Below are 144,179 nucleotides of genomic sequence, written 5' to 3' on the forward strand. Positions count from 1 at the left end.
GGATGGGTGAGTGGATGGATGGATGGATGGATGGATGGATGGGTGAGTGGATGGATGGATGGATGAATGGATGGATGGGTGAGTGGATGGATGGATGGGTGAGTGGATGGATGGATGGATGGATGGATGGATGGATGGATGGATGGATGGATGGATGGGTGGATGGATTGATGGATGGATGGGTGAGTGGATGGATGGATGGGTGGATGGATTGATGGATGGATGGGTGAGTGGATGGATGGATGGGTGAGTGGATGGATGGATGGTTTGATGGATGGATGGATGGATGGATGGATGGATGGGTGAGTGGATGGATGGATGGATGGATGGATGGATGGATGGATGGATGGATGGATGGATGGATGGATGGATGGATGGATGGGTGAGTGGATGGATGGATGGATGGGTGAGTGGATGGATGGATGGTTTGATGGATGGATGGATGGATGGATGGATGGATGGATGGCTGGATGGATGGATGGATGGATGGATGGATGGATGGATGGATGGATGGATGGATGGATGGATGAATGAATGGATGGATGAATGAATGGATGGATGTATGGATGGGTGAGTGGATGGATGGATGGATGTGTGAGTGGATGGGTGAGTGGATGGATGGATGGATGGATGGGTGAGTGGATGGATGGATGGATGGGTGAGTGGATGGATGGATGGATGGATGGATGGGTGAGTGGATGGATGGATGGATGGATGGATGGATGGATGGATGGATGGATGGGTGAGTGGATGGATGGATGGATGGATGGATGGATGAATGGATTAATGGATGGATGGATGGATGGATGGATGGATGGATGGATGGATGGATGGATGGATGGGTGAGTGGATGGATGGATGGATGGATGGATGGATGGATGGATGGATGAGTGGATGAGTGGATGGGTGAGTGGATGGATGGATTGATGAATGGATGGATGGATGAATGGATGGATGGATTGATGGTAGGATGGATAGATGATAGGTAGTATGATTAGGCTAAGATTATAGGGATAAATAAGTAAATAAATAAATACTCAAACCATTTCAAATAATACATCTTTTTTAAGAAAATTATCATTTTAACAGTTTAACAAAATTAGTTTATGCTTTTTAAGTGGAGCACACGGCCCTGTTTACGTATTGTAAGTGTTTCCACTTCCATTTTTCCACAAACATTGTAAGTAGATCTTAATTTCTTTCATTACGTTTACTTTTAGATTTAGTCAATACCGGAAACAATTTAAATGGATTGCATAAAAACTACAGAAGAAACGCACACAGAGCTCAACTGTGCATTATTGCAATACTATTTGGGAAAGAGTTTCCTGCTTCAACAAATGAACTCCCATCTGAAGCTTCATAATCCACGCTTTAGAAATAATAATAATAAGCACACAAAGAATCCGTAGGCCTGCATTACCGCTCGGCGTGTTATTCTGGCCGATAGCCACCGGCCACCATTTCAGCTCTTTCTAAAGACTCATTCAATGGTGATTTGAAAATTAACTTTCGAACAGATGCACTAATTCCATTTGTACTCTGGAATGCCCGGGCACTATGTAACCCAAGCCCGGCCGGAGCTGGGATAGAGCCAGGGTAAAAGGTTACGCTCCAACTGCTGGAGACTAGAGTGTGCTCTATCTTCCTGTTAATCAATATGGCTGGGGGAATAATGGACATAATCAGTGAAAGTGATTCTACTTTTCATCTGCCCGCATTTGCCACAAGCCTCAGAGGGCACACCTGTTCCTAAATCCCTACCAGTTTCCCCCAAAGAAAGGAGAAAAATAATTATCGAGATATCGGAGCTCAAAGCGAAGAAAAACAAACCAGCACGACGGGTTTGTGATGTCCCATAACGTCATTGCAGCTTTGTAATGGAAATCATTAAGCAGTTGTGGCAGAGGAAAACAGCTTTATACATATTACACTTAGGTACCGTAAATGTAATTACTCCTGATGGACGTATGGGCCTTTTAAAGCACTGAACAATGGTTCAAAGAGATCACACACACAAAAATCTGTTAAAAAACTCTTTCTGTAGCTATTGAACGTGAATGTACTTGTGAGGGAACGCTTTAATCATTTGTTTTACGCTCTCTAATTTTACTATGACATTGCATTTCCTTTAAGACGGCCCGTGATAATGAGTTGGGGGAAGGGCTTGCTTGTCCGCTGCCACTGTTTAACAAACTGCTTTGCTTGTTCTTGAGTTTGCAGTAATTACATCCTCTGCAGGAGCTCTGCGCATCCACACCTCCATTAAAACATCAACTCCCCGCTCTGCCAGCGGGACAACCCCCCACCAGCCCAGCTAACAAAATTATGTTCTGAGAACGTTGTGGGAACGTTGATTTGAAATGTTCTAAAAACGTTGAAATGTCCAGTTTGCTAAACGTTGCTGGAATGGTTTCTTAATGTTAGCAAAACGTTGCTGGGACGTTAGCATAATGTTGTTGGAACGTTATCTTAAGGTTAGCATAACGTTGCTGGAACGTTGCTGGAACGTTAGCATAACGTTGCTGGAACGTTATCTTAAGGTTAGCATAACGTTGCTGGAACGTTAGCATAACGTTGCTGGAACGTTAGCATAACGTTGCTGGAACGTTAGCATAATGTTGCTGAAACGTTAGCATAACGTTGCTGGAACGTTAGCATAATGTTGCTGGAATGTTATCTTAAGGTTAGCATAACGTTGCTGGAACGTTAGCATAACGTTGCTGGAACATTAGCATAACGTTGCTGGAACATTATCTTAAGGTTAGCATAACGTTGCTGGAACGTTATATTAAGGTTAGCATAACATTGCTGGAATGTTAGCATTACGTTGCTGGAACGTTAGCATAACGTTGCTGGAACATTATCTTAAGGTTAGCATAACGTTGCTGGAACGTTATATTAAGGTTAGCATAACGTTGCTGGAATGTTAGCATAACGTTGCTGGAACATTCTTACGGTTAGCATAACATTCATGGAACGTTCTTTTAAGGTTAGCATAACGTTCATGGAACGTTATCTTAAGGTTACCATAATGTTGTCGGAATGTTCGCAAAACATTGCTGGAACATTGGCATAACGTTGCTGGAACATTATCTTAAGGTTAGCATAACGTTGCTGGAACGTTATATTAAGGTTAGCATAACGTTGCTGGAATGTTAGCATAACGTTGCTGGAACATTCTTACGGTTAGCATAACATTCATGGAACGTTCTTTTAAGGTTAGCATAACGTTCATGGAACGTTATCTTAAGGTTACCATAATGTTGTCGGAATGTTCGCATAACATTGCTGGAACATTGGCATAACGTTGCTGGAACATTATCTTAAGGTAAGCATAACGTTCCTGCAACGTTTTCTCCCAAAATGTTATTAACAATACAACATTCAAAGAACATTAAAATGTCCACTTTCTTTCATGTTAAAATGTTATTTTAAGGTTAGAAAAACAATTCTGCACCATTCGTTCAACTTAATTTTTTTATTAAAACAACCATATGAATTATAAGCGCACTTTTACATCACATCAAAAAGTAGAACATTTCATATGATTATCATACATTTTAAACGCTACATTATAGCTCAAAAAAACAACTACAAATATTTTCATGTAAACATTTAAATTAAATGAAAACTGTGTTTAAGGGTTAGTTCACCAAAAAATTATGTCAGTAATTACTCATGTTGTTCCAACCCCGTAAGACTTCATCCCCGTTCATCTTCAGAACACAAATCAAGATATTTTCTATGAAACCTGAGAGAACAGCACCAGTGATCGTTCCAATCACACAGAACGAGCAGTGAACTGCATTTTATGTTGGCTGCTAGGCAAACACAGAAACAGCTGTCCTGTCAGTCAAGTAAACGTCAAATCAGCCTTTTATTAACTTTGTTTACTTTCTGTTAACATTACGATTCCTGAAGTCGTTAAAGGGTTAGTTCACCCAAAAATGAAAATAATGTCATTAATGACTCACCCTCATGTCGTTCTAAGCCCGTAAGACCTCCGTTCATCTTCGGAACACAGTTTAAGATATTTTAGATTTAGTCCGAGAGCTTTCTGTCCCTCCATTGAAGCTGTATATACAGTATACTGTCCATGTCCATAAAGGTAATATAAACATCATCAAAGTAGTCCATGTGACATCAGTGGGTTAGTTAGAAGTTTTTGAAGCATCGAAAATACTTTTTGGTCCAAAAATAACACAAAATAAGACTTTATTCAGCATTGTATTCTCTCCCGGGTCTGTTGTGAATCCTTCACAGTTACGCTGATGGCGTAAGACGCTGATGACGTGTTATCTGGTGCGCCCGAGCTTCATTTATAGACTGAGGGAGACGCACGCTGTAAAAGTGTCTCATCCGCGACATGCACATTTACGCACCATTAAAAAAATGATATCCACGCAAACAATGTAGAATAGCTTGAATATAGCGTGCGTCTCCCTCAGACTGTAAACGAAGCTCGGGCGCACCGGATAACACGTCATCAGCGTCTTACGTCAGCAGCGTCACTGCGGAGTCCTGAACGCAGATTCACAACAGACCCGGGAGAGAATACAATGCTGAATAAAGTCTTATTTTGTGTTATTTTTGGACCAAAAAGTATTTTCGATGCTTCAAAAACTTCTAACTAACCCACGGATGTCACATGGACTACTTTGATGATGTTTATATTACCTTTATGGACATGGACAGTATACTGTATATACAGCTTCAATGGATGGACAGAAATCTCTCGGACTAAATCTAAAATATCTTAAACTGTGTTCCGAAGATGAACGGAGGTCTTACGGGCTTAGAACGACATGAGGGTGAGTCATTAATGACATTATTTTAATTTTTGGGTGAACTAACCCTTTAAGCTCCTGGTGACCCGCGAGAGCACCACAAGTTTATCCTCCATCATCACACTCTCCGGCGTTCAAAGCAACTGTAGCTTTCATCACTACAACGGAAGACCCGCCTCTCCATTCATTCAATTGGACAGTGAAAAAAACACTTTTACCGCTCAAAGTTGATTTTTTTTAACTCCAAAAACGCGAGGCGCCTGAGGCGCATAAACAGCGCGCAGAACGCGCACTGCCATAGAAATCAATTGAAAAAAGGCACCTCTCACTGCCAAAATCGCGTTAGGTGTGATCGGCCCCTAAATCAGCTTAAAATAACGCATTTATCGATTACATTGTTTCGCCACAAGCTGGCAACAAGTGACTGTTACAAAATGTATTTGTTATTGAATCATTTATTAAAGAGAATGTAGTAGTATGATGCTTTTGTAAATAAGTCAGAAAGGCGTTTGCTGTTCTCTTCTCAGGCGCTCGTGTTCTCAGCGCCGCCCGTCAAAATAAAAGTCCCGCTTCCAAAACGTCGGCCAATCAGAAAAACTAATCGGCCGACGCCGATATTTGAAAAATGCCTTATATCGGCCGATATATCAGCCTGGGCGATATATCGGTCGACCACTAATCATCCCAGCCCTAGAGTTCACGAGATCAGCGAGAACTGAGAAGATGACGCAGATGGGTCTCGATGTAGTGCGGCACTTTTGTGAACTCACTCAAGAAAGAGGCCAACAAAAATTATTGTCATTGCTTGATAAACGTTGAGCCGCTGTAGTCACTTGGACTATTTTAACATGTCTTTACTAACTTTCTGGGCCGGCAGAATGAAATTGCCTAGAAGCCTATGGAGGAGTGAGCCAGCTCTCATATTTCATCAAAAATATCTTAATTTGTGTTCTGAAGATGAACGGAAGTCTTAAAGGGATAGTTCACACAAAAAATGAAAACTCTGTCAGTAATTACTCACCCTCATGTTGTTTCAACCCCGTAAGACTTTCCTTCATCTTCGGAACACAAATTAAGATATTTTTGATAAAAACTGAGCGCTGTCTCACTCCTCCATAGGCTTCTTGAGGGATTGAAACTTGCCGGCCCAGAATAGTTATTAAAGGTGCAATATGTAATATTTCTGAGGATCTATTGACAGAAATGCAATATAAGATCCATAACTATGTTTTCAGTGGTGTATAAAGACCTTACTTAATGAACCGTTATGTTTTTATTACCTTCATTTATGACACAGTCATTTATATCTACATAACCGCGGGCACCCCCTTCTATGAAGCTCGACATATTGTGACGTCATGTTTCTACCGTAGCCGACAGCGAACAAACAGCGCTACAGAGCGTTTCGTCACTAACTTGAATGAGAAGCTGCAGAAAACAGATATTGTTTAGGACAAGAGCCGACGGAGGGTAAATCTAAAAATCACGGGTCAACATCGGTGTGGCTTTTCACTGATGGAAGGGAAAAGCTTTCCCTTTCACTGAGGGAAAAAGGCTTTCAAAGCGACGCCGAAGTTGCCTGTTTACTGCTGGACAGGTATTCCAACTTTAACATTGCAAATGAAAACTGTTGTTTCATAATGTTAGCATTACCTAGAAGCTAGCCATAGACACCGTGTGAAGTGACTTTTCCCTTGTCAGTGGTGTAAAATATGTAGGTATATTGTTTCATGTAACTTAGTTATTCACCCTTGCTGTGTTATGGCTTTGCTATGTGGGGATAAATGTGCTGGTTACGTTTGTGAGACAATCAGCTGATTAGTACTATTGAGTATTGACCGTAAAACACTTACATTAGCCTACAGCATAACAGTTCATTCTAGCCAGCTAAACTAATCTATTAGAAAAAATGTGTAGTTGGATAGTTTCATGTGGTTCTTCTCCCTCGCTGTGTTGTGGGTTTGCTATGTGGGGATAAATGTGCTGGTTACGTCGGCCACCGTAGCTTCTCCTTCCAGTTTGAGAAGGGAGGGGTAGGCCGTAAGTGACTGGCTGTTTGCAATTCGCAAACCTCACCACTAGATGCCTCTAAAAATCACACACTACACCTTTAAAGACATCGTTAAAATAGTCCAAGTGACTACAGTGGCTCAACCATATGTTTATCAAGCAACGAGAATACTTTTTGTATTACTTTTTGTAAACTAACGACTTTATTCCACTATTCATTATGTTCTCCGTGGGCCTAAGTGTGTTTGCGTAGTATAACTGCACATAGTATATCTGTGTTGCACGTCACCACGTAGGCTCACCATTGGCCGACGCTGGTCATGTGTGTGATGCGTGTGACCTATGGAGGAGTGAGACAGCTGTCAGATTTCACGAAAGTCTTACGGGGTTGGAACAACATGAGGGTGAGTAATTACTGACAGAATATTCATTTTTGGGTGAACTATGCCTTAAATATAAGTAGTGTGGGTGTGCCAAACTAGCACTGTGGTCCAGTCTCTTCATGCCCCGTCTGTAAAGAGAACAGATTGACTGATGTTACTAAAAATTGGTGAATTATTATTTCATAAACATTTAATAATAACAGTGTGGCTACTCCATAAATGTTAACCCTAAAGTTATTTAGACTGTGCTTTGAGTACTATAAATTTCAAAATGCCATAACCACATGACAGAATGAAGCATTTGCATCAAATGGCAAACACTTCTTTCATAATAGTACATTTTTGGATATACCATGTAAACACTGTTGTTCTATATCTAAAGCACTCTGGTCTTTCATAGGCTTATATCTACACTTCAATGCAATGTTTTACAGTGACAGTAATCTGCTGAGAGCGGGAACAAGTACACTAAACACCAATACAATGTAGAAACATAACATGTTTATTAGGCCAAACATTACTGTTGTTTACAGTAGCATACAACACAACCATAAACATATGTAAACCAAAAGTATATTCTTTTGAATACAGTAAAGAACACAATTGTGTGTGTGGGGTCTCTGTCCATTGATGGCATCAATAGTTCAAAACAGGTAATCTGACCTTTGACCATATGTGATTGGTTAGTGATCAGTAAAGCAATAAGTGTTTTCACATGTGAGGAGTGTTTTTTTTCTCATGCAACAGTACATTCCACAACAACATGCTGGCACGCTGACAAAAATTGTGTCTTCGAGCATAGTACGGGGATAGTTTCTCTCACCTTAGAGCTCCAATTCAGAGGTCAATGCATCCAACGGTTGTCCTGTAATGGGATGATGTCTGTTTGGTATGCTTTGGCCTTGAGGGGGAAGAACTAGTAGAAGCTTGATGCTCCGCATCCGCCAGTTCAGACGCCCGTCCCATTGGAAGTCTCTGTGGGAAAAAAACTGTAAACCACACAAGATTAAAATTTAGCTTACAAATGTTAAACAATGGAAAGGTTCAATAACACATTGTAAAGGATTAGCTACACTAATAAAATAAGATAATGTGCATCAAAATTCTGTGTACCTGCTAAACTTTTCTAATTTGTACTAATTTGCCTTACTATGGAAGTAGTAATATAATACTTTCATTGTATGACAATAGCAGCATTGAGAAAGGTCTTCTTTGAAGCTATTATAATAAAATTATAAAAATGTATAAACCAGGGCTTGGCATTAACGTTAACCCTGGTCTTGTACTTTTCCTTTGGACAAATAAATCGTTCATTCACTTGTAAAAAAACAAAAACAAAAAGTAGCTTGTCAAGGAATATATACATTTTTTGAAGTAAGGTTATTCATCTGTATGTAACGTGTGTGTGTGCGCGCGCGCGCGCTGTATGCTTAACGTTAAATTAAAAGAGCACATTAATATGAAAACGGTGATTCAACTGACTTGGAATTAACGTTAACTTACCTGTGAATTACGTTAAGCGGTTGCGTGACATTCATGTTAATACTAGGCATAAATGGCATTAACGTTATAAAACCCCAATTTGCCCTCCTGTAGGGCATTCCGTCATGTGAAAACTACGAAATGCTAACCGTCCAGTGAATAACTACTTTTAAGTTAATTAATTTTAAGATAATTTAGTTTACTTCCATTCACATTGAAAAATTGCCACCAAAACCTTTACAAAATCGCTAATCAAGATTAACGTTACAAGCCTAAAGCCTAAACTTAAGTTAGCAAGCTACAGCTAAAGTCTAACAGTTGAGATGCTAACGGACTTTTCCCGAAGACACTAAACCATTTCTATAAAGTAAATATTCAACGGAAGCGTGTTATTTACATGAAAGAATGAGTCAGAAACATTTTTATGTACTATTTGTGTAATTTTGGGGACTAAACTTACCTGAAATTAGCGAAACCAACAGTGAGAGACAGAGTTGCTGCTTGTCGTCAGTTGAGCTCCCCGCCCGTTTCCATGGTAACTCCAGTTCAAATCTGGTTCAAAAGCAACTCGAATGTTCACTGCGCGCGCACATTAAAATACGTGGAAGTCACGCAGCATTTACATGAAAGAAGAAATGATGGAGGGAATTATTTGATAATCAAATAAAATATCCTGAAATGTGAGGTTAACATTAAGTGTATAGACTCGTGGCCATCACCAAACTGTAAACGGAATAAGAATATGAAGCATTGAGTGTAAAACAATGTTTACAAAGTCATTTATAATAGGTTATAATAGGGTATAATATAATGTAATATAGTCTATAATATTATATAGCTTTATATAAATGGTTAACGTGGTGTATAAATAAAATTGCTAAACATTTATTAAAAACTAAACATGATAAGGCATAGATATATTTTATGAAATATACACAATATGTAGGCCTACACAATTTACAGATGTAACATGAGGAACAATTTAAAAGGTTTATGTTCAATGTATTTTTTAAATAATATATGTTCAAAATGTATTTCAATATATTTAACAGAGCTTTACATAATGTGAATAGCATATATATATATAAATTACAGGAAGGTCTGTCTGTCTGTCTGTCTGTCTGTATACTGTTAACCACATATCTCTCGAACCGTTAGTCCAATGGATTTCAAACTTGACAGGTTTCTTGCTATGGGCACGAGTAAGTGCAGTGTCAAGTTTGACGTTGTTTGGATTAGAAATGCAAAAGATATCGCTAAATATATCGGCAAAAGAAGGTAATTGTTTAAAAATAAACATTCTGACATAAACACTCTGTCAGCTAAACATTTAGTCAGCTACACTGTTTACTTCTGAATATTGTATTTTATTCACAGCTTTTCTCGGAGTTCACTGTGTAGCCTGCTCCCTGAATCGTGTAGTTAAATTTTCCTTATTTATTGTATGTCATTGTGTCAGTATCAGTATTTGCTTTCTACCATGCACAAATAAAAATGTCACTGAACTTTTGCTGTGTGATTGTAATGACCCTAACCTAACCCTAACCCTAACCCTAACCCTAACAGGCACTTTGCCATCAATTATAGTAACCTATTCGCACACTGTTTGCTCAAGCGTAGCGTTTTCTCTGAGTTACTGTGTAGCCTGCTGCCTGATTCGTCACGCTTATTCATTTGTGGATGTTAACTGAATCTGTAAGTCAGCTATGCTGTTTACATCTGAATATTATATGTACTTCTGGTGCGCTTAATGTTATCGCTACTGTGTAATAGTAGCTTATGCTATTAACCAACAAAACATATCATATTCAATGCGTTCACAATCTCTTTCACAGGCATCATTTGTAGCCTATACACAAACTGTTTTTGCTCAAGCGTATAGCGTTTTCTCTGAGTTCACTGTGTAGCCTGCTCCCTCAATCGTATAGTTCAATTTTCCACATTTATTTTATGTCATTATTTCAGGATCAGTATTTGCTTTCTACCATACACAAATAAAAATGTCACCGAACTTTTGCTGTGTAATTGTAACAATGAGCACTCAAACACACCAAAACAACAATTACTAAAAACACACACAAAAATTTATTTTGCACCGGCATTTTGCACTAGTTAATATAAAATTATTTATAGGCTATAAGTGCTGGTTTATTGGGGTGGTGTTATAAACTACTGTGATGTTTAAAATGTTTATATGGATATATAGTCATACAAATCTAGTGATTGTAAACTAATGTTAAGAAGCACACATTTGTTAAGTGTACTTAACATTATGAGAATGTTCAGCAAATAACATGTTCCCAGAACGTTGTATGATAGCCTAAATATAACATTCATAAAATACTAATAACATTATAAGGACGTTCGGAGAACGTTGTTCTAAGAACGTTTTCAATCAACGCTATGAGAACGTTCATCAATCACGAAATAACGTCAAAAAGACGTTCCAAGAACGTTGTTCTAAGAACGTTTTCTATCAACGTTATGAGAAATTTCATCAATCACAAATAACGTCAAAAAGACGTTCCGAGAACGTTGTTCTAAGAACGTTTTCAATCAACGTTATGAGAACGTTCATCAATCACGAAATAACGTCAAAAAGACGTTCCAAGAACGTTGTTCTAAGAACGTTTTATATCAACGTTATGAGAACGTTCATCAATCACAAAATAACGTCAAAAAGATGTTCCAAGAACGTTGTTCTAAGAACGTTTTCTATCAACGTTATGAGAACTTTCATCAATCACAAATAACGTCAAAAAGACGTTCCAAGAACGTTGTTCTAAGAACGTTTTATATCAACGTTATGAGAACTTTCATCAATCACAAATAACGTCAAAAAGACGTTCCAAGAACGTTGTTCTCAGATCGTTTTCTATCAACGTTATGAGAACGTTCATCAATCACGAAATAACGTCAAAAAGACGTTCCAAGAACGTTGTTCTAAGAACGTTTTCTATCAATGTTATGAGAACTTGCATCAATCACAAATAACGTCAAAAAGACGTTCCAAGAACGTTGTTCTAAGAACGTTTTCAATCAACATTATGAGAACGTTCATCAATCACAAATAACGTCAAAAAGACGTTCCGAGAACGTTGTTCCAAGAACATTTTCAATCAACGTTATGAGAACGTTCATCAATCACGAAATAACGTCAAAAAGATGTTCCAAGAACGTTGTTCTAAGAACGTTTTCTATTAACGTTATGAGAACTTCCATCAATCACAAATAACGTCAAAAAGACGTTCCAAGAACGTTGTTCTAAGAACGTTTTATATCAACGTTATGAGAATTTTCATCAATCACAAATAACGTCAAAAAGACGTTCCAAGAACGTTGTTCTAAGAACGTTTTCTATCAACGTTATGAGAACGTTCATCAATCACAAATAACGTCAAAAAGACGTTCCGAGAACGTTGTTCCAAGAACCTTTTCAATCAACGTTATGAGAACGTTCATCAATCACGAAATAACGTCAAAAAGACGTTTCAAGAACTTTGTTCCCAGAACGTTTTCAATCAACGTTATGAGAACGTTCATCAATCACAAATAACGTCAAAAAGACGTTCCGAGAACTTTGTTCCCAGAACGTTTTCAATCAACGTTATGAGAACGTTCATCAATCACAAAATAACGTCAAAAAGACGTTCCAAGAACTTTGTTCCCAGAACGTTTTCAATCAACGTTATGAGAACGTTCATCAATCCCAAATAACGTCAAAAAGACGTTCCAAGAACTTTGTTCCCAGAACGTTTTCAATCAACGTTATGAGAACGTTCATCAATCACAAATAACGTCAAAAAGACATTCCGAGAACTTTGTTCTAAAAACGTTTTCAATCAACGTTATGAGAACGTTCATCAATAACAAATAACGTCAAAAAGAAGTTCCAAGAACGTTGTTCCAAGAACGTTTTCAATCAACGTTATGAGAACGTTCATCAATCACAAATAACGTCAAAAAGACGTTCCAAGAACTTTGTTCCCAGAACGTTTTCAATCAACGTTATGAGAACGTTCATCAATCACAAAATAACGTCAAAAAGACGTTCCAAGAACTTTGTTCCCAGAACGTTTTCAATCAACGTTATGAGAACGTTCATCAATCCCAAATAACGTCAAAAAGACGTTCCAAGAACTTTGTTCCCAGAACGTTTTCAATCAACGTTATGAGAACGTTCATCAATCACAAATAACGTCAAAAAGACATTCCGAGAACTTTGTTCTAAAAACGTTTTCAATCAACGTTATGAGAACGTTCATCAATAACAAATAACGTCAAAAAGAAGTTCCAAGAACGTTGTTCCAAGAACGTTTTCAATCAACGTTATGAGAACGTTCATCAATCACAAATAACGTCAAAAAGACGTTCCAAGAACGTTGTTCCAAGAACGTTTTATATCAATGTTATGAGAACGTTCATCAATAACAAATAACGTCAAAAAGAAGTTCCAAGAACGTTGTTCCAAGAACGTTTTCAATCAACATTATGAGAACGTTCATCAATAACAAATAACGTCAAAAAGAAGTTCCAAGAACGTTGTTCCAAGAACGTTTTCAATCAACGTTATGAGAACGTTCATCAATCACAAATAACGTCAAAAAGACGTTCCAAGAACGTTGTTCCAAGAACGTTTTATATCAACGTTATGAGAACTTTGATCACTCACAAATAACATCAAAAAGACGTTCCAAGAACGTTGTTCTAAGAACGTTTTCTCTCAACGTTACAAGAACGTTAATAACGTTATATGAACGTTCCGAAAACATTATTTTAATAACGTTTTGTACTAACATTTACACAACTTTTAAAGAACGTTAGTGAATGTTCTGGGAACGTTCCCTGTTAGCTGGGAGGCCCTATCATTCACAAATTAACCCTGATACATTAGGGGGCCCAATGAGACGGACTGTTGCTGTATTTTATATTTTTATACTGAGTTAGCCTACATAAAATAATAGGCTGAAATAATGAGTAAAAGTTCCCTGATGAAACTGCAGCTGCACCCAAAGCCACAAATTCAAACAGTTGAATTTTAAAAAGAAAATGGGTAGTTACCAATCAGTGTGACATGTTATTACCTATCTAAAACTATTTTGAACATAACTTTATAAGTCAGCTATAAATATTATGCTGTAATCCTAAAAAGTCATTTGTCACACCACAGTTTTTTTTAAGTGAAACACAAAAACAAAACAAGAAACAGTGGATTTCACAAAAGAAAAAAATGTCATGAAAATATTTTTCTTACTGTATGTATGTATGTGTAGCCTATATATATATATATTTTCATGACATTTTATATATATACGCAATATTTTCAATATGTTTTTGTTGTCACAGTTTTCTTTTGTAAAATCAACTTATATAATTTATGTGGTTCAGATTTTTTTTGAGTTTCAATATTTTGAGTTTCTGTTGATTAAACCAATCTCCTTCATTGTATTAAAAAAAAATCCCAATGAACTTAAAATTAAGGCAACCAGGTTACTTACTTTAAGTTAAACCAACAATATTTGTCCTGTGCGTATATATATATATATATATATATATATATATATATATATATATATATATATATATATATATATATAAAAAATCTCAATGTTCTGAAAAGCATTAGTTTTCTATACATTTATATATATATACCCTAATATATTTCTGAACTTTTTACCAAACAAAGAACATCTAAAACACTTCACAATAGGCTACACAAGGCTAGTAAACAAACAAAGACATCATATAGCCTAACATTTAACCATACATTAGAGATTCAAACGATACATTTTAATACAAATGTTAATTTGATTTAGGTGATCTGCGCCTCCTTTAGTCATAAACTTGTATCTGGTCTAATTTGTGTTTCAAAAACAGCGTTCTGCAATTGTACACCTTAAGCAAACGTGATTGACAGGTCTGGGCAGCCCGCCCCCGCTGCTCTGTGATTGGTGAGTTTCGCGAGGGGGGCGTGTCTATCCGGCTGTCTTTTATACTCAGCGCGTCCTGCACGACAGCACTGATTTGTATGAGAAAGGCCCTCGTGAACACCACGAATGAAGAAAACGCGTTTACACCGGGAGTTTTCTCGTTAACACAGAAGTTTTGAACATCGAAACGCGGCTTTATTTTTTTATTTTTTACAAATCGCCGGAGCAGGAATAAGGAGAGGAAATCCGAAACGCTTGCATTTATTCCCTCAGCCATTTTGCCAGCGGCTATTTATTCTCGGTATGCAACCCAACCGCAACTCCGTGCCAAACAAGTGAAGCGGAGATGGGTCTGCTCTGCAACATCTGAACTCAACTATTTCCAGCGCTGCGTTGCTTGTGTTGACGGGGGGGAAGGATGGAGTGCTACCTGTTGGGGATTTACCTGTTCCTCGCGCTTGCCCTGCTGCCCCGGTCGAGCGGCACCACGGCCAAGGAGATCACCTGTCAGGAGATAGCCGTTCCTCTGTGCAAGGGCATCGGCTACAACTACACCTACATGCCCAACCAGTTCAACCACGACACGCAGGATGAAGCCGGCTTGGAGGTGCATCAGTTCTGGCCTCTGGTGGAGATCCAGTGCTCCCCGGATCTCAAGTTCTTCCTGTGCAGCATGTACACCCCCATATGCCTGGAGGACTATAAGAAACCCCTGCCGCCGTGCCGGAGTGTATGCGAGCGCGCGAAGGCTGGCTGCGCCCCGCTCATGCGGCAATACGGCTTCCCTTGGCCGGATCGGATGAAGTGCGACTCGCTGCCCGTGCAGGGCGCGCCAGACACGCTGTGCATGGACTACAACCGAACCGACTCCACCACAGTGTCGCCGGTGCTGTCCAAACCCACCAACTACCCAAGCAAAGCCTTAAACCCGCACAAAAAGAAAAGCGGACGCGCTGGCGTCGGACCCAAAGCGACTAAACCCTGCGAGCCGGGCTGCCAGTGCCGCGCGCCGATGGTGGCGGTGAACAGCGACAGACACCCGCTGTATAACCGCGTCAAGACGGGTCAGATCCCCAACTGCGCCATGCCCTGCCACAACCCGTATTTCACCCAGGACGAGCGGACTTTCACGGCCTTCTGGATCGGACTTTGGTCGGTGTTATGCTTCATATCCACCTTCGCCACCGTTGCAACCTTTCTAATCGACATGGAGCGGTTTAAATACCCCGAGCGCCCGATAATTTTCCTTTCGGCGTGTTACATGTTTGTGTCGATCGGTTACATTGTGCGACTGATCGCCGGGCACGAAAAGGTGGCCTGTAACCGGGAGTATGACGTGGAGCACATTCACTACGAGACCACCGGCCCCGCGCTGTGCACCGTTGTGTTTTTGCTGATTTATTTCTTCGGGATGGCCAGCTCGATATGGTGGGTCATCCTCTCGCTCACCTGGTTTCTCGCAGCGGGCATGAAGTGGGGCAACGAGGCCATCGCGGGATACTCTCAGTACTTCCACCTGGCCGCTTGGCTCATCCCGTCCATGAAGTCCATCGCCGTGCTCGCGCTGAGCTCGGTGGACGGCGACCCGGTCGCAGGGATCTGCTATGTGGGCAACCAGAACTTGGACAACCTGCGGGGCTTCGTGTTGGCCCCGCTAGTGATCTACCTGTTCATCGGCACCATGTTTCTTTTGGCTGGATTTGTGTCGCTCTTTAGAATCAGAAGTGTCATTAAGCAAGGTGGCACTAAAACTGACAAACTGGAGAAGCTGATGATCCGAATCGGGATCTTCACGGTGCTCTACACGGTTCCCGCCACCATCATCGTGGCGTGTTACTTCTACGAGCAGCATAACAGACAGAGTTGGGAGATCACACACAACTGCTCGTGTTTATTAGAGCAGGAGATCAAGAGGCCGGACTATGCCGTGTTCATGCTCAAATACTTTATGTGCCTTCTGGTGGGCATCACCTCTGGAGTTTGGACCTGGTCCGGGAAGACGCTGGAGTCCTGGAGGAGTTTCTGCACGCGCTGCTGCTGGGGCAGTAAGGGCTCCGGTGGCTCCATGTACAGTGACGTCAGCACGGGATTAACGTGGAGGTCCGGTACCGCCAGCTCAGTGTCGTGCCCCAAACAGATGCCTTTGTCCCAGGTCTGAAACAAGAAAACCCTATTAATTGTTTGGGGGGTCTCTTAGCCTTTCAGTCATTTGCATACAAATGAACTTGTTGATGGTTTCTATTAGCTGAAGAACTGGTTGAAACAATGCAGAAACAATTACGTTTCGCTAATTCCATTCTATTGATATGGACATGACATGCAATCAGTCATTCTTAAGGAGAATTTGGGCATTATTGTTCCTAGTGGAGTAACACACGTCCCCAACTTGCAGCATTTGTCTCCTTCACACTCTTTTTTTTCCAAGATTTACGCATTTCAATTAATAGTAAAATTCCATCCGATTGAAATATTCCTTACATGTTATTCATATTGTGAAGTATAGAGTAAAAACTGGAGCTTAATAACCATTTATACTAAAGTATATTTCTTAATGGAACATTTAGGCTAGTTTATGTGATTTGTATTCCCAAATAAAATAAATAAATAAAATATTACTAAGCTCTAGTTTTATTACTCATTTAAAATTATAATATGAATAATATGTAAGGATTCAATTCGATGGAATCTTACTATGAAATGAAAATCTTGAAAAAAGGCGTAATATTTTTCTGAGTGTACTTTTACACGTTGTTGTAAGACAAGTTTTGAATTGTCTGAACAATCAAAGATGGTTTGAATAAGCCTTAATGTCTTAGTGCCCAATTGTTATTGTTGTTATTGTTATTATATACGGGTTGTTGTTGTTTTTTTAAAAATGCGAAATGTATTTATACGAACTTGTAAATGGTGTATAAAAGAAGATTTATAAATTTATTGTACATTTGTATATAGTGTAGATGCCACATGAAAAGCAAATATGACTTTTATTTTGACAATAAAAACTTTTTGAGGAATCTGTATTTCTGGATTAATGAGTGCTCCGCATCTCCGCTGCTCTTTGTGGTCACTCCCATTGAAGATGCTTTTGTGGAGGAACTCTTTTAGCGATCTGAGGCCTAATTAGAGACAAGGGCCTTGTGCTGGAGAATCTCCGTAATTGTTGAACCCTTCACGTGCTGCTTGCTACTTAATTTACTAAAAGAGGGCCGGGGACCGGGGTTTAAATGCAGGAAACCGGGCCTTTTCATCTGGGGAAACTTTGATCTTTCTTTTAAAGTCTAGAATAAAGGTGCCATGTAGATAGAACCTTTAGACTGATGCGCCAAGTTTTTTCATGTCTAATTTGAGACCGTTGTCCTTTGATCGACGTTATAGAAATGATTTGAAGCTCGGGGCCCCAGCCATGTTTTGTTAGAGAGAACCTGTGACAGTTTAATTTTATTTAACACTATCAAAACGTCCTTTTTGAACTTCAGCTGTGGTATTAATGGTAGTTAGACTCACAGGAATGGTGAATGGAAACCTACAGGTGGTCCCTTGCGTAAGACCCTTTTTGTGGAGTGGAGTTTCTTAGACAAAGAATGACACAGAAAGTGTTGTAAAATGAAATGGTTCGTTTTGAATCCTTATAATGTTACTTGGAATGTTTTATTTCTCTGTATTTTTAGCCAAAGTAAAAGGGTTGGTAACCCGGGTTTAATCAACTTATCCAACTCATTTCATACTCAGCCTAACTCCAAGGAAACCAGAGTGCTTATGAGAAATCATTTACTCAATTAGACTCTAATGCAACGATCTATGATCTAAAATCCTCTGGCCTTTAATAAAGTCAGTTAATAGTGATACTTTTCAAGGAGTGTTTAGCTCAGACATGTCATAATGGCCTGGTTTCGCAGACAGGGCTTATATTAAGCCAGGATTAGGCCTTAGTTCAATTAGGAGATTTAAGTAGCTTTTATAAACGTGTGTTAAAAAAATAAATAAATAAAAAAGATTACTGGTTTGCATATTGAGACAAAACAATGGCACTGACACGTTTATGTTTTCAGTTAAAACCGCTCAAACATGCAATTCAGTCTGGGACGAGTTTAAACCTTATCTATGAAAGCTGGGGTTAGAGTTGCAAGATCTTTTCCCCATTTTCTGTTAACACTTCATTTAAAAACTTGATGTGGTATTTCCATCTTCACCTTTACATGTGCAAAACAAACATTATGTTGCATTCATGATACTTCAAAAAGAGAAGGTAGGAAATTATAAACCGGTGTAAAGTTGTCCTTCATAAAAAATAAGACATGTTTAGAAAGCAAAGTACAATATTTGAACAACAATCAGAGTGCATTCCTATGAATCTTCTGACAACAATTACGACTTATTGTGATGTACTGTGTCTCCACCTAGCGGCCACTGTGAAGAATTACACAAAAATAAAGGGTTTATTAAATTACATTAAAAAAAAGCTTAAAGGGATAGTTCATCCAAAAATGAAAATTGTCATCATTTACTCACAAAGTTGTTCCAAACCTGTATGAATTTCTGTCTTCTGCTGAACACAAAAGGTATTTTGAAGAATGTTGGTAACCAGACAGTTTTTGTGAGTCCCAGCATGACTTCTGTAATTGTTTTTTCCTAAAGTCAATGGGGGCAGCAACTGTTTAATTACCAACATTCTTTAAATTGTCTTATTTTGTGTTCAGCAGAAGAAATAAATGTATAGAGGTTTGGAATGGAACAACTTTATGGTGAGAAAATGATGACAACATTTTCATTTTTGGGTGATCGAACTACACCTTTAAATTGCAAGATTTTATCATCTTAAATGAACTACACATTATCGGATGATTTCTTAAGTTACACGTATCAGATAGTTCGAGGCTGTAAAAGTGCTAACGATATGTAAATGTCTACACATCCGAGAGCAATACGGAACATTAAGTGCATTGTGTGTGTTCTGTGTGAAAATGTTTAAGTGTTAACTTTTACAGATAGCCTAAATGAATGAATCAAATCTTCTGATCACCCATTATTTCAATGTAAATGTGTCGCTGACAGAACATAAACAGTTAACTATGAGAAAGTGTTGAAAAGTTAAATATTAAAAAAGGCCTATGCCTATGAATAATTATATTCACAATCATTTACTTTTAATTATTGTTGCGAGTTAATCAATATTATGATAGTAAAACCATGATACTACAGCAACCATTTGTAGTAGAATGTGTTAACAATTCACTTTACAGACAGAATACAACCATTGAGAGGCAAAACTTGCATACGAATTGTTGGCGCTCAGAATGTCAAACTCTCAGTCTCAGACGTTAAATCCCAGGTCGCTTTATACCAAATATTATACATACATATACATATGTTATGTGACATGCAAATACAATTTCGACCCATCTAATTGACTAATTCTATGAAATAAATCAATACAAGTAAAACCTTCATCGAGAAACCGGAAACGACCGTGATTTGTCTTTACTCTATTGCGCTGAGAAAAGTAACAGATAACACGTGACAACACCGTCCACGCGCTGCCACAGTCTACAATCATTTATACCCGAATAACGTGTCTTAAAATCTTTAATATAGATTGAATTGATAATCCACAAGGAAAAGTTAAAACAATAAAAATATTATTTAAGGCAAGGCAAGTTTATTTATATAACACATTTCATACACTATGGCAATTCAAAGTGCTTTACAGAAAGGAATTATAATAAACACACAATAAAAGCAAGGACAATTAAAACAGTTTAAATATAAATTAAAATAGATATATGGTACAGTTATAAAATTAATTAAAAGAGTAAAAAGATGATACATAGATCAACTTCTCATCTGGCAAAACACAGACCTGTGTTTTAATAAAAACCTGTGTATGCCTATTGTATTTTTCACAACTCCCAGTTTTTACCCAGTTTATTTTCCCATGGTGATTACACTGTGTCTGTGGTGTTTCTTACGTAACATTAGGCTATGTGTGTTAAATTTCCTTGATTTAACACAGCCTTACCTGACCAAATAAAGACAACTTCCGGGGCGCTAGATAACGCCCATTTTAGATCCCTGGCTGCGATCAATTCTAGTTAAACCTAAAAAAAAACAACAAAAAAAACGAACTGACGCCAGAGGAGTGCATTACCAACTCCTGCCAGCAGAGGGAAGTATGTATCAGTGAGAGCAGTAACAGTGGAAGCTGCACACAGGTGACAGTCAAGTTCCTTGGTTTCAAACCAATTTAGGACAGTATTTCACCTTGAATGTCATATCAAGAACAAACTCAAAAAACAACCTTCATTCTTTGGAAAAAAAAAACACGTTGTGCAATACAATGCATTAATGCGGTGACAATATGATAACATCCATCAGAGGGCAATTCTCTCACATCATATTTAAAAAACGCAGATAATTGGCAAATTGCAACAACAACAACAACAACAACCACAACAACAAAAGTTTTCAAAAAGCCTCAAGGATGTGATTTTATATGCTGGACATAGCCTATTACAGAATTGTCGTAGTCCTTATAAACACCTTTAGCTTCCCCTGTTGATAATCTAATGCAACAAATTGCTGTAAAAGGTAAATACTATTTTATAATGTTACAGTATAGTTTTAGCTTGTTACAATAGGCCTATGGATACATGCAAGCAGTTAATTTATACATTTGATTTATTCCCTGAGTCTACTTTATTCCCTGAGTACTTTTGAAGCAGTCCATAATGCCTAGCAGCTAGCAGCATCAGTGTTGTATAAGGAAACATCATAAATAGACAGGTCTCTGGCGTGTTTAGTAAGACACATGACTAACATTGTGAGGACAGAAGGGCTGCGGTCTAGGTGACTGTCCAAAGCTAACACGTCCAATCGTTTGCATGTTGCGGCTAGCTTCTGAGAGTCTGAAATGCGTGCATTGTCTTGCTCTCGTGTTACACCAGATTATGGAGCTCTATTTTAAGTGTTTGTTCTAAAGCTCCAAACCAAAGTCCAGCGGGTCCTTGAAATAGTGTTACAAGCTACCTCCATGAATACAAAAGCAGTCTGGACAGTAATTGCTTTATGTATGGAGTGCTGTTGATTGAGACTTGACAGTCCCTGAGATTTTGCAGGCTAGAGGATTTTGGAGGCCCTTTAAAGCAGGTAGCACCTTCGTACCCTCAGGGTTGTTCTTTTTTGGTGGCCACCCCAGTTGAAGCAGAAAGTATGTCAGTCTTAGCTTTTCATCCTCACAGATCTTGGGTGGTTGCAACCGGCCTGTTTTTAGAACGGCCTTAGCTGTCCCCCGATTGTAGCAGGGTCAAGGCAGGTCAAGGCCCGTCTGCTTGGTGAAAGAAAGAGCTAACACAAACATAAGAGAGGCAGGTGGATGCAGATAGGCGTAGTTGATCCAATGGTTGTTGGCATGTATCCATGACGTTGACATCTTCTAATAATACCTCGCATTTCACCGTGCTTCTACAAGCAATCTATTCCGGTCAAGTTCCAAACAACTTTTCTTTGCAACGTACGTGCGTTTGAAATGCCACTTCAGAACTTACAATGCATGAGAATACATGCTAAAAATGCCAGTAGACACATTCATATGGATAGTCTTCTGAAGTAACAGTCAAACCCACTCCGATTTCTTCTCCTGGCCATCTCCACCGCAAGTCGGTATGTCTTCACCAGTAGTCATTTCTACCAGAGTGTATTGCCCTGATCTTCTGGTACACACCGCGATTGCTCCCGAGACATCAATTACACTTTGAGCAGCTAGTTTGTCCCTTCGTGGAGGGGGTGGAGGTTTGAGACGACCGTGTTTGCTAACTCGGATGGTTTTAGGACTTCCCAAAGGCACAGTGGGGTACAGTGCCACTTCACTGCCCTCTCTTACCATCCCCTCTTCTTGGTTGGGTTGGTAGCTGCTGTTATCATCATTGTTGTTGGAACCAGGCATTCCAGAAATTGTAGACATTCCTCCAAGAGGTAAGGGTGGTGGAGGGTCGTCCTCCAAAAGCACAGAAGCTGCTTCATCGCCACTCAATTTTCTGGTCCCTCTTTTGCGGAACCCTCCCGGTCCCTTCACGTCTTGATTTGGCGGGATGCTGACATCCGCACCTTGATTCACATTCCCTGACAGGTAGTACTGCTCCTCTGCGTACATCTTCTCCACCAGCATCTTTCTTTTGCTTTTTTGCCTCACGGAGCGCTTGATGGCACATATAATGTCGCACATGTTTAGCAGCAAGGACAAAGCAGCTCCCCCCAACATGAAGTTCAGCAGGATGGTTTTCTCAGTGGGTCTAGAGATGTAGCAGTCCACTATGGTTGTGCAGGGTGTCTGCTGACACATGAAGCGTCTGGGGATGTGGAAGCCAAACAAGTAATAATGGGCAGCTCCAAATCCAGCTTCTACAAGTATCCGAAGCAACAGATGCAAGATGTAGGCTCCTGTGAAGTACTGCACTCGCCCCTTCTCAGCCTTCACAACGGTCTTACAAAGAGATGCTTTCCCGAACGATTCTTGATAGTCTGCTTTTATGGACTCAGAAGTTCCGCTATCAGCAGCTATGCCAGAACTCACTTTGTGGATCACATAGATGACAAACATCATGTAGGGAAGGCACAGGGTGGTGAGCTGCACCAGCCAGAATCGGAAAAGGGAAAGAGGGGCAAACATGTCATAGCACACATTGGCACAACCAGGCTGAATGGTGTTACACACAAATCGCTCCTGCTCATCCTGGTAGAGGGGATAACCAGCAAACAGCAAGACAGGGATCCTTAGGAATACCACCAATATGAGCCATGCTTTCCCTAAGGAAAGAAAGAGAGCATCCAGTTGATACAGATCTTATTCTGAAATAAACTATAATGTTCCTTTTCAAATTGGTCTGGAAATTTACTTAATATTGTTCAATTTAACAAAAAAACGTAGCCATTCTTTTGACAAATGAAAGTTCAGTATTGTTTCAATGTCAATATATAAGATATGCCTCAATTGTTTTAGAGTATATGTAGAAGAACATTGTATCATATAAATGTTGTGCTTGATATTCTGCGGATATTGTTTTTGATGTTATGGCTTTGCCTAAATACTTTTTACAATATTTCTAATATCTACGTTAAAGCGATTTCCTCACTTTACAGACATTTTAGAGAAGATTTATACAAGTAAAACATCTTTGGTTGCACTTTCTTTTACAGTATGCACACTTAACGTACTGGTAATATAAGGTAACTACATGGGTTAAAGTTAGGTTTAGGGGTAGGATCAGGGTTAGTTGCTAGTTATTACTCAGGTATAACTATAATAACTACATCGTATGTACATGGGGAACAGGACTGTAAAATAAAGTGCTGCTTCATCTTTATTTTGCATTATGCATAAACTGACTAAACTCTGTAAATACTAAACAATGATACAATGGCCCCAAAAAGTATGTGGACAGTTCAGAATGTAAAAATATAATTGCATGGGATACTAAATAAATAAATAAACAAACATGTGGCATCTGCCAGCAAATTAGCTTTTTTTTTTAAATGAAGGAACTGGTGTCAAGGTGATTTTCAGTGGATAAAGTCAGGTGTAGTTTATCACATTTATTACCAACATCCACTAATGTTTGACAACCAGCAAGTGTCCAAATACTTCTCTTCAAACAGTATATCTATTGTTTTATAATTTAAAATCTAACTAACTTATGTGCATGTAAAAATGTGCTATCTTTAAAATGAATGGTGGTTTTTGAAATCAAATACAATAACATTCAAACATTGTTGGTGTAGTTTAAATGCACAAATACTTTCTGGAGCTTCTGTATAAATGCGTTATTAAATAGTAAAAGTGTACACATACCTGTGAGGGTGACGTTGTGGTTCAGTGTTATGAATATCATGCCTGATGCAGCCAGTTTAGCCATGCCAGCAGATTTAGGCCTCCAAACCTCAAGAGTACAGCACAGAATATCTCGCTGGTCAAAGCACAGCCCACATAAGAAAACCAGTTTTACAGACGGTATTAAACTCAGTCCAAGCAGGCATTAAAAATAAACCCCATTTACAAGCACTCAAAATCCTGTTCAGCTCCTTTTATACCAGGTCCGGTGTAATCCGCGACGGCAAGACCCACGAGTAACCACCAACTTGGCTTCCTATCTTACCTCTTCCTCCGTCCTGACAACAACTGTTCTCAGACAACAGAAGACGAGAGATGTGAGCTCCATTGTGGGGCTATTCTTACCCACCAAAGGCATGTCGGCACGCAGGCCTTGCTGTGATATTTGGGCTCTGTTTGTCCTTACAGGAGAATAACTAGCTGCATCAGGCATCAAATAACCCGTATTAAATCTCATGATGATGGAAAGTATTTCAATGCCAGTTCGTAGAGGGTCTTGAGTGGCATAATCCTTAGGAAATACTTTTTGTGTCGACATGAGTTTATTTTGGTGCATTTGTTTCACGCAGCAACTTTAATGGTTTCACTTTATTTTTATGGTCCCTTTAACACATTCTGTTGACTATATGTAACGCTGCACTCACATGTCTACTAACTCTCATTAGAGTGTTAGTTGAGTATTAGTAGACTGGTAGGGTTAGTGTTAGAATAAGTTGTAGTTGCAAAGTTATTTTGTCAACAGAATGTTCAAAAGAGACCATCAAAATAAAGTGTTACCAATTTAATTTGAAAACTTTGAATCTGAAAGCTATGAGGTCCCTGTTTGGTTGGCTTCTGTTAGCGATGCGCTAGGTTGTTATTATACGTTATTAAAAAGAAGCCCCTCTTTAGCTCTGTCCTTGAGGTGTTTGACATGACTGGATGCCTCGGGATCATAGTAGATCACGATGGAATCTCTAGAAGCTTTTAGACCTCTCTAAATGACCTCTGATTGAGGAACATCTACAGGGCTTTTGAAGGACTTGCGTTCTAATGAATGGAGACACATAGATACACAAATTATATATTGGCAGCTGCTAGTGAACACTTTTGATATTTTGAAGGCATTGAGGGAAGTTGTAGTGGAACTAAGTCTGTAAGTTTATAATGTTATTCATTAACAAGTTTATTAAAGGCTGTTTTGCATCGTACTTTCTTGGGTTCTGCTTAAATATTATTATTAATCTGTCTCTGGGAATCACGTAGGGAGATTTCTTTTTTTTTGGAATGTGTTTATAAGATTAATTACACTAGGAGTACAGCAAATTGCATCCTGTTTTGAAAGTGAGAAGGCGAACAACAGTTTAATGTTATGCCTGCATGGAAAAGACAATGCAAATCATACAGCATTTGCAAGTCTAACCAAATTAGTTATTTTCAACACACGAATACATTTCCCACATTTGTGCTGATTGGCAATTCAGAGCAGATGACTGTTAATACAGCCTTAAATATTTCAATAATGTCTTCTTTCTAGCCTCTGTATCTCTGTAATTGGATTAGCTGGCCAACTCTGCTGGATAAAGGTCCATTTTAAGGCAACTAGCAATGGCGTAGTTCACCAGGGACACATTTAGAGGCGCAAAGCCGAAGACTTAGGATGGAAATGAATAGACCATATGCGAAGTACAGAATGACCTGCCTGTATTATAGCTAATGCATTATTTTTGGATACATGTCATTGAACTATTTATTTCATATAATTAAATTAATGCAATGTATGGCTATATATATATATGCCTGGTTTCTAGGTAAATTGCATCAAATAGGCTTTATAGCTCCAACATTCCATTTTTTAAAGCAATGAACTGTTATTCGTAGTATTAATATTATTAGTATACTAATAATAAAACACTTTGATTTATATATGGTACCTCTCTTAAAGGTAGGGTTTCCTTTTCCTTTATGATCTATTTGTGCATGATTTGCAAAGTTACAAAGCTCACAGTGCTTTGTAACGGGACACAAGGATTTCTTTTAACAGTGAACACTGATCCAGACCTGCCTAAAATGCCTCGATCGAAGCCCAGATATTATTTACGCAAACGTCTACATCACAGTGTGAAACATTAGCACATGCCCACCTAAAAGCATGAAAGAAGAAAAGGCTTCAGTGAATTGTAATGTTGTCCCCGTGTTGTGGACATGCTGTGCGTTTCGATGCAAAAGCAAATCCGTCCTTTGTTTATCCTTCCAAAAATGGATGAAACCAGGAATTGCAAAATTGGTTCCAATCGATCTGCTTGATCATCTGCATTTTCAGAATCTGACACAGGCCCTGACACAGTAAAACTGATGAAATGATTAAAGGGGTGGTAAAATGCCATTTTCACAAGATGTAAAATAAATCTCTGATGTCCCCAGAGTGTGTGTGTGTGTGTGTGTGTGAAGTTTTAGCACAAAATACCCCACAGATATTTTTATAGCATGTTAAAGTTGTCAGTTTTTGAGGGTTTGCAAAAACGCACCGTTTTGTGCCTGGCTCTTCAAATGCAAATGAGCTGCTGCAGGGGCGGGGTTTCAAGAGCTAATGTGTGTTAGCAGCTGCGTTACCTCACGCAGACACACTAAAATGACAGAAACTGTTCTGTCTTTAATGTTAAAACGGAGTCAGACAAAGATGGAGAGACTCAAGAAGAAGTGACAACATGTAGAAGCAACAGGACGTCTCTGAATGGTTAGTTGATGAATTTATGTTGCTGATGTGGAGTTAACTATCTTCAATTAGCATATTCTGTCATGGTAATCTATAAATCGCTCGTATAGGAACTGTTGTGAGATGCACACAGAGCGACTATCTATTGCATGTGAAAAGATGGATGCTAAAGTTTGAGCTGACTCACAAATGTACTCGACTACAACAACTCTTCCTCTTCTCAACATGGACTGCGTGTTCCGGGGGCGGGGCTTATGTACATTTTAGGGTTGTGATGTCACTAACCCCGGAGGAATGTCATGTAGTCCCTACCAGCCGTTTGTTGTAGTCCTTTTCTTTAAAAGCAAATATCTTCCTTTGCTTTGAACTTTGTAACTTTGCAGATTTTGTTTATGCTCAAACAGCAACATTACACACTAACTAAAGTTAGAAAAGTGAAATTGGCTCAATGAGAAATAATATGTCAGACTAAGTGAAAAATTTAGATGTTATCAGTCACTAGAAAATTTTGACTTGGGGATGTAATTTTTTTTTACTGTGTATATTTTATATATAATGTAGTCCCAAATCCTGCAAAATGCAAACAGGCTCAATGAAAACACATCAAATGAGTTTTATTGCAACTTTAAAAGTTTATTCTTGTGGCGGTTTCTAAACATTGCTTCTGAACTGGGAGCATCAGTTAAAATCATAGTCCGAGAACCAAAGAAACTGCATGCAACCATTGTAGCCTCCAGCTCCTGGGCGGACATGACCACAGGCGACTGGGTTCACTTAGTTAAACAGAAAGTAGAATGAACTAAGATCATATAGGAGATAGGATTCAGCCTTTGGCACAATGAAAACAGATACCGAGGAAGGGTTTGACCTTTGGAACAGAAACAAATGACAACAACAATGTAGTATTCATGATAACAGGCATACAACCAGTGACTGGATATAAAATTAAAACTCACAACTACAGCAGTTTTCTTATTTTCACAGGAAACCATTTATAGTATAAATGTTCTGAAAGATCTGAATTTGTAATTTCCTAGAAATTGCAAATTAAAACGAGAAGGATTACAGAGAGACAGATGGAAAGATCAAGAGAGAGGTATTAAATAAGAATCAAAAAACTCTGCAGAGGTAGAGTTCAGTGCACACGGCTAACACAAGCCACTCGCCTCGGGTTTACAACACCGTCTTCAGATCCAACGCTGGGCCGCTTCCTCACATGCTCACAGAAAATAAATAGAATAATACAATCTTCAAATGCTTTTAATCAGTCTTTCGATTTATGATTCTGTTTTCCTTCCCCTTGAACGCTTTCCCAGACTTCAAACCATTTCCAACACTCTTAAAATGTGCAGAGGGAGTCTAAAGCGCCGCCATTTACAAAGAACAGATCTTCCTTGAGAAGAACATCCTTCATCTTCAGGGAATAAACCAAAACAAATATCTGAAGTTTCACGTTTTGTCCAGAATGTTTTTCACAAGATAATTAGATAAAGCTAAAAAGTAATTAGACACGAGTGCTGAATCTCACAAAACAGTCAAGAACATGTCTCTGGGTCATATTTCACCTCAGAATCAAAAGAAATTTAAAAAATATATATTGTATGTATAAGATAATTAAGCCTATTAACCACATTTTCTCCCAAAATTTTTTAATTCGTATGGAAACTTGTTTACGTCAAAGTTTGTTTACGGCGACTTGAATTGTATAAACTCACATTTGTGAGAAAAAAAGGTCAGAATTGACTATTGCTTGCAATTCCATTCACAATAAATTCTGTATTCTGACTTTATTCTCAGAAACTCACCATTGTGAGATAAAAAGTTGCAATTACCTTATATGACAATAAATAAAATATATGGTCCTAAATTAGGCTTAATTGTCCTACATGCAAAATATAATTTCCTATATTGTCTTTTGATTTTGCAAACAATGCATAACCTTCGTATGTCCAGTTGGATGTGTTAACATCACATAGCCGACTCACTGTATTGTATACAAAGACACAAAGTGTGCAGATTATATAAGATTAAACTATTTAAGTAAATTTGTTAAGACTTTTTTTGGGGCATTGGAGATGCAATACAAATAAAATAAAATCTAGATTATAATCAATGTAAGAATAAACACGCACTGCTTGAAAATAATGGCCATTTTGATGTCATTGTAGAAAGAAGTACGGAAAATTGCTTTCTTTTATCGTTGCTGCTAAAATGAAAAGTTACATTCATGTCAACATAACCTTGGGAAATTGCTTTACCACTTTTTATGGCGCATAAAAAAAGGTTTAACTCAACTGGAAATTCAATTGAGGACAGAATAAAGAAAAACAACTCAATAACAGCGCTTCGAAACTGTGTCAGATCCCAGAAAGACTGACTTATCCCTGACAAAACAACCAACATATTTATATCTTTTTTTCAAATTCTTATCCATCACTGTCCAGATTTGTTTACGAATTAAGCAAACTAAATACCGGTCACATATACATATCTCAAGATCATAATTTAATTTCTTTAAGTAGGTTTAAGTATGTACAATATACAAAAGATATTTTTGGAAGTTCTAATTCTGAATATGTCTCAGTCTCTCTTAGCAGACGGATCACATTAACGAATCATAATCACATCTAATTCGCAATTCAACACTTGCTGATCTTTTGAACTGGGAAGAACCGATTTCAAAACTTCTTTTGATAAAAAATTATGTTGATGTCTTAATGAGAATGGAGGATAGCATGGTTCATTTTGATATTCTATATCTAAGGCCATATTCCCGCTGAACGCAGGCACCACAGGTGATGGCAGTGGATACAGCAGGAACTCAATTCAATTTAATTGACAAATAAAACACTGCAATCTGTCCGAACATTTGAATCGCAGTGAAGCCTCACCTTTAATCGCATGTTTTCGGACTTCAAGACATCAATTGTAATCAAAAGGAACAAATGAACTCCAATCTTTCGAGCAGGTTTTGTATACAATAGAGCACAGAGCATGTATTGCTTTGAGAATTTGGACACAGCATGTGTATTAAACCATCGAATGTTGAAGCGAAGGGTGAGACGGGTATAAAAATAATAAGAATGTGAAGGTTACACAAGGTCATGGAACGTCATCGTTGGCTTTGTAGAAAGAAAAAAAACGTTGATTACTGTATTAAGACATCCAATTTCAGTCTATTTTGACATTGCAAATTTTAAATTGAAACGTATTTTTTTCCAATCATCCAATTATTGTAATTTCCGCTTCAAAATGAAGTCGCAGGAACGTCACATAAAAACGCACAACACTCTCCTTTTGTAAATACAAAGCCAACTTCCATTAAGACTAAATGACACAAACTGCCTTGATCAAGTATTACAAATTGGAAAAAAGGATAAAAAAAAATGAATAAAAATAATAAAAATAATAATCAGACTAAACAGATATCCAAATTGTATATTTTCCCATTAATGTGCATTATTAAAGACTAATTTCAGATTAATAAACCGTCATTAAGGATGCTTTTAATTTAATTAAAATAAATCTTAAACAAAATGTTAAATAACAGTATGTGTAACTACAGTGGTGATTTAATAGTGTGATCAGCTCACAGAAAAAAAAATACTTTTAGGAATGATATCTTGAGAAGTGGTTGATTTTGGCCATCTTGATACGACATCCAGGAGAAACTTTTCGAACCAGAGAAGATCATGGTGCGAATACTTTATCACCGAGAATGGCAAACACGTATGACACAGAGCTGTTGGAATGCTGGTCCAGTCATTGGGCATCTTTCTCCCCCATTTATATATCCTCCTGTTTTTCTCAACTGCAGTAGCAGTGTCCTCCTCCTCTCTCTCTCCCTCTCTCTCTCTCTCTCTCTCTCTCTCTCTCCTCTAAGCCACCGGTTGGAAAGTGATCTTTGTGTGGGTGTCTCGTATATACAGCAGCCATACGACCAGCAGGGAGAAAGGCTCAAGAGTCTTGTGGAGGTACGAAGCATGTGTGTGTCCTCTTAGAGAACGCTTCTTCCGACAGTTTCTTTTTCTCAGTCTCTCGTGAAAGTCCCCAACGTCCACCGATATTAGGATATGATGGCCGGGGACCATCTGACCACTGTCAGGTTATCTGCACTCACTGAGCGCTTCTTGGCTCCTTTTCTCAAGTCTTTATATTTGTCGTCACAAAGCCTGGAGATCGCCTGTGAGAAACATGAGAAGGGGAGATGGACACAATTGAATTTATTCCTGTGATCAAAGCTGAATTTTCAGCATCATTACCTTCAGAAATCATTCTAACATGATGATTTGCTGCTCAAGAAACATTTCTGATTATCATCAATGTTGAAAACAGTTGTGCTGCTTTTTATATTTTTGTGGAAACCGCGACACATTTTTCACGATTCTTTAATGAATCGAATGTTCAAAAGAACAACTTGTTTTATAACATTTTAAAATGTAAAACAAAAAGAAACATTTTAAACCTCTTAACAGTCACTTTTTCCAATATAGTTTAATTTTCTTTTATAAAACACTTTCTTAAAAAAAATCTTAATGACCCCGATCATTTTAATGATGAACTTTTCAACAATTTCTACATTTGTATTTTCAGTCTCTGAGATTTTAATGAGACCATGAAATTGCCTTTTCTCAGCTACAAATACAGCTTTAATTAGTTCCATTTAATAACACTGATCATATTAGGAAAAAATAACATTTAAGCATGTAAATTACTTTTAAAGCTTTTCTAAATGTCTTTGACTAAGGCCCAGAAAGCTATTTTTAAATGTTTCCAGGTTTTTCATGACTGTGGAACTGGACTATCTGAAAACTTTCCCTGAACTGGGTCTGAATGGAAATAGGCAACAGCTTAAAAGTATAATTATAGTGTATATATCTGTATATAATTCTATTAAATACAGTATTTTGATTCTGTAGAACAAACCACCCAAAGCTGCCCTTACTCAAGTTGTTCCCCAAGGTTCTCTTCTAGGCCCTTTTTATTTCTAAATTATCTACATTATTATTATTATCTGCTGAATTATGAGAGATGACAATAACATTGAGTTGAAACAGAATTATCTAAATACACATTTTATACAAGTGAGTGTCACAAAAGTATTGGCCAAACCTGTATTTTCGGATGCACCAACCACATTTCCAAGTACAAAAGCCTCCAAGAATAAGCCAGAAAAAGTTTAAATATTGAGATACAGCTTTCGTCCGTTATTTTGAGATGACAGCTGATTGTGTGTGGGAGTGTATAAAGAGGGCCAGTGCAGTATGGAAGCAAAGGGCTGGTCCTCGTGAAAGAACTGGATCACAAACCACTGACTGACTGATTGAGCTGTCCACCCACAGACCACTGACTCTAGATGGGCTAGTTACTAGTACACCACCAAAAGCAACCACACACACACACACACACGCACGCACGCACGCAGTCGCACGCACGCACGCGCAACTGAACTAACATCATTATAGGCCTGGTCTTGTCAGGACTGTAATTGGGCAACATTGAGGCTGAGCGCTGGCAAAAGACACACATGGGGATTCAGGCGAGGTAATTACTCAGCCCTGCTGCTACTGAACCAATACAACATGTCACCATATTCCTTTTTTGAGAGTTGTAACAAAGCAAGCTTTTAAGTTTCACTGCCATATTCCTTATAACTTGCTGAAATAGATTCAATTTAACAATCTGCCAAAATATTGAACTTTCTTAGATAACATAGAAACCATAGCACACTGGGATGTGAATGTGCTCTTAAATGACAGTCTTAGTTAAATATCATGAGCTATATAATGTGTGTTAGTGATCTGAAGTGGTATTGACCCCCTCACCTCCAGTTTCTGGGCCTTGTCTCTGCTGAGAGGCTCCAGGGGAAAGTTGAGGTTGTTCGCCTCGGAAAGTGAACGCAAGTCAAAATAGTACTTGGCATAGACGCTCGATGGAACGTTAATATTGAACTGCAGCAGCTCCAGAAACTGCCGCTCCAACTCGTTCCTGGAGGGAGAGAAAGAAAGCAAAGATAATTAGCTTTGTGCATGTTCCTTTTGACATTTGTCAGTGGGCGGAAATAAGCGAAAAGAAAATCTTGACAGTCTAGCTATTCAAGAAAAGCAGTCTTTTCATTTTAAAACCTCAATTCTGAGAAGAAACTACCAGTTCTGATCATTCGTTCATATTAAAAATCTTCCTTTATACATCCCCAAATTTCACAGCACTAACAAAACTTCTTTCCTACCAACCACATAATTATTCCAACTGACCAACTAAATATAGCCAACAGTGACGCTCCTGACAAAAAAAAGCTAATAAACACTGACAAACCCACACTCTCTGGTCCTCTGCTGTCTGTGGTATACTTTGAGGACAATATAACAGCCTCCGTCACTGAATTTATAGTCAGGACGGTCTTTAAAATAACTGTGTACTCGGCAGGAGTTGAAAGGACAGATGTGACAACATGCTGAAAGTGTCAAGTATTTATTTTTATTTGTCAGGTCAATTTCTTGTTACTTTACCTTCAGATACATTATATATGGTACCTTGATTTCTTCAGATGCTAAAAAGACATATCTTACAAGCATTAATAGCTATGTTTCCATCAAAGGTTGCAGAAGCCATTGTAGCAGTTTTTTCCATAAAAAACTACTTGCACATCAGAGCATGCAGGCGACAAGCGATGACAAACGCTGCGGTGTTATCTGGCATTTGGAGGCGGATGCCTGATGTTTGTGAATGCAATCTTGTGTGACTGTTCTGAGAGCCAAATCATTCCAAATCATTTTGATGGCAGACTTTGGCTCAAACATTTCAAAATGACTAAAACAACTTTTGAGATGGTGTGCAATTTGAGTTTGGTCTACTGGTTAGTCCAGTTATCCAATCATATGATATGTTGTTGTGACAAAGTCATGCGTATATAGGAATTTATTTGGTAAATGTGTTTCTATCATAGTTTAAGCACGTCTTCTTATCGGATAAAAATCAGTGCATACTTTGTTTATGTGAAATTGTACGATTTTATGCACATCTTGCCATCCCATTCAGAGTTTTTAAGTGATATGTGGATGGATACATAGCTAATGTAGTATCTAATTGTTGTTCCACAATATTTTTGTATTAACATTACATTAGATTTTTTTTCCTGGTACTGAAAGTCTGCCATTTTGAAAACAAAAAAACACTCACATGTCTTCCACTGTGATGTCTTTGAGGATCTGGCAGTAGTCGACATTCCATACGGCCTGATCATCCCACACCTTTGACGCCAACAGGATGGCACCCAAAACGATCCTCTTCCAGTTAGCAGGACAGATATCAATCTCTGCATATGTTAATAATCTCTCCAGATAAACCTGAGAAAAAAACAAAAGAGAGAGAGGAAGTGCTTCATTAAGTTTATTCCAGAGACATTATCATAATTAAGTTTAACATAAATGAGAATTGATTAATGGTCATTATTCAAAATCAAAGTAAAGCAGAGCTTGGCAATCAAGTCAGCAGTAAAGAAACCAATGTTTGCTTTTAGATTCTGGTGTCTGACCCTTGCGTTTCTGTTTTTGGAGCAAGGTTATTACAGCGTCACTACAAATATGCGATTGCTGCAAGACTGACACTCGGGTCAGAGAGCACGTATGTCGAAAGACAAACAAACACGAATGCTCAGCCGACCAACACAAACACCTGATGCCTCACTGGTAACAAGCTGCAATCCGAATACCATCCAGTTATACTACGACACTAACACGCACCATTTAAATATAATGATTATGAAGAACTTCAGTTATGTCTCAGGCCCCATCATTGCACAGAGACAGCATTCAGAATTAAAAACGACTTGCCTCTAGCATATGACTACGGCTGCTTTTCAGTCCTAGTTCTAGTGCTGCTTTTGACACTATATATCATGGCACATTCTTACATAGATTAGAAAACTCCACCGGTAACCAAGGACAGGCATTAAGCTGGTTTAGGGTTTAGGTCCTCCTTATCTGACCATTACCAATTTGTTTGTTTACTAGCAATTCTGACACTGGTAAAGTATGGAGTGCCACAAGGATCTATGTCAGGCCCCCTGCTGTTTTAATTCTACATGCTGCCCCTCTGAAATATTATAAAGAAACATGTTTGTTTTTTTCACCACCAATGTAGTTTTTTCCTTGACATGATCACCTGTGAATGCTCACTGGGGCTCAAAGAGATGCAAGATTGCTTTTAAATGAGGTCAAATGACACTGTATCATTGAAACATGTATTCATTTGTAAATATGTATTGTGAAAAGAACCAGACAAGTGGATTATACTGAGCTCTGATTACTGTTTTTAAGGCTATTGAAAGCCACTAGCCTTTATGAAAAAAAGTACTAAAGCATAAAACAAGTGTTTTGTTTATTTATAAATAAAAAGGAGTGTAGAAGTCACAGCCACAATATTTTGGGTGGTTTCCCAGGTGCTACTATGTTGTTACAAAAGTATTTGGGGTCATTTTTAGCATGTAGCTAAGCTAAAAGGTCTGACTACCGGTACTTTAAAAAAGAACAGCAATTCTTTACATGTCACATGCTTCGAGGAATTTGTTTGTGTCTGTAGGATGTTACAAGTCAAAGTCTACTGCTATGTTTAGGGGCCAAATATGAGCACTAGTGATGGTTGCCTTATTAACACCAATCATTTTTCTTTGAGTACTTCTAAAAGAAAGTTATACACATTGCTTATTGAGTGGGTGAATTGCAAGTCTGTGTTCTGTTGACCTAGTGTATGACAGTATGCTGTAGCCATGGGCGTCTTTAGCATTCAGAAACACTGCTGACAGATGTAGGCGAACAAAGACGTCCTTATGAAATGAAAAGCGCATGATGTATGCAATTAGAAAAGAGACGTAGAAGCACTAACCCTCACATACACACTCGATGGGGGACAGCAATGTCAAATAATATTAATTGGCCCACAGTGGGAGAGAAATCTAATAAGAGACCAATTTTGTTAGTAGAAAGTGTCAGACAGAAATCACACGTTTAATTGGTTCGACTGCATTGCAGGGCTCCAGCTCACCCGTGGGCAACTGTGTGCAAAATATGTGCTAATGAAAACATGTCTGTGTATATAGCTAGCCTCCTGTACGCAACTCAAGATGAACTCTAGGTAGTGCCAGCAAACTACACACCTACAACCATTCACAAATCAACAACTTCATTCATAATCATCAACGACAGTCAGACTCAGCACCTTCCAGAAAAACACTAACCTGGGTAGAGCTATTAAAACTAAATTGAGTTTTTATTCAGTTGAGTCATAAACATTAAGAGTCAAACAGTGGAGTCATAAACATTAAATTAATTAACATCAGTTACCATAAAGCTGTCCCGGCAGGTGTTTTTTGCAAGCTTTATTCATATATTATTTTAGTGTCTTTTAATATTTTAAATTAGCTTCAAATTTAATTAAAGTTTTAGTAATTTGTTTTGCGTTTTACATTTTTGTTAATTTCGATTCTGCTGTACTTTATTTTATTTCAGTTTTAGTCATTTTAATACTTTAACTTTGTCCATTTATCCAAATTTTTCATTTTATTTAAGCTTCATTTCTTTAATTGGATAGTGTAAAGTGTCATACAGCCTGCCATGAAGATCACGATTTGCCGTGACTCAAAGTTTCCTTTCAATAACTGAAGGAGCAGCAACAGCCAATCAGATTCCACCGGCATCTCTGCACCTGTTGGCCCCTACAGGTCAAGGAACAGGCTCAGTCTGTCTCAATCTACATTTAGCAACAAAGTCACAAACAATCTGTCTATCTGAGAAGTCTATCAATTCACAGATGCGCAGTCTAACTCAGACGCAAATCTCAATCTCACACATAATAGCTACGCTGAAGCGACACTCATAAAAACAGCACTTATTATTAGTCCCAAACTTTTGACTAAAAGTATTGAGTCTGGACAGTTTTTTTCCCAGGCCAAGAACAATCTAGGAAGAAAATATCTGATATGGAAAGTGATTAACCACAGTAAGCTTTTTAATGAGATGTGTAGGGGCGAGCACATCTGAAATAATTGCTACTGCAATAATAAACACAATAGTCTACAATAAAGTACAGACAATACCGAAATAAGCACAGGGACATTTTTTCCAGGCATCTAGAAGTAACAAACTGATTAAATTGCATCAAGCTAGCAAATCTGATTGCAGCTTACAAGTTCAAGAACATGCTTGCCATTTTTGTATATATAATATTATACACACAACAGATGGTCTATGAACAGTCGATGGGACCCATCTGAGCCATAGCATAGATTATAACCCTATTAAACACACTACATCCTCTATACTTCCCCTTAAGCCCATCTCAACCATTCACAGCCTCTTGTATGTCTAGAGCTGCTTTAATGGCACCTCATAAACGTATTTGGTTGGGAAAGTGAGAAGGGATGAGCCTTCAAAAGAAGGATTTCATCATAGAGGAGGAACAGTCTCACACACACACACACACACAGCTGCTGGGCTTAGCACCAGCCAATAAAGCAGTAAATATGACAACCATTTTCACCTGAGTGATGGTAAATCCACTTCACTTATGGTAAACCCTATTTTAACTTGCTCTACCAGCCAATCCAAAAACGACAAAGGGGAACTTTCATTGGGCCAGTATTAAGTCACATGACCTGTCACTCACCAGAGTAACTACGGCACACTCAGCTGTGAGCTGGGCGGCACTGAAGAGCGTACGGACGAATCGGTAGATCTGCTTCTGTTCCGGGTCGTGCTTCTCATAGTCTGACGGCACCTCCGATTTCTGTGGGAAGACGACGTTCAGGACATTCTGTGCAGGGTGTAATTAAACAGCTTATAAATGAGCTGCAGATATTAAACACTTACTGTAAGTGGATGAAGTTTTTCATCAAAAATGTCTAACAGCATTCGCCCGTCCACATTTCTGTAAGGAGAAGGGTTCATGAAATTAGATTAGGGAAGACTGGTCCTTATTGTTCATATCATGCATTACAGAACTACAAAGGAAACTCTGTCATGATACATTTTTAATGTTTCCAAAACCTTCTCTGAAAGTTACATTTCAACAGCGCTGATGCCTTGAAGTTTGAAGGTTATAAAGGATTACGGGTTTATATGGTATTAAGGATTTGAGAGAAAGATAGGCACAAAGTCCAAAAAGCAGATAGAAAAGACAGAGATATAAAGTGTATTGTCAAGTAAAGATAGATAGACAAAACTATTAATTGATAGATCACTCTTCACACACACACACACACACACACACACACACACACACACACACACACACACACACACACGGCAATCAATCTTTCCTTCACCCACAGTGCATTGCAACACATGTGGTTGAGAGTATTTGGATCCCTGAGTCCAAACCCATTTAAGAAACTCCAGCCTGTCTTTGTGAAGCGCGACACACACTGCTGGACTTCACACACCACACAAAAGCACAGTTTTCCTGCAGTGCCATTCATACGGTAGTGTGTAGTCACTCAAACACACACGTTTCCCTGAGCTCTCATTGTAACGGCACCTGATCTGATGATGATAAAACACATACCTGTTCTTTATATGGTAGTATATTGCGAGGGAGACACTGCAAACAGAAGAAACAACAGAGAGAAGTTGATTTAATGTAGTAATAATCAACAACATGACGCAACATTAAATTCAATCTAAAGGTGACCAGCGGCATTTCTGTGAACCTGTAGATAGTGTTAGCAGTGAATTGTGAAGCGATAACATGGTCCTTTGCTGACTGCACAATGTGCACAGAACATAATATGCTATTCTTTTTAATGAATCAGTAGAACTGTCCAGTGAATAAGTAGAATCGGAAAACACCACAGTATGTACAGTATGATGTGTGTAAATCACGGAAAAACTAATATCTTAGTAAATCCATACATCATCCCATATCAATTATCAAAATATTTTGGGTAAATTTTGCATATACATTGTCCAATATTTGATATGTAATTGTGCATGTTCATTTGAGCTATTAAACAATAATTTAATAACACTGTTAAATGTAATCTTTAGCAAATGTTTGATACTATACATTATAATGTGTCATTGATTTTAGATTTTTGTTGTATTCATTTTTTTATTCAGAATATGTAGCGGCCATTTATAGGTTGTTAGCTTATTATTGATCAGAACTTTAATAGGGGTGCATAGCATACCTAAACCTATTAAATCCATAAAGTGACATAGAATGTGATCTGACAGACCGGCAAATTATACGGAATCAAAAAGAGTCGTCACTGGTTTGAATCAGTCACTTCTCTCTTCCTCACTTCCTTATTGAATCAGCTCAGATGTCGAACTCACTCATTATACCAATGGATATAACTGAACAACCTAAGAAGTTATTAAGCTCAATTTCAAAAGGTTTTTCTTTCAAAATGATCTTTCCACATCCTCAAAAGGACATTTCAATCCGTTTCAGCTTCAATGAATTCACTCATTTGGATCCTGTTCACACCTGGTATTAAGATGTGTTTTTGTTGATAAAATCACACAGATGACGCTAAACACAGGTGTAAACAGTGGGTGCGTCCCATTCGCATTCTATCCGTCCTAAATAGTATTCGAAAATAGAACTAGTACGTCCCAAATCGTAGTATGTTGAAATGAGTGTTCCAAAGACACCCGGATGGTCTACTATTTCCGGTCAGAATCCGAAGTGCAGATCGATGAACACTCTAACGGCTGATATTGCCCACAACCCATCGTGATTAATTATCAGTATCTAACCTGACAAAAATGTATTTATTCAATGTTGTCCACATTATATTGCATCTGCAGCAGCTTGTGAACTTTTGTAAAGATATGTTTAGCCATTAACTTTAAAAATGCATCATTACATTCAAATTCCAAACACATGAGGAGACTCTCCGCATGACAGACCCGCGACTGGCAGAGGAACGTGCGACTACATTTCTCTCCGAAACGGTAGGAAATTAAATTAGATTGAATGGAGGATTTGAACTGTGACAAGATGATTGACAGGGCAGTTTACGGTGACAGGATGCACGCGACAGATCTGTCCATAAAAGATGTGTGTCCCAAAGCTTGCCTACTCTTTTGCTACACACACTCAAAAGTACTTTTTCTCCACAAAAAGAGTACATACTTTAAGGGCGTAGAAGAATAAGTAGGCAAATTGGGACGCAGCCAGGGTCTAAAACGTTTTGAGCTCGTCCACTTTCGACCACTTCCAGAGGAAGTCGGAAACGCATTCGACCGGATCTCTAACGAAAGACAAACCAAGCACAATGTTCTCTGACCTTCCCTGATTTCTAACACACATTCACAGCTTTCGCCGTGGTCTTGTGGCTGTCAGTGTAGAAACGAAAGCTGACGCTCTCCGTATGTTTTTCTGTCGGCGCCGGTCGCATTCATATGTAAATTAGGTGAGCTTATTTCATCCATTAGATCGAAAGATCTGAATAAGCCCATCATTTACCCGGCCATAGACCCTCCCCTCGAAGAAATCAGGACAGAAGTGGTTGAAAGTGGACTAAAGACACGGATTAAAACACCAGGTGTAAACGGCTATGCGTCTCCCTCATCAACTCGTGATTCGATCGACCAAAACAACTTGGATATACCAATCACGCACAGCTCAATAACGGTTACACGGAGGATTCGAGTACCATTTGATGGTGTATTTGAGGTTGGGTTGGCTGACGGTGCTGTCATCCAGGAAGATCGTCGAACAGGAGCTGTACTTGCGTCTCATTGGACCAGACGGATGTTGCTGAAGACAAGGACACACAGGGTGCAAACTAAAACATCAGTTATTCTCAAACGCACACACACTTTCAGCAAGCAGGCCACCTGCAGCCCCAAAAAACCCATTATCATCTAATTTATACCCGAGTGATTCTCACTTAATGTGTGCATTAGTGTGTATAAGAATCCCAATCCAGTACAACACAAACATAGTAATGTATTATGCAACTTACTAGAAAATGTATAGCAAGATATCAAACTGATAAGCAACATTAATAATGCAAATAAATCATTAAAATGTCAAAACAGATACAGTATCACATGGAAAGTAAAAGAGCAGTGAGCAAATATTTACCTTTGACTCCGCAATGTGTGTTAACTTGCAAAGCAAGTAAAAGACATTAAAATAGGAACAAAGCATAAGCTAGTCATAGGAAATTTAGTATGAAGAGCATGCGGTAATGAAATGAATATAATCAAGCAATGCATATTAAATCATTTATATAGAATTAAAGCATCGAACAGAAAAGAAATGCAGTTACTGATGCAACACAAGCCCAGAAACTCATGCAATGTTGGCTTGTGCATTCTCATGTGGTGGCTGACTGTTGGATTCGATTAGTTCTGTGAGTGTCGAGACACTTGGGGAAATATCTTCATTCCAGACACAAGCATTATGAGAATCACACTACCAGAAGACATAACCACTGATGCCATCGCAGCTGCGGCTGCTACTCACATGGTTGACGTACAGGCTTTTCCGTTTTTCCCGAACTGTAAAGAGAAACGCATAATTACCAACACTAGCACACCAGTCGATACAGTTAATTACAGTACGACAAAAACACAAGGGCCACAATTACTGTGATGTCAGTAACATTAAGAGGGAAGTATCTTGTCAACAGTTCGGGGGGCAGACAAATGAAAAAGAAAAGCTGGTTGGCTTCGCATAGACTTATTTTTGAGTATCAGCATGAAGTCTGGTCCACTTTGGAGCTTATTCGAGCCAAGAACTGCCAAATTAAGCCACACGTACACTTCAGTTTTGTACCCGGATGACCTCCTCCTTCCGGCGAGATTCTGAAGTGTGCATACATTGGACGCTTTACTATCCCATGAGGCCACGGGAGAGGATTTGCGAATGAAAGTGGAGCGACGCACCTGACGCTGGTCACGTGATAACAACAACATGGCGAATATAGTACATCCAGATTACATTAATACAATACAGAAAATACTTTTTTAGCAGCAGTGTACGAATTATCTCGGACGCAGCCTTTCAAAGTATACTCCATTTGATTTATGCGTGAGCACAGGCATTTGACTCATGTGCGCTAGAAAGATTCATCATTGTACAGGGTCCGTTCTATTTCTCTCCGGAAGTCATGAGCAATAAAAATGTCTTTATACTCATTAGATTAGAGTTGTGTGTATCTCTTAAAACCCTTCATATGTGCGCTTTCTTTTTCGATTCTGAAACAATAGGTGGGGTCAGTGTCGCCACCTTGTGGCACGTGTGTGAGCTGAGCATATGCATGGCTGTGTGTGTAGAGTATGTACTATTCTTATAATGACAATTGACCGTTCGCAAAGACCCGTCCCCTTTAGTTACTGTTGCTATGTCCGACAAGCTACGCCGCTCTCACGCCACACCATGTTCTCACGCAGTGAAAAATACATCGCGGAGCAGAGAGCACGCTGACAGACAGGACAGACCAGGTTACTTTTGATATTAAACAGTCTCACCTTTCAAATTTAATGGCGGATGGCGAAGTATGATTGGTCAGATCACCTGTCAATCAAGCTCCCTGCGAAGGGACAATTACATCACAGCGCACTGTACACAGACCCTAGCTTAAGCGTAAATACTTACGTACATTGTGCTTTAAAGGGAAGGAAACCAACTGACCGTAAAGTAACCAATGGATTTTGTCTTATTGTGCAATTTAGGAATGAGAAAATCCATTGATAACATCACAAAAGCGCAATAAAATGATCATGCACTATCATATAATTTGTTTAACAGCTTAAATGCAACGACGAAAGACATCTCTACCATAAGATAACTGTCCTTTAGCAACCAGATGATTCGCTTTAAGATAATTTGACATCTTGAAATCATGATTTCATTTTCAGCGACCATTGTTATATCTGTAGGCTGACAGGCGATATGTTAAAACCTGACCAATATGTTTGTGAGACACTGCAGGTGAAAATAAAGAGCTGGTTTTTGACGCATTGAGGGATGGACTCACTTTTGAAATCCCTAGAGTCTGACACCCCTCACGTACACGAACACAAATAACAAAACCAATGTATGACTAATGACTATTCTCAGATTAGCAGTTTGACAATATTTTCATCTATATAATGACTGTTTATCTAAACTACAGCACTAGAGACCTACAGATGACAGCATAGCGTACACAAATCTACACAAACAGCTGCGCAGCCAGACAAACAGGGCAGAAGTAACAACACTGTCAACATGCATAACCCCTTAATGGCACTAAATTGAGTGTAAATTAATGCGTTTAATGCTGCTGTGATTTAAAAAAATGACATTAATCTGAAAAAGCTGTTGCCCCATTAAGCAGCTTCGATGTAGTTAGCTACTTTTTGTTAGCTTGTAGTGTAGCTAACTACAAAGGGTATAGCTTCACTGCGGTTAAACTAGATAGCTTGTTGCTAATGAAAAGTAGCTTCCTGAACAAAAAAAAAGCAGCTTACAGCATGAAATCAAGCTACAGACATTCTGAATCTATAAAGCTTCAGCACAACACAGCAGCAGACTTAACAAACACGCCGAGATCAAACATACCTTTCTTGTTGGGTAAAATAACTGAAAAACAAGAGGGTTTCTAAATTAAATCGGAGCATGGATAACAAGGCTGGCATTTACTTGTCCCTGACTTCACAGTTCATACGCCACTAATTGTGTTTTGCCACTGGAACCACGAGGCGTCTGATAGACCAGTCACAAAACATCTCGCTCAACAATTCCCTGAGAAACGAGGAGAATATCATAACATCAGCCTGGGTAGAAATATCACCCACTGGGAAGAGCGTGTTCAATCTAACTATTATTGAAAGTTTTCTCTGAGGAGGGAATGTTAGGTCTGACTGAGTTAGGGCCATCTGTGCGCTTCGCTTGGCTCCGACTGGAGCGATCCTGACCGTGGTTTCGTTTTAATTAACGTTCCCTTCCAGCATCCAGTCTTAAGGGGAGACTGTCCCACTCATCTCACCGTCTGTTTGAGACTTGCTGAGGAAGATGGTGCTGGCGCGCGGGTGGTCCGAAGGATTGTACTCCATGTTGAGCTCTGAGGAGAGGAAAAGAGAAAGAATATGTGTTATTCAAAACTGAGGCTTGAGTTACTATTTGAGCATTACTAGAATAAGCAAAACCGGGACACATTTTGTCAGGCAAGCCACGGTATTTATTTATATACACACAGCCTTGAAAAAAGGCGACAAAATAATTTGATTAAGCATAATACTGACTATTCAGAACAGTGTCATTTATACACTATTTTAGTATTTATTAATGTTTTGAGTTAGCTTTTATTATTTTTTATTTTCATTTCATGTTTTAGTTGTGTTATATTTAGAAAAATTTGTCATTTCATTTCAGTTTTTATTTCATTTCAATTTTAAGTCATTTTAGCACTTCAACTTATTTTATTTCACCATCCATTCTAGCTTTTTTTTTTTATGAACCAAGATGATTTTTAATAGTTTTATTTAATAACAACACTTGTTTAGAATGGAATACTAGCATACTCTACTAGTAAACGGCATATTTTGGCAATTGACTAAAAATGTCAGCACTGCAAGCGGCAAATACATTAGCAATGTATAAGTATGTTTTTACTCTGCTATGCCATTATACCAACACTAGAGGGCAGATTTATGAGCATGGACCATTTGTGCACTATTTCTGAATGAGGGACTAAAACCCTTAATTTGTATTTCATTTAACAGTAACACTGCAATATACACACCATATTTATTCTTATATTTATATGAAAATGTATATTATAGTAATGTTTATAACATTAATTGTAAAATATATTTTATTTTATTGTATTGTTGCCTGCCATCAATTCTAGTCATCATCAATATACAGACTTGAAACATTTTTTATTTTAACATTTAATTTACATTTTATATTATTATTTATTTAATTATTTTTTAAAATAATTTAATTATGTTTTATGTAAATATATATATATATATATATATATATATATATATATATATATATATATATATATATATATTAGGGCTGTCAAAAGATTAATCGTGATTAATCACATCCAAAATAAAAGTTTGTGTTTACATAATGTGTGTGTACTGTGTAGAATTATTATGTATAAATACACACACATTCATGTATATATTTAAGGAATTATTGCATTTATATACTGTATATACATTTATATAATTTATATTATATATTAATATTTTATATATAAATAACCAATTTTTCTTAAATATATACATGATTGTGTGTGTTTTTATATATAAATAATTCTACACAGTACACACACATTTATTATGTAAAGACAAACTTTTATTTTGGATGCGATTAATCACGATTCATCTTTTGACAGCCCTAATATATATATATATATATATATATATATATATATATATATATATATATATATATATATTATATATTTTTTTTTACGAATCTTCCTTTCTGCACTGATTCCCACCCTGACTTTCAGACATGATGTCATCAGAGGAAACTAGCGTTGTGGCACACCCCGACCAGGAAACAAGGAACCCAGAGTTCATCATAGCCTCTAAAACCACCACAGCCAATACTAAAGACATTATCATCATAATCATCATCATCATTTACTGCAGCGTTTGAGATTTGTGAAACTGAACATAACCGTGACAGTGAAATAACGTTTCAGAGACCGCCACGTGAGCAGCTGTATTGTGCTGCGAGTCTTTTGAAGCCGTGTCTTTATGCGGAAGAGCCACTTGAATCTCAAATGAGCCTCGGCCGCGAGACGTATGAAGCGCTCTGAGGTGCAGAGGAAAGACTGATTAATAAAAGATGGAGCTGTGTGGGAGAGAAAGGTGGATATGGATGAAAAAGTGGAGAGGAGACCAGAGAACTGTGAATGTGCTGCCGGTCTCAGAGAGGTTTATGGGTAGCTGGATACATACACTGTAATATTAATGTGTTTTATTGAAGAAGAAGAAAAAAGTGCACACTCATGGCAGAACATGTGGTAACAACAGTTTTCAATGGGATTGAGTCATTTCCTCTTTTCCCGTGACCCACCCTCGGTATATTGTGAAGAGGAGGAGGTCTGAACACCCCATGACTTCCTCACACTCAGGAAACAGCTTCTAACACACACTTACCAAGCACACACTAGACCATGTACAAATCCGTGTGTAGAACATCTTTCAAGCATGTGCAAAACTACATGTTACGGCCCTATGAAATCGGTTTATTTTATTATTTTCCAATTTCAAATTTTTTACTGGATTCCTTTTTTAATAGTTCAATTAAATATAAATAATAAATCAAATAATTAACAGCTTAAAAAAAACATAATTTTTACAATAATAGGACATATAGGCTTAAGCCTTCACTCTAAAAAATGCAGGGTTGTTTCAACCCAATTTTGGGTCAAATATGGACAAACCCAAACGTTGGGTTAAAAATGTCATTTAAAAATGTAACCCAACGACTGGGTTTGTCCATATTTGACCCAAAATTGGGTTGAAACAATGCAGCATTTTTTAGAGTGTTGTCTGTGAATCTGGGCATATACTTATTAGTTTAAATTATATCCAATGGCTTGGCTAAAAACAAATCTCAAAAAGTTAATTTCAGTTTATCCTTTTCAATGAATCAGTTCAAAATAGTGATTCAATGTAACAATGCTTACATATGTGGTATTTTACATTCTATAAAGGTTTTAGCAATGGCATTAAGGGGATAAAAGATATGAGCCAATTGCTCATAATTATTCTTAATCATACTGTAACATATTTAATTAGGTCAATGAATGTTTCTGACCTGAATTACGGCTGTAGCCCAGTTAACAGCACCAGCTGTGGCCTGTCTCGGGCACGGCTCACTGGACAGCACAGGCTGGCATGAAGCCCTAGAGTCTGCCTGGCATCAGTGCCCACTGCTGTCAACATGTCCCCTGCAGTCACTGACAAATGTGCATGTTCACACTCGAGAAGAGCAAAGCCACATGAAGAGGACATCCAGGACTAGATGGACGGCCAGTGGACACTCACTTGCGTTTGACAGTTTGTTTCCACGCGGCGGCATCATTTTTAATCATTCTGCTGTCCTACTAAGATGATTTGCTGCAGAATCAAGCAGTTACTTGGTTTTCTTGTAAAAGAGCTTCCTGAACTCCAGACGACAGGAGAACGATGTTCTACTATGCCAACACAAGCTTTTTTTAAAACAATGTACATCGCAGTACGGGCTGAACAATATAAGCATCAGTTTATATCACAATTACCACTTTGAGTTTGACACGTCACAAAGTTCATAAAGAGATCGTAAATCTAATCCTTATGAATTGAGCGGTTCAGTCCAAATTTTTTGAAGAGACTTGATCGCTTTATATGATGAACACATTTAATTTAAGTAACTAACTAATTGAGTAATATTGAATACTTAACTTTTATTCACATATTAGCATTCATTACTGCACACATCAGATTTTGTAAACGGAATCACGTTTGAGCTTCAGCAAGAACCAATGAGGATCATTCTCGTGTTACGCATCACGTTTGAGCTTCAGCAAGAACCAATGAGGATCATTCTCGTGTTACGCATCACGTTTGAGCTTCAGCAAGAACCAATGAGGTTCATTCTCGTGTTACGCATCACGTTTGAGCTTCAGCAAGAACCAATGAGGATCATTCTCGCGTTACGCATCACGTTTGAGCTTCAGCAAGAACCAATGAGGATCATTCTCGTATTACGTATCACGTTTGAGCTTCAGCAAGAACCAATGAGGTTCATTCTCGTGTTACGCATCACGTTTGAGCTTCAGCAAGAACCAATGAGGATCATTCTCGCGTTACGCATCACGTTTGAGCTTCAGCAAGAACCAATGAGGATCATTCTCGTATTACGCATCACGTTTGAGCTTCAGCAAGAACCAATGAGGTTCATTCTCGTGTTACGCATCACGTTTGAGCTTCAGCAAGAACCAATGAGGTTCATTCTCGTGTTACGCATCACGTTTGAGCTTCAGCAAGAACCAATGAGGTTCATTCTCGTGTTACGCATCACGTTTGAGCTTCAGCAAGAACCAATGAGGTTCATTCTCGCGTTACGCATCACGTTTGAGCTTCAGCAAGAACCAATGAGGTTCATTCTCGCGTTACGCATCACGTTTGAGCTTCAGCAAGAACCAATGAGGTTCATTCTCGTGTTACGCATCACATTTGAGCTTCAGCAAGAACCAATAAGGTTCATTCTCGTATTACGCATCACGTTTGAGCTTCAGCAAGAACCAATGAGGTTCATTCTCGTGTTACGTATCACGTTTGAGCTTCAGCAAGAACCAATGAGGTTCATTCTCGCGTTACGCATCACGTTTGAGCTTCAGCAAGAACCAATGAGGTTCATTCTCGCGTTACGCATCACGTTTGAGCTTCAGCAAGAACCAATGAGGTTCATTCTCGTGTTACGCATCACATTTGAGCTTCAGCAAGAACCAATAAGGTTCATTCTCGTATTACGCATCACGTTTGAGCTTCAGCAAGAACCAATGAGGATCATTCTCGTATTACGCATCACGTTTGAGCTTCAGCAAGAACCAATGAGGTTCATTCTCGTGTTACGCATCACGTTTGAGCTTCAGCAAGAACCAATGAGGTTCATTCTCGCGTTACGCATCACGTTTGAGCTTCAGCAAGAACCAATGAGGTTCATTCTCGCGTTACGCATCACGTTTGAGCTTCAGCAAGAACCAATGAGGTTCATTCTCGTGTTACGCATCACATTTGAGCTTCAGCAAGAACCAATGAGGTTCATTCTCGCGTTACGCATCACGTTTGAGCTTCAGCAAGAACCAATAAGGTTCATTCTCGTATTACACATCATGTTTGAGCTTCAGCAAGAGGTTTCTTCTCACGCGTCAAGCAGGTTCTGTTGAGCTCTTGTTTATGTTTGCTGATCAATGTTTATATGTGAATAAAAGCCTAAATTAAACCTATTCATCATATAAAGCGATCCGAGTCTCTTCAGAAAATGTGGACTAAACCACGGCACTCACATGGATTAGTTTTACAAACTTTTTGAAGCGTCAAAGTGATAGTTGCGTATCTGTCAATGGAGGGACAGAAATATCTCAGATTTCATCAAAAAGATTTTAATTTGTGTTCCGAAGATTAACGAAAGTCTTACTGGTTTGGAACAACATTAGGGTGAGTAACTAATGACATAATTTTCATTTTTGGATGAACTAACCCTTTAATATTTAATATGCAAGTTAGAAAAAGTTAGCTCTTTTTCTCCTCCATGCAAGAGGACACAAACACATCTCATGCTTTACACCTGTCTCTCAGTCTCATCAGCCTTGCCAAGTTCATTCCTGTCCCCCAGACGGGTCTGCAAATCCCTGCATGGGAGGAACTGGGGTTTCATGGCTGATGTGAAGCTCAAAAGATGAGAAGTAACTCAGCGTTCTGCAGAGCGTGTAGAAGCCAGATCTGTTCAGCTCAGTGTGAGCAATAGCGCTGTGGTGGGGATTTCACCGGTTCATGCCCATCATACACTTTCTCCAGCAGCAAAACAAACTAATTCATCCACTTTAATAGAAACTGAATAATAAAAGAATGATTGTTTGATACAACCCATTTCAAAATGTTTTGGTCAATGCCTGATTACATTACATTATTGATTCAATATTCTCCAATATCATGCAAACAAAGACTCAATGCCTCAATGATCGAAATATTTCCAAAATTGGTCTAGCAAAATCACAGCCGAAACAAGTGTGCACACGCTTAAAGGCTCATTCACAGCAAGAATGAGAACTATAACCATAAAGTTTTAAAAAAAGAGACAGACTAATTATAAGAGAATAGCCACACCATACAATGATAACAGCATATGCCATTGCATAATAATATGATTAGAATCACTTTCAGAGCCATTTTCAGCTGATGAACAATACAAACATTGACAGCCAATTGAAATCCACTTTAACTGTCCTGTATATGGGCCTACAGGCTCTGTCTGAGGCAGCTTCATTTCTCACATCCTCAGAGACTGATATCAGGATCTGCTCATGGTGTTCACTGGGAAGGAAATCCATGCAGATGTATGAATGACATGAAGTTAATCCAGATTTACTGTGCAGTGCATTACAACACAATGAAACAAAGGATGAGCTCTACAAATCCCATCTGATCTGTACAAGTCGGCTGACTGTCTTTTCTCTCGTTTGGGAAGAAGAAGAAGAAGAAGAGGGGGCTCATGTTCACCAGGAGGGACATGAAATAATTTAAACAACCTTTTTTTCCAAGAACTGCAATCAAAAGTGTGCTCCTTTTTTTCTGGCTGTTAAAATTATGATTATTTTTTGGTTCCAATTGCTTTATGTTTCAGCTTTCAGAGTAGAGAGATGACAGTGTGTGGCTGCGCATAATATTAGAAGGTTAGTTCAAATAGCATGTACTTTCTTTCCCAAGGAGGCAATAAACTCGTACACGACTGAAACAGTGTTATTTTATTGCCAATAAAAAAATGTTTTTATGCTTTTAGTTGCTTTAGACAACAACAACAAAAAAAGGTGGGGGGGGGGTTGGGGGTTATATTATACTTTTTTTACATTCTCTTTAGAGTGTATTGTTGCCGTTTGATCATGAAAAAGTTCTGCAAAGTTACAAACCAAAAATCCAGCGGGAGTTATCAGTGTCACAGTTTCTGAACTCCCTGAAACGCCTCCATTGTAGTCTAGAGTTTTCATCCGAGAACAAACACGTCACAATATTCCTCATTTAAATAATTCCCGCTCAAGGCATACGCAAAAAAAAAAAAAGTGTAAAAGGCCTGGTTGAGTGAGTTAGTAGTGTGTTGAAACTTACAGTTATGGTAAGGTGCGTGACATTTTCGGTTGACCAATCACAACAGACTGGTTCAGCCGACCAATCAGAGCACACTGTTTTTCAGAAGGAAGGGTTTCATAGAGACAGGAACTAAACAGAGCGTTACTGACAGACTGAGAAGTGAGGAGCTGCAACAATGTCAAATATGGGGGAAAAAACTAAATCAAGACTTTAAAAAAGGGCATAATAGGTCATTTTTAAAATGTAAAGAGGCAAAGATTTTAACTCAACATCAATTCAATTAATTTTGAAAGGCAATGCACAATTAAAAGGCATTTAAAATATGGATATACTTCCACAATTGATACAACAAGAGGAAAATATAGTAATAAAAGATCAAGATGATGGGATAATAAATCCTTTAGTGTGTGTACAGCTGGTGTCAGAGGAGAGATTACAGGACGGTTTATGGCATCATGCCCACAGCACACAAACACACAAACATATATATACACACAAAGCCCTCAGTGGAAAGTGCCACCTGGACGTCATACGCAATTCCCAAACACTGACCCAGAGCCACATGACAAGAGCAAAAAGTCCATTTGTCACATGAGCTACTCAAGGAAGTTTTGAAACATGTACTTCCTTTTTTCATGAAGACATAACTGCACTTTTTCATTGACATCCCTCTCTTTCAGTGTCTTTAATGGATTTGAAGGGTTGTAACGTTTACACACAATTCTGAGACAATGTTTTCAGTCAATAGTTATGTTTCCACCCAAAGTTGTGAATTTAACTTAGGCGCAAAATTAGAATACTGCATACAACTTTTGTGAATAAATCAGTGTTACCATCCCATGTGTTCAAGAGAACAACATAATGACTTCCTGGGAAATTGGCGCAAAATATCTAATAAAAATGGAAGTTGCTGCAATCGGGAAAGCAAATTGTGGCTCTTTTTTCCTTCACCACAAATGACCGTCTGAGATGCTTCTGCGGGGGAATTCAAACAGATCAAATGTTGATGACTGACTTTGGCTCAGGCATTTCAGAATGAGCAAAACAACATTTGAGATTCTGTATAATGCAATTAGTCCACTGGTTTGTCCAGACATCCAATCACATCCACTGCTTAGGCAAAGTTAAAAACCTTTCATTTCAATAACCATCACAAACTCACTACAATAAATGTCACATTTAGCTTTGCCTTTAATTAGTGTGAAATATGTTTCTCAGTCTAAAAAAGAACATATTCTTCCCACGCATTAGCTTATTTAACATGTTTCGTTTGCATGCTAAATAAATAAAATATCACTACTTACTATGAAAAAGATATGTATGTACAAAAATGTGTAATATCTGTATCAATATTACGTAAAGAACTGTAGAATTAAAACGTATGTCAGTAACACATAACCAGAAGTTCAAAGCAGAACAACAGCCCCACTGAAAAACGGGTTATTTAAATTTCGTATGATAATATTATTACATGCAAATATTTAGTGTAACATACATTATTAATTAATATTAGTAGGTTTTTGATTTGTTTTTAAAATTGAGGGTCATTTTTTTGAACCCAGAAAACCCTTTGACGTCCAGTGTGCTGCACTTTAAAGTCTCCAGGGTGTGAGATGTGTGAGGAGAGCATCAGAGAGCACACGTTCAGGCTTCAGTGAACTCTGTGCTGATGCTGAGAGCCTGAACACTGAACTCACTGAACTCACACACGACACCGGTCTGCTTCTCTCTCACTCGCACTGGGAGGATGCAAATCTGGACAATACTGATCACTGATTCACTAATAGAGCCGGCAAGAGCCTGACAGCTGCACTGTTTCTCAGCTCAACATCAACTCATCTTACTGGGATTGCCAGGCAACCATCACTATTACTATGCCCATCATGTGTGCCAGTTTATTTTATGTAGGCTACTATCATGGTATTTATTAATATTTTGAATAAGTTTTTTTTTTTTTTTTTTAGTTTTCATATTAAATTTAGTTTAAGTTATAGTAATTTTCCTGCATAGTTTTGTCATTTTTATTCAGTTCTTGTTTTTTAAATATATATTTTTTTGCTTTCATTTATATCTACTTCAATTTTAGTTGTAGCAATTGTGGTGCACTTCAACTTATTTCAGTTCATTTCCAAGGCTTCATTCAAATTGTTCAACAATTTATTTATATTTCACTTTATTCCAAGAATGTATTTAACGATTTATAATGGCTTTAGTTTAAGTTAAACATTGCAACTCTGGTTTGTGTCTTAAATAATGAGGGGTATTAAGAAGAGGCATGCTATTATTTTTCTAAACAAACTTTGCAATAATTTTCAGCTGGCACCTGATAAAAGGTAATAAATAAATGAATAAATAAATAAATAAATAACCTAGCTGAATGTATTACTGCATAAAAAATGATAAGTGAACTCCACTCTTTGAATTAGGTCATGTACAACACTACTGTTTAATACAATTATTTTTGCAAGCAGTAATTATCACTATATATTTTTTTCTTTTTAAGTATTCATTATATACTGCACAGCATGACATGCATGAACCAAGTCAACTAGCTACGAGGTGAATCATAACATTACAAACTTTGATTTGAACAAAAAAGTATGTAAAAATCTAACACCTTTAGTGAGGGAAAGAACTACAATGCCATGAAGCACTGCGAACAGCATAATCAAATTAAAAATGGAGAAATATAAATCTACCCATTTAAAAAAAAATGTTTTATTAATTAATTGAAAATATTTTGAGAGCATAGGGAGACCGACTCTATTACATTCACAGTGCTCAATGGGAGCTCAAACTGATTAATCCCGGTGTGCCTGACCAACAACAATAATCAGGCACACCTGGACTAATCAGTTTGTCCAATAATGGCAGACAGGAAACAGAGGAGCTGGCTAAAGTTCAGGAAGTAGTGAAGCTGTGCGTAAAGTCCATTCAATAATAAAAAAAATATATATTTTTAATAGGTTAAGATTTAGTTAACAATAACAATGCTCCTCAAGGTGAAATGGACAACCACAAACACACAGGGTGGTCAAAACAACATCCTCACATGACAGGAAGTGACATAAGACCGATTGCCGTTTCCCCACTTTAACCCTGCACTGAACCTGAACTGTACTCTGCACAAACAGCACGTTCCGTGTACGTCTGCAAGGACCGCACACATCCATAAATCAAATATGATAACAAATATGTTAGATTGTGTCTGCATCTTCAATCAACCCTTGCGCCCCAAGTCTAATGGGAAAGACAGTTGGATGGTGATGGTATTTCTGTTTGAGTCATTATCTTGTGCAAATGAGCCATCTGTGGCCTGCCACACGCCCCATTCACACTTCCTGTCAGGAGACGACATCACATCCTCTCTTTGGACATAATGTTTCAGTGGTCGCTGAAAGCTGTTGTTGTGTAAACAATGGTACTTTTCGAGAGAAAAAAAACGCCCCAACTGTGTGCACACTTGATTATTTGGGAACTCTTAAACAGAAGTAAGCAATACAACACACTGCGACCAAACCCCAAACCTTCCAGCTCTGCAGATGGCAAGGACAGAGGGATTTAACAGACAGATAATCATCCCAAAAAGAAGTTGTCATTTTTTTACCCTTATGTTGATGCAAACTTTATGACAGTCTTTGTTCTCTGCAACACAAAAGGAAAAGTTTTGCAGAATGTCGAAGCAGCTGTTTTCCACACAACAAAAAATACAGTCACCATGACCACAACAGCTGTCAAATTATTTGGTTACACTTTATTACGATAGTCCACTTTAGGCTACTAACTATACACTTTAGGCTACTAACTATAAGCAACTTTGGAGCTACATGTCAACTAACTGTCATTAGAGTATCAGTAGACTGTCTGTTTAATATCTGCTAACACTTTATTGTGTTTGTCCCCCAACAGACATTCTACTGACTATAAGTAATTGGCAACTACAAGTCAACTTATTCTCCAAACCCTAACCCTAACCTAACAGTCTACTGACAGTCTATACTCTAATGTGAGTTAGTTGACATGTAGTTGAAAAGTTACTTATAGCTAATAGAATGTCTAAAGTGGACTATCGAAATAAAGTGTAACCAATTAGCAAAATTACGCTGAAATTTAATTTGCAAAAAAGGTATGTTATCACATTAAACTCCCATTCACTGGGATTCCTATTTAAATGACTGGATATGTAAAATAACTATAGGATGCTCGTTTTAGTCAATTATTCATTGAATAAAAATAAAGCACAGGAGCAGGGGAGCATGTGGTTGCGTCGGGATACAAACCGCACGCATTCCCAGTTTCCCTGCAGACTGGCCAACACCCTCTTCATCTCCTGAACTGCTTTTCACAAAGGGTTAAATAAATCAAAGGATCTCACTGTGAACGCGCTGACGCACTGCAGACATTAGTGAGGAAGGAAAGTCAATTGTGTTTCCAACACCAGATTGAGAGACTCTGCTTCATTCAAACGGCTCTTCTGCATCAACTTTATAGTCTATAATTCACAAGAGACTCTCACATAAAGTCCATTGAAACATTTATTGGAAATCTAAAGTTATCATCATTATTTTGAAATAGAGATATAATGTAACGTGGATAACAACCTCATCAAGTAAATATGTGATGCATCCCGACAGCAGGCATATGGATATGGATGCTGAAACAGCAGTGTGTGTGTGTGTGTGTGTGTGTGTCGGTAGGGTGGAGAGCAGTAATTAGCCTGTGTTAATACGTTGTTCTGTCTTGTCGTTGCGTCCTCGCCCGTCGCCTGGGCAGCGGAACCATGGAAACCCCAGATAAAGGACAGCGGACTCTTTCTCTATGATCAGCCAGCAGCACTGACTCTATGCACATCTCTATGAGAACACATATACTGTACTGGGTCACTTTGTGCATCTTCATTGGTTGGATTTCGGTCTGAGCATGATCAACCATTTATGCTCGGCCATATAAATGCGTACAATATTCAAGATGCTGCACTATTTCAAGGTCATTATCATATGTAAGCAAATCAACTCTTTTAATGAAAGTTCAATCAAAAGGGTGCATTACTCATACTGTGTGTGAACAACATGCCTCTTGCGTTGAATTTAGAGCTGTCAAAGTTAACACAACAATGCATTAACAGTTAAAACATAATGACTTTAAAGCAGGCTTTATTAACCCTATGAATCACCCATAGTTCAAGCCAGGGTTGCCAGATCTACAGGTTTTCCCTACACCAGACATTATTTGTAGCGCTTCCCATCCAATAATCGCAAAGAGCTATGTTACTTCTGATTAGAAACAAAGGCTCAGGTCTTTAGGAGTAATAATAGGAAGTTGTTGTTTTTTTAAATAAGAGTAAACAGGGATAAGTAATATGGTGTGCTCCTCTCTAGAGTTCATTTGTCTAGCTAACTATCGAGTATATGGACATTGAATGTCTTTCCTGAGGTAAATGTGCCGTTACGTCCCATTGTTTCCAAGCTGTTTTATTGACGTCTTTGCGGTTGGAACACTAATTGAGCGATTACATGAGACATGAATCATTTCAGTAAGTTGTTCTGTATCTTTCAACATACCTTCTGATGTTCATTCACGTTTATTTCATGCTGTAACTAGTAGTAAAGAGGAAAAGATGATCGGTTCACTTGTTTGAACTGAGGCGATACAGCGATCTGTAACTCCACATTAAAGAGTGCCAACACTATATTTATCGCTTGGATTTTGTAGTAAAATTGTCAGAACTCAAAAGCTGCCACTTTGTTTTTATATCCAAAGTAACCTGCTCTATCTTGTCTGTCAGAATCCTCTTTGCTCGGCAATGTATTTTTCAGAGAAAATTGACGTGTGACTTGAGTCCGAGTTGGCAGCCCTGCATATGAAGGATTTTTTCTTTGTAGTTATATTAAACTTTCTCCCACTTCACTGGTTCGCCTTCATTTGAACTCTGAAGCGCCATGTCTTCTATTGGATTTCATCCACGAGGGCTGCTATACATTTGCACAACAGCGCCCCCACTGACCCTTAAAATAGATCATGTGAGATCCAACGACTATTAAAATATTTTGTTGTCAATCATGTTGTTTCAGCCCTACATGAAGACAAGTGTGTGTTACCTTATGTGCAACTGAGGTGTATAGACATTTCAGTTATTTGAGTGTAATTAAGAAAATAAAACTATTGGTATTAGCAGATATCATTCTGAATAATCGGCTATCGTTATCGGCAAAGATTTGATTGGATCGTGAGATCCAAGTAGGTGGGAAACAAAATAGTTTTGCCCTTCAGTGATTCCTCCTACTGACAAGTGTCTGCACAATCACTGCACAAGTGGACAACTGGAGCACACAACTATGCATGTATGTACATGTATGTATGTATGTATGTACATGTATGTATGCATGTATGTATTTATGTACTGTATGTATGCATGAATGTATGTATGTACTGTATGTATGTATGTATATACATGTGACGGACGGACGGTACAACAATGCTTTTTACTCAAATGGCACTAAATAAATAAATATGAAATGACTAAATCTAATCAGTTCGCCCTTAAATGCACAACTTCCCTCTCTGAAATATCAATACTGATGCGCTTGGAAATGTAAGGGTTGATTAAACAGATTCTGAAAAACTATGCTAGCTGCTCTACAAGCTCAACGTTCCCAGATAAAATTAGCTAAAGATCAAGGGAACTTAGCCGTCAACGAATAAAAATCAATACAGTCTCACACACTTCCAACTAAGCGCTGTGAAAAAGGCCCTCATAAATCTGCACAGCTCATATCAGAGCGCTTCCTGAGCCTGATGTAAGCAAGCTGTCCACACACTGCCCGCGTGTGCCAGTGCAGTGAGGCAGCTGTGAGTGTGTTAATGTGTGGGCAGAAAACTGGCCAGCGGCACCTGCTGAGGGCATTAGTCCAGATCAGAATCTGTGCAGAGCTGGAGTGTTAACAGGTGTCTGATCACAACACAAGCTCAATCAAGAGTCACACATATGCTGAGTGTGTGCGTGCATGTGTGTGTGTGTCAATGAAAAAGGCCAATTAAGACATTTCATAACTGTAAGAAGACCATCTAGTAATATTTAGTTGAGCAGAAAGCTCAGAAATACAAAGAGTAAGGCAACCTTTATTTTGATTAAATTCTAACAAATTACTTAAATATTAATAAAAAAAATGTGTGTGTCAAGGAAAAAGGGATAGAGTAAGACATTTCGATGGATAGTAAGACATTTCGATGGATGGATGGATGGATGGATGGATGGATGGATGGATGGATGGATGGATGGATGGATGGATGGATGGATGGATGGATGGATGGATGGATGGATGGATGGATGGATGGGTGGATGGATGGGTGGATGGATGGGTGGATGGGTGGATGGGTGGGTGGGTGGGTGGATGGATGGATGGATGGATGGATGGATGGATGGATGGATGGATGGATGGATGGATGGATGGATGGATGGATGACTGATCAGAAAACAACACGGGCCCGATTGGAACCTGTTTTTCCCACTTGACCACCATTGTCTACATTGTGATCTCTACAGCTGCACCACATCTTCAACACTAAAAATAGTTTTATATTCCAAGTAACGTGACTGAATATTAGATAACTTGAATAAAGCACATCTCCTAATGACTAGACAGTAAAACACACAATGTATTATGCGATCAGGTGTTAAGCAAATGGCAAATGTTGTACTGATAAGGTTACTATGTTCTTTTAGTGAAGTATCACCTGACAGTAACCATGTATAATCTGCGAGATCTTGAGTGAATCCTGGAGGCTTTATTTTCAGTAACTTGAGGAATCATTTTCCTACTGCAGTGTGTGAGAATGTGTGTGTGTGTGTCATGCTGTTAAGGAAGCAGGTCTGACTGTGATGGCATCTGCGCCAGCGCCACCCTGTCTTCCTGACATTTAAACTCGGCAACACAATATGCACACTATACACAATACACATGAACACATTCAAGAGTAGAGCTGAGTTCATAGCACATACCTCAACACAATCAGAATCACGACACAATCAGAATTACAATTGCCACAGGGGAAGAAGTCATAAAAGTAACCAACTTGTGTTAGGCTAACTTGTTTTTATGTTTTTGTTATAATAGAAAAAAAAAAAGTTATATTTTTGTAAACATAAAGGCCCTTTCACAACAAGTGAAATGAATCCTCAGGCTGACGGAAATGCAAATTCTGTACAGTAGAGAGCGCCGCTCAAACAAACCTTTCAGCCGTGCCTCCATCACAGAAGAATAGGACGTAGGAGAGGAAAGTTCATCACTCTTACTTCAGCAATGAAGACAAAAATAAAAAAAACAGTGTCATGACTCATGTTTGCTTATTATCATGTTTGAATTGGATCATCAAAGGTCAGCGGCAAATACATTGGTTAATAAAGTGAGATTAAATATGTAAAGTATATTTGTATTAACATTTAATTATTGCCCGTTTGCGTAATATTCTGAGTTTTCATTCATTTTGAGGAATACTGAATCTGTATTTGTGCAAGCGAGATGAGTAAATGCATGTTCACATTTAGTCTAGAACTACAATATCCATCATGTTCACACAGCGCACACACACATCTTCATTTTACTCCTGACTTCTCTCAACATGAGGACAGGAGAGCTGTCAGTCAATAAAGGTGAAAACTAAGTCACTTGAGTTACTTATTTGAAAAAGTATCAGAGCGCTTGATACTATTGAAAAAGTAATCCGATTACATAACTTTATTTAATTAAATGCATAATTTTGTTTGTGTGTATGTGTGTATACATATACTACCATTCAAAATATGTTTGTTAAGATTATTTTTATGCTCACCAAGGCTGGAGCTATTTGATCAAAAATACAAGAAAAACAGTAATATTCTTAAATATGCCCGCAATTTCATTTAAAATAAATGTTTTCTGGTCGAAACTGAATTTTCAGCATAATTTCTCCAGTCTTCAGTGTCACATGATCCTTCAGAAATCGTACTAATATGCTGTTCTACAGCTCAAGAAACATTTCCTATTATTATCAATGTTGAGAACGGTTGTGCTGCTTTATATTTTCTTGTGGAAATGGAAAAAAAATCAGAATATCTCTTTTTATCTGTTTAATCCAATTACTTAAACATACATCTCATTGACCCCAAACTTTTGAACAGAAGTGTATTTATATATAAAGATTCTAATTTCTAGCATACTTATTTTTGCCGTCATATTGTATACTTCTTTTTAGTTTTTATACAATTATACTTTTTTATTTTGATAAATAATTTTATATATAAATATACTGTATATATATATAATGTATATATATATATATATATATACACAGCATGTAATATATATATATATATATATTTAATGCTGATCACGATTCAGGTCATCAGAGGTGCTCCAAACATGTTCAGCGGCCACACCCCCTTTATGCATATTAATAAGGGATTCCCTTTCATGTGCCATCTTCTCCCCACCCAACAACCCAGAGCAGCTGCACTGATGTCATGGGAATAACTCTCATAAAAACACTAATCATCTGAGAATAGTTTTTACTTCTGTGTGGCACAGACAAAAAAAAAAAAAGGATTCTATTTCTTTAATGTCTCACTGCAGCCTTTTCTGAACCTCTTCACGCTAGATATTTAGGTGAGTTTAAACTGATTATTAGACTTGAGCTAAATAGGCTGAAGAGTTTAGAGTCAATAAACGTATGCAAACAATAAGAGCAAATATTGATGCAAAAAAAAAGGCTTTGAGGGAGAAGAATCTGGGCATGTACTACACTGTCAGCCCAAAGTGCCATGCATAATTACTGCAAGCCCAGCTCCGCCCCCTGAGATGCTTGAGGGCCGGGATGAGTTTCCATAGCGCCGTTATGGGAGGAGGGGAGACGCCTTACTGTAGCGATGGAAGAGAGAAAGAGGATACTCAAGGGAAGAGAGGCTAGACAGACAGAAAATAGCTGAGCTCTGATGGGGGGATTTGCCCAGCTGGCTGTTGTCTGTGAGGTTTAATGAAAGGCCTGTGTGATATGTATGCACGTCTGTGAAGCTGGTCTGTGACTCCTACACCCGCTCAACAATGGCCCTCGTGGATTCGCCCGCTGTGCTTTTGATGCAGTCGCCTGCTTTTCATCGCCCAAACAAAACGCATACAAACTCTATGTTAAAAGAGTAGTTTACAAAAAAATGGGCATTTACTCAAGCTCCAAGTTTCAGAATAAAAGTGCATAACTTGCACTATATAGTGGTCGACCGATATTGATTTTTTTTTATGGTGATGCCGAGATCTTAGCTTGTGTTCACACTTGTAGTTCGGTTCACTTGGTTCTTTTTCCAGACCAAAAAAGAAAAGTTTAGGGTGTATTGAGCTGTTCACACTTGGCATGTTTGGTTGGATTAAAACGAACCCTGGTGAGATTGCTCTGTTAGTGCGGTTCATTTGAATAAGTGTGAACATCTGAACCCTCATGCGCAATAACCAAGCGGACGAATACCGCTGAAAAGATGGATCTCGATCCGCTTACAAACGAACTCTGGTGCGGTTCGAATGAACCATAAACAACATGGATCAAAGACATGTAAACGAACCAAAAACAGGACATGATGTCACAAGATGCAACCCTAAAAAGGACAGAATTTTCTCTCCTCACAGCAGATCTTCGTTTGTTAGTGTGGCGGAGGGATTTCTGCCGCTGTTTTGACTCCTTTACACGTTTTATAAGCTCTTCACAAGCTCTCAGCTGGTCAGATACGTAGCTACGCACACTCAACAAGCACATTTAGCCCAGAACACAGCATTGTGAACATATCTCTATGACTTTAGGTTTGGTATCTTCAAGTTAAAATGCCAATGTGACCGCTAAGCGGACAGGACTAAATGTTTTTTTTTTGGTCCGGAACAAATGAACCGAACTACAAGTGTGAACACACACCCTTAAGTCCTGGATCGCATAGAGTTCACACTGTCATTTTTAACACGGAGCCTAAAGGCACATACAAAAAAATGGTTTTATGCCATATATTTTGTGACGGAACTTACCGAACATCCAAAACTATGCTGTGTACTGGGCTAAACACACTCGTTGTACGTCAGTATATGATGGTTGAGAACTCGTGAAGAGTTTAGATGTGTAAAAAGTCAAAACAGTGGCAGGAACCTTATAGTTATACTTTAGATGGCAACTTCTTGATTCTGTAATCATTTTTTTTTTCTCTTTTTTTTTTTTTTTTACAAATAAATTGTTTAAAGAAATATAAAAAAAAAATTAAGTAAACACTGTAACCAACAAGGCACTCCGTAATCTGGAAAGTTTGTGCACAATGAGATTCATATTTTTTTTCAAGAGAAGGTGAAACTTACTTTACATACATGACACTTATTTTACATACAGCACACAGAGAAAATTACAGTGAGCAACTGGATATACTATAGCACAGGACACTTTGAAATCAAGGGTTTAAAGTTTGCGTTTCCACGTCATTTCCTATCACACACAGCATACACTCGTTTTACAGTCTATAAATGCACAGTTCAGAGGATCTCATAGCTGGATTCAATTAAGTCTGCAAGGTTTGTGCAATTAAATGTTTATTAGATATTCAAAGACTTGTAAGAGATATAAATAAGTGTTTGCTGAACACTTACGGTACATGAGTAAATATTATAGTGATTGCCATCTTATTGCTTATTAATAATAAAAAAGCAGACACTATAATACTTTTCAGAATACAGTTTACTCTATTTGTTTAAAAGTTCTGACCAATAAAAGTATAAGAAAGAAATGTTAAACCGAGAGGGTAAACTAATGAATGCTGTGCGCTCAGGAGCTGTTCTCACAGCCGTCAAAATAAAAGTCTGGTGCGCCGTCAAAATAAAAGACATCTGCCAAACAGCTAAAGTCCGCGTGAACCGGAAGCATCTCTGCTCATAGCAGACTAGCGGTTTGAGGGGAGTGGTTAAGCGTTTTCAACCCAAGCCGTCAAACTGACGTCATCAGAAAAGGAACGCCATTCCAGACCGGAAGTAACTTCTGTTATGTGATGCGGCTGTCATGTCGATGATTGAAAAATGTCAAATATCAGGCAATATATTGGTCTTTCCGATATATATCGGTTGGCCACTAATACAATGGCTTAGTGTGAAGTACAGCCCATTATTTTTAATTACCGTATTTTCCGGACTATAAGTCGCTCCAGAGTATAAGTAGCATCAGTCAAAAAATTTGTCATGAGGAGGAAAAAAACATATATAAGTCGCACTGGACTAGAAGTCGCATTTATTTAGAAATGTATTTCACAAAATCCAAGACCAAAAACAGACATTTAATCTGGAAAGGCAAGTTATTCAGCTCCACAATACCATGACCAAATACACCTCTGAATAGTGTCCGGCATGTTAACGTCACACATTAACAGTTATTCAGCTACACAATAGCATAAAGAACATATACCTGTCCTGGGAGGCTGAATAGGATAAATTAACATTAGCCAGCGAGTCCAACAAGTTACCGGTAAGCAAGTTCACCAAGCTCCCGATCTCATTCCACAACACTGAATCCATTGAGTTATTCCTCGGTGTCGCTTCTGAACAACTCCGCCAACTTGAGCGCCCTCTCACGGCTGTAGACGGTAATGTTTTCTCTTGGTCCATCTCAGTCAGTATGAATTCATTTTGATATATAAGTCGCACCTGACTATAAGTCGCAGGACCAGCCAAACTATGAAAAAAAGTGTGACTTATAGTCGGAAAACACGGTAACATTTTCATTTTTATATTTCAACCATCCCTCTAACTACTCAATTTTACAGACCAGTGCAAACAAATATGTCTAATGTTTCCAGTGCAGATCATAAGAGCTGTCGCTGAACACGTTCCTCCTCCACTCAGCTCACGGTCATCTGGCTTCACAAAACCAAGAGAGAGGTTTGAGAGGATTTATTTGGTTATAGCACATTGGTCTTTTGAAGTATACCATTAGCATAATGATTATGCATACAAACAGCCTGATTCTAATTCAATTCTGATTCATTCAGCCCTCAGTGCTGGGCCCTTTGCCTAAAGAAATAAATGAATCTCTGCTCTCTTGAGAGGAGAAAACATAATAAAAAGACACAATAGTTGATGTGCTGAAATAAACAGACGATTACAACTCAGAAATATATTTGAATAAGTATGTGTTAAAATAGTTGTTACATTAATGCACCTAGTCTACATATCTACAACATCACTAATAAACTATATTAATTAACTATATTACGTGTGAACTATTGTAATTACTATTAACACATTTTATGTTGGTCCAAATTAAATAAAATAATGTTTTTGAAGTGTTTTCTGCTCACCAAGGTGGATTATTTGATCAAAAAACATAATATCGTGAAATATTACTACGATTTAAAAATTACTATTTTCTATTAATTTTATTTAAATGTAATTTATTTCTGTGATGATATAAAGCTTACATTTCAGTGTCATTACTCCAGTCTTCAGTGTCACATGACCCTTCAGAAATCTTTGTAATATGCTGATTTGCTGCTAAAGAAAAAATATTATTATCAATGTTGAAAACGACTTTTGCTGCTTAATATTTCTGTGAAAAAAAATAATAAATCAGGATTTTTTGATGAATAGAAAGCTCAAAAGAACAGCATTTCTTTGACATATATTTTTTTGTAAGAACGTATAAGTATTTACTTTCACATCTGCTAAATGTAATGCATGCTAAAGAAAAGTATTAGTTTCTTTAAAAAAAAAAGGAAGAACAATAAGACGTACTGACCCAAAACTTTTGAACGGTAGCATATTTACGGTTTATGTTAAATAATTTAAAGCAACCTTTTAAGCATGGTAAAATCATAACTACACTTTAGTGGGTTATTGTTTAACTTTCCTTTCTAAATGGCATGCTGTATTTATAGCACATCACTTACAACAAAACAGTGCTGCAGCTTTCTGATAACTGATATTATTAGAGTCTGTTCCGACCGCAAGGTTTCCCACAAAAGGTCAAACACTACATCTCAAATGTCAAATGTTCGATTATGTGTTAGTATGTCAAAAGTCAAACTCCTGAAGTTTAGCCTGAAGGCCTTGTGAAAAATAGATCCACGTGTACAGACTGATGCTAAAAGAACAGGCATTCACTGATCTTCCCACGACTGCTTTACAGGAGGATCTCACAAAACCCATCGCGTGAAATCAGTGTTCTTTAAGCGTTCTCTAAGGTCAGGGTCTGTTAGTAAAGAACATTTCTATTTCAAATTCTTTTGAACTTTCTATTCATCCAGGGTTTGTCCTGTATTTAAAATATTTTGGTGGCCGCCAAAATTAATATTTGTCCTGCCAGAGATTGATTTGATATTTGAATCTGCCGTTCTTCAGTTCAACAAAGCAAATATAGAGTTGGAAGCACAACCTGCTTACACAGTTGCTTTAAAACGCTTCTCTGAAAGAACATCAGAGGTTTCTATTTACAACATGTTTTTGCAGCGTTGAGCTTTGTAGCCAATCATAGACATATCTGTTGAGTGTGTGAACGCAGTGGCCAATCAGATGTGTTTAAGTTATTCAGACTTTCTTTGGCGCTAATGCTTTCATTATAAACCAACAAGTATAAACATGATGACAATAAAAGATTCGTTGCACAGCATAGCTTCTGCTTCATTGATTATGACAGGAGATTTGTGTATTTTGCGTTGTTATTGACAGCTTCAGTGATTATACATCATTTCAATAAATGCGAGATGCAGATACGTTCAGCCCTGACTGTCTACAGACCTACTTAGAAAAGTAGGCAAATAAATATAACCATAGATGTGGACAGAAACGCTTTTAAAAGAACTCCCAATGAAACAAAAGGACACTGAATTATAAAAAATACACCAGCAAAGTGAAGCCATAGAAGGAAGCAGTGATGGGTGATGAATTGACTATTTATGACATACACAATATTATTTAATTATTACAACATAAACCTACATCATGAATACTGCAATCATTTCAATGTTCATTTTATTTGGCCATTAAAATTCCCAATGATTGCACTCATTCCTCCTGACACTCATGAATGTGAAGAACACCAAGACAAACAGATTTGATGTCTCAGAATCAGAAACACCCCCCAGTAGCCAACATGTATATGGATGTAGCCTACTTGAAAATGTTCATGATAGTCGCTGTGTGGTTGGTTATATCAATAAACGGATTTAATAATAATATGTACATTACTGTTCAAAAGTTTGAGGTCAGTATGATATTATTAATTATTAATACTTTTATTTAGCAAGGATGCATTAAATTGATCAAAAGCGACAGTAGGCCTAGACATGTCGAATGTTACAAAAGATTTATTCAAACAATGCTATTTCTATTTATCAAAGATTCTCCACAAAAGGTACAAATTAGGCAGCACGATTGTTTTCAACATTGATAGTTAGAAATGTTTCTTGAGCAGCACATCAGCACATTAGAATGTTTGCATGTTTTTTCTTTTTCGTTTTTTTTACTCATTTAATGAAAAAACTTTGGAAATGGCAACTGAAAATTTAGCTTTGCCAAAACAGGAATGATTTATATTTAAAATTGTATAATATTTTACAATGTGTCTTTTATTATTTTTAAAAATTGGCATAGAATTTACTTTGAAACAATTTTTTTTTTTTAGAATTTGCTAGTAAATTTAACAAAGAAATTGCTATCAAATTAAACATGAAAAACACTACTAACCTTTGCTTTATTTACAACTTTTTTTAAAGTGGTTTTGATCAAATAAATGCAGCCTTAGTGAAAGAATAAGAGACTTAAATAAGAGTGTAAAATAAACTTGTAAAAAACCATACACAAACTTTTTAATGGTAGTGTGTATGCACGTAAATATTGAATTATTACAATATTTACAAATTCAAATAATGCAAATTTAATTAAATATAATTATCAGAGTGTGAAAACACAACTTCATTATTTTTATTATATATATATATATTTTATTCTTTCATTTTTTTATTCTTAAACTTTTAAGCAACTTCTGAACACATTTTGAGATTCTGAATCTCATAAAATTGCTCAAATATAAAATCAATATTTTATTAGCTGTATCACCCAGTCCTGTGGAGGACTTCACAAAACGTAAAACCCACACATTCCTGCAGCTTCTAAAGTAACATGAAACAATCTACAACACAACACACGGAAAACCAGTGCACTTCCTGTATGTCATTTCCTTCAGAGGACAAAAATCACCACAGGCCCCGGCAACACGTCAGACAGGAGTCCGGTCCATTCATGAGCAAGAGAGAAAGTGATTAAGAATGATTAGAGAGCGTTTTTAACGGCTGACTCGTTTTATGTTGATGCACTTTCATTCGTCATCAGCTAAAGCAGTCAGCAGTCTTTCCACATTCACAACTCATCTCATATTCTCTCTCTTATCTAGCTTTGGCATACTTTCCTCCACTATTGCAAACATGCTCTGATTCAAACCTCAGTAGTAAAAAAGCTGACATAATTCTGAATCAGTTTTTTTTAAAGGTCAATTTTCAATGAACTACAGAAACGAACATACATGCGTAGCATTTTATACTTAAAACATTGTAATTAACTGTAATATGTCTGGAGAGAAATAGCACAAGGCTGAAACTTTGCGGTGCATGTGTCAAGCGCCTTTGTTAAAAGCTCAAACTGACTATACCTCGAGTTTGAATGGCCATGTGTTCGGATGTACAGTACGCATATGCTAAGAATTCATGTCAAAACTGTAGTATGCTTTGAGCTTAACACATCACTGAGTCTGTGTCACTGTGCTAATCCAGAGGGGTTTTAAAACACTACTAATCTCCCGACCTGTGCTCCGTTACATCAGAAATTAACAAATCTCCCTATCATTTCTGGCAGAGTAAATATGAGCCCTGACTGTTGGCTAAAATAAGCCTAGTTTGAGCTCACTCCACCTCATGTGACATCCGATGATTTAGAACAGAATCTTCAAATAGAGTGTTTGTCATTTCTTTATTTTCACCTTCCAGATTTCTTTGTGTTGGTTTCTTTTCAGTGATTTTGACATCAGTAGCAGTTTAACACACACTCCGAGAAGAAAATGTTCTTAAATAGAAGCTTAAAGGGTTCTGTCAGGCGCTTCAGATGTAGAATCTTTTAGGGGTTCCAATTATGGGATCATTTTATGGATTTAGTTAATTAATTTTAGGTTAATTAAATTTAATGAAGTAAACACCATAGAGCTGCACGATTCTGGATACATCGGAAATCACAATTTTGGGGGTTTCAAACAAAGATCCCGATTGTCCAATGATTCTGAACAGACAACAACAAGTAAATTACTAGAGGTTCTGACAAATGTTAATTGCTGCAGTCTATTTATTAAAATGTTTATTCTACATGAATTTGTAAAAAAAAAAAGCGGGAAAAAAAAAGCGGTTCAAGAGTTCCTTGGTGCTATTTTGCAGTTTCAGAAAACAATTCTGCCACTGACCAGGAAAAACCTAGTCTAAAGTCAGTGGCGCGTTATTCAGATGCTATTTTAAGCGCGCATGCTTGGCCATAATGTAGACTTTGCTTCTCTCATCTACACAGCAGTTCCCATTTTTTGCAAACCATACATAATTACAAGGAAAAATATTACCACACGAGGGAAATCATTGTGGTGTCCATGAAGAAGTGAAAAAATAGGCATAAATCTAGCTTACACATTTTCCCAAATTATTCAAATTATTATTTGTAGTAATGACGGATCAAACCTGTTTGATCAATAGTGGCAAGACACATCGGTATATAAGGACACCTGACAAAGTGGGTTGACCGTCAAGAACCTGGAAACAAAATTCTGAAGACTGCGAAATTACCTTTACCATCATATAAGTTGTGTGCGCTGGCAAATCCACCATTAAAATAGTGATCCCCATGAAACAAGCGCGTCTGCTCTTAAAGGGAATGTGAGATGACGCTCTGACTGGTTTATTGCACGTTACGCCCAAACCACATCTATGAGTAATGTAGCTACTTCACACCAACCCACTTTTGATTTCGGGCGCAAAATCGGGCGCAAGAGTCATTTATTCCGCCGGTATAATAGCAACAGCGCCCGAGATCCGCCCAGGCGCCCACAAAGTAATTTGCGTTTCGCGTTTGATACTTGCGTCTCAGATCGTAAAAATAGGGCCCAATGACTCAAAAATACTTCACTTGTTTCATTAATGGACGAATCTGTGTTTTTTTGTTTTGAAGTGTGATTTTGTCAAAGGTTTAATAGACACAGGCGAACCATTGTCGTTTAGGAATGAGATTGCGATCTTTTAACGATTAATCGTGCAGCTTTACATGGTAGTGAGGTGTAATGCGTGGTTTATACAGTTATACATATGGTTATAACATGATCCAAATGGAAGACCAAATTTGACCCTATAAAAATGAGATTGTTTAAACACAACCTTGCATCTGCATCCCAACTCTAGCTACTGCTACTGTAACTCAAGCTACTGTCAAATGTGCATGTCTAAGAGACAAAACATGTATTAATTAGAAGTGTTGAAAAGTGTTTAAAATCACTATTAACTGTCTGGTTTACAACTTTCACTCAGGAGCAAAAGTCTGCCTTTAAACAACATGTTTCGTAATAATTATCGCTGATATGAAACCAATATTGAGAGAGCCCTAGTGAACAGAGGACAACTACTGGAGTATGTAGACACTGCTTCAAGACAACAAGACTGATGAAGAGAAAAATGTGAGAAGGTGAAGCAGGCAGCAAGAGTAATGTTTCACATGGGGGGTGACTTGTGGAAAGTTTTCTGGATAGACGCTTCGGGGTTTTAAGTCAGCAGTTATAATGTCTGACTTCAAGTCACACATTCGGAGGGTCACAACTCTAAACACAAGCCTGAGGCAGTGCACTCGCAAACAAACGCCCTACTGTACAGCACTCTCAATCATGCCAGAGTCACATTGCACTGCAGGACTGGTGTCTCAACAGAATACATGCTGTAGGGAATCATATGAATGAGTGCGGAAACATGTGGAAAGGTGTAAACCAGGGACGCTTAAATTGTGCAGCTCATGAACCATTCAGTGCGATCAGGGGCCAATGAATGAAATGACCTGTGTTAGTAATGACACCTTCACTTCCACATCTAACAACCTCAGCAAAAAACTCATTCATCAAAGCTGTCTCAAGTCTACAAAAGGACTTTCATTTCCCAGAAAGTGTCAATAGGTGCTTTCACACAAGCAACTTTTGTAAAGTTAATTTAAATGTAACTTCTGTAGATTTAATTAAATTTTAAGTATGTAGAGGCCATGTGCGAACAGAACCTGACAGAAATTCAGGATTAGGATTCAGGAAATTCAAACAGGATTCAGAATTGCAATTCAAATTTGTATTAAAGTAAAAATGAATATTAAATTAGGTTTGAGTTAGCTTTAAAGAGAGAGAGAGATAAACTGATCTGTTTGAAATGTGCCCTATAAAAGAGTATTTTAGAACACTTCATTTCCCAGAATGCTAGAGATGCACCGGTCGACTAGCCGTAAATCGGAAACCGGACTTTTTTTATTGTATTTTTTTGTCTCTATTCCGGACATGCACACAAACTGCATTGCAGTCAATTCCCAAAATGTAATTTGTGTGAGAATCACAACTTTGCAATATAAAAATCTTCCAATTAAAGGGTTTCACTAGAACTAACATTCCTATTATACGTGTTTGATGATATCACAGAAAGTGTCTTTGTATAGTTTTGTTGCATCATACTTTTTTTAATCAGATAAAAATAATTGACATGGTGGGACATTTCTAACCGTACAGGGGCCTGGATTTGGCCCACAGGCCAGACTTCCAGTATCCCTGGAGTAAACTGTAATCTCACAGTTAAGAACATAAATCAAACTGGAACTGTCTGGAACTCTGGCTATTTTATGGTTCCATTCAAAATTCAAACAATATCAAGACTAACAAAGAAACAAACTAGCAGACCATATGGCAAACAACACATAATCCTGTTAGTTCTTAAGACGCGTGCCGTAGTTTCTCGCTCTGCACACTCCCCTGTGCTGTCTATCCTTTAAGAAGAAATATTCAATGGTTTAGGCCTCGCCGACCGTCTGTTGCACAAAAACATGGTAGAACCGCCCTCAAAATTGTAAGCTCCAATCTGATGGCAAGCTGCGACTCAATTTTAGGGACAAGTTTTAATCGGTCCATTGGGACACAATACTGCATTATCAAGGTACCAGGCAGCTACAAAAAGAACCCCAGAGGAATGATTTGACAAAAAAAATATTTTTGAAGACACTGAGTTTTATTTAAAGCCCTTTCTTTCAAGTAAAATGAATATCCTATCATACTGAATTATAAACCAATAACACATTTTACTAAATCAAAATTGCCTTGATCTTTTGACACGTAAGAGGTATTTGTACTATTAAAACATCCTGCAAGTTTCATGACTTTAAACGTCCTCCTCATTACAAACATAGCAAGCTCAAAAAACAGCTTATTTAGATATTAAGTGACTATGGATGTCACACAGGCAAATACATTTGAATATGACTGCCTCGCCTCCAGAGCAAGACATCGACGAACAGTTATACATCATCACACCATAAGCCCCGCCCACTGGCGTTCACTCACTGAACGGCTGACACTTTCCAACACTGGATTTGAGTGAGTTGTCAAATGCAAACAGAAGCCATTATAATGACTGACGCTGTCTACACTGATACAGTATACAGATGTGCATTCAATTCATGACATACTCCACGCGTTTCAGTATGTAGACAACAGGATAAATGGAAGCTTTGGCGCGTCCAGTTTAAACATTCTGGATCGTGTCGGAGGATTATATGTTTGTTCGAAGCATTTTATTGAGTAAACAAGCACAGTGTAATGGAGTTTGCAAAGAAACTTTTGTTGAAAGATAAGGCACATTAAATCCATGTCATGACCCCTTTAAAGCTACAATATGTAATTTTTTTCGCCGCTGGGAGTCGCTAACATCTTACGATAACAAAGGCGTAGATTGATGATGCAGTGATAAGCGGAATCATGGAACTTGCCGTCATGCTGACGGATCTAATGTTAATGGATGAGTGAATACATCCATGTTTTTTAGTTCTCCTTTTGTCCCATAGTCTGCTTGCCATGATCCATAATGTTTGAACGAAACAACAACTGCGAACCGCTAAACATTACGCAGTTGTACACATCTGTCGCCATGGTTACTATGGCAGTACAAGCGGAAACCATAGGATAACGCGGATATTACGTCATTGACAGGCGATAAGTGACGTAGGACTGGCACTATTTAAAATTGTGAATTTCTCTGAATTTTCAAATTCTTGGAAACATTTTAGATAATGCAAGTACATAATTGAAAGTAGGCATGTGCCGGTATCACTTTTTCATGCTGCGATTAATTGAGAGAGCATTTATCACGGTATACGGTATTATCACGATATTGTAATTTTACAAGAGAAACAGGTTAAAAAAAGAAACAAACTTCAGTTTTGTCCTTTTAGTAACTTTAATAACTTTTTAATGAACTAAAAGTAACTCAAACATTTAAATACAAATAAATATAAATAAAACAATATAAAATATAAAAGTAAACTCAACAATTATATCCTTTATCTCCCTGAATTGCAGTGGATGGTTGTCACGAATATGAGCGAACATGTTAGACGTGTTCCCTTGTTTTGGAGCCACTTCCCGTCCACATGTCTTACACAAAGGGAAACTGTCTTCGATCAGCAATCCCTCTGCATTTTTTTGGAACCCAAAATATTTCCAAACATCTGACTTTACCCTTTTTGAAGGGGGATAAATTGTCGGCAGCGTTCCTCCTTCCGCCATTCTTCTTCTTCATGTGAGAATTTGAATGCGGCGTCAGTGGCCGTGGCGCGCACTGCGTGCAGTGTGATTCTACATGTGACGTGAACACTGTTTACATCCGGGTGCGCTCACGTGTTCTGCGCAGCATATACGCTGTGTTTGTTCAAGCGGTTGATGGAAAATAAGCTATAATGCACGTTCTAAAAATAAAAATTTGGATCTATTATTTTTTACGGTATTTTGAAGTGCCCACGATAACAATATCGTGTATATTCATTATCGTGATTTATCGAATTACCGAAAATCGGCACATGTCTAATTGAAAGAAATATATAACACTACGCAAATGGTTTTTGGACATTTTGATACAAAATTTGTACATATTGTAGATATACAAGCAATGTGACAACATTGTAAAATCATTAAATTATCATAAAGCAGCTTTTCATGAATGAGAGATTGAAAATAGAGCTCTGACACTGGTTTATTCAGTAGGATAAAGCTGATTCACACAGCAGCTGTCTGAATCACAATAGACAGTGTTAATCACAGTCCAGCTCCTCTTCCATCACAGAAGACTGGCACAGACTGACCCCGACCGCGGAAGAGAGTATCTTTACCCAACACACACTTCTCATCTCAAGGGGACACAAGCTAAGCTGCCATGGGTGGGCTAGATATGACGAAATACGGGACTTCCTCAATTTGCAGTGTATCTCGGGAGTGTGCGATAAAAGTGTCTGTATGTAAATGCACTTTGGGGTGGATAGAATTATTTTAAAACACAAAAAAATGCCATCCTCAGAAATGTGCTCGAGACAAATGGGGGTTATGCGCCACAGACTTCTGTATTCTGTAAAAACAGGTCACATTGCTTCCAATTCAGGTCTTTTGTGTGTGCTTCGGTAAATATAGAGCCGTTTTACACAAGATGCCCTCAAAGGAGCGAACAAAGATGAGCATATCCGATGTCCATCACATATGCAAATTGATATATAAAAGTTGTTTTTCTTCTTCTCACTAACATTTAAATGAAATAAAACGGCAACAATAAAAATAACTAGCTAGATTAGCTGAGTCCATAGATATCGCTTCAGTTCATATGCCATTAACACTTTGAGACATGTTTTCATGTTTGTTCATGTGACCTTCAGCATAAAGCATATTTTAAAGGGGTATAAATGTGCCAAAATTTTTAATTAGTGGTTAAAGATTTTTTGTTAAATTATGTTATATAATCACTAACAAAATATATATATATATTTTTTTTTTTTTAGCTAAAAAGGATATTACAGAGAGTGAACCGAAATGAAACCACACAAAACTAGGTTTTGTTATTAACTGAAATAAAATTTAAGTTGCCAAGGCAACATTCATTATTTTCATTTAGTCTAACTTGATATACTAAAGTAAAACTGAAATTTATTCAGAATGTGTAAAAATGACAAAATACACAACATTTCTAAAATAAAAAAAGAATTGATGATATTAAAACAAATAATATATTAAAAAATAGATATGGTATAAATATAAAAATAATATAGTATCTCATTAACACAACAATAAACAAAAGTTTAATATATTCATATATATAATATGTTTTTTTCACTTTAGATATATTACCCTTTATAAGTTTATAAGACTATTATTTTCCGTGCCATTTCCAGTCATTCATGAGTGTTAGTCAAGAACTAAAAAAGAAAAAGTTCTTGAGATTTTCCTCACAAAGACCAATTTTTAAGTAAATAAAATATTTAAAAGCAGATTGATCAAAATATATAAATGATGTGTTAATATAGGCCCTTTATTAAGCCCCTTTATCAAACAAACATTTCATGGCACCTACAGTGTATAATATGTTGGTTATTGATTTCTCATGCGGCACAGCTATATAAATATGATCACGTGGATCAGTAACTGTTCCTGGATCAGCTATATCTCATACATGAGCTCTGCCTGCTGTCACATGACAGTCTCATCAGCCTCCTCTCCTTTCAGATGTTAAATTACATTAGAACATTCATGTATCTGGATCCACTCTCCACTTCAGCAGATGCCCAGCGCACCGGCTGCATTAACTGCACAGATCAGATCGAACAACAGACAGCTGTGATCCAAGATACCTCTGATCTGATCACGCACAAAAACATTCACCTGGCTTTAATCCACAATATGAATCAAACGCTGGAAACATACGACACCCTTGGTAACGTCATACCATGGTAAGATGGTAATACTATAGAATCAGATGGTAACACCATGATACAGAATGATTACCATATTCAAGTGCCATGACATTTACATGGTTCTTCAAGCACTATGGTATTTTATCAACAAGTGTAACGGTCAGTAAGAGCTGTGCGTGTAAACCCCTGGCCTCAAGAGGTGCGCTAGCGTCTTTAGCATCCTTCTTAGCGTGCCCGCCTCCCACGCCGCCGGAGACCCGGTTTGAATCCTGCTCGCCACGGGTCGAATAACACCGGTTACAATTGCATGTCCAAAAATGAAATTATTATAGTATTTTTTGTTAGTGAGTAAAACTAAGTAGCCTAACTACAAAGAATATCTACTATGGTAATACCACAGTATGTAAATATCAGTATTCTTCAAAATACATTGGAGTACAATCAATGTAAATGTTGAAGTATGTTAATTGTATAATCATGCAATATTATTATACATTGTGGTAATACCATGGTGTGTAATGTAAATGCTATGGTAAATTAACATGGTAAAGTCCTTAATTTTGTAGGTTATATATGTTTTCTATATCATATTTTTTGTATGACAGTGATGGGTGAAACCAAGTTGTCAGAGGTTTAAAACCCTAGCTATGCCGTTTTGTTTAAAAAAAAATATGGTTAGCATGGTATTTTTTTATATATATATATAGGCTACCAACAAGACTAATGCACTGTAAAAATAATATGATCAATAAGGTATGACAACATATGTTTTTACATATGTTTGCTTTAACTCATCAAATAAGCAATTTTCTACTTTTTTTAGATGTTATACATTCAACTCATTTGTTAAACCACTAAGTTGATTGTACTTAAAAATGTAAGGAAGCATTTTATATTATTTTTTTACAGTGTGGCAGCAAAACACTAAAGTGCTATTAACAGACGATGTGTGATTATTTTACCATAAGGGCGTTACCATGGCACAGTGGGGTAATACCATGGTACTTCTACCTACTGTATGAATGATGGACCTGAATGACTGTCAACAGCATAGTATTATAGTATTTACATTTACCATGGTATTTACGTGTTTTTTACCATAAGTGTAAAAAAAAACGTACTTTTTAAAAAAGAACCCTCATGACGTCTCTTCAGTGAGTTGTTATTCTGGCCAACACTGGTTATTGTTAACGGTCGTGAATCTCGGGTGTTATCAGTGTGTGGATGGTGATGCTGGATGACACCCACCGTCTATGTTCTCTCTGTCGCTGATGTGCTGGAGGTTGCAGCCCGTGTCCTCTCGGCTCAGCTCCGGTTCGGGCCGGTACGGCTCCAGCCTCGAGTGCGCGTTCCTCCGGAGCTTCGGGCTGGACGACACGCAGCATGATGTGCTGTTCCCCATGAGTCCCGGTGCGTGTGCGGATAAACGAACAGATGATGGGCGGAACAGCTGCGGATGACGGGGTGAAACACGGGCTCTGCGATCTGCGAGATCACTCCCGTGCCAAACGGTCGTGTAAAGACATCAGCGTGTTTCAATCACGACTGTCCTCATTAAATCAACACATAATCCAAGCGGGCTGCTCTACAGGGTGTTTGTATGTGCGTATGCGCCGGTATCCGTGGGTTATTCCATTATCACCCGTCGCAGTTACATTGTATCGTACAGCTGTCAGTGTATCGCCGAGCCCACGATCACACACACACACAGACACAGTGAGAGAGAGAGAACACACGGAACAGCTTCCGGTTCAGCGTCTGACGTCACTCTGAACGATACATTTTGTATCTGCTTGCAAGAGATTTTAATAATGCATCCTAAACACGATATTGATATATTTTCTCCTGGCATATTTGTCTTATTTTATTGGTTGCATTAAACCACGTTAATCTGGCTACACATTAGTTACACAATGGATACAATCTATTTATGTGTGTGCACTTTCATCCACATATCCAAAAAAATATGTTAATGTACAATAATAGATGTGGTATTATCATGTAAAAAGGAGCATAATTTGGGGTTAGGGTGAAAAAACAGCTCAATTTTATTCAGAGACACAAATTGAGCAAAATGCAATTTCCTGCAATTGCTGAAATTATATTGATAAAAAGATGAAATTCTGATGTTTGTAATGTAAATGAATGAGATCAACAGTATAACAGACTACCTACATAAATTGCATATTATTATCAGTTGACACCCTATTTCTGCCAATAATATTTTCTTAGTAAGATAATATTACATTTTATGAATAAAGCTATTTATTGCAGGGGCCAAAACATATAATGCAATACAATTATGACTTATGAGTTATGAACAATTATGACTTATGAACAAATACATATTCCTCAGAAGCCTGATGGAACATATTTGATACTCACATTTTAAATTATGGATAATCAAGTAAACCTAAGTTGCCTCTGTCCAATAAATGTTCATTTTGAAATATTACTAACAATATAAAAGTTCTAAGTGGCAAAAATGGCACTGATAAAAATAATAATAATAATCTGACACTGGTTGTGTCTATATGCTTTAATATATTTACATGGTAAATATATGTAAATATGTGTAAATATATTTAACCCCCCGCACACGCACACACACACACACACACACACACACACACACACACACACACACACACACACAAGATTGTGTGAATATTGTGTATTCACACAATCACAATGAATATGCTATTAAATTTCATCAGTATCTCTGAAAAACAAGAAGTGGCCATTTAAAAATGTTATTAAGATTACAAGTTTTGTGACATTTATCGGCTACAACGAAACAGGCTTGACACAAAAGGCCTCACTAATAGGTTTATGTTGGCTGCATTGTATTTATGTTATCAGACTTAAGATTTAATGTCATTGGACATGGCGTTATATCACAAATTCAAATCATCGTGTTCCAATTAACCATATCAAAGACTATACAACATATGGTCTGAAGACACAAGAAAAGTAATGGAACCAATTTAAAGCACAAATGTCAAATGATAACAGAATTATGAAACATAAGAGTGTCAGCTTCAGAAAAATGGAAATTGCTTCCTATAATGTTTGAGAAAAGATGATGTCTGTTCTGTGTACAAAACACTATAGTAATATACAGAAGAATCTGCTGTGCTGAAAGTTATCAAATTTGACTGCATCATAAATGATTGACAGATTGAATATGTTGGTAATCTGTAATGGAGCTTTATTGTCTATAGTCATCCATTAATAAGTAATAATACCAACTTTTATCATTCAAGACTGTAAGTCAAGGCAAGTTTATTATACACTTTATTGTACTGTAAGGCAAAGTAATAATGGTAATTCATGATTTATATAATGAGCATCATAAAAAGGCAACAGACATATAAAGTCAATCTTAAAATCCTATAAACTAATCTGGAATGGAATAAAAATACATGAAAAATAAATGAGGGGTGAAACAGGTGTGCCGAATTCTGACCCCCGCCATTACCCTCCTATTGGTTGGTAGGTTTAGGATTAGTTGTGGGGGAGGGGTTATGATTAGGGGTGGGGTCGAGGGGGGTCATCATTTGGCAGGGAGTCGAAATTCGGCACATAAACTGTATGAACAAAGTCTCTTTACATTACAGCTGTGTGAACGCCATGGAAAGTAGGCCTAATGACAAGTGAAGCATATTATCAGTCAATACAATATAACAGCGCCCTCTAGTGGTGCAAGGGGGGGTTTGCACTTGTCAAATTGAATATACAATCCGAGTGTTTTCGAAAGAAAGAAAGAAAGAAAGAAAGAAAGAAAGAAAGAAAGAAAGAAAGAAAGAAAGAAAGAAAGAAAGAAAGAAAGAAAGAAAGAAAGAAAGAAAGAAAGAAAGAAAGAAAGAAAGAAAGAAAGATTTCATATAAAAGCAGGATGGTAATTTGCATATGCAAATTATTTGCAGCGGGGCCTCTCCAACCTCAGAAGTTCAAACATGCAGCATATTTCATATGGAATAACAAAGACATACTATTCAAAAACAAATCACTATTCTATCATACTTGGTTCAATGAAGGGATTATACTCGTAGGACAATTGATTAATTCAAATGGATATTTGTTATCATATACTGAATTTCTACAAAAATAAATTACCAGTTAAACCAAGAGAATTTGCCATTGTTCTTGACGCGATCCCAAAGAGTGTGATGTTACTCTTAAAAAATGCTGAGTCAGTGGAAATCAACATGGATAATCTTTGTAGTAAGATTTTCATCGATAATGTTAATGTTTTAAAACAAAAATGTAGCAATAAGATTATAAGGAATTCTCTTGGTTCTGTGTCTTTTCCTGCAGCAAGATTCTTTTGGTCTTCTTTATTTGGATATATCTCTTGGGGTAAAGCATGGAAATTGCCAAGTAAGTTTTGTGTCAATAACAAAATTAAAGAAGTGTCTTACAAAATACTTCACAGAATTTATCCTGCTAAGCATGTTTTGGAAAGATTTAAACTAAATATTTCATATACTTGTGAATTTTGTGTAATAGAAAAAGAAACAATTTTGCATCTGTTTTTTCACTGTATTTACTCAAGATTATTTTGGAAAGATTTAGAAACCTTTATTAATAGAAAACTGAAGTGTATGATGGAAATTAGTGTTTTTGATGTGCTTTTTTATACTCAGAATGACAATTTGGAATGTAAAGAACAACATATTATACAGTTATTTGTTTTATTAGGAAAATACCATATACATAAAAAGAAGTGGGCTCAAGATAAACCAAATTTTCCACATTTTATAAATGACTTTACCCTATATGTACATCTTTTGGAACAAACTAAAAACAAAAAAGCAATGAAAACATGTAATGCTTTGAAAGCACTGGATTTTATGTAAATTATATTACTTTTTATTTTATTTTATTTTTTTCTCTCTTCCTGGCAGCTAATGTTAATGTGATATTGTGAATATGTAATACCTCTTGTTCTTGTGGCATTGAAAAAAAAAAAAAAAAAAAAAAAAAACATGCAGCACGCCGCGTACATTAAAGGGACAGCTCACACAAAAATTACAAAAAAAAAAAAAAAAAATGTTTTGGTAAGTAATTGATGACAGCATCAATTACTTACCCTGTGTGAGTTTCTTTCTTCTGTTGAACACAAAATATGATATTTTGAAGAATGTTGGTATCCGGACAGTTGACGGTTGCCATTGACTCATATACTGTAGTAGGAAAAAAAGTACTATGGAAGTCACTGTCTAGTTACCAACATTGTTCAAAATATCTTCTTATTCGATGCCACAAGAACAAGAGGTAGTAGGCTATAATATCACATAATGAAATAGTATATGAAAGTATATGAAATGTTGAGCTTAAATCTTTCCAAAACATGTTTGGCAGGATAATCGTGAAGTATTTTGTAAGACACTTCTTTTATTTACTTATTAACACAGTTTTGGCAACTTCCATGCTTTGAAACAAGAGATATTACCAAAAAAATCTTGCTGTAGGAAATGACACACAGCAAAGCATTTCTTGTATTGCTACATTGTTGTTTTAAAACATCAACATTCATCAATGAAATGTAATAATCCATGTTGATTTTCACTGAATTAGTTATTTAAAAATAACATCTGGAACCAAGTCAAGAACAATAGCAAACTCTCTTGGTTTAACTGGTCATTGAAATGTGTGTAGAAATTCAGAATATGATAACAAATATCAATTGGAATTAACCAATTGATATCTTACTAAAATAATCCTCATAGATATCAACCTCAAATTTGGAACAAGTTGTCCTATCATACATCCCAATGCAGCGGAAAACCCAAGTGTCTTTTGCTAGTTTCTGCCCGACGCAGTTATTGTTTTAATGTCCTCCTGTGCCACGTTATTTAAATAGCAAATCTATTTAAGGAACTGAAATAGACTGGGCCAATGACCAACTGTAACCCGGCCTAAAGTCAATGGCGCAATATTTGTTTTGTTATTTAAAGAGCGCATTAGTAATATGCACCTGTAGGCGGGTTCACAGCACGCGTATACTCTGCTTATTACACACACAGGGACGCGCAGCACACAAACTAGTCAAATATTAAAAATTAAAGGATTACAATGTAAAAGATTATTATTGTGTACATAAAGATATGGTGGAATCTGGCTTGTCCCGTAGATGGTCTACACTTTAACCTCATGCATGAGCAGATCCTCCGTTTCCTCGAGACGCGTTCAGTTTTTCCACTTGCAAATTCCACCATTCGCGCTTTAAAAGCGCAAGTCGCTTTTAAAGAGAATGGTAGTTGAGACTCTAATTTGGTTTATTTCACGCTACGCCCAATACACACACATTACTCATTAAGAGAATAGGGACGACCCTTTTAGACCATGTGCTGGGCGCACTGACCATTTATCTCGCCGTTAAACTAGCAAAAGTGGATTCGGACACTTGCTCCGTGCGCTTTAGACCATGCGCGTAGATCGTTAAATTGTTTAGATTTATGGCTTTGATATTAGATATTTTCATCCTATTAAACCTCTATAATTTTTGTTTCACTTTTTTAACTTTTGCTGGACTGTACTTCAACAAAAATCGGCCAAGGTTCTTCTTTAAAATGAGACCAAACTTAATTCTGTGCTCCAAAGCTTCAAATCTTTACGAGTTTTTTAACAGGGACATTTTTGTACTCTAACCCCTTAAGCGGCACCCCGTTTTTTTTTAAGACGTGAAAATGCACATTCCGAACTTAAATGGTTGTAATTCAAGAATGCTTTGGAATAAAGATGTAAGATTGGTCTTGTTTTAAATACATTTGGCAGATTTTTGTTGAAGTGAAATAAATTAAGACAGTTAAACAGAAAAAAAAGTTATAGAAGTTTGAGTTTATGAAAATGTACAATGTTAAAGTGTCTTTATTTAACATTATTTATTCAAATATTATTTATTTATTTAGAAACTGCTTAGTGTTGTGCCCAGTGTGTTTATATATTTCCTTTTAAGACCTTGTCTTTTTGTTATAAAATAAAGTTATGTCCTTTCAACTGAATCCAAAAAAAAAAACAAAAAAACCTGATGAGGGTTAGTTGTTGTATTTCTGTTTGGCCATGGAGGGTACCACTAGCCGACTCTTAAGGTATGATGATAAATTGTGGTATTTGTTAACAAGTGGCATTCATCTAACAAGGTGTTTTTTTTTTCTTTTTTCTGTCTGCAGTCTTTCTTTGGCACTTCTCAGTCTTTGTGTCTGTGACCATTTTGGAAGTGAGGTTTATCCAGGCAAGTTCTATAATTCATGAAATATTAGTATTTTCGCATTTGAGAAGTGCAGATAATAATGAGTTTAGCCACTCCTAAATATACCAAAAGTACACATTTGCAAGAACATTTTTTTATAACATCTGTTATCATTGAACAAAATATATTTTAATATAAAAACATATATGGCTGCTTGACCAAATCAATGCTAAGGCTTTTGCACAGTGAGCATACTACTTCTTCCTTAAATGTATTCTCACTGAATAAGAAATTAAGGATTTTAATTAATCCCCAAAAAGTATTTTGTGTGCTGTCTTTTTGTTTAGTAATCATAGTATAAAAAAGCAACTATCTTTAATGAAATGGCAGCTGTCATGATAAGAGTTGTAACACCTGAACCTAATAATTGAGTATTACATGTTCCCATGACAACTGATTGTCAGGAAACAATTGGTAAATGGCAGTTGCTGGCACTATAAAGAGTCTCATCAGGAAACACTAATATGTGTTGGAGGTCAAGCATGTTTTTTATGAATTTTTAGTGTTGGTGTTGTTGAGGTGGTTAGTTGTTGTATTTCTGTTTGGCCATGGAGGGTACCAATAGCCGACTCTTAAGGTATGATGATAAATTGTGGTATTTGTTAACAAGTGGCATTCATCTAACAAGGTGTTTTTTTGTTTTTTTTTTCCGTCTGCAGTCTTTCTTTGGCACTTCTCAGTCTTTGTGTCTTTGACCATTTTGGAAGTGGTAAGGTTTATCCAGGCAAGTTCTATAATTCATATTTGCTAGCATGTCTGTTTGATTCTTTCTTTCCCTTTTTGTTTTCTTCTAGTTGGTGGATTTGTCAGGAGTGGTTATCCTGTATACTATGAGGCTGCTTTCCCCATGCAGGGTGTGAAGCCGCGAAGTTCCTACAGCTGGTATGGTGCTGATGCATCAAATCCCATCAGTCCCCAAAGACCAAGGAGTAACACTTACAGTGCTGCACAAGTTAAGGGTGTGTATAGCAGTGTAAGCTATAGTCCTCAAAATGGCTCTTCTGGTTTTGGACCAGTGACTAATGTATATAAGCCTGGTTCTGACTCTGATGCTAGTAGTCAACTTCAAGGATCTCCGATATCTTCAGCTGGTAGTGGCAGTCTCGTTTCTGGTTCTGTGTCCACTGCAATGGGTTCAAGTATGCACATTGAGTCTTTACCTGAGCCAACACAGCTCAACTATCAAACTGTAGTACAGTCTAGTAATGAGTCTGTGGTGTCTAGTAGCCAGCAACTAGTACAGAACAGCTCCCAGTCCAGTGGCCAATTAGTGGAAGTCAGCTACCAGTCTGCAGTGCAGCCCATTGTCAAGCCTCAGAGAAGTAGACTTCAAGGTGTTTCCAAGTTATTTTCTGGTAACAGGCCAGTCCAGGTTTCAAGTTCTACCTTTTTTGTCAAGCCTTTGCAGCAGATAAATTATTCCTCACAACCCAGCTATCAGTTAGGGCAAGCCAGCTTTGGATATGGACTTGTGCCATCACTGAGTGGCCAGCAACTAGTGCAGTCACGATATGGTTCCACAGTTCAGCCTAGTGGTGTGCAGCTAGCACATTCAAGATACCAACTTGTGAACCAGCCCAGCCTCCAACAATCATCTCAAGCCAGCAGCCAGAACTCTGAACAAGCTGTCTCGCAATCTGTGGACCAGTCCAGTGGCCTGCAAACAGCCCAAGCCAGCTCACAATCTGTTGAACTGTCAGGTAGCCTGCTGTCATCCCAAGCCAGCTCTCAGTCTGTGGACCAGTCTGGCATCCAACAACCAGCCCAAGCCAGCTCTCAGTCTGTGGACCAGTCTGGAATCCAACAACCATCCCAAGCCAGCTCACAATATGTTGAGCTTTCAGGTAGCCTGCTCTCAGCCCAAGCCAGCTCTCAGTCTGTGGACCAGTCTGGAATCCAACAACCAGCCCAAGCCAACCCTCAGTCTGTGGACCAGTCTGGAATCCAACAACCATCAGAAGCCAGCTCACAATCTGTTGAACTGTCAGGTAGTCTGCTGTCATCACAAGCCAGTTCACATTCTGTTGACCAGTCTGGCATCCAACAACCATCCCAAGCCAGCTCACAGTCTGTGGACCAGTCTGGAATCCAACAACCATCCCAAGCCAGCTCACAATCTGTTGAACTGTCAGGTAGTCTGCTGTCATCACAAGCCAGTTCACAGTCTGTAGACCAGTCTGGCATCCAACAACCATCCCAAGCCAGCTCACAGTCTGTGGACCAGTCTGGCATCCAACAACCAGCCCAATCCAGCTCACAATCTGGCCTGCCGGCAGCACAAGCCAATTACCAGATTGTGCCCCAGCTTGGTTTCCAAAAACCTACACAAACTGGCTCCCAATTAGTCAACTGGCCCATTGGTCTGCAGTTGTCTCAAGCAAGATACCAGTCTGTAGTCTGGCCTAGTGGCCAACATCCAGGACAGGCCAGCTACCAGTCTGTGTCCCAGCCCAGCAGTCTGCAATCAAGCCAAGCCAGATACCAGTCTCTGTCCTTGCCCAGCAGTCTGCAGTCAGCACAAGCCCGTTACCAGTCTGTGGACCAGCCCAGCAGTCTGCAGTCAGCACAAGCCCGTTACCAGTCTGTGGACCAGCCCAGCAGTCTGCAATCAAGCCAAGCCAGATACCAGTCTCTGTCCTTGCCCAGCAGTCTGCAGTCAGCACAAGCCCGTTACCAGTCTGTGGACCAGCCCAGCAGTCTGCAATCAAGCCAAGCCAGATACCAGTCTCTGTCCTTGCCCAGTGGCCTGCAGTCAGCCCAAGCCCGTTACCAGTCTGTGGACCAGCCCAGTAGCCTGCAACCAGCAAAAGCCCGTTACCAGTCTGTGGACCAGCGCAGTGGCCTGCAGTCTGCCCAAGCACGTTACCAGTCTGTGGACCAGCCCAGCAGTCTGCAATCAAGCCAAGCCAGATACCAGTCTCTGTCCTTGCCCAGTAGTCTGCAGTCAGCACAAGCCCGTTACCAGTCTGTGGACCAGCTAAGCGGTCTGCAATCAGGCCAGACCAGCTACCAGTCTCTGTCCCAGCCCAGCAGTCTGCAGTCAGCACAAGCCCGTTACCAGTCTGTGGACCAGCTAAGCGGTCTGCAATCAGGCCAGACCAGCTACCAGTCTCTGTCCCAGCCCAGTAGTCTGCAGTCAGCACAAGCCAGTTACCAGTCTGTGTCCCAGCCCAGTGGCCTGCAGTCAGCCCAAGCCCGTTACCAGTCTGTTGACCAGCGCAGTGGCCTGCAGTCTGCCCAAGCACGTTACCAGTCTGTGGACCAGCTAAGTGGTCTGCAATTAGGCCAAGCCAGCTACCAGTCTCTTTCCCAGCCCAGTAGTCTGCAGTCAGCACAAGCCAGTTACCAGTCTGTGGACCAGCTAAGCGGTCTGCAATCAGGCCAGACCAGCTACCAGTCTCTGTCCCGGCCCAGCAGTCTGCAGTCAGCACAAGCCCGTTACCAGTCTGTTTCCCAGCCCACTGGCCTGCAATCAGCACAAGCCCGTTACCAGTCTGTGGACCAGCTAAGCGGTCTGCAATCAGGCCAAGCCAGCTACCAGTCTCTGTCCCAGCCCAGCAGTCTGCAGTCAGCACAAGCCAGTTACCAGTCTGTGGACCAGCCCAGTGGCCTGCAACCAGCAAAAGCCCGTTACCAGTCTCTGTCCCGGCCCAGCGGTCTGCAGTCAGGACAAGCCCGTTACCAGTCTGTGGACCAGCTAAGCGGTCTGCAATCAGCACAAGCCCAGTACCAGTCTGTGTCCCGGCAGCCCAGTAAAATACCACTTCAACCTATTAGTCTGATGCAGTCTGTCCAGCCTGGCTTTCAATATCCAGCACCTCTACACTCTCAGACTACTCAAAATAAGCATGTATCTCCAGGCATATTGAGGTTGTTGCATCAAGTGAAGTCATAGCTCCATACTTTGCCTTGTTTTCTTCATTTAGTGTTTGCTTCGGTGTTTGAAAAAAATAAATAAACTCCCCTGTAACCAATTGTCTCCTTGCAGTTTTAGTATTGTTTGTGCTGCATTAGCATGTCCTCATCTTTGTTTAACATAATCTGCTTTGTTCTCTCCTACGTTTACACCTGGAGATGAGTTTTGGTTGATCAGATCAAAAGTGTATGCTAAAAAAAGGTGTAAAATGTTGAGCTTATCAACTTTCAACAACTAGTTGAATGCATTTGATTAAATTGCTTAGTGTTAACGCTCATGTGGTAGACTGTTCAAATGGCTATGACTGACCCAATGCATTAACATAATGTGAAGCATACCACCCTTCCAACAGTTTAAGTGTGCTATCAGTATACTTTTTTAACAAATTAAACTGAAACTATATTTTTTAAATATACGTTATCTACTTTGAAAACTACTTAAAATTACACTTAAGTATACTTGACATGCTGACAGAAAAGTCTAAGTCTATTTAGCCTATATTTGTACAATTTTTGATCAAGATGTACTGAAAACTATTCTTGGCTGCTTGTTCACTATTTCATAAACAATTGATTTTTGGAGAATTTGTTTGCTAATTCTGAGTATCTGAATTTTTTGTAGTCCAGTGTTAGTATACATAGGAATTTATATCAAATCTACTTCACTCTTTCACCTCCATTGACTGAATTTTCCAGCCAGCCATGTGTTCACTGTTTTCACGTTAGGGGCGCTATAACACATCTTGGAAAGTGTACAGAATCTCCCGATTAAAACCGGGGTAAAGAAGCCGCAGTCAAGTCACCTTTATTTATATAGTGCTATTTAACATTATTAAATGTTTTTTTTGTTTTATTTAAGCTTTTTGCTTCACACAAAAATTGGCCAAGGATCTTCTTTAAAATGAGACCAAACTTAATTCTGTGCTCCAAAGCTTCAAATTTTTATGACAGTTTTTTTGAAAGGGACAGTTTTGTACTCTGAGGACCTCAGAGTAACTTTTTTTCAAATTGATGCTCAAGAGGTTACACCCTGGCCTCACGCCAAATAATGACAGATTGCAAAATTGGTGCGTTTTATTCAACTCCAGATTTTGAGGGAGATCATAGTTTTCAGCCACTTGGTTTCAAAATTCCACTTGTTATTTAGAAACTAGAAAGCCTTATTAGAACATGAATGTGGTCTTCATAAACATTCAAAGGATTTTAAACCGTTCACCTGCAAGAAGATGCAAAAGACACACGCGCTGTTTTCTGTGCCATTACTGCACCATTATTGAACTGAGCTCTCTTTTGTGTCTTGTCACGCTTAAACGGATGAATACACTCGAAATTATGTCAAAATGGCAGTTTTGGCGAGTATCCTCCTAAGCCCAGGGTTAAAATAAAAAGTCTTAATCAACGTAAACAGTTGGGAGAAAATCAGATCCATGCATTTGGTCTTAAAAAGAAAATGTAGCCTAAAACTCTGCTCATGACTGAATAACAGCTTTAGTAAATATGAATACATATAAATAATACATTATAGTATTTTCTACCTAAATACTGTTAAGCCTAAATATGTTTATTTCATTTGTATCTTTGTTCTAATGTGCTATTACTTGTAATTAAAAGACACTTAAAGTGTCTTTATTTAACATTATTTATTCAAATATTATTTATTTATTTAGAAACTCCTTAGTGTTGAGCCCAGTGTGTTTATATATTTCCTTTTAAGACCTTGTCTTTTTGTTATAAAATAAAGTTATGTCCTTTCAACTGAATCCCCCCCCCCCCCAAAAAAAAAAAAAAAAAAACTGATGAGGGTCTCATCTGAACACAGCTTTCACCACAGGAAAGCTCACAGGAATAGTCCTGCTAGATTTTAATGTTGGCATGTATTTACTCATAACAAATCTGAAAGAAAATGATCAGTGTGCTCTAGTTTTCAAATAGTTTCAATAAAGACGAAAAAATATTAGTATTTTCGCATTTGAGAAGTGCAGATAATGAGTTTAGCAACTCCTAAATATACCAAAAGTACAAATTTGCAAGAACATTTTTTTATAACATCTGTTATCATTGAACAAAATATATTTTAATATAAAAACATATATGGCTGCTTGACCAAATCAATGCTAAGGCTTTTGCACAGTGAGCATACTACTTCTTCCTTAAATGTATTCTCACTGAATAAGAAATTAAGGATTTCAATTAATCCCCAAAAAGTATTTTGTGTGCTGTCTTTTTGTTTAGTAATCATAGTATAAAAAAGCAACTATCTTTAATGAAATGGCAGCTGTCATGATAAGAGTTGTAACACCTGAACCTAATAATTGAGTATTACATGTTCCCATGACAACTGATTGTCAGGAAACAATTGGTAAATGGCAGTTGCTGGCACTATAAAGAGTCTCATCAGGAAACACTAATATGTGTTGGAGGTCAAGCATGTTTTTTATGAATTTTTAGTGTTGTTGAGGTGGTTAGTTGTTGTATTTCTGTTTGGCCATGGAGGGTACCAATAGCCGACTCTTAAGGTATGATGATAAATTGTGGTATTTGTTAACAAGTGGCATTCATCTAACAAGGTGTTTTTTTGTTTTTTTTTCCGTCTGCAGTCTTTCTTTGGCACTTCTCAGTCTTTGTGTCTTTGACCATTTTGGAAGTGGTAAGGTTTATCCAGGCAAGTTCTATAATTCATATTTGCTAGCATGTCTGTTTGATTCTTTCTTTCCCTTTTTGTTTTTTTCTAGTTGGTGGATTTGTCAGGAGTGGTTATCCTGTATACTATGAGGCTGCTTTCCCCATGCAGGGTGTGAAGCCGCGAAGTTCCTACAGCTGGTATGGTGCTGATGCATCAAATCCCATCAGTCCCCAAAGACCAAGGAGTAACACTTACAGTGCTGCACAAGTTAAGGGTGTGTATAGCAGTGTAAGCTATAGTCCTCAAAATGGCTCTTCTGGTTTTGGACCAGTGACTAATGTATATAAGCCTGGTTCTGACTCTGATGCTAGTAGTCAACTTCAAGGATCTCCGATATCTTCAGCTGGTAGTGGCAGTCTCGTTTCTGGTTCTGTGTCCACTGCAATGGGTTCAAGTATGCACATTGAGTCTTTACCTGAGCCAACACAGCTCAACTATCAAACTGTAGTACAGTCTAGTAATGAGTCTGTGGTGTCTAGTAGCCAGCAACTAGTACAGAACAGCTCCCAGTCCAGTGGCCAATTAGTGGAAGTCAGCTACCAGTCTGCAGTGCAGCCCATTGTCAAGCCTCAGAGAAGTAGACTTCAAGTTGTTTCCAAGTTATTTTCTGGTAACAGGCCAGTCCAGGTTTCAAGTTCTACCTTTTTTGTCAAGCCTTTGCAGCAGATAAATTATTCCTCACAACCCAGCTATCAGTTAGGGCAAGCCAGCTTTGGATATGGACTTGTGCCATCACTGAGTGGCCAGCAACTAGTGCAGTCACGATATGGTTCCACAGTTCAGCCTAGTGGTGTGCAGCTAGCACATTCAAGATACCAACTTGTGAACCAGCCCATTCTCCAACAATCATCTCAAGCCAGCAGCCAGAACTCTGAACAAGCTGTCTCGCAATCTGTGGACCAGTCCAGTGGCCTGCAAACAGCCCAAGCCAGCTCACAATCTGTTGAACTGTCAGGTAGCCTGCTGTCATCCCAAGCCAGCTCTCAGTCTGTGGACCAGTCTGGCATCCAACAACCATCCCAAGCCAGCTCACAATCTGTTGAACTGTCAGGTAGCCTGCTGTCAGCCCAAGCCAGCTCTCAGTCTGTGGACCAGTCTGGCATCCAACAACCAGCCCAATCCAGCTCTCAGTCTGTGGACCAGTCTGGAATCCAACAACCATCCCAAGCCAGCTCACAATATGTTGAGCTTTCAGGTAGCCTGCTGTCATCCCAAGCCAGCTCTCAGTCTGTGGACCAGTCTGGAATCCAACAACCATCCCAAGCCAGCTCACAATATGTTGAGCTTTCAGGTAGCCTGCTCTCAGCCCAAGCCAGCTCTCAGTCTGTGGACCAGTCTGGAATCCAACAACCAGCCCAAGCCAACCCTCAGTCTGTGGACCAGTCTGGAATCCAACAACCATCAGAAGCCAGCTCACAATCTGTTGAACTGTCAGGTAGTCTGCTGTCATCACAAGCCAGTTCACATTCTGTTGACCAGTCTGGCATCCAACAACCATCCCAAGCCAGCTCACAGTCTGTGGACCAGTCTGGAATCCAACAACCATCCCAAGGCAGCTCACAATCTGTTGAACTGTCAGGTAGTCTGCTGTCATCACAAGCCAGTTCACAGTCCGTAGACCAGTCTGGCATCCAACAACCATCCCAAGCCAGCTCACAGTCTGTGGACCAGTCTGGCATCCAACAACCAGCCCAATCCAGCTCACAATCTGGCCTGCCGGCAGCACAAGCTAATTACCAGATTGTGCCCCAGCTTGGTTTCCAAAAACCTACACAAACTGGCTCCCAATCAGTCAACTGGCCCATTGGTCTGCAGTTGTCTCAAGCAAGATACCAGTCTGTGGTCTGGCCTAGTGGCCAACTTCCAGGACAGGCCAGCTACCAGTCTGTGTCCCAGCCCAGCAGTCTGCAATCAAGCCAAGCCAGATACCAGTCTCTGTCCTTGCCCAGCAGTCTGCAGTCAGCTCAAGCCCGTTACCAGTCTGTGGACCAGCCCAGCAGTCTGCAGTCAGCACAAGCCCGTTACCAGTCTGTGGACCAGCCCAGCAGTCTGCAATCAAGCCAAGCCAGATACCAGTCTCTGTCCTTGCCCAGCAGTCTGCAGTCAGCCCAAGCCCGTTACCAGTCTGTGGACCAGCCCAGTGGCCTGCAACCAGCAAAAGCCCGTTACCAGTCTCTGTCCCAGCCCAGCAGTCTGCAGTCAGCCCAAGCCCGTTACCAGTCTGTGGACCAGATAAGTGGTCTGCAATCAGGCCAAACCAGCTACCAGTCTCTGTCCCGGCCCAGCAGTCTGCAGTCAGGACAAGCCCGTTACCAGTCTGTGGACCAGCTAAGTGGGCTGCAATCAGGCCAAACCAGCTACCAGTCTCTGTCACAGCCCAGCGGTCTGCAGTCAGGACAAGCCCGTTACCAGTCTGTGGACCAGCTAAGCGGTCTGCAATCAGCACAAGCCCAGTACCAGTCTGTGTCCCGGCAACCCAGTAAAATACCACTTCAACCTATTAGTCTGATGCAGTCTGTCCAGCCTGGCTTTCAATATCCAGCACCTCTACACTCTCAGACTACTCAAAATAAGCATGTATCTCCAGGCATATTGAGGTTGTTGCATCAAGTGAAGTCATAGCTTCATACTTTGCCTTGTTTTCTTCATTCAGTGTTTGCTTCGGTGTTTGAAAAATAAATAAACTCCCCTGTAACCAATTGTCTCCTTGCAGTTTTAGTATTGTTTGTGCTGCATTAGCATGTCCTCATCTTTGTTTAACATAATCTGCTTTGTTCTCTCCTACGTTTACACCTGGAGATGAGTTTTGGTTGATCAGATCAAAAGTGTATGCTTAAAAAAAGGTGTAAAATGTTGAGCTTATCAACTTTCAACAACTAGTTGAATGCATTTGATTAGATTGCTTAGTGTTAACGCTCATGTGGTAGACTGTTCAAATGGCCATGAATGACCAACTGACCCAATGCATTAACATAATGTGAAGCATACCACCCTTCCAACAGTTTAAGTGTGCTATCAGTATACTTTTTTAACAAATTAAACTGAAACTATATTTTTTAAATATACGTTATCTACTTTGAAAACTACTTAAAATTACACTTAAGTATACTTGACATGCTGGCAGAAAAGTCTAAGTCTATTTAGCCTATATTTGTACAATTTTTGATCAAGATGTACTGAAAACTATTCTTGGCTGCTTGTTCACGATTTCATAAACAATTGATTTTTGGAGAATTTGTTTGCTAATTCTGAGTATCTGAATTTTTTGTAGTCCAGTGTTAGGGCCAATCCCAATTCTACCCCTTACCCCTTCACTTTCCCCTTCCCCTCTGTTTTGAGCGTGCACGTGAAGGGGTAGGGCTGTCTCAATTCTCTTTTGGTTGGAGGGGAAGGGCTAAGGGGAAGGGCCAGATAGCCCTTCAAACGAAGATTTTTTGGGACCACACTTCAAACGAAGGGGTATGAGAAGCTATTTAGCCTATATTTGTACAATTTTTGATCAAGATGTACTGAAAACTATTCTTGGCTGCTTGTTCACTATTTCATAAACAATTGATTTTTGGAGAATTTGTTTGCTAATTCTGAGTATCTGAATTTTTTGTAGTCCAGTGTTAGTATACATAGGAATTTATATCAAATCTACTTCACTCTTTCACCTCCATTGACTGAATTTTCCAGCCAGCCATGTGTTCACTGTTTTCACGGTAGGGGCGCTATAACACATCTTGGAAAGTGTACAGAATCTCCCGATTAAAACCGGGGTAAAGAAGCCGCAGTCAAGTCACCTTTATTTATATAGTGCTATTTAACATTATTAAATGTTTTTTTGTTTTATTTAAGCTTTTTGCTTCACACAAAAATTGGCCAAGGATCTTCTTTAAAATGAGACCAAACTTAATTCTGTGCTCCAAAGCTTCAAATTTTTATGACAGTTTTTTTTGAAAGGGACAGTTTTGTACTCTGAGGACCTCAGAGTAACTTTTTTTCAAATTGCTGCTCAAGAGGTTACACCCTGGCCTCACGCCAAATAATGACAGATTGCAAAATTGGTGCGTTTTATTCAACTCCAGATTTTGAGGGAGATCATAGTTTTCAGCCACTTGGTTTCAAAATTCCACTTGTTATTTAGAAACTAGAAAGCCGTATTAGAACATGAATGTGGTCTTCATAAACATTCAAAGGATTTTAAACCGTTCACCTGCAAGAAGATGCAAAAGACACACGCGCTGTTTTCTGTGCCATTACTGCACCATTATTGAACTGAGCTCTCTTTTGTGTCTTGTCACGCTTAAACGGATGAATACACTCGAAATTATGTCAAAATGGCAGTTTTGGCGAGTATCCTCCTAAGCCCAGAGTTAAAATAAAAAGTCTTAATCAACGTAAACAGTTGGGAGAAAATCAGATCCATGCATTTGGTCTTAAAAAGAAAATGTAGTCTAAAACTCTGCTCATGACTGAATAACAGCTTTAGTAAATATGAATACATATAAATAATACATTATAGTATTTTCTACCTAAATACTGTTAAGCCTAAATATGTTTATTTCATTTGTATCTTTGTTCTAATGTGCTATTACTTGTAATTAAAAGACACTTAAAGTGTCTTTATTTAACATTATTTATTCAAATATTATTTATTTATTTAGAAACTCCTTAGTGTTGAGCCCAGTGTGTTTATTTCCTTTTAAGACCTTGTCTTTTTGTTATAAAATAAAGTTATGTCCTTTCAACTGAATCCCCCCCAAAAAAAAAAAAAAAAAAAAAAAAAAACTGATGAGGGTCTCATCTGAACACAGCTTTCACCACAGGAAAGCTCACAGGAATAGTCCTGCTAGATTTTAATGTTGGCATGTATTTACTCATAACAAATCTGAAAGAAAATGATCAGTGTGCTCTAGTTTTCAAATAGTTTCAATAAAGACGAAAAAATATTAGTATTTTCGCATTTGAGAAGTGCAGATAATGAGTTTAGCCACTCCTAAATATACCAAAAGTACAAATTTGCAAGAATTTTTTTTTATAACATCTGTTATCATTGAACAAAATATATTTTAATATAAAAACATATATGGCTGCTTGACCAAATCAATGCTAAGGCTTTTGCACAGTGAGCATACTACTTCTTCCTTAAATGTATTCTCACTGAATAAGAAATTAAGGATTTTAATTAATCCCCAAAAAGTATTTTGTGTGCTGTCTTTTTGTTTAGTAATCATAGTATAAAAAAGCAACTATCTTTAATGAAATGGCAGCTGTCATGATAAGAGTTGTAACACCTGAACCTAATAATTGAGTATTACATGTTCCCATGACAACTGATTGTCAGGAAACAATTGGTAAATGGCAGTTGCTGGCACTATAAAGAGTCTCATCAGGAAACACTAATATGTGTTGGAGGTCAAGCATGTTTTTTATGAATTTTTAGTGTTGGTGTTGTTGAGGTGGTTAGTTGTTGTATTTCTGTTTGGCCATGGAGGGTACCAATAGCCGACTCTTAGGCCACATCCACACGAAGCCAGAGCTTTCCCTATCCGATATTTTTTTTGCCTCGTTCTAAAAAATAATTCCGTAAACACGGCGTCGTCTCAAGAAATATCTGCGTACACACGAAACCACTGAAACCGACTCAAAACGATGTAATATACATCCCAGACCAGTATGTGGCGCTGTAATTCTGCCATATAGATACAATAAAAACGGAGAAGAAGACTTTGAGCATGCGCATAAACCTTGCGCGCTGTATACAATAATATTAGGCACAGTAGCTTCTTCTTTTCTTTTTTACCAAGAACTTTATTAAACAATATGAACAACCATAAATGGCCTGGTACAATAGGGATGAGTCACGAATCACGATATTCAATTAGTTATCGGACTCATAAAGCTTGCCACAAAGAACCGGCAAAAGTAATGAATGAGTCAAATATAGCAAGGAGACATTTTAACAGTTTAAAAGTAGACATTTCAAGCATTCTATATATTTCTGAGTTTCGGTTAATTTATGAGACGAGTTCCAGTTCACGAGCAATGCAAGTTATATTGCGCCGGCGCGTCCATGTCATGATTATAATGTCAGCTATATTTGCTTCTTATTTATTAAATCCAGGCAATTGGTTGATGAAACTTTGATTAAAATTAAGATACAATTTATACAAAACGAAATTCACTTTAAAGAAAGGCGTTATACAAACCAGCTTTATATAAAACAAAACTTAATGTGGTCAAAATGATGTCTCCCGCTATATTGCGCATCTTATGATTACTCATGCTGTTCACTTTCATAAATCAACATAGATGAAATAAAAAATAACATATTATTTAAACATAAATATGAAACTAAATACATTTTCTGTAATGGCTACAACAGGCTTACTGAGAAATGTAATGTCGGAGTGGAATTTGAGCGAGCGCCGTTGTGCCGGCGAGCATGTGCGTTTTTTGAACAGCCTAATAATCAAATAATTCCCAGTGATCGTCGAATATTTTTTTAGTTTGAAATGCCCATCCCTACAAAATACGAAATGTCTTAATCAGACAACAGACCAGCACCATAGCATAATAAAAATATAAAGAAATACAATGAAAATACATTTAAGTAGGCTAAATAATATCTAAAGTAGGTAATAAAAGAGGTTCAGTAGCTTCTGCAGCATTATATTATATTTTTATACAAGCAGTCGGCAGGTGTTGTTGACGTGACTAGCAGTGTCCGACTAGTCGACATGACATCATCGTTTCACAAAATATACGGATTGGCTGTACACACGAAAACGCAAGCGTGTCGTTTTCAGATTTATCCACTTTGGGACCCGGTTTCAAAAAATAGCGGTTTCAGTCTCTCAAAACGCCGGATCCGTCTGGACGAAACGCCAATACGACACAAAATTTGTCCGTATACAGCTAAACGCGTCTCCGTGTGGACAGGGCCTTAAGGTATGATGATAAATTGTGGTATTTGTTAACAAGTGGCATTCATCTAACAAGGTGTTTTTTTGTTTTTTTCCGTCTGCAGTCTTTCTTTGGCACTTCTCAGTCTTTGTGTCTTTGACCATTTTGGAAGTGGTAAGGTTTATCCAGGCAAGTTCTATAATTCATATTTGCTAGCATGTCTGTTTGATTCTTTCTTTCCCTTTTTGTTTTCTTCTAGTTGGTGGATTTGTCAGGAGTGGTTATCCTGTATACTATGAGGCTGCTTTCCCCATGCAGGGTGTGAAGCCGCGAAGTTCCTACAGCTGGTATGGTGCTGATGCATAAAATCCCATCAGTCCCCAAAGACCAAGGAGTAACACTTACAGTGCTGCACAAGTTAAGGGTGTGTATAGCAGTGTAAGCTATAGTCCTCAAAATGGCTCTTCTGGTTTTGGACCAGTGACTAATGTATATAAGCCTGGTTCTGACTCTGATGCTAGTAGTCAACTTCAAGGATCTCCGATATCTTCAGCTGGTAGTGGCAGTCTCGTTTCTGGTTCTGTGTCCACTGCAATGGGTTCAAGTATGCACATTGAGTCTTTACCTGAGCCAACACAGCTCAACTATCAAACTGTAGTACAGTCTAGTAATGAGTCTGTGGTGTCTAGTAGCCAGCAACTAGTACAGAACAGCTCCCAGTCCAGTGGCCAATTAGTGGAAGTCAGCTACCAGTCTGCAGTGCAGCCCATTGTCAAGCCTCAGAGAAGTAGACTTCAAGGTGTTTCCAAGTTATTTTCTGGTAACAGGCCAGTCCAGGTTTCAAGTTCTACCTTTTTTGTCAAGCCTTTGCAGCAGATAAATTATTCCTCACAACCCAGCTATCAGTTAGGGCAAGCCAGCTTTGGATATGGACTTGTGCCATCACTGAGTGGCCAGCAACTAGTGCAGTCACGATATGGTTCCACAGTTCAGCCTAGTGGTGTGCAGCTAGCACATTCAAGATACCAACTTGTGAACCAGCCCAGCCTCCAACAATCATCTCAAGCCAGCAGCCAGAACTCTGAACAAGCTGTCTCGCAATCTGTGGACCAGTCCAGTGGCCTGCAAACAGCCCAAGCCAGCTCACAATCTGTTGAACTGTCAGGTAGCCTGCTGTCATCCCAAGCCAGCTCTCAGTCTGTGGACCAGTCTGGCATCCAACAACCAGCCCAAGCCAGCTCTCAGTCTGTGGACCAGTCTGGAATCCAACAACCATCCCAAGCCAGCTCACAATATGTTGAGCTTTCAGGTAGCCTGCTCTCAGCCCAAGCCAGCTCTCAGTCTGTGGACCAGTCTGGAATCCAACAACCAGCCCAAGCCAACCCTCAGTCTGTGGACCAGTCTGGAATCCAACAACCATCAGAAGCCAGCTCACAATCTGTTGAACTGTCAGGTAGTCTGCTGTCATCACAAGCCAGTTCACATTCTGTTGACCAGTCTGGCATCCAACAACCATCCCAAGCCAGCTCACAGTCTGTGGACCAGTCTGGAATCCAACAACCATCCCAAGCCAGCTCACAATCTGTTGAACTGTCAGGTAGTCTGCTGTCATCACAAGCCAGTTCACAGTCTGTAGACCAGTCTGGCATCCAACAACCATCCCAAGCCAGCTCACAGTCTGTGGACCAGTCTGGCATCCAACAACCAGCCCAATCCAGCTCACAATCTGGCCTGCCGGCAGCACAAGCCAATTACCAGATTGTGCCCCAGCTTGGTTTCCAAAAACCTACACAAACTGGCTCCCAATTAGTCAACTGGCCCATTGGTCTGCAGTTGTCTCAAGCAAGATACCAGTCTGTAGTCTGGCCTAGTGGCCAACATCCAGGACAGGCCAGCTACCAGTCTGTGTCCCAGCCCAGCAGTCTGCAATCAAGCCAAGCCAGATACCAGTCTCTGTCCTTGCCCAGCAGTCTGCAGTCAGCACAAGCCCGTTACCAGTCTGTGGACCAGCCCAGCAGTCTGCAGTCAGCACAAGCCCGTTACCAGTCTGTGGACCAGCCCAGCAGTCTGCAATCAAGCCAAGCCAGATACCAGTCTCTGTCCTTGCCCAGCAGTCTGCAGTCAGCACAAGCCCGTTACCAGTCTGTGGACCAGCCCAGCAGTCTGCAATCAAGCCAAGCCAGATACCAGTCTCTGTCCTTGCCCAGTGGCCTGCAGTCAGCCCAAGCCCGTTACCAGTCTGTGGACCAGCCCAGTAGCCTGCAACCAGCAAAAGCCCGTTACCAGTCTGTGGACCAGCGCAGTGGCCTGCAGTCTGCCCAAGCACGTTACCAGTCTGTGGACCAGCCCAGCAGTCTGCAATCAAGCCAAGCCAGATACCAGTCTCTGTCCTTGCCCAGTAGTCTGCAGTCAGCACAAGCCCGTTACCAGTCTGTGGACCAGCTAAGCGGTCTGCAATCAGGCCAGACCAGCTACCAGTCTCTGTCCCAGCCCAGCAGTCTGCAGTCAGCACAAGCCCGTTACCAGTCTGTGGACCAGCTAAGCGGTCTGCAATCAGGCCAGACCAGCTACCAGTCTCTGTCCCAGCCCAGTAGTCTGCAGTCAGCACAAGCCAGTTACCAGTCTGTGTCCCAGCCCAGTGGCCTGCAGTCAGCCCAAGCCCGTTACCAGTCTGTTGACCAGCGCAGTGGCCTGCAGTCTGCCCAAGCACGTTACCAGTCTGTGGACCAGCTAAGTGGTCTGCAATTAGGCCAAGCCAGCTACCAGTCTCTTTCCCAGCCCAGTAGTCTGCAGTCAGCACAAGCCAGTTACCAGTCTGTGGACCAGCTAAGCGGTCTGCAATCAGGCCAGACCAGCTACCAGTCTCTGTCCCGGCCCAGCAGTCTGCAGTCAGCACAAGCCCGTTACCAGTCTGTTTCCCAGCCCACTGGCCTGCAATCAGCACAAGCCCGTTACCAGTCTGTGGACCAGCTAAGCGGTCTGCAATCAGGCCAAGCCAGCTACCAGTCTCTGTCCCAGCCCAGCAGTCTGCAGTCAGCACAAGCCAGTTACCAGTCTGTGGACCAGCCCAGTGGCCTGCAACCAGCAAAAGCCCGTTACCAGTCTCTGTCCCGGCCCAGCGGTCTGCAGTCAGGACAAGCCCGTTACCAGTCTGTGGACCAGCTAAGCGGTCTGCAATCAGCACAAGCCCAGTACCAGTCTGTGTCCCGGCAGCCCAGTAAAATACCACTTCAACCTATTAGTCTGATGCAGTCTGTCCAGCCTGGCTTTCAATATCCAGCACCTCTACACTCTCAGACTACTCAAAATAAGCATGTATCTCCAGGCATATTGAGGTTGTTGCATCAAGTGAAGTCATAGCTCCATACTTTGCCTTGTTTTCTTCATTTAGTGTTTGCTTCGGTGTTTGAAAAAAATAAATAAACTCCCCTGTAACCAATTGTCTCCTTGCAGTTTTAGTATTGTTTGTGCTGCATTAGCATGTCCTCATCTTTGTTTAACATAATCTGCTTTGTTCTCTCCTACGTTTACACCTGGAGATGAGTTTTGGTTGATCAGATCAAAAGTGTATGCTAAAAAAAGGTGTAAAATGTTGAGCTTATCAACTTTCAACAACTAGTTGAATGCATTTGATTAAATTGCTTAGTGTTAACGCTCATGTGGTAGACTGTTCAAATGGCTATGACTGACCCAATGCATTAACATAATGTGAAGCATACCACCCTTCCAACAGTTTAAGTGTGCTATCAGTATACTTTTTTAACAAATTAAACTGAAACTATATTTTTTAAATATACGTTATCTACTTTGAAAACTACTTAAAATTACACTTAAGTATACTTGACATGCTGACAGAAAAGTCTAAGTCTATTTAGCCTATATTTGTACAATTTTTGATCAAGATGTACTGAAAACTATTCTTGGCTGCTTGTTCACTATTTCATAAACAATTGATTTTTGGAGAATTTGTTTGCTAATTCTGAGTATCTGAATTTTTTGTAGTCCAGTGTTAGTATACATAGGAATTTATATCAAATCTACTTCACTCTTTCACCTCCATTGACTGAATTTTCCAGCCAGCCATGTGTTCACTGTTTTCACGTTAGGGGCGCTATAACACATCTTGGAAAGTGTACAGAATCTCCCGATTAAAACCGGGGTAAAGAAGCCGCAGTCAAGTCACCTTTATTTATATAGTGCTATTTAACATTATTAAATGTTTTTTTTGTTTTATTTAAGCTTTTTGCTTCACACAAAAATTGGCCAAGGATCTTCTTTAAAATGAGACCAAACTTAATTCTGTGCTCCAAAGCTTCAAATTTTTATGACAGTTTTTTTGAAAGGGACAGTTTTGTACTCTGAGGACCTCAGAGTAACTTTTTTTCAAATTGATGCTCAAGAGGTTACACCCTGGCCTCACGCCAAATAATGACAGATTGCAAAATTGGTGCGTTTTATTCAACTCCAGATTTTGAGGGAGATCATAGTTTTCAGCCACTTGGTTTCAAAATTCCACTTGTTATTTAGAAACTAGAAAGCCTTATTAGAACATGAATGTGGTCTTCATAAACATTCAAAGGATTTTAAACCGTTCACCTGCAAGAAGATGCAAAAGACACACGCGCTGTTTTCTGTGCCATTACTGCACCATTATTGAACTGAGCTCTCTTTTGTGTCTTGTCACGCTTAAACGGATGAATACACTCGAAATTATGTCAAAATGGCAGTTTTGGCGAGTATCCTCCTAAGCCCAGGGTTAAAATAAAAAGTCTTAATCAACGTAAACAGTTGGGAGAAAATCAGATCCATGCATTTGGTCTTAAAAAGAAAATGTAGCCTAAAACTCTGCTCATGACTGAATAACAGCTTTAGTAAATATGAATACATATAAATAATACATTATAGTATTTTCTACCTAAATACTGTTAAGCCTAAATATGTTTATTTCATTTGTATCTTTGTTCTAATGTGCTATTACTTGTAATTAAAAGACACTTAAAGTGTCTTTATTTAACATTATTTATTCAAATATTATTTATTTATTTAGAAACTCCTTAGTGTTGAGCCCAGTGTGTTTATATATTTCCTTTTAAGACCTTGTCTTTTTGTTATAAAATAAAGTTATGTCCTTTCAACTGAATCCCCCCCCCCCCCAAAAAAAAAAAAAAAAAAAACTGATGAGGGTCTCATCTGAACACAGCTTTCACCACAGGAAAGCTCACAGGAATAGTCCTGCTAGATTTTAATGTTGGCATGTATTTACTCATAACAAATCTGAAAGAAAATGATCAGTGTGCTCTAGTTTTCAAATAGTTTCAATAAAGACGAAAAAATATTAGTATTTTCGCATTTGAGAAGTGCAGATAATGAGTTTAGCAACTCCTAAATATACCAAAAGTACAAATTTGCAAGAACATTTTTTTATAACATCTGTTATCATTGAACAAAATATATTTTAATATAAAAACATATATGGCTGCTTGACCAAATCAATGCTAAGGCTTTTGCACAGTGAGCATACTACTTCTTCCTTAAATGTATTCTCACTGAATAAGAAATTAAGGATTTCAATTAATCCCCAAAAAGTATTTTGTGTGCTGTCTTTTTGTTTAGTAATCATAGTATAAAAAAGCAACTATCTTTAATGAAATGGCAGCTGTCATGATAAGAGTTGTAACACCTGAACCTAATAATTGAGTATTACATGTTCCCATGACAACTGATTGTCAGGAAACAATTGGTAAATGGCAGTTGCTGGCACTATAAAGAGTCTCATCAGGAAACACTAATATGTGTTGGAGGTCAAGCATGTTTTTTATGAATTTTTAGTGTTGTTGAGGTGGTTAGTTGTTGTATTTCTGTTTGGCCATGGAGGGTACCAATAGCCGACTCTTAAGGTATGATGATAAATTGTGGTATTTGTTAACAAGTGGCATTCATCTAACAAGGTGTTTTTTTGTTTTTTTTTCCGTCTGCAGTCTTTCTTTGGCACTTCTCAGTCTTTGTGTCTTTGACCATTTTGGAAGTGGTAAGGTTTATCCAGGCAAGTTCTATAATTCATATTTGCTAGCATGTCTGTTTGATTCTTTCTTTCCCTTTTTGTTTTTTTCTAGTTGGTGGATTTGTCAGGAGTGGTTATCCTGTATACTATGAGGCTGCTTTCCCCATGCAGGGTGTGAAGCCGCGAAGTTCCTACAGCTGGTATGGTGCTGATGCATCAAATCCCATCAGTCCCCAAAGACCAAGGAGTAACACTTACAGTGCTGCACAAGTTAAGGGTGTGTATAGCAGTGTAAGCTATAGTCCTCAAAATGGCTCTTCTGGTTTTGGACCAGTGACTAATGTATATAAGCCTGGTTCTGACTCTGATGCTAGTAGTCAACTTCAAGGATCTCCGATATCTTCAGCTGGTAGTGGCAGTCTCGTTTCTGGTTCTGTGTCCACTGCAATGGGTTCAAGTATGCACATTGAGTCTTTACCTGAGCCAACACAGCTCAACTATCAAACTGTAGTACAGTCTAGTAATGAGTCTGTGGTGTCTAGTAGCCAGCAACTAGTACAGAACAGCTCCCAGTCCAGTGGCCAATTAGTGGAAGTCAGCTACCAGTCTGCAGTGCAGCCCATTGTCAAGCCTCAGAGAAGTAGACTTCAAGTTGTTTCCAAGTTATTTTCTGGTAACAGGCCAGTCCAGGTTTCAAGTTCTACCTTTTTTGTCAAGCCTTTGCAGCAGATAAATTATTCCTCACAACCCAGCTATCAGTTAGGGCAAGCCAGCTTTGGATATGGACTTGTGCCATCACTGAGTGGCCAGCAACTAGTGCAGTCACGATATGGTTCCACAGTTCAGCCTAGTGGTGTGCAGCTAGCACATTCAAGATACCAACTTGTGAACCAGCCCATTCTCCAACAATCATCTCAAGCCAGCAGCCAGAACTCTGAACAAGCTGTCTCGCAATCTGTGGACCAGTCCAGTGGCCTGCAAACAGCCCAAGCCAGCTCACAATCTGTTGAACTGTCAGGTAGCCTGCTGTCATCCCAAGCCAGCTCTCAGTCTGTGGACCAGTCTGGCATCCAACAACCATCCCAAGCCAGCTCACAATCTGTTGAACTGTCAGGTAGCCTGCTGTCAGCCCAAGCCAGCTCTCAGTCTGTGGACCAGTCTGGCATCCAACAACCAGCCCAATCCAGCTCTCAGTCTGTGGACCAGTCTGGAATCCAACAACCATCCCAAGCCAGCTCACAATATGTTGAGCTTTCAGGTAGCCTGCTGTCATCCCAAGCCAGCTCTCAGTCTGTGGACCAGTCTGGAATCCAACAACCATCCCAAGCCAGCTCACAATATGTTGAGCTTTCAGGTAGCCTGCTCTCAGCCCAAGCCAGCTCTCAGTCTGTGGACCAGTCTGGAATCCAACAACCAGCCCAAGCCAACCCTCAGTCTGTGGACCAGTCTGGAATCCAACAACCATCAGAAGCCAGCTCACAATCTGTTGAACTGTCAGGTAGTCTGCTGTCATCACAAGCCAGTTCACATTCTGTTGACCAGTCTGGCATCCAACAACCATCCCAAGCCAGCTCACAGTCTGTGGACCAGTCTGGAATCCAACAACCATCCCAAGGCAGCTCACAATCTGTTGAACTGTCAGGTAGTCTGCTGTCATCACAAGCCAGTTCACAGTCCGTAGACCAGTCTGGCATCCAACAACCATCCCAAGCCAGCTCACAGTCTGTGGACCAGTCTGGCATCCAACAACCAGCCCAATCCAGCTCACAATCTGGCCTGCCGGCAGCACAAGCTAATTACCAGATTGTGCCCCAGCTTGGTTTCCAAAAACCTACACAAACTGGCTCCCAATCAGTCAACTGGCCCATTGGTCTGCAGTTGTCTCAAGCAAGATACCAGTCTGTGGTCTGGCCTAGTGGCCAACTTCCAGGACAGGCCAGCTACCAGTCTGTGTCCCAGCCCAGCAGTCTGCAATCAAGCCAAGCCAGATACCAGTCTCTGTCCTTGCCCAGCAGTCTGCAGTCAGCTCAAGCCCGTTACCAGTCTGTGGACCAGCCCAGCAGTCTGCAGTCAGCACAAGCCCGTTACCAGTCTGTGGACCAGCCCAGCAGTCTGCAATCAAGCCAAGCCAGATACCAGTCTCTGTCCTTGCCCAGCAGTCTGCAGTCAGCCCAAGCCCGTTACCAGTCTGTGGACCAGCCCAGTGGCCTGCAACCAGCAAAAGCCCGTTACCAGTCTCTGTCCCAGCCCAGCAGTCTGCAGTCAGCCCAAGCCCGTTACCAGTCTGTGGACCAGATAAGTGGTCTGCAATCAGGCCAAACCAGCTACCAGTCTCTGTCCCGGCCCAGCAGTCTGCAGTCAGGACAAGCCCGTTACCAGTCTGTGGACCAGCTAAGTGGGCTGCAATCAGGCCAAACCAGCTACCAGTCTCTGTCACAGCCCAGCGGTCTGCAGTCAGGACAAGCCCGTTACCAGTCTGTGGACCAGCTAAGCGGTCTGCAATCAGCACAAGCCCAGTACCAGTCTGTGTCCCGGCAACCCAGTAAAATACCACTTCAACCTATTAGTCTGATGCAGTCTGTCCAGCCTGGCTTTCAATATCCAGCACCTCTACACTCTCAGACTACTCAAAATAAGCATGTATCTCCAGGCATATTGAGGTTGTTGCATCAAGTGAAGTCATAGCTTCATACTTTGCCTTGTTTTCTTCATTCAGTGTTTGCTTCGGTGTTTGAAAAATAAATAAACTCCCCTGTAACCAATTGTCTCCTTGCAGTTTTAGTATTGTTTGTGCTGCATTAGCATGTCCTCATCTTTGTTTAACATAATCTGCTTTGTTCTCTCCTACGTTTACACCTGGAGATGAGTTTTGGTTGATCAGATCAAAAGTGTATGCTTAAAAAAAGGTGTAAAATGTTGAGCTTATCAACTTTCAACAACTAGTTGAATGCATTTGATTAGATTGCTTAGTGTTAACGCTCATGTGGTAGACTGTTCAAATGGCCATGAATGACCAACTGACCCAATGCATTAACATAATGTGAAGCATACCACCCTTCCAACAGTTTAAGTGTGCTATCAGTATACTTTTTTAACAAATTAAACTGAAACTATATTTTTTAAATATACGTTATCTACTTTGAAAACTACTTAAAATTACACTTAAGTATACTTGACATGCTGGCAGAAAAGTCTAAGTCTATTTAGCCTATATTTGTACAATTTTTGATCAAGATGTACTGAAAACTATTCTTGGCTGCTTGTTCACGATTTCATAAACAATTGATTTTTGGAGAATTTGTTTGCTAATTCTGAGTATCTGAATTTTTTGTAGTCCAGTGTTAGGGCCAATCCCAATTCTACCCCTTACCCCTTCACTTTCCCCTTCCCCTCTGTTTTGAGCGTGCACGTGAAGGGGTAGGGCTGTCTCAATTCTCTTTTGGTTGGAGGGGAAGGGCTAAGGGGAAGGGCCAGATAGCCCTTCAAACGAAGATTTTTTGGGACCACACTTCAAACGAAGGGGTATGAGAAGCTATTTAGCCTATATTTGTACAATTTTTGATCAAGATGTACTGAAAACTATTCTTGGCTGCTTGTTCACTATTTCATAAACAATTGATTTTTGGAGAATTTGTTTGCTAATTCTGAGTATCTGAATTTTTTGTAGTCCAGTGTTAGTATACATAGGAATTTATATCAAATCTACTTCACTCTTTCACCTCCATTGACTGAATTTTCCAGCCAGCCATGTGTTCACTGTTTTCACGGTAGGGGCGCTATAACACATCTTGGAAAGTGTACAGAATCTCCCGATTAAAACCGGGGTAAAGAAGCCGCAGTCAAGTCACCTTTATTTATATAGTGCTATTTAACATTATTAAATGTTTTTTTGTTTTATTTAAGCTTTTTGCTTCACACAAAAATTGGCCAAGGATCTTCTTTAAAATGAGACCAAACTTAATTCTGTGCTCCAAAGCTTCAAATTTTTATGACAGTTTTTTTTGAAAGGGACAGTTTTGTACTCTGAGGACCTCAGAGTAACTTTTTTTCAAATTGCTGCTCAAGAGGTTACACCCTGGCCTCACGCCAAATAATGACAGATTGCAAAATTGGTGCGTTTTATTCAACTCCAGATTTTGAGGGAGATCATAGTTTTCAGCCACTTGGTTTCAAAATTCCACTTGTTATTTAGAAACTAGAAAGCCGTATTAGAACATGAATGTGGTCTTCATAAACATTCAAAGGATTTTAAACCGTTCACCTGCAAGAAGATGCAAAAGACACACGCGCTGTTTTCTGTGCCATTACTGCACCATTATTGAACTGAGCTCTCTTTTGTGTCTTGTCACGCTTAAACGGATGAATACACTCGAAATTATGTCAAAATGGCAGTTTTGGCGAGTATCCTCCTAAGCCCAGAGTTAAAATAAAAAGTCTTAATCAACGTAAACAGTTGGGAGAAAATCAGATCCATGCATTTGGTCTTAAAAAGAAAATGTAGTCTAAAACTCTGCTCATGACTGAATAACAGCTTTAGTAAATATGAATACATATAAATAATACATTATAGTATTTTCTACCTAAATACTGTTAAGCCTAAATATGTTTATTTCATTTGTATCTTTGTTCTAATGTGCTATTACTTGTAATTAAAAGACACTTAAAGTGTCTTTATTTAACATTATTTATTCAAATATTATTTATTTATTTAGAAACTCCTTAGTGTTGAGCCCAGTGTGTTTATTTCCTTTTAAGACCTTGTCTTTTTGTTATAAAATAAAGTTATGTCCTTTCAACTGAATCCCCCCCAAAAAAAAAAAAAAAAAAAAAAAAAAACTGATGAGGGTCTCATCTGAACACAGCTTTCACCACAGGAAAGCTCACAGGAATAGTCCTGCTAGATTTTAATGTTGGCATGTATTTACTCATAACAAATCTGAAAGAAAATGATCAGTGTGCTCTAGTTTTCAAATAGTTTCAATAAAGACGAAAAAATATTAGTATTTTCGCATTTGAGAAGTGCAGATAATGAGTTTAGCCACTCCTAAATATACCAAAAGTACAAATTTGCAAGAATTTTTTTTTATAACATCTGTTATCATTGAACAAAATATATTTTAATATAAAAACATATATGGCTGCTTGACCAAATCAATGCTAAGGCTTTTGCACAGTGAGCATACTACTTCTTCCTTAAATGTATTCTCACTGAATAAGAAATTAAGGATTTTAATTAATCCCCAAAAAGTATTTTGTGTGCTGTCTTTTTGTTTAGTAATCATAGTATAAAAAAGCAACTATCTTTAATGAAATGGCAGCTGTCATGATAAGAGTTGTAACACCTGAACCTAATAATTGAGTATTACATGTTCCCATGACAACTGATTGTCAGGAAACAATTGGTAAATGGCAGTTGCTGGCACTATAAAGAGTCTCATCAGGAAACACTAATATGTGTTGGAGGTCAAGCATGTTTTTTATGAATTTTTAGTGTTGGTGTTGTTGAGGTGGTTAGTTGTTGTATTTCTGTTTGGCCATGGAGGGTACCAATAGCCGACTCTTAGGCCACATCCACACGAAGCCAGAGCTTTCCCTATCCGATATTTTTTTTGCCTCGTTCTAAAAAATAATTCCGTAAACACGGCGTCGTCTCAAGAAATATCTGCGTACACACGAAACCACTGAAACCGACTCAAAACGATGTAATATACATCCCAGACCAGTATGTGGCGCTGTAATTCTGCCATATAGATACAATAAAAACGGAGAAGAAGACTTTGAGCATGCGCATAAACCTTGCGCGCTGTATACAATAATATTAGGCACAGTAGCTTCTTCTTTTCTTTTTTACCAAGAACTTTATTAAACAATATGAACAACCATAAATGGCCTGGTACAATAGGGATGAGTCACGAATCACGATATTCAATTAGTTATCGGACTCATAAAGCTTGCCACAAAGAACCGGCAAAAGTAATGAATGAGTCAAATATAGCAAGGAGACATTTTAACAGTTTAAAAGTAGACATTTCAAGCATTCTATATATTTCTGAGTTTCGGTTAATTTATGAGACGAGTTCCAGTTCACGAGCAATGCAAGTTATATTGCGCCGGCGCGTCCATGTCATGATTATAATGTCAGCTATATTTGCTTCTTATTTATTAAATCCAGGCAATTGGTTGATGAAACTTTGATTAAAATTAAGATACAATTTATACAAAACGAAATTCACTTTAAAGAAAGGCGTTATACAAACCAGCTTTATATAAAACAAAACTTAATGTGGTCAAAATGATGTCTCCCGCTATATTGCGCATCTTATGATTACTCATGCTGTTCACTTTCATAAATCAACATAGATGAAATAAAAAATAACATATTATTTAAACATAAATATGAAACTAAATACATTTTCTGTAATGGCTACAACAGGCTTACTGAGAAATGTAATGTCGGAGTGGAATTTGAGCGAGCGCCGTTGTGCCGGCGAGCATGTGCGTTTTTTGAACAGCCTAATAATCAAATAATTCCCAGTGATCGTCGAATATTTTTTTAGTTTGAAATGCCCATCCCTACAAAATACGAAATGTCTTAATCAGACAACAGACCAGCACCATAGCATAATAAAAATATAAAGAAATACAATGAAAATACATTTAAGTAGGCTAAATAATATCTAAAGTAGGTAATAAAAGAGGTTCAGTAGCTTCTGCAGCATTATATTATATTTTTATACAAGCAGTCGGCAGGTGTTGTTGACGTGACTAGCAGTGTCCGACTAGTCGACATGACATCATCGTTTCACAAAATATACGGATTGGCTGTACACACGAAAACGCAAGCGTGTCGTTTTCAGATTTATCCACTTTGGGACCCGGTTTCAAAAAATAGCGGTTTCAGTCTCTCAAAACGCCGGATCCGTCTGGACGAAACGCCAATACGACACAAAATTTGTCCGTATACAGCTAAACGCGTCTCCGTGTGGACAGGGCCTTAAGGTATGATGATAAATTGTGGTATTTGTTAACAAGTGGCATTCATCTAACAAGGTGTTTTTTTGTTTTTTTCCGTCTGCAGTCTTTCTTTGGCACTTCTCAGTCTTTGTGTCTTTGACCATTTTGGAAGTGGTAAGGTTTATCCAGGCAAGTTCTATAATTCATATTTGCTAGCATGTCTGTTTGATTCTTTCTTTCCCTTTTTGTTTTCTTCTAGTTGGTGGATTTGTCAGGAGTGGTTATCCTGTATACTATGAGGCTGCTTTCCCCATGCAGGGTGTGAAGCCGCGAAGTTCCTACAGCTGGTATGGTGCTGATGCATAAAATCCCATCAGTCCCCAAAGACCAAGGAGTAACACTTACAGTGCTGCACAAGTTAAGGGTGTGTATAGCAGTGTAAGCTATAGTCCTCAAAATGGCTCTTCTGGTTTTGGACCAGTGACTAATGTATATAAGCCTGGTTCTGACTCTGATGCTAGTAGTCAACTTCAAGGATCTCCGATATCTTCAGCTGGTAGTGGCAGTCTCGTTTCTGGTTCTGTGTCCACTGCAATGGGTTCAAGTATGCACATTGAGTCTTTACCTGAGCCAACACAGCTCAACTATCAAACTGTAGTACAGTCTAGTAATGAGTCTGTGGTGTCTAGTAGCCAGCAACTAGTACAGAACAGCTCCCAGTCCAGTGGCCAATTAGTGGAAGTCAGCTACCAGTCTGCAGTGCAGCCCATTGTCAAGCCTCAGAGAAGTAGACTTCAAGTTGTTTCCAAGTTATTTTCTGGTAACAGGCCAGTCCAGGTTTCAAGTTCTACCTTTTTTGTCAAGCCTTTGCAGCAGATAAATTATTCCTCACAACCCAGCTATCAGTTAGGGCAAGCCAGCTTTGGATATGGACTTGTGCCATCACTGAGTGGCCAGCAACTAGTGCAGTCACGATATGGTTCCACAGTTCAGCCTAGTGGTGTGCAGCTAGCACATTCAAGATACCAACTTGTGAACCAGCCCAGCCTCCAACAATCATCTCAAGCCAGCAGCCAGAACTCTGAACAAGCTGTCTCGCAATCTGTGGACCAGTCCAGTGGCCTGCAAACAGCCCAAGCCAGCTCACAATCTGTTGAACTGTCAGGTAGCCTGCTGTCATCCCAAGCCAGCTCTCAGTCTGTGGACCAGTCTGGCATCCAACAACCATCCCAAGCCAGCTCACAATCTGTTGAACTGTTAGGTAGCCTGCTGTCAGCCCAAGCCAGCTCTCAGTCTGTGGACCAGTCTGGCATCCAACAACCAGCCCAAGCCAGCTCTCCGTCTGTGGACCAGTCTGGAATCCAACAACCATCCCAAGCCAGCTCACAATATGTTGAGCTTTCAGGTAGCCTGCTGTCATCCCAAGCCAGCTCTCAGTCTGTGGACCAGTCTGGAATCCAACAACCATCCCAAGCCAGCTCACAATATGTTGAGCTTTCAGGTAGCCTGCTCTCAGCCCAAGCCAGCTCTCAGTCTGTGGACCAGTCTGGAATCCAACAACCAGCCCAAGCCAACCCTCAGTCTGTGGACCAGTCTGGAATCCAACAACCATCAGAAGCCAGCTCACAATCTGTTGAACTGTCAGGTAGTCTGCTGTCATCACAAGCCAGTTCACATTCTGTTGACCAGTCTGGCATCCAACAACCATCCCAAGCCAGCTCACAGTCTGTGGACCAGTCTGGAATCCAACAACCATCCCAAGCCAGCTCACAATCTGTTGAACTGTCAGGTAGTCTGCTGTCATCACAAGCCAGTTCACATTCTGTTGACCAGTCTGGCATCCAACAACCATCCCAAGCCAGCTCACAGTCTGTGGACCAGTCTGGAATCCAACAACCATCCCAAGCCAGCTCACAGTCTGTGGACCAGTCTGGCATCCAACAACCAGCCCAATCCAGCTCACAATCTGGCCTGCCGGCAGCACAAGCCAATTACCAGATTGTGCCCCAGCTTGGTTTCCAAAAACCTACACAAACTGGCTCCCAATCAGTCAACTGGCCCATTGGTCTGCAGTTGTCTCAAGCAAGATACCAGTCTGTGGTCTGGCCTAGTGGCCAACATCCAGGACAGGCCAGCTACCAGTCTGTGTCCCAGCCCAGCAGTCTGCAATCAAGCCAAGCCAGATACCAGTCTCTGTCCTTGCCCAGCAGTCTGCAGTCAGCACAAGCCCGTTACCAGTCTGTGGACCAGCCCAGCAGTCTGCAGTCAGCACAAGCCCGTTACCAGTCTGTGGACCAGCCTAGCAGTCTGCAATCAAGCCAAGCCAGATACCAGTCTCTGTCCTTGCCCAGCAGTCTGCAGTCAGCACAAGCCCGTTACCAGTCTGTGGACCAGCCCAGCAGTCTGCAATCAAGCCAAGCCAGATACCAGTCTCTGTCCTTGCCCAGTGGCCTGCAGTCAGCCCAAGCCCGTTACCAGTCTGTGGACCAGCCCAGTGGCCTGCAACCAGCAAAAGCCCGTTACCAGTCTGTGGACCAGCGCAGTGGCCTGCAGTCTGCCCAAGCACGTTATCAGTCTGTGGACCAGCTAAGTGGTCTGCAATCAGGCCAGACCAGCTACCAGTCTCTGTCCCAGCCCAGTAGTCTGCAGTCAGCACAAGCCCGTTACCAGTCTGTGGACCAGCTAAGCGGTCTGCAATCAGGCCAGACCAGCTACCAGTCTCTTTCCCAGCCCAGTAGTCTGCAGTCAGCACAAGCCCGTTACCAGTCTGTGGACCAGCTAAGTGGTCTGCAATCAGGCCAGACCAGCTACCAGTCTCTGTCCCAGCCCAGCAGTCTGCAGTCAGCACAAGCCCGTTACCAGTCTGTGGACCAGCTAAGCGGTCTGCAATCAGGCCAGACCAGCTACCAGTCTCTGTCCCAGCCCAGCAGTCTGCAGTCAGCACAAGCCAGTTACCAGTCTGTGTCCCAGCCCAGTGGCCTGCAGTCAGCCCACGCCCGTTACCAGTCTGTTGACCAGCGCAGTGGCCTGCAGTCTGCCCAAGCACGTTACCAGTCTGTGGACCAGCTAAGTGGTCTGCAATTAGGCCAAGCCAGCTACCAGTCTCTTTCCCAGCCCAGTAGTCTGCAGTCAGCACAAGCCAGTTACCAGTCTGTGGACCAGCTAAGCGGTCTGCAATCAGGCCAAGCCAGCTACCAGTCTCTGTCCCGGCCCAGCAGTCTGCAGTCAGCACAAGCCCGTTACCAGTCTGTGGACCAGCTAAGCGGTCTGCAATCAGGCCAAGCCAGCTACCAGTCTCTGTCCCAGCCCAGCAGTCTGCAGTCAGCACAAGCCAGTTACCAGTCTGTGGACCAGCCCAGTGGCCTGCAACCAGCAAAAGCCCGTTACCAGTCTGTGGACCAGCTAAGCGGTCTGCAATCAGGCCAAGCCAGCTACCAGTCTCTGTCCCAGCCCAGCAGTCTGCAGTCAGCCCAAGCCCGTTACCAGTCTGTGGACCAGATAAGTGGTCTGCCATCAGGCCAAACCAGCTACCAGTCTCTGTCCCGGCCCAGCAGTCTGCAGTCAGCACAAGCCCGTTACCAGTCTGTGTCCCAGCCCACTGGCCTGCAATCAGCAAAAGCCCATTACCAGTCTCTGTCACAGCCCAGCGGTCTGCAGTCAGGACAAGCCCGTTACCAGTCTGTGTCCCAGCCCATTGGCCTGCAATCAGCAAAAGCCCATTACCAGTCTCTGTCACAGCCCAGCGGTCTGCAGTCAGGACAAGCCCAGTACCAGTCTGTGTCCCGGCAGCCCAGTAAAATACCACTTCAACCTATTAGTCTGATGCAGTCTGTCCAGCCTGGCTTTCAATATCCAGCACCTCTACACTCTCAGACTACTCAAAATAAGCATGTATCTCCAGGCATATTGAGGTTGTTGCATCAAGTGAAGTCATAGCTCCATACTTTGCCTTGTTTTCTTCATTTAGTGTTTGCTTCGGTGTTTGAAAAAAATAAATAAACTCCCCTGTAACCAATTGTCTCCTTGCAGTTTTAGTATTGTTTGTGCTGCATTAGCATGTCCTCATCTTTGTTTAACATAATCTGCTTTGTTCTCTCCTACGTTTACACCTGGAGATGAGTTTTGGTTGATCAGATCAAAAGTGTATGCTAAAAAAAGGTGTAAAATGTTGAGCTTATCAACTTTCAACAACTAGTTGAATGCATTTGATTAGATTGCTTAGTGTTAACGCTCATGTGGTAGACTGTTCAAATGGCCATGAATGACCAACTGACCCAATGCATTAACATAATGTGAAGCATACCACCCTTCCAACAGTTTAAGTGTGTGCTATCAGTATACTTTTTTAACAAATTAAACTGAAACTATATTTTTTAAATGTACGTTACTTTGAAAACTACTTAAAATTACACTTAAGTATACTTGACATGCTGACAGAAAAGTCTAAGTCTATTTAGCCTATATTTGTACAATTTTTGATCAAGATGTACTGAAAACTATTCTTGGCTGCTTGTTCACTATTTCATAAACAATTGATTTTTGGAGAATTTGTTTGCTAATTCTGAGTATCTGAATTTTTTGTAGTCCAGTGTTAGTATACATAGGAATTTATATCAAATCTACTTCACTCTTTCACCTCCATTGACTGAATTTTCCAGCCAGCCATGTGTTCACTGTTTTCACGGTAGGGGCGCTATAACACATCTTGGAAAGTGTACAGAATCTCCCGATTAAAACCGGGGTAAAGAAGCCGCAGTCAAGTCACCTTTATTTATATAGTGCTTTTTACAATACAGATTGTATCAAAGCAGCTTCACAGTGATGACATGAAAATAATAAAAAATGTTTCTAGAAGAAAATTGCATCATCGTCCACCTTAGTGAAGGCAGATCAATATTATTGTTGAATATTAAATGTCTCCAACCAAGCAAGCCAAAACCAAGGCAACATTAACCCTTCAGTAACAAGTGATAGAACATTGCTTGGCCAAATGTAAAATAACTGCCAAACGTTACAGAATGAAATGTTGGCCCAGGAAGAGTAATGACTCTGAAGCTTTGGGGGTGTTGATGGACCCGATCTACTCCATCTGTTTTGATCATCATGCTGAATCCAATTTGAATGTAGTCTTTGACAAAAAAATATAATTTTCTCAGCTTTTTCGTTTAAAATGTTGCTTTTTTTTTTTTAAATGAAGCTTTTTAATTCACACAAAAAATTGGCCAAGGATCTTCTTTAAATAAAACAATTTATTGATAAAAATCTATTCATTTAAAAGTACAATTTAAAAAAGAAAACAATTTTAGGCTTCAGATCATTTTGACCCTCGAGGGAAGGATTTGTTACAGAAAGCAAGGAGAGGATGAGGACAAACCTTCGAACAATACTCACTAAAAGCAACACAACAGCACAAAACTGCCTAATATCTCTATGCTCCTATCTGACTTTTAGCTGCAGTCTTCCTCAGACTGCATTTCTCATAAGGCCTTGATCCTTGCATTAATCAGCAGGCATGGGGTTTGTGTGCCTGGTCTTGGATTGGTCCATTCTCTGGTGGGGGCATGTTGTCAAAGTTCCAGTCCACAGGATTGCAGGAAAGCTGCAGGGTTCTCTTATGCGTCCACATGGGGCTGATGAAGAAGGTGAGCAGGAAGAGGCCTATAAAGAACAGAGGTCTCTGAACCAGTGGGATGTGTGTGTTCATCTCCTCCCAGTGATTCCAACTCACCCACCACATGTAGTAGGATATAACCATCCGGCAGTGGAACATGTGAATAACTATCCACTGGTTAGCATTCCAGAACAGAGTATTGGACAAGCCCACCTTAGCAACGAAGAGAAGGAATGTAAGAGTTCATTTAAAACCAGTTCAAAACAGGGTCTTATTAATTCAAATGTAGTTTATTCACAATTAGCTACACACTGGAAATAATCTAATAATAAAAGCAAATGACAGAACATGTCAACAATTTCACTCGCTGAAGAGCAGTACTTCATCCAAAGTCACAGAAAGCCATTCAAATTTGTAACAACGTTAAGCTGAGTAAATGATGAATGAATTTTCATTTGTGGGTGAACTATCCCTTTAAAGGATAATTCCGGTATTTAACACCTTGAGTCTATATTGTAGTTTGTTTTGGATGAACAAGAGTGGTGGACAACATTTTTTTGACAATGGTTCCTCTCTCGAGTTTTTGACTATAATAGAATTGGCCATGGACCCATTTAACATTGGAGTCAATGGGCATGTCCGAAAATGTCATTAAAACAGCCAATAATGTTAGTTTATAAAACTGTTAAACTCACCGAGTGGTTAGTGGTGATCGTTGATGATTATAAACAATATATCGTCGCAATATATGATTCCAATCCGTTTATTTTGCTATAGTGGAACTATTTTTTCAGACACTTCACAACTGTGTAACTTCCGCTCAATATTTGAATCTGAAGCGTTAGCACACTCCCGACCACTTGATGGCGATAACCGATGTTTATGTCTCGCGGGACACTCACGGTCACAGTCGAGTTCAACTTCATATTGCACTGGTCAGTGGTCACGTCTTTCAATATTTTCAAGGTTTTGTTTGTTTATTTCGCTTACTCTCCCGGAGCACAGTTGCTCTGCTCGCTAGCCTTATGAGAAACGGAAGCGAGCAAAAAGACTACATCGAAGCGAGTAAACAGCCCCCTTTCCGTTTCCGGTAGCGCATTTATATTAACGAGCACTCAGTCCTTCAACAGAATTCAATGGGATTTTACAAAATGACGAATAAAACACGACAGAAACTGTATTTCGCAACACTTTTTGTTTCTGGAACATCAACTAACATCACTAATCACTCGGTGAGTTGCACAGTTTTGAAAACTAATGTTAAAGGTTGTTTTAATGACATTTTCGGACATGCCCATTGACTCCAATGTTAAATGGGTCCATGGCCAATTCTATTATAGTCAAAAACTCGAGAGAGGAACCATTGTCAAAAAAATGTTGTCCACCACTCTTGTTCATCCAAAACAAACTACAATATAGACTCAAGGTGTTAAATACCGGAATTACCCTTTAAGTCACTCAGCAAGACTGTCTTTAAACTGTTGATCCATCGAGACAACAGTTGAGCTGAAAACGAAAACTGAAAGATAATTTCATGCTAATGCCGGCTATAGTATCCCTTGCTCTAATGCAAATAATACAATGCATATTTGTGTTATGCTATGAATTGCATTCGAAAACATTTTAGAAAGAAATTAGATTAAAGTAAGCTTGCATAGAATATTTAATAAATTTACGTTTAAATGCGAAGGTTTTTTTTAAGTCAAATTTCTTTTAACTTAGATTTAACTTTAGCATCATTTTAGATACTCTGCAAGATTCAAGGCAATACGTGTAACGTTCAAAAGCGTTCATCTAGCTCGTGTTTACCTAGAAAAACAATGAAAAAGCACAGTGGAATGCAAAAAAAAAAAAAGCATTCAGGGTTGTTCATACAGAAAACTATTCTATAGATGTCTTTTTTAAAAGATGAACTTTTAACTTGAGTGTAGTATTTTTTGAATGCTGTGCTATGCCCCAGATGCTCCAACAGTCGCAAGAAGAGAGCACAAAGGTCAAGCACATCCGTTTAAATGGCTGAAAAAGAAAAAGTTCCTGTTTCTAAGAACAGTCTACAAATATAGCAGAGCTGTAAAAGTGTTCTCAGCAATCAGGCATGATAAATTGTTGAGTAGAGGAAGAAAAACATGTTTTTTCCCCACATCACAATAGAAGTGAAACTGGCCTGCCGGTGCTTCAGAAGATCACTACAGTCTTTAGACAAACAGTTGATTTGCTGCTTTGCTTACAAAGATTTTCTTTGCACAAATTGCACTAAATCGCACAGAAAAATTAAGTTTTCAAGCAAAACATTTTCCCTTGACCATTGCATCTCACCTTCAGCAGCATCCAGGAGAAGCATGAAGGGTGTGCTGATCTCCAGCAGCAGGGTTACCAACATTTTAAAAAATGCTGGGTTGTTTCAACCCAATTTTGGGTAAAATATGGACAAACCCAGCCATTGGGTTACATTTTTACATTACATTTTTAACCCAACATTTGGGGTTGTCCATATTTTACCCAAAATTGGGTTGAAACAACCCAGCATTTTTTAGAGTGAAGAAATGACCCAGCCAGTCCCACACAACCACCCCAGCAAACCCTGCCAGGGCAAAGAAGTGGTGCACAGCTACAGTAACTGCAGATCGAAGGAACCGGAAAACCACTTTGTACGCATAAAGGGCCACATTTTCAAACAGGGAAAAGCCCGTAACGGACAGCACGTTGAACCACGACCAGTCCTCCTGCCCGAGAATCGTATCAGAGAAGACAGCAGAGTCCTCCATGAGCGCTCGAAAACCTGTCACCATGCCAAACACAGCCCGTGTCGCAACTACATCCCAGAAGACCTTTATCTAATTATCTAAATGGTAGAATATCATATCAACATAATGGTTGGTTTTTAAAAAAATCTGTTTTATGTCAACATAATAGGCATTTCAACCAACATTTATTTTATTCTGTCATCATTTACTCACCCTCAACCTGTATGAGTTTATTTCTTCTGTTGAACACAAAAGAAGATATTTTGAAGAATGTTGTGAACCAGACAGTTGATTTTAGCCATTCACTTATACCCTCATAGTATTTTTTTCCCTAGTATCAAAGTCAATGGCTACTGTCAACTGTTTAGTCACCAACGTTCTTCAAAATATTGTGTTCAGCAGAAGAAAGAAACCTCTGCAGGTTTGGAAAAACTTGAAGGGTGAATAAATGATGACAGAATTTTCAGTTTTGGTTGAACTATCTCTTTAATGGGCACCTTTTCTTTGGCTGACAACGAGTGGTAGGTGCGAAACAGCAGGTTAGACAGGATGAGAGAGAGGAGGAACATGAAGGTGTAGAAGATGTAGCTCAATGATTTTCAGTTGAATATCGTGGGAGTAGTCCATGCTGAAGTTGTGACCCAAGGACAGTATTACATGTAAGTTATCCCAAACCAATTACTAGAATGAGAAAGACACTCATTATATTATACAGACACACACTCTGTCCCATTTATCTGCCTTACTCACTAAGAGAAAATATTTTGCCCTTACTCCGTGTAAAACCAAAATTTGACCTTAAACTAAAAAGTAGTCTAAATATCATTCACATGTTCAGTAAGTTCTCAGCTGTTTTACAGCTCATTTAATAATTCAACTTATTTTCTATGTAGCAAGTGTCTGCTTACTTTGTTGTTTTTAAAAGTGCTTTGTCGTTGTTCTTACCTCTTGTAGACGAAACAATGTCCACGTAACTCTTTCACTGCTTCATCCTCAAAGCACCAGAGACCGACAGACATCATGTGACCCTATTTATAAACGCTGCTCTTTTTCGCTGAGATTTTTTTATAATATATTTTATTTACCTGAATGAATTAGGCTACCCATAAACATCCAATGTTTTCCCCAGAAACATTAAATTAATAATTATTGGAATAAAGTGTCACTTACAGAAATGTTTCATTTTGATTTCATTATATTGAATATAAATATAAATTCGATTAAAATGCTTTTTCCAATTTTAAATATATTGCATAGCTAATAGATTCAAATTTAATTTAAAATAATTATTTTTATTAAGTTATCTGAAAAAAACATTATGGTGGAAATTTTGTAGCGCTGTATTGCAAAATAAAAATCTCGTTCGATGGATGTTTTGCTTCTGTTTAGATAAAGTCACTATGAAAGCAAATGTTATGTTAGCCTTACTGTTATCTATAAGTGTGCTCCAAAACAATGACAAAATTCGCATTTAGAAGATATAATCTTCTAGTCTAAGTCTCTCACTTCCGCCAATATCAATGATTTTGATGACATCATTCTGCACTTCTCAACAGATTGTCTGTCCAATCAAATTCTCTATAGCATCTGAAGCTCCGCCCCCTACATTTATAAATAGACGCTGAAGCTGAGGGTGAAATTGGTCCCTTCTTCACACAGTTACTATTTTCTACATGCTGAATGGCATATGTGCACTACTGTGTATAGGGAACAATTCAGACAGTGTAAATATGCTTTCTATTGAGTCTTTTTCACGTTAGTGTCATGCAAACAGCACGCACACATGCAGTGACATCCAGAGACACGATAGCACAGAGCGGATCATGTGCGTGAGTTGGCGCATACCAGAAAACATAGGAAACGGCCTCTTTACCGAGATCAACGGCTCCGGGTGACCTGTAGTATAAATGAAACGCTGTTCGATATGTCCCGCCCTATCTTCCTGTTTAAGTGGAAATGACATCAACACATTGAATAATGCTGTGCTTCAGGCAGACGCTTCAGTGGGCCTTTAACAAATCAGTTTTGTTTTAATGCTGTTGTTCTGCTTTCACTGACAGGGGGCGCTATTGAGCAGTCAGACCTCTATGTGTTTGCAGTAAAATAAGATACTATATAATATTACCACGCCAAATAAAATTGCTTATTTCATAAAAAAAACATGAAATTAAACTAGGTTAATGACATTAGTTATAACATAAATATAATGAAAAATAATCCATCTACTTCATTCATTGCATGCTGCTTCCACCTGGTGGATATATCTGTTTTTAAAATGTATACACCAGATGAATTTTATACACCATATTGTTGAACTCATTGATGAATCCATAGAACAGAAATATATTTAAATATTTTAATGAATGAGCCGTGTGTTCCATAAAGAAAGAGTCCAGTTTTATAACTTACTACAGCCTGGGTGAACAGTAGAGACTTCTCAAAAACATTAAAGCATCTTAATTATTAATATAATTTTGACTAATTATTACAGACTTTTGACTGGGTATGGTTATATAGATTAATGTTATATAACCAGTCAAAGGTCTGGTTTGAGAAGTATTTTCTGCTCACCAATGCTGCATTAGCTTGGTCAAAATATAGTAAAAACAGTAATATTGTGAAATAGTATTACTTTATTATTTAAAATAACTGTTTTCCATTTTTTATGTATTTTAAAATGTAATTTATTCCTGTGATCAAAGCTGAATTTCTCCCGTCTTCAGTGTCACATGATACTTCAGAAATTGTGTTTTATTTTATTGTATTCATTTTTATTTTTGAATGTCTAACCATGATATTATTTTTTGTAAGGATACATTTTTTTTGTGCCTAAAAATGTGAAACAAAAAGGGATGGATGGATGCTAAAAATGAACGTATCAACCTCATATGTAAATTATAATAAATGATTAATGTTTTCTGACTGAAATAATGTGCCCCTCACAGTCCAAGAGCTTTTTAACAGTCCAGTCATGTTGGCCTGTGCTCATGGCTATGGACCAAGTCATTTAAAATGGACCTTTAATTAGAGCGGATTAATATCAGATAACGTTTCCCTTTCATTAGCAGTAAAACAGTCATTGTGATGTTTTGAGAGACAAAACCCTTCTTTAATAATCATGATATCATGTGAAGACAATGCATTTGTCCTCGAAAGACTGATAATTTACTCATTTTGATTCCTGTTTATGACATAATTTATTTTCTCTAGCAGTAGGCTATGTGTCTCCACTTAAACTTTACCACACATTTTATATCTTTACAGGATATGATTATAATTTTCGAACAGTTTCGGACTATTAGACTGTTTACAAATAAACATGCAGATTATTAAAGGGTTAGTTCACCCAAAGATGAAAATTATGTCATTAATTACTCACCCTCATGTTTTTCCAAACCCATAAGACTTTCGTTCATCTTCCGAACACAAATGAAGATCGTTTTGATGAAATCTGATAGATTTCTGTCCCTCTATTGACCGCTACGCACAACTGACACTTTGACGCTTCAAAAAGTTCATAAAGAGATCGTAAAACTAATCCATATGAATTGAGCGGTTGTCCAAATTTTCTGAAGAGACTTGATCGCTTTATATGATGAACAGATTTAATTTAGTCTTTTATTTACATAAACATTAATCAGCGAACACATCATTTGTGATAAAAGAAAGCTCAAGCATGCTTGCTTGATGGGCAAGAACCAATGAGGTTCATTCTCGTGTTACGCATCATAGTTGAGCTTCAACAAGAACCAATGAGGTTCATTCTCGTGTTACGCATCACGTTTGAGCTTCTGCAAGAACCAATGAGGTTCATTCTCGTGTTACGCATCATGTTTGAGCTTCTGCAAGAACCAATGAGGTTCATTCTCGTGTTACGCATCACGTTTGAGCTTCAGCAAGAACCAATGAGGTTCATTCTCGTGTTGCGCATCATGTTTGAGCTTCTGCAAGAACCAATGAGGTTCATTCTCGTGTTACGCATCACGTTTGAGCTTCAGCAAGAACCAATGAGGTTCATTCTCGTGTTACGCATCACGTTTGAGCTTCAGCAAGAACCAATGAGGTTCATTCTCGTGTTACGCATCATGTTTGAGCTTCTGCAAGAACCAATGAGGTTCATTCTCGTGTTACGCATCACGTTTGAGCTTCAGCAAGAACCAATGAGGTTCATTCTCGTGTTACGCATCACGTTTGAGCTTCAGCAAGAACCAATGAGGTTCATTCTCGTGTTACGCATCACGTTTGAGCTTCAGCAAGAACCAATGAGGTTCATTCTCGTGTTACGCATCACGTTTGAGCTTCAGCAAGAACCAATGAGGATCATTCTCGAGCTACAGTACGCATCACGCTTGACCTTCAGCAAGAACCAATGGGGTTCATTCTCGAGCTACAGTACGCATCACGCTTGAGCTTCAGCAAGAACCAATGGGGTTCATTCTCGAGCTACAGTACGCATCACGCTTGAGCTTCAGCAAGAACCAATGGGGTTCATTCTCGAGCTACAGTACGCATCACGCTTGAGCTTCAGCAAGAAGCTTTGCTTTTCTTCTCTATTGTGACATATATCCGAGTGAAACGGCTTCTCAAACAAGAAGAAATGTAGGGAGGGACTTGATTTTGTCCGTGGGGAATTGATTGGATGGTTGAGGTTTGCTATTGGTGGATCTCGTGTGAGTGACAGGTCGCCCCGCCATCATCTTCAGAAATGCGAAGAGATGTCGCTGCAGGAGGAAGGGGAAGTTGTTTTGATGAAAGATAAGAGGGCACACGAATGAAAACAATTGGTATATAATAGATACTGCAATATTCCATAAAAAAATAAGAATTATCCATTTTTATTTCATAGTGACTTTAATTAGCATTAAATTACAGCAAAAGTAATCTGAATATAAAAATAGAGGCCAGTGCACTTCAATATCAGTATGTCATTGTGATTCGTGGGCCTTTGCCATCATCCATGCGATCCATCTCTCTTCTCAGCAGCTCAGATTCCTCCTTGAGTTCACGTGGAAAGGACATAAGACGCCTTTTCTTTTCCCATTTAAATCTTGAATGACATTTATTGAAATCAGATTAGCAGGCTTGCATTTCCATATCTAAGTGAATTGCACTGAATAGCATGAAAATGTCATGAAGAGTTACACGTTGCGATAGGTCGTGGCTATGTTGCCTTGGCATTTGAAACGGCGAGTCTGATTGGGTTCACTGGCTGTTCTGTCTTGTTTGCTTGTCCTAATGCTTCATTGTTCACTGCTTTTGCTTGATATTTCACTTCTTTGTTCTTCATATTGTGTTTTAGGATAGAGGTTGTGAACCCTTCAGCTTAATAAAATGATTGCTTTCTGCTTTTGTTCCAGTCTGTCACTGATGATGTGCACCTCAAAAGCCTCTTGTTGTGTACTTTGAGAGGTGTGGAAGTGTTCAGATGTAGTAGTTGTTCTCAGCCACAGTGGGGCAGTATGGGGTTGCGACTCAATTCATCAAACCAGCGTGCAGCTTCTGTGGAATTTTGCTATTATTTTGTCAGATGAATGTTGCCAAGAATCTATTTATTTATTTTTAAATTTGTCCACATACACACGAATATTCAGTGATGTGTATGATTTTTAATTGTTATTGCCTCAAATGTATCAGATATGAGAAAAGAGAGTTCTTAGATGGTTTATTTCATTATTGATCTCTGCAAAGAAATTTGCCTTGGGCAACAAAGTCACTGTTACTTACATACACACTTTTCATATATATATACAGCATATATATATATATATATATATATATATATATATATATATATATATATATATATATATATATATATCACAAATCTGACTGACTTTAATTCAGAGTTAATAGCTCACAATTCTGACTTTTTTTCTCTTAATTGTGAGATATAAACTGGCAATTACCTTTTTTATTCCGTGGAAGAAAGAAGCTTCCAAATCAATCACTTGACCGCTCTTTATTCAGTAACTTTGTTAAAGAATGACACCATAGAAACACCATTTTCTTATTCTTACCGGTGGCATAAAACCATAGTCTGATTGTTAGACGTGATTAGAAGTGGTACAATTTCCCTAGCCTGCTAAACCACCTCTTCCTCAAATATATCTTCCAAAGAGGAAGGGGGCAACATGACTTTCACTACTGTTCAGTCTATGGATCTGGGACTTTTAGGAGTAAAGTACCATACCATGTTGAAATCCCATTTTGACAACATTTGCTCTGTAAAATAATATCTGTGTTTCTAGTATTTACTCCAAAAGGTTTCAATCAAAACTCTGTTTTCAAAAGAACTCTTCTTCTGATCACCAAGGCTCCAATTATTTGATAAAAAAAAAAATACTGTAAAATCAGTAATATTGTGTATTACGATTTAAAATAACTGTTTTTTTTTTATACAAAATAATTGTATTCCTGAAAATATGTTTTTATTCCATTATATGTTCCATTATGTTCCATTATTCCAAATATAATGGAATATTGGAATAGTATTCCTGAAAATAAAGCTGAATGTTCAGCATAATTACTCCAGTCTTCAGTGTCACATGATCCTGCAGAAATCATTATAATATGCTGCTTTGCTACTCAAGACACATTTCTGATTATTAGCAATGTTAAAAACTGTGATAAATTGTTTTTCAGATTCTTTGATGAATAGAATGTTCAAAAGAACAGCATTTATTTAGAACAGAAATCTTTTGTAAGATTATAAATGTCTCCAACACTTTTGATTGGTTTAATGTATCCTTGCTGAATTACAGTTAATTTTTGTTTTAAAGTAAATCACTTTTCTTTTCTTTTTTTAAATACTGACCCCAAACTCTTACGGTAGTGAGACGGAAGTGTATAAAATGAATGTGTGATCTAATAGCTCAGAACATTTGTTTTTTGAAAGGATCATATGAATCTCAGGACATGGGATCTTGGCAAATTTGAGTGCAGTTTGAGATTTTGTTGAAACTCTAGAGGAAACACGTGAGATTACTGGGGTTTACTTCTTAGAAGAAAATTCAGATCTCCATATGCTCCTTTTTTGCTCTGATTGCTGTCTAGGAGAAACAATTGAGATCAAATTGAGATTTGTCTTTCCTGTGGGTCCTGTGACTGAATGGATTATTTGCACTCTTAAAGTAAAATACTTTTGAAATCACCTCTAAGTCTGCCTGCAGTGATTTGTAAAAAGATGCGTATACATTGTCGCTGTCAGGCGTAAACCTTGTATCTCGAAAAACGCTACTTCTCAGGAAATGGAAAAACACTTTCCCCCAGTTTCACAGACTGAAATGCATGTTTGAGCTGTATTAACTAAAAGCAACTTTTACTGACATATCTTAAAATATGTCACTGCCATTAATGCTTTTTTGTTTTATTTGTTGTTTTACTTAAATGCCATAATTAAACTAAGGCCTAATCCTCAGGCACTTTTATGTGCTCTTATATAATAAATTTTTTATCAAAATCAAGCTCAAATGGAGTTACAAGGTTGTTGACTAGAGAATTTCAGAGAATGTTGGACACATGTGTTTTAATTAGAACGGTCACATCTGAGGCAATAAGTGCAGCATTTTACGTTTTCATCAACTTAAAGGTCATAAAGTTCATTGTAGTTATGTGGGCGCTCAGTTTTTCTGTCAAAATCTAATTTTATTCAAGACTGTTGCATGTCAGTTTGTGTTTGGACTTTCTGTTTGTTCAGTTTCCCGCCACTCCTTTGTTTCCATGGTTAGCGTCTTCATTAGTTCATTTGGTTCAGCTGTGTCGTTAATGATCTTGTTAAGGTCCTTTTTCTGTCTCATGTATATATTCCCTGTGTTCTCCCTCAGTCTCTGTCGGTTCTCGTTAATGTTTGGTTATGGTTTTCTCCACAATCATTGGACTGGTGTTTGATCATTAAAGTCTTCCTTCTAAAGTTATTCCTCGTTGTGAGCATTTCCGTTCATTTCTAAGCGTCACGTAATACAAGAACGACCCGATCTGCTTCTCGCCATCTCAAAAGATCACTGCCCTATCGAAGATGTTGTGGAGTCCCTCGACCTTGCCCATCTGGTGCCCTGGAACGAGGGGACCCTAAAGACAGTCTTTTGGACTGGTTTGGATGGGCACCTATTTCGACAGGTACCTGCAGTGGCTACCACAGGTTCCCTAGCCAGACCCATTGATTATGTGCTATGGTTGAGTCCCGTCATGGCCGCCATTCCAGAGTCTCGTTCTGTCATTGCCGCCATTCCAGAGTCACGTCTAGTTAAGCCCGCCATGCCTGGGCCCTCTGCCAAGATGGCCGCCACCATGTGAGAGGCCTCTGCCAAGATGGCCGCCACCACGCGAGAGCCCTCTGTCAAGATGTCGTGCCTGAGTCTGCAGTCCCTGTCCTTGTCCAGAGTCTAGAGAGGACTCCATCTCCCATCCAGAGTCCAGTGATGGCTCCATCTCCCATCCAGAGTCCAGAGAGGACTCCTTCTCCCTTCCAGAGTTCAGAGAGGACTCCTTCTCCCTTCCAGAGTTCAGAGAGGACTCCTTATCCCATCCTGAGTCCAGAGAGGAATAATTCTCCCCTCCAGAGTCCAGAGAGGAATCATTCTCCCGTCCAGAGTCCAGAGAGGACTCCTTCTCCCGTCCAGAGTCCAGAGAGGACTCCTTCTCCCGTCCAGAGTCCAGAGAGGACTCCTTCTCCCGTCCAGAGTCCAGAGAGCTCCTTCTCCCGTCCAGAGTCTAGAGAGGACTCCTTCTCCCGTCCAGAGAGGACTCCATCTCCCATCCAGAGTCCCAAAGATGTCTCCTGCCCCCAACCAGCGTCCAGTGGGGCTACGTCGCTGTCCTGGTCTCTCGGGTTGTCGGCGACGCCGTGGACTACCAAGTTACCCGTACTGCCGGCACCACCCTGGTTTCCCGAGTTACCCGTACTGCTGGCACCTCCCTGGTCTCCCGAGTTACCCGTACTGCTGGCACCGCCCTGGTCTCCCGAGTTACCCGTACTGCCGGCACCGCCCTGGTCTCCCGAGTTACCCGTACTGCTGGCACCGCCCTGGTCTCCCGAGTTACCCGTACTGCCGGCACCGCCCTGGTCTCTCGAGTTACCCGTACTGCTGGCACCGCCCTGGTCTCCCGAGTTACCCATAATGCCGGCTCTGCCCTGGCCGCCCGAACGGCCGGATTCGCCATGGTCACCTGCACGTCCGGCACCACCCTGGAGGCTTCCTATTCTGCCTGCACTGCCCTGCTTACCTGCCCATGACCTCCAAAACTCCAGGGTTTGAACCTATTTTCCCTGTGTTCTTCCTCTGTCTCTGTCGGTTCTCGTTAATGCTTGATTGTGTTTTTTCCTGAATTTTTCCTGGTTCCTAAGTGTTTGATCATTAAAGTATTCCTTCTAAAGTTATTCCTCGTTATGAGCATTTCTAAGCACCACGTCACTTAACAAAGACAAAGTGCTTCGCACAGATTACTTAAGACACGACTCAACGACAAATGCCAGACTGTGACACTTCTCCTTAAATACATAAAACATGATATAGCGTTTCTTAAGGAAAGAAAACACTGCTTATTTAACCCTTGTATGGTGTTCGGGTCTGTTGGACCCTTTTTCATTTATTATCAAATGACCCGGGGCTCATAAAAGTGTGGAAATTGTAGGTCCTGTTTACCTTTACTCTGTCTTCCTCCTGTCAGGGCCTTCTGTTAGTGTGTGTGTGTGGACATAAGAAAATGGCTTAAAAACATAATAAATTGTGTTTTTTGAAATTCAAAAAATGCTAAAAGTCTTTTGAGATTGGTAGGTTTAGGGGTAGGGTTAGTGTGGATATATTATACAGTTTGTACATTATAAAAAACATTACGCCAATGGAGAGTGACCGTACACCACATATCCAAGAGTGTGTGCGTGCATGAGTGTGTACGTGCGTGCGTGTGAGAGATAGATTGTGTGTAAGTGTGAGAGAGTGTGAGTGCAAGAGTGAGTTTTGTGTTTGTACCCCTGCCGTTCCCGCACAAGGTTGCAGTTCTTAAATGTGATCTAACAAAGGTAAAGAGAAAATATTAACCATATCTGTTTATATTGCTTGCAATGGGATGAAGTAAACATCTGTTGAGTATTTTAACATACAATTGTTTGATTGTGTTAAATTAAAAACCAGCTTTTATTAACTCTTTTATTTTTTAATCATTTAAAAAATATATATATATGTTTAGAGCTTTCAGCAAATGTTTGGTTACACTTTATTTTAAGGTGACGTAGTTACATTGTACTTAATCATTTAAGTACTGAGTAATATTAATTTAACACAAGTACTTACTATAATGTAATGGTTAGGGTTTGGTTTAGTATTAGTTACTGAATCATATTGCATGAATTCAAACATATGCAGGGCTTCAACATGACATTAAAGAGGAACTGGATATTATTCTGAGTTTAGCTGATTCTAATCTGAATTGTTTGTTGTTCTAGTGATCCTTTTCTTTCCTAACAAGATTAGACATTTCCTTTTTTACACTATAATTTGTTTTAAATGTGATGAGTTCTGTAAGTAAACGTCCTCAACGAATGTCTCATCATTATTCTCACATTTATTAAATTAGGATGATTGATGGCCAGTTTGGCTTGCTGCAGTATATTACGTAAATTACTTCTGAACTGAACTGGCTGTTTCATTAACTTTTGACCTCCAAAGCACAGATTATATAGTCTTCTCTGAACTCGGAGGTTCAATTTATTCCAAACTGTACAGAAGTTATTATTTTTTTCTTTCCTGAAAAGTCTGAGATGTGCAGTTTTTAAGATGTAATTTTGTGCTGGAATCACTTTGCTCACTTTCCCACAAAAGATGTCCTCATTTTATTATTGTCACTAGAGTGATTTAATGCTATCAAGACAGCTTAGAAAATGTCTAACAACATTCAAATTACTGTTACTACAATTGGGGTGAAACAAATTCTTCCTTGAGATTTATAATACTGTATATTATGAATTATATATAATCAATTTGAGTAAACCAAACTTAGTATTTTTCTGAGCAAAGCAAAAACATCTTTTGAGTGGTTAAATTGTCAAACAATTGTGTGTATATATATATATATGTATGTTAAAATTTTGATGATTATGGCTTACAGCTTATGAAACCCACAAAATCAAAATCCCAGAAAATTTGAATATTACATGAAATAACACTGTAATTACACAGTAATACCATGGTCATTGAACCAGGTTTTGGTTATTTTGGCATTGTGGGCTGGTTCAAATCCTGCTGGGAAATGAAGGAAGCATGAAGTGCTCTGAACATGTCCTGGTAGACGGCTGCGTTGACTCTGGATTTAATAAAGCACAGTGGACCAAAGTCCTCTTTTTTGATGTGAGCAAATTTTGAATCTCATTTGGAAATCGCGGTCCCAGAGTCTGGAGGAAGAGAGGAGAGGCACAGAATCCACGTTGCTTGAAGTCCAGTGTAAAGTTTCCACAGTCAGTGATGGTTTGGGGTGTCATGTCATCTGCTGGTGTTGGTCCACTGTTTTCTGAGGTCCAAGGTCAACGCAGCCGTCTACAGGAAGTTTTAGAGCACTTCATGCTTCCTGCTGCTGACCAACTTTATGGAGATGCAGATTTCATTTTCCAACAGGACTTAGCACCTGCACACAGTGCCAAAGCATAATTGGCCTGCAAACTCGCCTGACCTTAACCCTATAGAAAATCTATGGGGTATTGTGAAGAGGAAGACACGCCGGACCCAACAATGCAGAAGAGCTGAAGGCCACTATCAGAGCAACCTGGGCTCTCATAACACCTGAGCAGTGCCACAGACTGACCGACTCCATCACGCCACAGACTGACCGACTCCATCACGCCGCATTGCTGCAGTAATTCAGCCAAAAGGAGCCGCAACTAAGTATTGAGTGCTGTACATGCTCATACTTTTCATGTTTTCAGTTGGCCAGCATTTCTAAAAATCCTTTTTTTGTATTGGTCTTAAGTAATATTCTTATTTGAATAATGAATATTTGGGATTTTCATTAGTTGTCCGTTATAATCATCAAAATGAAAAGAAATAAACATTTGAAATATATCAGTCTGTGTGTAATGAATGAATGTAATATACAAGTTTCACTTATTGAATGGAATTACTGAATTAAATCAACTTTTTCATGATGTTCTAATTATATGACCAGCACCTGTATATATATATATATATATATATATATATATATATATATATATATATATATATATATATATATATATATATACAGTATATATATGCTATTGCACATTTCTATACTTGTAAATAATAGCCTATTTTATAGAAACACATTTTGCTGAGATAGGAGAAAGCATTTCTCAAATCATTATCACAAACATTTCCATCAATAATTGTTTGTATCGTTTTAAATTGTATTTTGTATTTTTATTTATGAAATCTGGAATTGCTCAGACATAATTGCACCACTTACAGTAGAACAACCAGTTAACAGTGCTGGATTTTCTCCTAATAGTTAGAGATTATAAATCATTTATGGACATCGATTCGTTGTTCCAGAGTTTGAGATGTGAGACTTCCAGCACCGCTGCCTCATCTCTCTGAAGGAGAACGGCTGGGAAGAGAACTGAGGCGCTGCGGCCCGCATACATGAATATGAATGCTCCTCACCTCTATATAATCAGCCAGCAAGAGGCACTGATTGTCCTCCTCCAAGCACCCGGGTGAATTTTAAACAGCAGTTTTAAGCTGGGTAATTCACCTGGGAGAGAAAATCTCAACACATCACCTGGAAAAAGCCATCATGCTATCACTCAAGTCTTACTGCTGGGAGATCCGGCTAAGCCCTCTTTCTGTACCTCACTCCCAAGAGCTTATGAGCCAATCAGATGGACAGATGTGGATGTAAAACTAGCCCCAGTTTAACCCTCTCCGGGGTCAAACTAGAGCAGTCAAGCCTTTGCTCCTTCCTGTAGGTCACAGCCCAGTCAATAAAATGACATTATCTTCAGGACAGACATTGTCTACATGTTTATTGCATGTCACCCGTGAATGCGCCAGACGGCGAGCTCATGAATATCATAGAGTGTCTGTACGTATCAGCAGCTTTATGATTGTGCGCGCTATCATTCTCCCTCCCGTACGAGTTTTCCTGTCTGGCCTTGAGGAGTTCACCCCACCGGGAAATCTGACAGAGCTGTATATTCCCATTTCAGAGATGATGGTAACATTGCTCATTGTATTGGCAGCTGTCAATGTCAATATGCAGCAATAGTCCGAGCCAGTGTTTTCACACAGTATTCTAATCTAATTATGATGCTTTGCTTTCTGCGTGTATCTTGTCACAAAGCAGAGCAGAGGACAATGTGAAAAAATGCCCTTTTACGTTATCGGAAACCGTTTGTATGCTGCTGAAATGGTTTGTAGACAAAATGAGGGAGATTTTTAAAGGGATAGTTCTCCCAAAAATGAAAACTCTGTCATTTACTCATCTTTGTGTCACTCTTTGTATTTACACAATCAAAAAAATCATAAAATGCTCTGTAAATTCAGATTTAAAAGAGTTTGAGTTAATATTAAACAGATGGTTTTGGCTCTAAAATCTGATAAGATGAGCTTCGTCATGCAGAGCTGCTGTAAAATGCAGATATACACACAGCGTTAATTTAATTATATGATTATATGGCCCAAAGTTGCAACCAAAAGGCTAATGAACTATATTAATTGGTTGAAGAATTGTTTATTGTGATGATTATTATAAATGTTATCATATCTGGAACATTTCTTGTATTATCTGATTGCCTTTCTCGTCATTTTCGACAAGTGACTAAAATAGCCAAATTTTATAGATGGCATTAAATACTCACAATTCAAATCTTATATGGCAAAATTAAATATTAAATCAAATCATTGGTAATTTTATTCATTTTTGTTTTGTTTTTAGTTTGAATTATAGTTTTTCCAACAATAGTGGCAGTAAAGGGGAACAAATACGTTTTTTTATTTTTATTATTGTGCATGATGTGTTACAATAAACTCTGATTTAGTTGAATAAGCTGGAAAAACAATGTAACTGCATTTAATTAAGATACATAATCTGCTATATAGCTTTAGCTAATTTTAGACAGACATCTGCCATTTTGTTGCAAAAATATATATAAAATGTTACTTCCATCACATAATTATATAGATAATTTGAGATGTGGTGGAAATTATATTCAGCAAATGAAAATCCCATAATTCTCCATGTATGTCCACTGTAACAAAGAAAAATGAAATAAACTAGTGAGAGTTTTTTAAGTGAGTTTATTTTCTAAAAGCCCACAAGTGCCCGTAAGAGCCGCCCATGTCCAGTATAATGTCTTGGCTTGCACTTATGTTGTCTATTATCTCAGTTTCCACAGAAACATGACACATAGCCCTACAATCTGAGCCTGAAATTACACTCATTCGCTGATCCCAGAACTGAATTACCCGGCACTGGAACACCCAGCTCCTCTCAGTGCATTTCCACTAGCAGAGCCAATACAGAGGCATTACAGATATGCATTTAGATGTGGTCTCGAATTACTTTGTCGCACGGGGTAGCACATCTGTCCCATGCAAATTGCCCCATTTACACCCAATGTCTTTGCAATCCGCAAACGCTATATCATTGGCCATAGGCAATGAGCTGACAATCCACAGGCAGCGAGCCAAGTTCCTCTATCACGCCATAAATCTCAAACACACATATGCTGCTGTCTACCAGCCATTGTTCTCATAGCCCGTCTTCGCCTGCTGCGTGACTGTCTATTTAAGGAATCGTTTATACAGCTGTATTTAGAACCACCTTCTGTTTAAAGGATATCTATGAGATTTTAATTTGGCCTCGGCTGGGAATTTTAAACCAGGATTAATCTGTATGGTTTGACAGGCGTGCAAGGTTGATTATTTACACTTGATTAAGAAGGTTTAGTATTCAGATGACAGCAGCAGTGATGGGTTGCTCACGGTGGTTCAGGAGTATCACTGACTGACTGTGGCGTCATCATTTTAGCCACTCGCATGCATGGGGGAATTCCACTTACTGTACTTGGAACTTTCTCCTTCAGGAAGACATCCTGCGCTTTAAAACTTTCAGAGCTTGATCCTTGTTATTTCCCCAATAGCAATGTCATTCACTCATGCACAGAAAAAAATTGAGAAAAAGCCAGTGACATTTAACTTTATTTGAGGCAAACTTAACTTAAACCTTAAATGTATATATGACCCATTGTTCTGGGGTTGAAGGGATAGTTCCCCCTAAAATAAAAATGTGGTTATAATTTACTCACCTTTAAGTTGTCCCAAACCTGTATGAGTTTATTTGTTCTGTTGAGCAGAAAATAAATACTATGGAAGTCAATAGCTACCATCAACTGTCTGTTAACATTCTTCAAAATATATATTTTGTGTTCAACAGAAGAAAGAAACTCTTGGAGGCTGAGTAAATGATGACAGAATTTACATTTTTGGGTGAACTAAACCTTTAAATTGACAACTTTGAAAGTGTTAAATATGTACATTACTCACAGAATAAATGTTTAACACTTTGAGAGTTTATTTGTAGACCCAACAGCAGTGTATGCATAAACCTTTAAATTCTATTCGGTAACACTTTTACAGTGTCCTTGTTACATATATTACTTATGTACTTAATTCAATTCAATTCAATTCAAGTTTATTTGTATAGCGCTTTTCACAATACACATTGTTTCAAAGCAGCTTTACAGAAAATGCATTTCAAAAAATATACACACAAAATACAGTTAGTTAATCATAAAATTTAGGGCATAACATATCGCCGGCGTTGGGTCGTCTCTTCACAGGCGTCGAGTCGTCTCATCACAGCCGTTGGGGCATCTGAAGTCTCCATCAGAGGCTGGATACATAACTGGAGCTGACGAACTCTATTTGAGTTATCTCGGGACAGGCGTCCCGAGTTAACAACAAAAAAGGCAGATGGGAAATAATTAGCGTAGCTGCTGTTCATAATATGAATGAATTTGATCTGATTTAACTGTAGTATAAAAGGTATGAGATACATCATGTGAATGCTTGGCTAAAGAGATGCGTCTTTAATCTAGTTTTAAACTGGGAGAGCGAGTCTGAACCTCGGACAATATCAGGAAGGCTATTCCAGAGTTTAGGAGCTAGATGTGAAAACGCCCTCCCTCCTTTAGTGGACTTAGATATCCTAGGTACGACCAGAAGCCTCGAATTTAGCGATCTTAAAGAGCGCGATGGATTATATGGCGATAGAAGATCTCTTAAATACACAGGAGCTAAACCATTTAGGGCTTTATAGGTCAGTAACAATACTTTGTAGTTGATACGGAACTTAATAGGTAACCAGTGTAGAGATGATAAAATTGGTGTTATATGATCATATTTTCTTGACCTAGTAAGAACTCTAGCGGCTGCATTTTGGACTAACTGAAGCCTGTTTACGGAGGATGCAGGACAACCAGCTAATAAAGCATTACAGTAATCTAGTCTCGAGGTCATGAATGCATGAACTAACTTTTCTGCATCAGAAACTGATAGCATATTACGTAGCTTAGCAATGTTTCTAAGGTGGAAAAAGGCTGTTCTTGTGACATTTGAAATATGATTATCAAAAGACAAGTTGCGGTCTAGTATAACACCCAGGTCTTTTACTGTAGAGGATAAAGTAACAGGACGTCCATCTAGATTAAGGTTGTATTGTAAGAGGTTTTGTGGGCAGTTTTTTGGACCAATCAGTAATACCTCCGTTTTATCTGAATTTAATAGAAGAAAATTACACGTCATCCAATATTTTATATCTTTAACACACTCTGTCATTTCAGATAATTTAGTGTTATCATCTGGTCGTGATGAAATATATAATTGAGTGTCATCAGCATAACAGTGGAAACTTATTCCATGTTTTCTTATAATATTACCAAGTGGCAGCATATAAATTGAGAATAGCAGAGGGCCTAACACAGATCCTTGCGGCACTCCATAATTTACTGACGTTATCTTTGATTTTTCCCCATTTAAATGGACAAAATGGTAACGGTCTGATAGGTACGATCTAAACCAGCTTAATGCCTGTCCCTGAACACCAGTGTAATTTTGAAGTCGATCTAAGAGTATTTTATGATCTATAGTGTCAAACGCAGCACTAAGATCGAGTAAAACTAGTATTGAGATACAGCCTTGGTCAGAAGCTAAAAGTAAATCATTTGTAATTTTAACCAGCGCAGTTTCTGTGCTATGATGTGGCCTGAATCCTGACTGAAATTTTTCATAGATATAGTTTTCTTGCAAGAAAGAGCACAGTTGAGCGGACACAACTTTTTCTAGTATTTTAGACATAAATGGAAGATTTGAGATGGGTCTGTAGTTTGCTAGGTTATTTGGATCTAATTGTGGTTTCTTAATAAGAGGTTTTATAACTGCCAGCTTGAACGTTTTTGGAACATGTCCTAAAGATAGAGACGAGTTAATAATATTGAGAAGAGGCTCTTCCACTACAGGTAACACTTCTTTCAGTAGTTTACTGGGTATTGGATCTAATAAACATGTTGTTGGTTTAGATGCAGTAATAAGTTTATTTAGCTCTTCCTGTCCTATAGTTGTAAAGCACTGTAGTTGTTCTTGAGGGGCGATAATTGAGGCTGAATCATAAGACGCTGTCAAAGATTGTACATTTACAATTGTGTTTCTGATGCTTTCTATTTTCTCAGTGAAGAAATTCATGAAATCATTACTATTAAGATATAGTATATATCGGAATATTTTGGTCAGGTGATGTCTGTTTATTTGTTAATCTAGCCACAGTGTTAAATAAAAACCTTGGATTGTTTTGGTTATTTTCTATTAGTTTGCGTAGATGCTCAGCCCTGGCTGCTTTTAGAGCCTTTTTATAACGTGACATACTGTCTTTCCACGCGATTCTAAAGACCTCTAGATTAGTTTGTTTCCATTTGCGCTCTAAGTTACGAGTTTCTCTCTTGATAACATGCGTAGCACTGTTGTACCATGGTGCTTTAGTTTTCTCTCTAACCTTTTTTAATCTAATTGGTGCAACAGTTTCTAATGTACTAGAGAAAATGGTGCTCATACTGCTAGTCATTTCCTCTAGCTCATCTGTTAGTTTGGGTTCACTGAGGAGCTGAGATAGATCAGGTAAGCTATTCAAGAATCTATCTATAGTAGTTGGAAGGATTGTTCTGCCTGGTCGATAACGCGGCGCAACATGGCACATTTCAGCCGTACGTAGTATGCAAGTTACCATGTAATGATCAGTGACATCATCACTTTGCAGTATAATATCTATATCGGTTGGATCGGTTCCATATGATATAATTAAATCTAGAGTATGATTAAGACGATGAGTGGGACCACTAACGTTTTGCTTGACCCCAAAGGAGTTTAATAAATCTGTGAACGCAGCTCCTAACGCATCATTTGTGTTATCAACGTGTATGTTGAAATCTCCAACAATTATTGCCTTATCGACATTGACTAATAGATCTGAGAGAAAATCTGCAAACTCTTTTAGGAAATCAGCGTAAGGCCCTGGCGGTCTATATACGGTAGCCAAGGCTAGAGATAATAGGGATTTCTTTCTTACATCTGGGAGCATAACATTTAGCACAAGTACTTCAAATTAATTAAACCTGTGGCCTGTTTTCTGAGTAACATTAAGAATATTTACATTTACATTTTACATTTATTCATTTAGCTGACGCTTTTATCCAAAGCGACTTACAATTGCTATATATGTCAGAGGTCGCACGCCTCTGGAGCAACTAGGGGTTAAGTGTCTTGCTCAGGGACACATTGGTGTCTCACAGTGGATTCGAACCCGGGTCTCTCACACCAAAGGCATGTGTCTTATCCATTGCGCCATCACCATCAGAATATCTCTATAGATTGTTGCAACACCGCCGCCACGACCAATCAGACGGGGCTCTGTACTGTTATTACTTAACATAGTAATAACAGTTAATTATGCATAATTACATGCAACTGACCATAAACAAAACCCTAATCCTACCCTAACCCTATAGTAGGTGCATGTAGTTCATTAATATTACTCAGTACTTAATTATATAATTACACTGTAACAATGACACCTTCAAATAAAGTGTAACTGCTCTTTCTTACCCTACTAATGACAATGCAGATCCTTGTGATGTTAAATGCATACCTTCAATGGGTAAATATATTGACAATTACTTAATGTATTAATTTGTGCGTGATACAAGTAACAATGACGAAAAAAAGACAACCGCAAGCCAACATTCCTCAAATGTCTTTTTTCCATGGAAGTGAGTATTTTATACATATATAAATATATTAAACAATATATATAATCTACTATAGTTAAAACTATTCTGTAACAAAGTTCAAGCTCAGATAAGTAGAAGGCGGGAACCGGCAAATGATAAAAGTAATGTAAATATTTTACGTTTTGAAACATTTTAAATATGAGGGAAGGACAAAACACTAAGCTTGGTTAAAATACTTATCTGAAAAAAGATTCTGCAAAAAAGGCAAACTACAGCTACAAGTTTTATTTTACTCTGCAAAAAATAAATGTAAAAACAAATAGCTCACAGTAAAAAGCATACTTGTTAGCATGTGTCTGGCATGTTTCATTGCTTTATCACAAATAAAACAATAGACTCCATGCACAACTATCCTTACAAAATCTTTAACAATTTTTTAATAATATTTTAATAAAGGGTGAAGATGTCAATTTTTCTAGGCCGGACATCACTTTTGGCCACCACTTGTACACCCTAAATTTAACACCGGTAAATTTGCTGTGTGGCATTTGAAGTAGAATTCATTAGCGGAGAAGATCCTAGAGTCAAGTTTGCTGTCTACCTCAATCTGAACTTTATCATTTGGTATTTATTGTGAAATCTATTCGCCAACATCCGTCAGCTGACCACACACCCAGTTTGGCCTTTCATGCATGTCATACTACTGACATATCCAATCATACAAGACAAATTTCAGAGAAGAAAAAGAAAATGCCAGGTCGATATTTTTTTTTAATAAAAAAAATACCTTTATGTTTAAACAAGATTAATTAATTTCAGAAGCATTAAAAACAGACAAAACAACTAAAAATGAACATCAACTAATTAGTGGTTTGCTACAAACACAAACCCTCTAAACTGTCATTTTTAAGTAAACATGTATTTAATTGTGACTGATTTGCCTTAAATCATGCAGCCTTTTGAGCAGAGATTTGATGCTTTGATTTTTTCAGTTGTTTCAATTATAAACTTCACTTTAATTTATTATTTTATTTCTTTTTTTAAGTTTATGCTGTTTCTTGTGCATATACACAGATTCAACCGTAGAAGACCATTTAATATTTCACAAGTGGGTATTAAGACAGGAAGTTAAAATCAACTAAATTTGTTGAAATCAGCTTGCAGAAAGCCTTTTGCAAGCTTAATTTAACTCTCTCCTGTGCTATTTCTGCCACATTCCTGAGTCTATGATGAGTATACAGACTATCAGCTAAACTTTATATATAGGTGAGAATTGAATCCCTGCCACCATCTGATATGCAGTATACAGTGTGGCGCATCATCACCAAGTCATTTAAAGCAGTGTCTCTGTTACAAAATGACGAGAGAATGGTGAGAGAACATTGTGCATGGTATGTTTTTCGTCTTCAAACCAAACTTTGGTCTTCAGCTGACACAGTTTAAATCCCATCTGGCTAGCTCACTTCCCATAATCTTTACGCATTAGGTCAGTAGGCGGAGAGTTGACGGTCTTTTGTGGCTATTTGAACACATTTGACCACATGAGCATCTACGAAAGCACTCCGGTTGAATGCGTTTGTACAAGCTCAAAATCTTTCAGACCCCGTTTACACCTCAGCGTCATCCACTTCCGATCCAATCGACCAAAATGCATCTTGATACCAGCAAACAGGGCCTTAAATGAATCACCACCTTGTAAAATAGTTACATTTTCTCATGAGATTGGGTTGAACTACTCTAGCCTTACAAGAGACCATCGTTTGGTCAAATTCAAAGGAGAATCACTTGTATTCTTTAAGGAAGCAATCTTAAAATCCATTGCAATGAGCTCAATGGGTGGACAAAAATGTGGAAACAAAAATGTCAATGACAAATATATTTAACTCAGTAATGAAAATATTTAATAAAACTATATCTAATGTGCATGAGTCATGTGAGTTTCTGTGTACTTCACTGGAAGAGCACTATTTCTATGAAGTCTGCTGCCTACATGTATGCAGAGTATTCCAAATCAGTCACTTAAGAGGTTCTTTTTTAATAAGATGCTGCCTTAGAAGTCGACATAGCAAAAGTAGCAATGGTTTTGAAACAGAGCCTTTGTGTTTGGTACCAGAGGGTAAAACCCAGGAATGTGCTTATTCATGCAGCCTATTTATTGATTATGTAAATGCAGTACTCTTTGTCCTCTTTAGTTTTTAGAATTCTAAATGTGTTCGTTCATGCTACTGAACTGGAAATTTCTACCTCAAATTATCTAGATAAATCATCGTTGTCTGCTGCCACTGGTCTAATATAGACTAGACAAATATGAATATAGACAAACAACAATAATTCAGAAGCAATCTGCACAGTACACACGCCTACCAGATATGAAAATCTCATAAGCAGTCAGATCATGTTTGTCCCCTCTTTCGTATTCAAAATTAGGTGAGTTCTTGCACCTCTAATTGAAAATGAAAATTAATCAGATGGAAATTTGAAAATGAAATGAAACTAAGGAACGCTGCCCCGGAGGAAACCTCTAAAGGAGTTACTGAGGATAGTTACATAACCTTTCCAGCCAGAGCCCAAACGGAAAAAAAACACAAATTACTGAGGGTAACCACTTTCTACTTGGGATTTCCACCAAGGCAAGCTTTTTCCAAGTATCTTGACATGAGTCATAGTGTGCTTCATGTGAGTGCTTCTCTCTCTTTCTGTCTTTGAAAGTGGTTTGTCTGAGAGCACAAAGGTTATTTACAGTGCTGGGATGGTCAGTTTATCTCCACAGGGTGTGACCAGCTAAAGAGAAGGAAGGGTGTGGACCTGGCTCTGTTACACCATCACTTTTAGCCCATCGGGACACTCCTAGTGAGTCACCAACCTAACACCAATCATACATCTCTAACGTGGATGGATCCTCAGCCATTTCTGCCTCATCTTGACCCTCATTTACAGCAGGGGTGTCCAATCCTGTTCCTGGAGGTCTACCTTCCTGCAAAGTTCAGCTCCAACCCTGATCATCATTGTATGGAAACTAGATTTTGTCAGATAACTCATTTTGTTTTCCTCAAAAGGTGAGGAAGACTTACAGATTTGGAATGACATGATTAAGTAAATGATTACAATTCCTAGACGGACATTTCCTTTAATTCCCCACTTGGTCTTGCTACACCGTAAAAAGCAGCATCATCTTTCTTTAAATTGTATTTTTCATTGGTCAGGACCCCTTCAATCCTCTCTTACCCAGCTCTCAATGGTATAAGTTCCCAGCAGCCAAGGTTGGCATACTATTCCCCTGAGTAACACCACTCCCCAAACCTCTTATTTTATCTTGCTCGCTCTGGTGAGTCACTCTCTGCATATCTGGTGACACTTCCAGGATCAGAGAGATGCTGCCAGCTCTTTCTGATTCAGCTTATGGTTATACGGGCACGCTTGCTCACACACATGCTTTCCTTCTCATCACCTGACTACCAGGAAGAGTACAGCAGCCTGACTGAATGGAAATTATGTCATTAACCCTTGGCCCAACGGGGACAGCAAGAAAGAGCGAGTCAGTGGGTGGCTCAGCAATTCCTGCTGGTCATTATCTCCAGCATATGCATGGGATTTAGCAGGAGATGGGATAAATTTAACCACATACCATTAATAATGCAGCACCCACCGGAAGCCATTAGAGTCTGCAGTTTGTGGATGCGATAAGGTAGTTTATTTAAAACCGAAAATTTTAATCCATGTACAAGAAGGGAGGAGGGTGGGGGGGGGGGGGGGGGGGGGGGGGGGGCAGTTCATATTGTAAATTGAATTTAGATGTAACACCTTTTGCAGTAAACAGTGCACCAGAGGCCATGAGGATGCATGGTTTTATCTTGTTCTTCCAGATGGTTCCTCGCAGTATGTCTCGGGTCATAGGGGAAGCGTGACTCATATCTAGTTGTGCATTTCCTGTGCGACATGTGAATGACATTCATTTGGTGCTCACTTGGATACATGAGGAAAGAGGATGTGATTGCACACAGTGTTTTAGCACAGGAAGGGCTTGTTTGGTGATAGCTGGGGTCATCTTACAGTTTAAAAAATGTCAACATATCAACCATTACTGTATACTATGAAGTGTGTGATATCCATCATTGACCACCTGTCTGAAGTATATCCAATATCCACAATGCTGATCCACGTCTGTCTGGATAAAGGCTGTATTTGTTAACACAGATGCTGAATATAGAGTTTGACATTCATCAGAACAACATGACTCAACTCTCTACATCCCCTGACCAGCCAGCTGTCCCAATGTGGGTCACCCTCTTCATCTTTTCATCTCCAGAAACAGTTGTTGATTCTCAACCATGTAAAGGGGAATCTCCCTTCATGGTCTAATCGTCATGACGTGTTGCTTCTAGACTTTCCCTGTAAGCTAAGCTCTCCATGCAGTCACATCTCTCAGTGCTGTCTAATGGACTACACCTAGACAAATGTAGGTGTGGGGAATGTTTGGTTTTCAAGATTTCACCACATTGGTTCACAAGTCCAGATAATGATTACAAACCCTTATCAATCAGTTACACATCTTTTGGATTTAAGGTATGTTCATGTGTGGTTTATCTATCCCAGCTGGTCGCTGTTTAGTTGGTCTCCCAACCTGGTCAAGTTGGTGTTTACAAAATATAAGTAGACTACAGTTAAATAAGATTCTCACATGTATACAACGTAAAATGTATTACTTTACTTCCCTACATGACAGAACATTAATATATTTTGTAGAACTTGGCACAAGTGTTTTAAACTAGTTTTTCAAAGATTTTTTCTTGGACACTTCTTTATAATATTGGCATCCATTTTTGCATATGCATAAATCAGGCACTAAATAAAGAAGGCAGCGCGTTCAAACAAACAAAACTGTCAGTGTGAACAATTAGTTTTTAGTAAATTACCCCCCTGAGATTGATTGGGATATTTTACCCAACCTTTTATTCTTCCTCCTCTTCTTGTTATCCTGTAATTCTTTTTTTACGTTGCAGTTCCTTTTGGACCTAGAATTTAACATCACTTGAAGACACCCAATTATGCTTGTTAATATGAACAAAGATAAGCAAAGTTAGCCAAAATGAATAGAAACCACTAAAATGTTCATTATAAAAGGTGTTTCAGTCTTCTATGCCTTCTATTACCTTACTGTATGCAAATTCATTCAAATATGCAAGGGGCAAGCACTATTTTTAAGACATCCTTATCACATAAGGATGCAATATTTTCTATTACTTGACCTTGTAGCTGAATTCAACTTTTTATTTGAAAGACTTTGGATTATAAATGTGCTTAGACATGGCCGCCATTTGAAGGTGACATGATAAGGTTGGGCTTTCATATAACACTTTAGCACTTTAACAAAATTGGCAGGACTCTTTTCTCCAGAGTTTGACTCTACATTTCCATCGCTTCCCCACATGACTCACTAAATTTGTTCTCAATAAGATCCAATAATGTACAATATCCCACAGGAAAACATTTGTAGCAAGTCTACAATGATTTAAATGTCATACTCGGGCTTTATCCTCCATTGTAAAGGTGTTGTTGTAGAGAATTCAAAGCTAAAGAACAAACTACCACACTGACAATCGTCTGATAAAATACCGTCAAGTTCTTGAAAACACTTTGAACATTTCTTATAACCACCTAGCTATCTACCAGACTTAAAATGCTGTATTATATTTCAAACAGACCATTTCTCACTGTCAGTAATGTACATCAAATCCTACTAGCAGAGGTTTATAAGATTTGATCAGCTTTAATGCCTTTAGCCACAACCAGCGCTTTGCTACAGGAAATCTCATTTAACGTTGCCCCTCATGTCTTGGACTTGGCTTTCAGAGGCTCAGAAAGCTTGCGGTTTGCAGCGCTGCAAACAGAAAGCAGATATCAAAATCCATCTTGATCTCATTTACACTCCGGTGGCAAGTTCAGCTAATGTTTTCCTTGTCCGTATAAAGAAAAAGCAAAGAAAATAGCGGCCCTTCAGTTGGAGATTATAACTGTGTGTAAACCCGGATTGCACAGGAGCCTGGAACATTCTATGTCTTCATTATACGAATAAGTGGTTCGTACAGTCTTTTCCATCTTGGGACAAAGCCGCGGTGGTAACGAGAGGCAAACATTTCCAGTTCTGTCTCGCATCACCGTATCCTCGAGTGACCTCTTGCTTTTAAACGTATAGTAAACCTCCATTTCCAAATTAAAATCAATCAGATGCAACAAATGAAGCAAAAAGCCAAGTGGATCAGACACACAGATTTACCATGTTAGCAGTGACCTTCAGAGAAACATCAACATCATAGGTTTTCCCTTTTCATCAGAATGGAGAATAGAAAATCACAGACATATGCATAACTCAAACCCCCTAGTTTCACCTCTAATAAGGCTCTTTTTCAACATGTCATGATTTATTTTAAAACTAACAAGCTGTTTTGGAAACTTTTTAACATGCCTTCGTTATTTATTTGTATTACTTTTACTGTGCTGCTGAAATGTATAGGTTTTATAGATTTAAAAAAAGTGTCCTAGACCCAGATTTTCAATGTTAAGACATACAAATCTATCATAAAACTATTTGTTTAAACTAATAAATAATTTTAAATAAAAATAAAGTAGGGGAGAGCCGGGACGATTGAAAAGCTAATAAATAACTTTAAATAAAAATAAAGTAGGGGAGAGTCGGGACGATTGAAACGCGTGACGGATGAAACATTGAGATTTTCTTGAAACCCACTCACGTCATGTACATCAAATTTCGTCAGCACGTACAACACTCAATGCGTACCAGACCCGCAAAAACATTTCTTCCGTTAAAGCCGGAAAGCTGTTTTTGAGTGACACTCAATATGACTCAAGGAAGAAAAATGTAAGAAAATGATTTGTAAATGGATTTGTCTGTCTTCGTCAAAATAGCCTATTAGAAAGATTACACCAAATGCGCATAGGCTTATCGCCTGTTTATTGGGCGATAGAACAAAAATGGTTAAAATGAACCTTTACATTAAAATAAATAACAAAATATGTTTGTAACAATATGAACATAAGTTACTTGTCAGGTATTGTTTATAAAAACAAGCATTAGATGAACAGTTGCCGTTTAAACTGTTATGTTTCATCCGTCCCACCCCTGTGTTGCAACCGTCCCGCTCAGACGGGACGATTGAAACAAAGCACAACTACTGTCAACAAAAGTAAATGTTTACTTAAATCATTCTATATTTGTACCGAATAACACATGATATTAAGAGAACACATATGTAAGTTGTTGATCACACAGACACACACACAAAAAATTGTAAACCTTATCTTAGAAAATTAAGTTAATCTGAAAAGTGTTTCAACTGTCCCGGCTCTCCCCTGCATAGTATCAAGTAATTATTTAAAACGTTTTTTTTCTTATTTTATTAAAATGTTTTTGTGCATTATTTTCAATCAGTCTTTGTATGTATATACATTTGGACATTGTTAGTTAATACATCAAACAAATGAGTGAGTGTGAAATGTTTTAAGAGTTCACCCATACATAACAAGCTCTGTTATACAACATGTACATGTTAATGAGAAGCAAACAGAGGTGTGAACATTGGTGAGGATGCGGAGTTCTGTTGTGGTGTTCGAGCTGTTCAGTTTGAAGCAAAGACGAGTAAAAGAAAGTGAGAGGACGTCAGCCCCAACCGAATGAAGGAAAATGTTGAAATCTGCAAAAAGAGAGAGTTTTGCAAAGTTATGCAATCAAAGCTTAGCTTCCCTAAAGTTTGGTTTCATTTGTCTTTGAAATGAAACATAAAATGTTACTTTCATGCCAACAAAAAAAAGAAAGAAAGTGTTTTGGGGGTTTGAATTGTGT

At 38.8% G+C, this 144,179-nt stretch overlaps 8 protein-coding genes, 1 long non-coding RNA gene and 1 pseudogene across 23 annotated transcripts; 6 read left to right on the plus strand and 4 right to left on the minus strand.

The window, feature by feature from the left end:
- Nucleotides 1–6,816: 6,816 nt before the first annotated feature.
- On the minus strand, nucleotides 6,817–9,236 carry LOC306992751. The gene is made up of 3 exons (XR_013796337.1): nucleotides 9,126–9,236; nucleotides 8,007–8,172; nucleotides 6,817–7,311 (listed from the first exon to the last, which is right to left on the minus strand). It is a non-coding gene; the product is annotated as an uncharacterized lncRNA (long non-coding RNA).
- Nucleotides 9,237–14,689: 5,453 nt separating this feature from the next.
- fzd8a (frizzled class receptor 8a) lies at nucleotides 14,690–17,608 on the plus strand. Its single transcript, XM_079602726.1, has one exon. It carries the CDS (start codon nucleotides 15,014–15,016, stop codon nucleotides 16,751–16,753), a length of 1,740 nt encoding a protein of 579 aa, XP_079458852.1. The 5' UTR covers nucleotides 14,690–15,013; the 3' UTR covers nucleotides 16,754–17,608.
- A 4,244-nt stretch (nucleotides 17,609–21,852) lies between these two features.
- On the minus strand, nucleotides 21,853–24,758 carry gjd4 (gap junction protein delta 4). The gene is made up of 2 exons (XM_079602177.1): nucleotides 24,437–24,758; nucleotides 21,853–23,394 (listed from the first exon to the last, which is right to left on the minus strand). Exons 1-2 carry the CDS (start codon nucleotides 24,498–24,500, stop codon nucleotides 22,205–22,207), a joined length of 1,254 nt encoding a protein of 417 aa, XP_079458303.1. The 5' UTR covers nucleotides 24,501–24,758; the 3' UTR covers nucleotides 21,853–22,204.
- A 5,966-nt stretch (nucleotides 24,759–30,724) lies between these two features.
- On the minus strand, nucleotides 30,725–76,775 carry ccny (cyclin Y). 2 transcript variants are annotated; one of them, XM_079601877.1, is made up of 11 exons: nucleotides 76,264–76,744; nucleotides 44,158–44,232; nucleotides 43,731–43,751; nucleotides 41,649–41,683; nucleotides 40,831–40,934; nucleotides 38,730–38,765; nucleotides 38,036–38,093; nucleotides 37,833–37,952; nucleotides 34,350–34,516; nucleotides 32,996–33,158; nucleotides 30,725–31,353 (listed from the first exon to the last, which is right to left on the minus strand). In XM_079601877.1, exons 1-11 carry the CDS (start codon nucleotides 76,415–76,417, stop codon nucleotides 31,237–31,239), a joined length of 1,050 nt encoding a protein of 349 aa, XP_079458003.1. In that variant the 5' UTR covers nucleotides 76,418–76,744; the 3' UTR covers nucleotides 30,725–31,236. The 2 variants fall into 2 exon arrangements, with proteins under 2 accessions (XP_079458003.1, XP_079458004.1); XM_079601878.1 differs by lacking the exon at nucleotides 43,731–43,751 and having other exon boundaries at nucleotides 76,264–76,775.
- Nucleotides 76,776–82,718: 5,943 nt separating this feature from the next.
- Nucleotides 82,719–86,582, plus strand: LOC306993138 (uncharacterized protein). Of its 4 annotated transcripts, XM_079602712.1 has the most exons (5): nucleotides 82,738–82,850; nucleotides 82,933–82,982; nucleotides 83,068–84,008; nucleotides 84,054–84,809; nucleotides 84,855–86,375. In XM_079602712.1, the coding sequence occupies exons 1-5, from the start codon at nucleotides 82,822–82,824 to the stop codon at nucleotides 86,166–86,168; spliced, it is 3,090 nt and encodes a 1,029-aa protein (XP_079458838.1). In that variant the 5' UTR covers nucleotides 82,738–82,821; the 3' UTR covers nucleotides 86,169–86,375. The 4 variants fall into 4 exon arrangements, with proteins under 4 accessions (XP_079458836.1, XP_079458838.1, XP_079458837.1 ...); XM_079602711.1 differs by having other exon boundaries at nucleotides 84,054–86,527; XM_079602713.1 differs by having other exon boundaries at nucleotides 83,068–85,769; nucleotides 85,959–86,245.
- A 1,953-nt stretch (nucleotides 86,583–88,535) lies between these two features.
- Nucleotides 88,536–92,163, plus strand: LOC306993142 (uncharacterized protein). 2 transcript variants are annotated; one of them, XM_079602725.1, is made up of 4 exons: nucleotides 88,567–88,704; nucleotides 88,786–88,835; nucleotides 88,921–90,066; nucleotides 90,163–91,854. In XM_079602725.1, the coding sequence occupies exons 1-4, from the start codon at nucleotides 88,676–88,678 to the stop codon at nucleotides 91,491–91,493; spliced, it is 2,556 nt and encodes an 851-aa protein (XP_079458851.1). In that variant the 5' UTR covers nucleotides 88,567–88,675; the 3' UTR covers nucleotides 91,494–91,854. The 2 variants fall into 2 exon arrangements, with proteins under 2 accessions (XP_079458850.1, XP_079458851.1); XM_079602724.1 differs by having other exon boundaries at nucleotides 88,536–88,704; nucleotides 88,921–92,163.
- Nucleotides 92,164–94,237: 2,074 nt separating this feature from the next.
- On the plus strand, nucleotides 94,238–99,199 carry LOC306993141 (uncharacterized protein). Its single transcript, XM_079602723.1, has 3 exons — nucleotides 94,238–94,271; nucleotides 95,887–95,936; nucleotides 96,022–99,199. Exon 3 carries the CDS (start codon nucleotides 96,357–96,359, stop codon nucleotides 99,120–99,122), a length of 2,766 nt encoding a protein of 921 aa, XP_079458849.1. The 5' UTR covers nucleotides 94,238–94,271; nucleotides 95,887–95,936; nucleotides 96,022–96,356; the 3' UTR covers nucleotides 99,123–99,199.
- A 2,291-nt stretch (nucleotides 99,200–101,490) lies between these two features.
- LOC306993146 (uncharacterized protein) lies at nucleotides 101,491–105,118 on the plus strand. Of its 2 annotated transcripts, XM_079602732.1 has the most exons (4): nucleotides 101,522–101,659; nucleotides 101,741–101,790; nucleotides 101,876–103,021; nucleotides 103,118–104,809. In XM_079602732.1, the coding sequence occupies exons 1-4, from the start codon at nucleotides 101,631–101,633 to the stop codon at nucleotides 104,446–104,448; spliced, it is 2,556 nt and encodes an 851-aa protein (XP_079458858.1). In that variant the 5' UTR covers nucleotides 101,522–101,630; the 3' UTR covers nucleotides 104,449–104,809. The 2 variants fall into 2 exon arrangements, with proteins under 2 accessions (XP_079458857.1, XP_079458858.1); XM_079602731.1 differs by having other exon boundaries at nucleotides 101,491–101,659; nucleotides 101,876–105,118.
- Nucleotides 105,119–107,156: 2,038 nt separating this feature from the next.
- Nucleotides 107,157–113,209, plus strand: LOC306993147 (uncharacterized protein). Of its 8 annotated transcripts, none has more exons than XM_079602740.1 (6): nucleotides 107,195–107,327; nucleotides 108,842–108,891; nucleotides 108,977–110,122; nucleotides 110,219–111,966; nucleotides 112,108–112,406; nucleotides 112,456–112,737. In XM_079602740.1, the coding sequence occupies exons 3-6, from the start codon at nucleotides 109,312–109,314 to the stop codon at nucleotides 112,538–112,540; spliced, it is 2,943 nt and encodes a 980-aa protein (XP_079458866.1). In that variant the 5' UTR covers nucleotides 107,195–107,327; nucleotides 108,842–108,891; nucleotides 108,977–109,311; the 3' UTR covers nucleotides 112,541–112,737. The 8 variants fall into 8 exon arrangements, with proteins under 8 accessions (XP_079458861.1, XP_079458863.1, XP_079458866.1 ...); XM_079602738.1 differs by having other exon boundaries at nucleotides 110,219–112,062; nucleotides 112,456–112,731; XM_079602739.1 differs by having other exon boundaries at nucleotides 107,216–107,327; nucleotides 108,977–109,882; nucleotides 110,123–110,589; nucleotides 110,635–112,110; nucleotides 112,156–112,998.
- Nucleotides 113,210–114,220: 1,011 nt separating this feature from the next.
- On the minus strand, nucleotides 114,221–118,091 carry LOC306993022 (protein CLN8-like; annotated as a pseudogene). Its single transcript has 5 exons — nucleotides 118,018–118,091; nucleotides 117,570–117,745; nucleotides 116,877–117,156; nucleotides 116,645–116,719; nucleotides 114,221–114,541 (listed from the first exon to the last, which is right to left on the minus strand). The product of its transcript is annotated as a protein CLN8-like (transcript).
- Nucleotides 118,092–144,179: the final 26,088 nt, after the last annotated feature.

This window comes from Phoxinus phoxinus (assembly GCF_949152265.1).
Source record: "Phoxinus phoxinus genome assembly, chromosome: 24".
NCBI lineage: Eukaryota > Metazoa > Chordata > Actinopteri > Cypriniformes > Leuciscidae > Phoxinus > Phoxinus phoxinus.

What these genes read in the sequence shown, in the direction of transcription:
- fzd8a (XM_079602726.1), top strand. Translation starts at nt 15,014, where the DNA reads ATGGAGTGCTACCTGTTGGGGATTTACCTGTTCCTCGCGCTTGCCCTG.
- LOC306993141 (XM_079602723.1), top strand. Translation starts at nt 96,357, where the DNA reads ATGGGTTCAAGTATGCACATTGAGTCTTTACCTGAGCCAACACAGCTC.
- ccny (XM_079601877.1), bottom strand. Translation starts at nt 76,417, where the DNA reads ATGGGGAACAGCACATCATGCTGCGTGTCGTCCAGCCCGAAGCTCCGG. An exon ending in CGACAGAGAGAACATAGACG is followed by an intron (nt 44,233 to 76,263) that starts GTGGGTGTCATC and finishes TCCTCTCCTCAG; the next exon opens with AGCTCAACATGGAGTACAAT. An exon ending in CAGCAAGTCTCAAACAGACG is followed by an intron (nt 43,752 to 44,157) that starts GTGAGATGAGTG and finishes CTTGTTTTTCAG; the next exon opens with TTATTTTACCCAACAAGAAA.
- LOC306993138 (XM_079602710.1), top strand. Translation starts at nt 82,822, where the DNA reads ATGGAGGGTACCAATAGCCGACTCTTAAG. An exon ending in ACCAATAGCCGACTCTTAAG is followed by an intron (nt 82,851 to 82,932) that starts GTATGATGATAA and finishes TTCCGTCTGCAG; the next exon opens with TCTTTCTTTGGCACTTCTCA. An exon ending in CTTTGACCATTTTGGAAGTG is followed by an intron (nt 82,983 to 83,067) that starts GTAAGGTTTATC and finishes GTTTTCTTCTAG; the next exon opens with TTGGTGGATTTGTCAGGAGT.
- LOC306993142 (XM_079602724.1), top strand. Translation starts at nt 88,676, where the DNA reads ATGGAGGGTACCAATAGCCGACTCTTAAG. An exon ending in ACCAATAGCCGACTCTTAAG is followed by an intron (nt 88,705 to 88,785) that starts GTATGATGATAA and finishes TTCCGTCTGCAG; the next exon opens with TCTTTCTTTGGCACTTCTCA. An exon ending in CTTTGACCATTTTGGAAGTG is followed by an intron (nt 88,836 to 88,920) that starts GTAAGGTTTATC and finishes GTTTTTTTCTAG; the next exon opens with TTGGTGGATTTGTCAGGAGT.
- gjd4 (XM_079602177.1), bottom strand. Translation starts at nt 24,500, where the DNA reads ATGGCTAAACTGGCTGCATCAGGCATGATATTCATAACACTGAACCAC. An exon ending in CCACAACGTCACCCTCACAG is followed by an intron (nt 23,395 to 24,436) that starts GTATGTGTACAC and finishes TTCTTTCCTTAG; the next exon opens with GGAAAGCATGGCTCATATTG.
- LOC306993146 (XM_079602731.1), top strand. Translation starts at nt 101,631, where the DNA reads ATGGAGGGTACCAATAGCCGACTCTTAAG. An exon ending in ACCAATAGCCGACTCTTAAG is followed by an intron (nt 101,660 to 101,740) that starts GTATGATGATAA and finishes TTCCGTCTGCAG; the next exon opens with TCTTTCTTTGGCACTTCTCA. An exon ending in CTTTGACCATTTTGGAAGTG is followed by an intron (nt 101,791 to 101,875) that starts GTAAGGTTTATC and finishes GTTTTTTTCTAG; the next exon opens with TTGGTGGATTTGTCAGGAGT.
- LOC306993147 (XM_079602733.1), top strand. Translation starts at nt 109,312, where the DNA reads ATGGGTTCAAGTATGCACATTGAGTCTTTACCTGAGCCAACACAGCTC.